The sequence below is a fragment of the Thalia democratica genome, chromosome 8 (assembly GCF_965202585.1).
Source record: "Thalia democratica chromosome 8, ktThaDemo2.hap1.1, whole genome shotgun sequence".
Lineage (NCBI taxonomy): Eukaryota > Metazoa > Chordata > Thaliacea > Salpida > Salpidae > Thalia > Thalia democratica.
The window spans coordinates 1,475,971-1,616,593 of NC_139172.1; the positions used below are offsets into that span (position 1 = coordinate 1,475,971).

At 28.1% G+C, this 140,623-nt stretch overlaps 22 protein-coding genes across 22 annotated transcripts; 1 reads left to right on the plus strand and 21 right to left on the minus strand.

Moving 5' to 3' along the window:
• Nucleotides 1-2,987: 2,987 nt before the first annotated feature.
• LOC145842297 (nuclear RNA export factor 1-like) lies at nucleotides 2,988-4,901 on the minus strand. Its single transcript, XM_082949721.1, has 3 exons — nucleotides 4,867-4,901; nucleotides 4,111-4,581; nucleotides 2,988-3,981 (listed from the first exon to the last, which is right to left on the minus strand). Exons 1-3 carry the CDS (start codon nucleotides 4,899-4,901, stop codon nucleotides 2,988-2,990), a joined length of 1,500 nt encoding a protein of 499 aa, XP_082805847.1.
• Nucleotides 4,902-8,145: 3,244 nt separating this feature from the next.
• LOC145842298 (nuclear RNA export factor 1-like) lies at nucleotides 8,146-10,059 on the minus strand. Its single transcript, XM_082949722.1, has 3 exons — nucleotides 10,025-10,059; nucleotides 9,269-9,739; nucleotides 8,146-9,139 (listed from the first exon to the last, which is right to left on the minus strand). Exons 1-3 carry the CDS (start codon nucleotides 10,057-10,059, stop codon nucleotides 8,146-8,148), a joined length of 1,500 nt encoding a protein of 499 aa, XP_082805848.1.
• A 3,244-nt stretch (nucleotides 10,060-13,303) lies between these two features.
• Nucleotides 13,304-15,217, minus strand: LOC145842301 (nuclear RNA export factor 1-like). The gene is made up of 3 exons (XM_082949724.1): nucleotides 15,183-15,217; nucleotides 14,427-14,897; nucleotides 13,304-14,297 (listed from the first exon to the last, which is right to left on the minus strand). The coding sequence occupies exons 1-3, from the start codon at nucleotides 15,215-15,217 to the stop codon at nucleotides 13,304-13,306; spliced, it is 1,500 nt and encodes a 499-aa protein (XP_082805850.1).
• A 3,244-nt stretch (nucleotides 15,218-18,461) lies between these two features.
• Nucleotides 18,462-20,375, minus strand: LOC145842302 (nuclear RNA export factor 1-like). The gene is made up of 3 exons (XM_082949725.1): nucleotides 20,341-20,375; nucleotides 19,585-20,055; nucleotides 18,462-19,455 (listed from the first exon to the last, which is right to left on the minus strand). Exons 1-3 carry the CDS (start codon nucleotides 20,373-20,375, stop codon nucleotides 18,462-18,464), a joined length of 1,500 nt encoding a protein of 499 aa, XP_082805851.1.
• A 3,244-nt stretch (nucleotides 20,376-23,619) lies between these two features.
• Nucleotides 23,620-25,533, minus strand: LOC145842303 (nuclear RNA export factor 1-like). The gene is made up of 3 exons (XM_082949727.1): nucleotides 25,499-25,533; nucleotides 24,743-25,213; nucleotides 23,620-24,613 (listed from the first exon to the last, which is right to left on the minus strand). The coding sequence occupies exons 1-3, from the start codon at nucleotides 25,531-25,533 to the stop codon at nucleotides 23,620-23,622; spliced, it is 1,500 nt and encodes a 499-aa protein (XP_082805853.1).
• Nucleotides 25,534-28,778: 3,245 nt separating this feature from the next.
• On the minus strand, nucleotides 28,779-30,692 carry LOC145842304 (nuclear RNA export factor 1-like). The gene is made up of 3 exons (XM_082949728.1): nucleotides 30,658-30,692; nucleotides 29,902-30,372; nucleotides 28,779-29,772 (listed from the first exon to the last, which is right to left on the minus strand). Exons 1-3 carry the CDS (start codon nucleotides 30,690-30,692, stop codon nucleotides 28,779-28,781), a joined length of 1,500 nt encoding a protein of 499 aa, XP_082805854.1.
• A 3,244-nt stretch (nucleotides 30,693-33,936) lies between these two features.
• On the minus strand, nucleotides 33,937-35,850 carry LOC145842308 (nuclear RNA export factor 1-like). The gene is made up of 3 exons (XM_082949732.1): nucleotides 35,816-35,850; nucleotides 35,060-35,530; nucleotides 33,937-34,930 (listed from the first exon to the last, which is right to left on the minus strand). The coding sequence occupies exons 1-3, from the start codon at nucleotides 35,848-35,850 to the stop codon at nucleotides 33,937-33,939; spliced, it is 1,500 nt and encodes a 499-aa protein (XP_082805858.1).
• A 3,244-nt stretch (nucleotides 35,851-39,094) lies between these two features.
• Nucleotides 39,095-41,008, minus strand: LOC145842309 (nuclear RNA export factor 1-like). The gene is made up of 3 exons (XM_082949733.1): nucleotides 40,974-41,008; nucleotides 40,218-40,688; nucleotides 39,095-40,088 (listed from the first exon to the last, which is right to left on the minus strand). The coding sequence occupies exons 1-3, from the start codon at nucleotides 41,006-41,008 to the stop codon at nucleotides 39,095-39,097; spliced, it is 1,500 nt and encodes a 499-aa protein (XP_082805859.1).
• A 3,244-nt stretch (nucleotides 41,009-44,252) lies between these two features.
• LOC145842310 (nuclear RNA export factor 1-like) lies at nucleotides 44,253-46,166 on the minus strand. The gene is made up of 3 exons (XM_082949735.1): nucleotides 46,132-46,166; nucleotides 45,376-45,846; nucleotides 44,253-45,246 (listed from the first exon to the last, which is right to left on the minus strand). The coding sequence occupies exons 1-3, from the start codon at nucleotides 46,164-46,166 to the stop codon at nucleotides 44,253-44,255; spliced, it is 1,500 nt and encodes a 499-aa protein (XP_082805861.1).
• A 3,244-nt stretch (nucleotides 46,167-49,410) lies between these two features.
• LOC145842312 (nuclear RNA export factor 1-like) lies at nucleotides 49,411-51,324 on the minus strand. Its single transcript, XM_082949737.1, has 3 exons — nucleotides 51,290-51,324; nucleotides 50,534-51,004; nucleotides 49,411-50,404 (listed from the first exon to the last, which is right to left on the minus strand). The coding sequence occupies exons 1-3, from the start codon at nucleotides 51,322-51,324 to the stop codon at nucleotides 49,411-49,413; spliced, it is 1,500 nt and encodes a 499-aa protein (XP_082805863.1).
• A 3,244-nt stretch (nucleotides 51,325-54,568) lies between these two features.
• Nucleotides 54,569-56,482, minus strand: LOC145842313 (nuclear RNA export factor 1-like). Its single transcript, XM_082949738.1, has 3 exons — nucleotides 56,448-56,482; nucleotides 55,692-56,162; nucleotides 54,569-55,562 (listed from the first exon to the last, which is right to left on the minus strand). Exons 1-3 carry the CDS (start codon nucleotides 56,480-56,482, stop codon nucleotides 54,569-54,571), a joined length of 1,500 nt encoding a protein of 499 aa, XP_082805864.1.
• A 3,243-nt stretch (nucleotides 56,483-59,725) lies between these two features.
• LOC145842314 (nuclear RNA export factor 1-like) lies at nucleotides 59,726-61,639 on the minus strand. Its single transcript, XM_082949739.1, has 3 exons — nucleotides 61,605-61,639; nucleotides 60,777-61,319; nucleotides 59,726-60,719 (listed from the first exon to the last, which is right to left on the minus strand). Exons 1-3 carry the CDS (start codon nucleotides 61,637-61,639, stop codon nucleotides 59,726-59,728), a joined length of 1,572 nt encoding a protein of 523 aa, XP_082805865.1.
• A 3,244-nt stretch (nucleotides 61,640-64,883) lies between these two features.
• LOC145842316 (nuclear RNA export factor 1-like) lies at nucleotides 64,884-66,797 on the minus strand. The gene is made up of 3 exons (XM_082949741.1): nucleotides 66,763-66,797; nucleotides 66,007-66,477; nucleotides 64,884-65,877 (listed from the first exon to the last, which is right to left on the minus strand). The coding sequence occupies exons 1-3, from the start codon at nucleotides 66,795-66,797 to the stop codon at nucleotides 64,884-64,886; spliced, it is 1,500 nt and encodes a 499-aa protein (XP_082805867.1).
• Nucleotides 66,798-70,040: 3,243 nt separating this feature from the next.
• LOC145842317 (nuclear RNA export factor 1-like) lies at nucleotides 70,041-71,954 on the minus strand. The gene is made up of 3 exons (XM_082949742.1): nucleotides 71,920-71,954; nucleotides 71,164-71,634; nucleotides 70,041-71,034 (listed from the first exon to the last, which is right to left on the minus strand). The coding sequence occupies exons 1-3, from the start codon at nucleotides 71,952-71,954 to the stop codon at nucleotides 70,041-70,043; spliced, it is 1,500 nt and encodes a 499-aa protein (XP_082805868.1).
• Nucleotides 71,955-75,198: 3,244 nt separating this feature from the next.
• Nucleotides 75,199-77,112, minus strand: LOC145842319 (nuclear RNA export factor 1-like). Its single transcript, XM_082949744.1, has 3 exons — nucleotides 77,078-77,112; nucleotides 76,322-76,792; nucleotides 75,199-76,192 (listed from the first exon to the last, which is right to left on the minus strand). The coding sequence occupies exons 1-3, from the start codon at nucleotides 77,110-77,112 to the stop codon at nucleotides 75,199-75,201; spliced, it is 1,500 nt and encodes a 499-aa protein (XP_082805870.1).
• A 3,244-nt stretch (nucleotides 77,113-80,356) lies between these two features.
• On the minus strand, nucleotides 80,357-82,270 carry LOC145842321 (nuclear RNA export factor 1-like). The gene is made up of 3 exons (XM_082949745.1): nucleotides 82,236-82,270; nucleotides 81,480-81,950; nucleotides 80,357-81,350 (listed from the first exon to the last, which is right to left on the minus strand). The coding sequence occupies exons 1-3, from the start codon at nucleotides 82,268-82,270 to the stop codon at nucleotides 80,357-80,359; spliced, it is 1,500 nt and encodes a 499-aa protein (XP_082805871.1).
• A 3,244-nt stretch (nucleotides 82,271-85,514) lies between these two features.
• Nucleotides 85,515-87,428, minus strand: LOC145842323 (nuclear RNA export factor 1-like). The gene is made up of 3 exons (XM_082949747.1): nucleotides 87,394-87,428; nucleotides 86,638-87,108; nucleotides 85,515-86,508 (listed from the first exon to the last, which is right to left on the minus strand). The coding sequence occupies exons 1-3, from the start codon at nucleotides 87,426-87,428 to the stop codon at nucleotides 85,515-85,517; spliced, it is 1,500 nt and encodes a 499-aa protein (XP_082805873.1).
• Nucleotides 87,429-90,672: 3,244 nt separating this feature from the next.
• LOC145842324 (nuclear RNA export factor 1-like) lies at nucleotides 90,673-92,586 on the minus strand. Its single transcript, XM_082949749.1, has 3 exons — nucleotides 92,552-92,586; nucleotides 91,796-92,266; nucleotides 90,673-91,666 (listed from the first exon to the last, which is right to left on the minus strand). The coding sequence occupies exons 1-3, from the start codon at nucleotides 92,584-92,586 to the stop codon at nucleotides 90,673-90,675; spliced, it is 1,500 nt and encodes a 499-aa protein (XP_082805875.1).
• Nucleotides 92,587-95,830: 3,244 nt separating this feature from the next.
• Nucleotides 95,831-98,557, minus strand: LOC145842325 (nuclear RNA export factor 1-like). The gene is made up of 5 exons (XM_082949750.1): nucleotides 98,467-98,557; nucleotides 98,132-98,315; nucleotides 97,710-97,820; nucleotides 96,954-97,424; nucleotides 95,831-96,824 (listed from the first exon to the last, which is right to left on the minus strand). The coding sequence occupies exons 1-5, from the start codon at nucleotides 98,555-98,557 to the stop codon at nucleotides 95,831-95,833; spliced, it is 1,851 nt and encodes a 616-aa protein (XP_082805876.1).
• An 18,444-nt stretch (nucleotides 98,558-117,001) lies between these two features.
• LOC145842326 (DENN domain-containing protein 4B-like) lies at nucleotides 117,002-130,027 on the plus strand. Its single transcript, XM_082949751.1, has 19 exons — nucleotides 117,002-117,020; nucleotides 120,018-120,228; nucleotides 120,482-120,665; nucleotides 120,775-120,974; nucleotides 121,322-121,480; nucleotides 124,275-124,365; nucleotides 124,415-124,484; nucleotides 124,905-124,991; nucleotides 125,172-125,252; nucleotides 125,748-125,930; nucleotides 126,377-126,479; nucleotides 126,679-126,815; nucleotides 127,118-127,291; nucleotides 127,604-127,704; nucleotides 128,122-128,177; nucleotides 128,313-128,385; nucleotides 128,554-128,715; nucleotides 129,317-129,491; nucleotides 129,804-130,027. The coding sequence occupies exons 1-19, from the start codon at nucleotides 117,002-117,004 to the stop codon at nucleotides 130,025-130,027; spliced, it is 2,490 nt and encodes an 829-aa protein (XP_082805877.1).
• A 315-nt stretch (nucleotides 130,028-130,342) lies between these two features.
• Nucleotides 130,343-132,256, minus strand: LOC145842327 (nuclear RNA export factor 1-like). Its single transcript, XM_082949752.1, has 3 exons — nucleotides 132,222-132,256; nucleotides 131,466-131,936; nucleotides 130,343-131,336 (listed from the first exon to the last, which is right to left on the minus strand). Exons 1-3 carry the CDS (start codon nucleotides 132,254-132,256, stop codon nucleotides 130,343-130,345), a joined length of 1,500 nt encoding a protein of 499 aa, XP_082805878.1.
• A 3,245-nt stretch (nucleotides 132,257-135,501) lies between these two features.
• LOC145842328 (nuclear RNA export factor 1-like) lies at nucleotides 135,502-137,415 on the minus strand. Its single transcript, XM_082949753.1, has 3 exons — nucleotides 137,381-137,415; nucleotides 136,625-137,095; nucleotides 135,502-136,495 (listed from the first exon to the last, which is right to left on the minus strand). The coding sequence occupies exons 1-3, from the start codon at nucleotides 137,413-137,415 to the stop codon at nucleotides 135,502-135,504; spliced, it is 1,500 nt and encodes a 499-aa protein (XP_082805879.1).
• Between the last annotated feature and the right edge of the window lie 3,208 nt (nucleotides 137,416-140,623).

Here is a 140,623-nt window from a genome sequence, read left to right on the forward strand (position 1 = left end):
GTTGAATAAATAATTTAAAAACATTGCGATTCAATATTTGTATTCAAGCTAACTTTGTAAATAACCAACTTTCAATTTCATTTTTAAATAACTCAACTTAATTCTATTTAAACTAGTTGTTAATTAAAACCTTTGTTTTCCTAGACGACCCTTGACTTTGTAACATTTCATTTTGTTTTTGTAACGTTTTCTACCACTTTTGTACGATGTAGAACATTTTTCTAATGTCTTAGGTTCGTAACAATCTCCGTGATCAACATGATGTAATGAGATGTTAAGTCTTTCATCATGATCATTGTTTTTTTTATGAGATTCTGAAAAATAGTTTGTTTCGACGTTTAGCTAATTTACATGACTAAAAATATTATAAAAACACATTTACCTAGGTAACTTAAAAACTTATATAACTTAATAACGGTAAGAAAAAACATCTTAATAATTTTATAAGAACACTGTAAACATTACCTCTGCTTTTAGGTGGTTTATATAATTGAATACTTTTCTTTTGAACTGTAATGTTTTTCATTTTTGACAGTAAATCTTCCATATTTGTCATTATTTATTTGCGTTATATGTTACTAAGCTGTTCTGAAAATACGCCACTAGTTAGTTTAAGTACAGTCATCTATTCATTTTTCTAAAATACATATATTAAATAAAAATTAGAGACATGTATCATAAAACCATTTTTGTTGTGCAAAAAAGTAAAACATGTTTCAGCTAATACTTATCAACTACTTTTGTTAGCAACTAATTATATCATAAACGTTAATTAAGTAGCTTTAGGTTTTATCAGAGTAAGATAAAAAGTAAGATCAATTAAGTAAGATCAAAAGTTTAAAATTACATAATTAATTTGTGTTAATGTAATTATAAACTGTTAATAACTGTTAAAAACTGTTAAAATAACGAGTAAATTCAGTTTGAAACTTGCTTTGTTATATTTTAAATCCCACAATACTAACTATAAGTAACAAATATAGTTTTATAATTTTTAAAACAATTGTAGTTATAACATTAAACTTTAAAATTATTTAAGTTAAAAGAAGCATAATTAACTTAAGCTTTTAACACAAACTAAATTTTACATAAATTATTATTTGGTGTGCTGCTATAATTAGACTGAATATCTGATGCAATACTACTCTAAAATACTAATTTACAAGTATGATTTAGTTATAAGTACTAAATTATAATTTAAATGTCCTTTCTCGAGAATTTTCTTAAACCTGTCGTCTCAATAACTATAGGTTTTTATATTTACTTATAAACAACTTTGTCATATTAATCTTACATTATATTATAATTATATTTTTTCTAACTATTTTATCAAAGTCATCAAGTGATATCTATCACTTAATACAATACACTTTTAGCTAGCTTTAATTCTAACCTAATCATAATGTAAACTAAAAACAAACAAAAAGTGCCTTGGTTTGTTAACAAAATTAAACTTGTCTGACTTTTTTTGCTTAACTTTTAATAAACAATGAGTTTTTATAAACTTTCATGTATTATTTTTTTCAAAGGTAAAACTATTTTGTTATTGTACTAGCCAAATCATATCTATTTATTTTTAGATACTAAAGTATAATAAAAACATGGTCAACTTTAGAACTTGAACAAACAATTTTTCATATAAAATAACAATATTAAACTTTAAGACTATTTCAGCTAGTAAAAAACTAATTTACGTAAGCTTCCGTACAAACTAAAACTTACATGTTGTTCTCATGACTGCTAAACTCAAATGAAAAAAAATTGATAAGTTCAACTATTTATACAAAAACTGCGCCAACTAGTGGCAATTGCGTCAGTATTCGAATATGGCCATTTTTTTGTCTGGCACCAGTACTCAGGGTTAAAACAATAAATAATGCAAGTAACTTCTAGCAACGTTCTGACTTTTTTTGCTTAACTTTTAATAAACAATAAGTTTTTATAAATTTTCATGTATTATTTTTTTCAAAGGTAAAACTATTTTTTTATTGTACTAGCCAAATCATATCTATTTATTTTTAGATACTAAAGTATAATAAAAACATGGTCAACTTTAGAACTTGAACAAACAATTTTTTATACAATTAACAATATTGAACGTACGAAAAAAAAAGCGCTCAAATATTTGGTCCTAGGACCTGATGTACGAAAAAACCTTTCGGTTATTGAGTCATACACCAGGATACAGTTTAATGTCATGTCCAGGACAGAATACTAAACTTAACTAACTAAATATAACTATTTAAGCTAGTACAAAACTAATTTGCATAAGCTTTTGCACAAATATCGAAAGCCGTCCTCTAGTTTTTGTTTAATTTTATACATGTCAGTCTTATATTCAATAAAAAACTAAATTTTGCCAAATCTCGGTTCAGTTTATTTTCAAACATGACCAATGGGATTTATCAGTGCAAACACTTTTATTTCTTAAAATATTAGACTGTAGTCTAAATTAAACTATTTATCTATAATAATAATAAACTGAAAGTATCCAAACGAAAGTATGATATTTAAAATGATTGAGTTACAGTAAAGCCTTATGTTTTATATTATATGACCTTGATGTTTTAATGCAAATGAAATAGTTTTGGAGTAGGCAATCTAAGTATTATTTTTATATAAAATAGTTCATTTATTGTAATTTATTTCTATTGTATTAGATATTATTTTATGATAATTAATACTAAACATCAATTTCTTTGCATAAAAAACTCTTCTATCAAAGGTTTTCGCATTCTTTTCTGCGGATATATCAGTGAAAACTTTTATTTTACTTAGACCATTTTTTAGCTTATACTTATTGATAATATCAAAACTTATTTTTTTTTAATTAAAATTTATTAAAATTGTAAAAGAAAACAACAACAAATAAAAGAGCTCAATTAAAAATTTGTTAAAATCAAGGGAAAAAATAACAAGAAAAGAAGCTTTTAGTTAAGATCGATAGTTCGTTTTAGCTTCTTTGTTTTTATTTTGTTAACAGTATTTTAGAATTGATATGCTTCAAGCGGTATGTGGTTGTTTTTGTGCAGTTCCATAAAATTTCTTCCGGCTTTATCATAATCCCACCCGTTGTTGTGCAGACATTCGTGCGAATATTTCTCGTTCATTCCTGAGTCTTTCATGAAAGTTTTCAACATCTCCGTTCGCACGTCACACGGCGGTCGTGGCAACTGGTTGATTGCGGCCACCTTGGTGGCGTTTTCTTTCTTTTCGGCGACCGATTGGTTCCTGATATGGAGCATGTCGCTCAGTATTGTAAATTTAATTTCAGCGGAAATTGCGCAGGATATGCTTCTGGTGAAGGCGCGAACTTTACCACCGGCTTCTTCAAAAGTGCCGCTGATAACGTAACTGATGAACTCACTAGAGCAGAACGTGACATCACAAACAAAGCTGTCCATGATGTGTTTTGATAAGGGTAGCTTGCGCAACGCTTTCACAATTTCCTCTCTCCCAAAGTAATACTTTTTGGAATCGGACTTATTACAACCGACTCTGACTTTCTGTCGGTTGTTTGGTGTGCACTCCTTGCACACTTCCAAGTATTTTTTCATTGTAGAATCTTTATCATTGCTAGAAATTGTCAAGCTAAACTGTGAATCTTTACAGTAAAAGTTGCTTGCATCATCTGAGGTTTTTACTTTGTCAAGGCAACTGAATAAGTTTTTGACATGATTGATGAACACTTCTTTTGCACTATCAGAAAGCAGCATAAAGTTGCTTCCCATAGTTTTTGGTATTTCATACTCTGCAACATCTATTTTAACTGGAGGCTCATAACCTCTGCAGTTAAGTTTGATCAAGTCTGGAAAAAGTTTCCGCCAGTTGCTTATATCATTTACAGTTGCATCTTGACTGCTATCGTATAACTTAAGCTCAATTAAATTCCAATCTCTTAATGCTTTCAAATCTTTTACAATTTTAATGTGATTTTCAGCAACTGAGAGACGGTTAATATTGGGAAACATATCAATGAGGCTGTTTTTGAGAAAGCCAATTGATTTATAACTTAAGTTATTTTTTTCTAAATTTAATGTTGTGATTCTTTTATTTTGATCACTTCCTCTGAACAGCGAATCTAATGTTTTTACAATAATTGTAAAATACTCGCTTCTATGCAATTTAATTCTGATACCTTGCTTCTTCAGAGTTTTGTCAAAGCTGAGACCGCTCAAGTCAAGAACGCCTTGTTCTAAATAGACCCGGCTTTTGATGCACTGCTTAATGCTTTCTAGTTGCTCGTCACGGTAAACATCAGACTTTGCTGTGTACCTAACTACTTTCAGCATATCATCACCGAAACTGCTGGTAAGTTGACGGTTGCAACTCAACAGCGCATCTGCTTTGCCTTTTCCAAGCACATAGAAACTAGCATCACCGTTGAAAACGTGATACTGCCTGTATTCTATGGGAGCATCAATAATTTTACTCATTTTTTCAATCAATTGAGTTTCAACTTCATCTGCGCCTCGAAATACTTTTATTTGGTACCAGGCGTTTTCTACATCAACTTTTGACTTATTGATGTTGTTGAAGTTGTTTTTGATTGCGGCAGGAGATATTTTGATATTTTCTCTCCTGTCAATTTTAAACTTTCTTATTATTGATCCTCTGTTTCGGCTCAACGGGTCACTGTGAAATTTAATACATTAAAGTTTTGTTTTACAAGGTAGTAAAACCTTGTACTCATAACCAAAACCTTGTACTCAAAACAATTGAATTTTTATTCAATATTATATTTTGATAAATGTTTTAGTTATTTTTATTATTAGTCTTAAGAGTTTACGTATAATAAAAAAGTACAAAAACTTAATATTTCAATTATACGAAAAATAAGTTTAAAAAAAACAAACAACAACTTACAATTTCTTTTTGTGAGCGTATAAGTCTCCCTTCATAATGACACAACCGTCATTATCTATATCATTATTATTTTGTGGTCGTCGTTTTCCAAGGCGGTCATAAACTGTTTTCCTTTAAAATAGTTTTTGTTTAACAATTTAAAAGTTTCATTATCAAATCGAAAAAATATACCATTCATGAGGAACGGTCTATAAAGCGTTACAAACAATTTATAAAACCTGAGTTACTGTAGTCTCAAATTTAAATATAAAATAGAATATCATAAGTATAGTATTGAGAAAAACAAACTACTGTTGAATAAATAATTTAAAAACATTGCGATTCAATATTTGTATTCAAGCTAACTTTGTAAATAACCAACTTTCAATTTCATTTTTAAATAACTCAACTTAATTCTATTTAAACTAGTTGTTAATTAAAACCTTTGTTTTCCTAGACGACCCTTGACTTTGTAACATTTCATTTTGTTTTTGTAACGTTTTCTACCACTTTTGTACGATGTAGAACATTTTTCTAATGTCTTAGGTTCGTAACAATCTCCGTGATCAACATGATGTAATGAGATGTTAAGTCTTTCATCATGATCATTGTTTTTTTTATGAGATTCTGAAAAATAGTTTGTTTCGACGTTTAGCTAATTTACATGACTAAAAATATTATAAAAACACATTTACCTAGGTAACTTAAAAACTTATATAACTTAATAACGGTAAGAAAAAACATCTTAATAATTTTATAAGAACACTGTAAACATTACCTCTGCTTTTAGGTGGTTTATATAATTGAATACTTTTCTTTTGAACTGTAATGTTTTTCATTTTTGACAGTAAATCTTCCATATTTGTCATTATTTATTAGCGTTATATGTTACTAAGCTGTTCTGAAAATACGCCACTAGTTAGTTTAAGTACAGTCATCTATTCATTTTTCTAAAATACATATATTAAATAAAAATTAGAGACATGTATCATAAAACCATTTTTGTTGTGCAAAAAAGTAAAACATGTTTCAGCTAATACTTATCAACTACTTTTGTTAGCAACTAATTATATCATAAACGTTAATTAAGTAGCTTTAGGTTTTATCAGAGTAAGATAAAAAGTAAGATCAATTAAGTAAGATCAAAAGTTTAAAATTACATAATTAATTTGTGTTAATGTAATTATAAACTGTTAATAACTGTTAAAAACTGTTAAAATAACGAGTAAATTCAGTTTGAAACTTGCTTTGTTATATTTTAAATCCCACAATACTAACTATAAGTAACAAATATAGTTTTATAATTTTTAAAACAATTGTAGTTATAACATTAAACTTTAAAATTATTTAAGTTAAAAGAAGCATAATTAACTTAAGCTTTTAACACAAACTAAATTTTACATAAATTATTATTTGGTGTGCTGCTATAATTAGACTGAATATCTGATGCAATACTACTCTAAAATACTAATTTACAAGTATGATTTAGTTATAAGTACTAAATTATAATTTAAATGTCCTTTCTCGAGAATTTTCTTAAACCTGTCGTCTCAATAACTATAGGTTTTTATATTTACTTATAAACAACTTTGTCATATTAATCTTACATTATATTATAATTATATTTTTTCTAACTATTTTATCAAAGTCATCAAGTGATATCTATCACTTAATACAATACACTTTTAGCTAGCTTTAATTCTAACCTAATCATAATGTAAACTAAAAACAAACAAAAAGTGCCTTGGTTTGTTAACAAAATTAAACTTGTCTGACTTTTTTTGCTTAACTTTTAATAAACAATGAGTTTTTATAAACTTTCATGTATTATTTTTTTCAAAGGTAAAACTATTTTGTTATTGTACTAGCCAAATCATATCTATTTATTTTTAGATACTAAAGTATAATAAAAACATGGTCAACTTTAGAACTTGAACAAACAATTTTTCATATAAAATAACAATATTAAACTTTAAGACTATTTCAGCTAGTAAAAAACTAATTTACGTAAGCTTCCGTACAAACTAAAACTTACATGTTGCTCTCATGACTGCTAAACTCAAATGAAAAAAATTTGATAAGTTCAACTATTTATACAAAAACTGCGCCAACTAGTGGCAATTGCGTCAGTATTCGAATATGGCCATTTTTTTGTCTGGCACCAGTACTCAGGGTTAAAACAATAAATAATGCAAGTAACTTCTAGCAACGTTCTGACTTTTTTTGCTTAACTTTTAATAAACAATAAGTTTTTATAAATTTTCATGTATTATTTTTTTCAAAGGTAAAACTATTTTTTTATTGTACTAGCCAAATCATATCTATTTATTTTTAGATACTAAAGTATAATAAAAACATGGTCAACTTTAGAACTTGAACAAACAATTTTTTATACAATTAACAATATTGAACGTACGAAAAAAAAAGCGCTCAAATATTTGGTCCTAGGACCTGATGTACGAAAAAACCTTTCGGTTATTGAGTCATACACCAGGATACAGTTTAATGTCATGTCCAGGACAGAATACTAAACTTAACTAACTAAATATAACTATTTAAGCTAGTACAAAACTAATTTGCATAAGCTTTTGCACAAATATCGAAAGCCGTCCTCTAGTTTTTGTTTAATTTTATACATGTCAGTCTTATATTCAAAAAAAAACTAAATTTTGCCAAATCTCGGTTCAGTTTATTTTCAAACATGACCAATGGGATTTATCAGTGCAAACACTTTTATTTCTTAAAATATTAGACTGTAGTCTAAATTAAACTATTTATCTATAATAATAATAAACTGAAAGTATCCAAACGAAAGTATGATATTTAAAATGATTGAGTTACAGTAAAGCCTTATGTTTTATATTATATGACCTTGATGTTTTAATGCAAATGAAATAGTTTTGGAGTAGGCAATCTAAGTATTATTTTTATATAAAATAGTTCATTTATTGTAATTTATTTCTATTGTATTAGATATTATTTTATGATAATTAATACTAAACATCAATTTCTTTGCATAAAAAACTCTTCTATCAAAGGTTTTCGCATTCTTTTCTGCGGATATATCAGTGAAAACTTTTATTTTACTTAGACCATTTTTTAGCTTATACTTATTGATAATATCAAAACTTATTTTTTTTTAATTAAAATTTATTAAAATTGTAAAAGAAAACAACAACAAATAAAAGAGCTCAATTAAAAATTTGTTAAAATCAAGGGAAAAAATAACAAGAAAAGAAGCTTTTAGTTAAGATCGATAGTTCGTTTTAGCTTCTTTGTTTTTATTTTGTTAACAGTATTTTAGAATTGATATGCTTCAAGCGGTATGTGGTTGTTTTTGTGCAGTTCCATAAAATTTCTTCCGGCTTTATCATAATCCCACCCGTTGTTGTGCAGACATTCGTGCGAATATTTCTCGTTCATTCCTGAGTCTTTCATGAAAGTTTTCAACATCTCCGTTCGCACGTCACACGGCGGTCGTGGCAACTGGTTGATTGCGGCCACCTTGGTGGCGTTTTCTTTCTTTTCGGCGACCGATTGGTTCCTGATATGGAGCATGTCGCTCAGTATTGTAAATTTAATTTCAGCGGAAATTGCGCAGGATATGCTTCTGGTGAAGGCGCGAACTTTACCACCGGCTTCTTCAAAAGTGCCGCTGATAACGTAACTGATGAACTCACTAGAGCAGAACGTGACATCACAAACAAAGCTGTCCATGATGTGTTTTGATAAGGGTAGCTTGCGCAACGCTTTCACAATTTCCTCTCTCCCAAAGTAATACTTTTTGGAATCGGACTTATTACAACCGACTCTGACTTTCTGTCGGTTGTTTGGTGTGCACTCCTTGCACACTTCCAAGTATTTTTTCATTGTAGAATCTTTATCATTGCTAGAAATTGTCAAGCTAAACTGTGAATCTTTACAGTAAAAGTTGCTTGCATCATCTGAGGTTTTTACTTTGTCAAGGCAACTGAATAAGTTTTTGACATGATTGATGAACACTTCTTTTGCACTATCAGAAAGCAGCATAAAGTTGCTTCCCATAGTTTTTGGTATTTCATACTCTGCAACATCTATTTTAACTGGAGGCTCATAACCTCTGCAGTTAAGTTTGATCAAGTCTGGAAAAAGTTTCCGCCAGTTGCTTATATCATTTACAGTTGCATCTTGACTGCTATCGTATAACTTAAGCTCAATTAAATTCCAATCTCTTAATGCTTTCAAATCTTTTACAATTTTAATGTGATTTTCAGCAACTGAGAGACGGTTAATATTGGGAAACATATCAATGAGGCTGTTTTTGAGAAAGCCAATTGATTTATAACTTAAGTTATTTTTTTCTAAATTTAATGTTGTGATTCTTTTATTTTGATCACTTCCTCTGAACAGCGAATCTAATGTTTTTACAATAATTGTAAAATACTCGCTTCTATGCAATTTAATTCTGATACCTTGCTTCTTCAGAGTTTTGTCAAAGCTGAGACCGCTCAAGTCAAGAACGCCTTGTTCTAAATAGACCCGGCTTTTGATGCACTGCTTAATGCTTTCTAGTTGCTCGTCACGGTAAACATCAGACTTTGCTGTGTACCTAACTACTTTCAGCATATCATCACCGAAACTGCTGGTAAGTTGACGGTTGCAACTCAACAGCGCATCTGCTTTGCCTTTTCCAAGCACATAGAAACTAGCATCACCGTTGAAAACGTGATACTGCCTGTATTCTATGGGAGCATCAATAATTTTACTCATTTTTTCAATCAATTGAGTTTCAACTTCATCTGCGCCTCGAAATACTTTTATTTGGTACCAGGCGTTTTCTACATCAACTTTTGACTTATTGATGTTGTTGAAGTTGTTTTTGATTGCGGCAGGAGATATTTTGATATTTTCTCTCCTGTCAATTTTAAACTTTCTTATTATTGATCCTCTGTTTCGGCTCAACGGGTCACTGTGAAATTTAATACATTAAAGTTTTGTTTTACAAGGTAGTAAAACCTTGTACTCATAACCAAAACCTTGTACTCAAAACAATTGAATTTTTATTCAATATTATATTTTGATAAATGTTTTAGTTATTTTTATTATTAGTCTTAAGAGTTTACGTATAATAAAAAAGTACAAAAACTTAATATTTCAATTATACGAAAAATAAGTTTAAAAAAAACAAACAACAACTTACAATTTCTTTTTGTGAGCGTATAAGTCTCCCTTCATAATGACACAACCGTCATTATCTATATCATTATTATTTTGTGGTCGTCGTTTTCCAAGGCGGTCATAAACTGTTTTCCTTTAAAATAGTTTTTGTTTAACAATTTAAAAGTTTCATTATCAAATCGAAAAAATATACCATTCATGAGGAACGGTCTATAAAGCGTTACAAACAATTTATAAAACCTGAGTTACTGTAGTCTCAAATTTAAATATAAAATAGAATATCATAAGTATAGTATTGAGAAAAACAAACTACTGTTGAATAAATAATTTAAAAACATTGCGATTCAATATTTGTATTCAAGCTAACTTTGTAAATAACCAACTTTCAATTTCATTTTTAAATAACTCAACTTAATTCTATTTAAACTAGTTGTTAATTAAAACCTTTGTTTTCCTAGACGACCCTTGACTTTGTAACATTTCATTTTGTTTTTGTAACGTTTTCTACCACTTTTGTACGATGTAGAACATTTTTCTAATGTCTTAGGTTCGTAACAATCTCCGTGATCAACATGATGTAATGAGATGTTAAGTCTTTCATCATGATCATTGTTTTTTTTATGAGATTCTGAAAAATAGTTTGTTTCGACGTTTAGCTAATTTACATGACTAAAAATATTATAAAAACACATTTACCTAGGTAACTTAAAAACTTATATAACTTAATAACGGTAAGAAAAAACATCTTAATAATTTTATAAGAACACTGTAAACATTACCTCTGCTTTTAGGTGGTTTATATAATTGAATACTTTTCTTTTGAACTGTAATGTTTTTCATTTTTGACAGTAAATCTTCCATATTTGTCATTATTTATTTGCGTTATATGTTACTAAGCTGTTCTGAAAATACGCCACTAGTTAGTTTAAGTACAGTCATCTATTCATTTTTCTAAAATACATATATTAAATAAAAATTAGAGACATGTATCATAAAACCATTTTTGTTGTGCAAAAAAGTAAAACATGTTTCAGCTAATACTTATCAACTACTTTTGTTAGCAACTAATTATATCATAAACGTTAATTAAGTAGCTTTAGGTTTTATCAGAGTAAGATAAAAAGTAAGATCAATTAAGTAAGATCAAAAGTTTAAAATTACATAATTAATTTGTGTTAATGTAATTATAAACTGTTAATAACTGTTAAAAACTGTTAAAATAACGAGTAAATTCAGTTTGAAACTTGCTTTGTTATATTTTAAATCCCACAATACTAACTATAAGTAACAAATATAGTTTTATAATTTTTAAAACAATTGTAGTTATAACATTAAACTTTAAAATTATTTAAGTTAAAAGAAGCATAATTAACTTAAGCTTTTAACACAAACTAAATTTTACATAAATTATTATTTGGTGTGCTGCTATAATTAGACTGAATATCTGATGCAATACTACTCTAAAATACTAATTTACAAGTATGATTTAGTTATAAGTACTAAATTATAATTTAAATGTCCTTTCTCGAGAATTTTCTTAAACCTGTCGTCTCAATAACTATAGGTTTTTATATTTACTTATAAACAACTTTGTCATATTAATCTTACATTATATTATAATTATATTTTTTCTAACTATTTTATCAAAGTCATCAAGTGATATCTATCACTTAATACAATACACTTTTAGCTAGCTTTAATTCTAACCTAATCATAATGTAAACTAAAAACAAACAAAAAGTGCCTTGGTTTGTTAACAAAATTAAACTTGTCTGACTTTTTTTGCTTAACTTTTAATAAACAATGAGTTTTTATAAACTTTCATGTATTATTTTTTTCAAAGGTAAAACTATTTTGTTATTGTACTAGCCAAATCATATCTATTTATTTTTAGATACTAAAGTATAATAAAAACATGGTCAACTTTAGAACTTGAACAAACAATTTTTCATATAAAATAACAATATTAAACTTTAAGACTATTTCAGCTAGTAAAAAACTAATTTACGTAAGCTTCCGTACAAACTAAAACTTACATGTTGTTCTCATGACTGCTAAACTCAAATGAAAAAAAATTGATAAGTTCAACTATTTATACAAAAACTGCGCCAACTAGTGGCAATTGCGTCAGTATTCGAATATGGCCATTTTTTTGTCTGGCACCAGTACTCAGGGTTAAAACAATAAATAATGCAAGTAACTTCTAGCAACGTTCTGACTTTTTTTGCTTAACTTTTAATAAACAATAAGTTTTTATAAATTTTCATGTATTATTTTTTTCAAAGGTAAAACTATTTTTTTATTGTACTAGCCAAATCATATCTATTTATTTTTAGATACTAAAGTATAATAAAAACATGGTCAACTTTAGAACTTGAACAAACAATTTTTTATACAATTAACAATATTGAACGTACGAAAAAAAAAGCGCTCAAATATTTGGTCCTAGGACCTGATGTACGAAAAAACCTTTCGGTTATTGAGTCATACACCAGGATACAGTTTAATGTCATGTCCAGGACAGAATACTAAACTTAACTAACTAAATATAACTATTTAAGCTAGTACAAAACTAATTTGCATAAGCTTTTGCACAAATATCGAAAGCCGTCCTCTAGTTTTTGTTTAATTTTATACATGTCAGTCTTATATTCAATAAAAAACTAAATTTTGCCAAATCTCGGTTCAGTTTATTTTCAAACATGACCAATGGGATTTATCAGTGCAAACACTTTTATTTCTTAAAATATTAGACTGTAGTCTAAATTAAACTATTTATCTATAATAATAATAAACTGAAAGTATCCAAACGAAAGTATGATATTTAAAATGATTGAGTTACAGTAAAGCCTTATGTTTTATATTATATGACCTTGATGTTTTAATGCAAATGAAATAGTTTTGGAGTAGGCAATCTAAGTATTATTTTTATATAAAATAGTTCATTTATTGTAATTTATTTCTATTGTATTAGATATTATTTTATGATAATTAATACTAAACATCAATTTCTTTGCATAAAAAACTCTTCTATCAAAGGTTTTCGCATTCTTTTCTGCGGATATATCAGTGAAAACTTTTATTTTACTTAGACCATTTTTTAGCTTATACTTATTGATAATATAAAAACTTATTTTTTTTTAATTAAAATTTATTAAAATTGTAAAAGAAAACAACAACAAATAAAAGAGCTCAATTAAAAATTTGTTAAAATCAAGGGAAAAAATAACAAGAAAAGAAGCTTTTAGTTAAGATCGATAGTTCGTTTTAGCTTCTTTGTTTTTATTTTGTTAACAGTATTTTAGAATTGATATGCTTCAAGCGGTATGTGGTTGTTTTTGTGCAGTTCCATAAAATTTCTTCCGGCTTTATCATAATCCCACCCGTTGTTGTGCAGACATTCGTGCGAATATTTCTCGTTCATTCCTGAGTCTTTCATGAAAGTTTTCAACATCTCCGTTCGCACGTCACACGGCGGTCGTGGCAACTGGTTGATTGCGGCCACCTTGGTGGCGTTTTCTTTCTTTTCGGCGACCGATTGGTTCCTGATATGGAGCATGTCGCTCAGTATTGTAAATTTAATTTCAGCGGAAATTGCGCAGGATATGCTTCTGGTGAAGGCGCGAACTTTACCACCGGCTTCTTCAAAAGTGCCGCTGATAACGTAACTGATGAACTCACTAGAGCAGAACGTGACATCACAAACAAAGCTGTCCATGATGTGTTTTGATAAGGGTAGCTTGCGCAACGCTTTCACAATTTCCTCTCTCCCAAAGTAATACTTTTTGGAATCGGACTTATTACAACCGACTCTGACTTTCTGTCGGTTGTTTGGTGTGCACTCCTTGCACACTTCCAAGTATTTTTTCATTGTAGAATCTTTATCATTGCTAGAAATTGTCAAGCTAAACTGTGAATCTTTACAGTAAAAGTTGCTTGCATCATCTGAGGTTTTTACTTTGTCAAGGCAACTGAATAAGTTTTTGACATGATTGATGAACACTTCTTTTGCACTATCAGAAAGCAGCATAAAGTTGCTTCCCATAGTTTTTGGTATTTCATACTCTGCAACATCTATTTTAACTGGAGGCTCATAACCTCTGCAGTTAAGTTTGATCAAGTCTGGAAAAAGTTTCCGCCAGTTGCTTATATCATTTACAGTTGCATCTTGACTGCTATCGTATAACTTAAGCTCAATTAAATTCCAATCTCTTAATGCTTTCAAATCTTTTACAATTTTAATGTGATTTTCAGCAACTGAGAGACGGTTAATATTGGGAAACATATCAATGAGGCTGTTTTTGAGAAAGCCAATTGATTTATAACTTAAGTTATTTTTTTCTAAATTTAATGTTGTGATTCTTTTATTTTGATCACTTCCTCTGAACAGCGAATCTAATGTTTTTACAATAATTGTAAAATACTCGCTTCTATGCAATTTAATTCTGATACCTTGCTTCTTCAGAGTTTTGTCAAAGCTGAGACCGCTCAAGTCAAGAACGCCTTGTTCTAAATAGACCCGGCTTTTGATGCACTGCTTAATGCTTTCTAGTTGCTCGTCACGGTAAACATCAGACTTTGCTGTGTACCTAACTACTTTCAGCATATCATCACCGAAACTGCTGGTAAGTTGACGGTTGCAACTCAACAGCGCATCTGCTTTGCCTTTTCCAAGCACATAGAAACTAGCATCACCGTTGAAAACGTGATACTGCCTGTATTCTATGGGAGCATCAATAATTTTACTCATTTTTTCAATCAATTGAGTTTCAACTTCATCTGCGCCTCGAAATACTTTTATTTGGTACCAGGCGTTTTCTACATCAACTTTTGACTTATTGATGTTGTTGAAGTTGTTTTTGATTGCGGCAGGAGATATTTTGATATTTTCTCTCCTGTCAATTTTAAACTTTCTTATTATTGATCCTCTGTTTCGGCTCAACGGGTCACTGTGAAATTTAATACATTAAAGTTTTGTTTTACAAGGTAGTAAAACCTTGTACTCATAACCAAAACCTTGTACTCAAAACAATTGAATTTTTATTCAATATTATATTTTGATAAATGTTTTAGTTATTTTTATTATTAGTCTTAAGAGTTTACGTATAATAAAAAAGTACAAAAACTTAATATTTCAATTATACGAAAAATAAGTTTAAAAAAAACAAACAACAACTTACAATTTCTTTTTGTGAGAGTATAAGTCTCCCTTCATAATGACACAACCGTCATTATCTATATCATTATTATTTTGTGGTCGTCGTTTTCCAAGGCGGTCATAAACTGTTTTCCTTTAAAATAGTTTTTGTTTAACAATTTAAAAGTTTCATTATCAAATCGAAAAAATATACCATTCATGAGGAACGGTCTATAAAGCGTTACAAACAATTTATAAAACCTGAGTTACTGTAGTCTCAAATTTAAATATAAAATAGAATATCATAAGTATAGTATTGAGAAAAACAAACTACTGTTGAATAAATAATTTAAAAACATTGCGATTCAATATTTGTATTCAAGCTAACTTTGTAAATAACCAACTTTCAATTTCATTTTTAAATAACTCAACTTAATTCTATTTAAACTAGTTGTTAATTAAAACCTTTGTTTTCCTAGACGACCCTTGACTTTGTAACATTTCATTTTGTTTTTGTAACGTTTTCTACCACTTTTGTACGATGTAGAACATTTTTCTAATGTCTTAGGTTCGTAACAATCTCCGTGATCAACATGATGTAATGAGATGTTAAGTCTTTCATCATGATCATTGTTTTTTTTATGAGATTCTGAAAAATAGTTTGTTTCGACGTTTAGCTAATTTACATGACTAAAAATATTATAAAAACACATTTACCTAGGTAACTTAAAAACTTATATAACTTAATAACGGTAAGAAAAAACATCTTAATAATTTTATAAGAACACTGTAAACATTACCTCTGCTTTTAGGTGGTTTATATAATTGAATACTTTTCTTTTGAACTGTAATGTTTTTCATTTTTGACAGTAAATCTTCCATATTTGTCATTATTTATTTGCGTTATATGTTACTAAGCTGTTCTGAAAATACGCCACTAGTTAGTTTAAGTACAGTCATCTATTCATTTTTCTAAAATACATATATTAAATAAAAATTAGAGACATGTATCATAAAACCATTTTTGTTGTGCAAAAAAGTAAAACATGTTTCAGCTAATACTTATCAACTACTTTTGTTAGCAACTAATTATATCATAAACGTTAATTAAGTAGCTTTAGGTTTTATCAGAGTAAGATAAAAAGTAAGATCAATTAAGTAAGATCAAAAGTTTAAAATTACATAATTAATTTGTGTTAATGTAATTATAAACTGTTAATAACTGTTAAAAACTGTTAAAATAACGAGTAAATTCAGTTTGAAACTTGCTTTGTTATATTTTAAATTCCACAATACTAACTATAAGTAACAAATATAGTTTTATAATTTTTAAAACAATTGTAGTTATAACATTAAACTTTAAAATTATTTAAGTTAAAAGAAGCATAATTAACTTAAGCTTTTAACACAAACTAAATTTTACATAAATTATTATTTGGTGTGCTGCTATAATTAGACTGAATATCTGATGCAATACTACTCTAAAATACTAATTTACAAGTATGATTTAGTTATAAGTACTAAATTATAATTTAAATGTCCTTTCTCGAGAATTTTCTTAAACCTGTCGTCTCAATAACTATAGGTTTTTATATTTACTTATAAACAACTTTGTCATATTAATCTTACATTATATTATAATTATATTTTTTCTAACTATTTTATCAAAGTCATCAAGTGATATCTATCACTTAATACAATACACTTTTAGCTAGCTTTAATTCTAACCTAATCATAATGTAAACTAAAAACAAACAAAAAGTGCCTTGGTTTGTTAACAAAATTAAACTTGTCTGACTTTTTTTGCTTAACTTTTAATAAACAATGAGTTTTTATAAACTTTCATGTATTATTTTTTTCAAAGGTAAAACTATTTTGTTATTGTACTAGCCAAATCATATCTATTTATTTTTAGATACTAAAGTATAATAAAAACATGGTCAACTTTAGAACTTGAACAAACAATTTTTCATATAAAATAACAATATTAAACTTTAAGACTATTTCAGCTAGTAAAAAACTAATTTACGTAAGCTTCCGTACAAACTAAAACTTACATGTTGTTCTCATGACTGCTAAACTCAAATGAAAAAAAATTGATAAGTTCAACTATTTATACAAAAACTGCGCCAACTAGTGGCAATTGCGTCAGTATTCGAATATGGCCATTTTTTTGTCTGGCACCAGTACTCAGGGTTAAAACAATAAATAATGCAAGTAACTTCTAGCAACGTTCTGACTTTTTTTGCTTAACTTTTAATAAACAATAAGTTTTTATAAATTTTCATGTATTATTTTTTTCAAAGGTAAAACTATTTTTTTATTGTACTAGCCAAATCATATCTATTTATTTTTAGATACTAAAGTATAATAAAAACATGGTCAACTTTAGAACTTGAACAAACAATTTTTTATACAATTAACAATATTGAACGTACGAAAAAAAAAGCGCTCAAATATTTGGTCCTAGGACCTGATGTACGAAAAAACCTTTCGGTTATTGAGTCATACACCAGGATACAGTTTAATGTCATGTCCAGGACAGAATACTAAACTTAACTAACTAAATATAACTATTTAAGCTAGTACAAAACTAATTTGCATAAGCTTTTGCACAAATATCGAAAGCCGTCCTCTAGTTTTTGTTTAATTTTATACATGTCAGTCTTATATTCAATAAAAAACTAAATTTTGCCAAATCTCGGTTCAGTTTATTTTCAAACATGACCAATGGGATTTATCAGTGCAAACACTTTTATTTCTTAAAATATTAGACTGTAGTCTAAATTAAACTATTTATCTATAATAATAATAAACTGAAAGTATCCAAACGAAAGTATGATATTTAAAATGATTGAGTTACAGTAAAGCCTTATGTTTTATATTATATGACCTTGATGTTTTAATGCAAATGAAATAGTTTTGGAGTAGGCAATCTAAGTATTATTTTTATATAAAATAGTTCATTTATTGTAATTTATTTCTATTGTATTAGATATTATTTTATGATAATTAATACTAAACATCAATTTCTTTGCATAAAAAACTCTTCTATCAAAGGTTTTCGCATTCTTTTCTGCGGATATATCAGTGAAAACTTTTATTTTACTTAGACCATTTTTTAGCTTATACTTATTGATAATATAAAAACTTATTTTTTTTTAATTAAAATTTATTAAAATTGTAAAAGAAAACAACAACAAATAAAAGAGCTCAATTAAAAATTTGTTAAAATCAAGGGAAAAAATAACAAGAAAAGAAGCTTTTAGTTAAGATCGATAGTTCGTTTTAGCTTCTTTGTTTTTATTTTGTTAACAGTATTTTAGAATTGATATGCTTCAAGCGGTATGTGGTTGTTTTTGTGCAGTTCCATAAAATTTCTTCCGGCTTTATCATAATCCCACCCGTTGTTGTGCAGACATTCGTGCGAATATTTCTCGTTCATTCCTGAGTCTTTCATGAAAGTTTTCAACATCTCCGTTCGCACGTCACACGGCGGTCGTGGCAACTGGTTGATTGCGGCCACCTTGGTGGCGTTTTCTTTCTTTTCGGCGACCGATTGGTTCCTGATATGGAGCATGTCGCTCAGTATTGTAAATTTAATTTCAGCGGAAATTGCGCAGGATATGCTTCTGGTGAAGGCGCGAACTTTACCACCGGCTTCTTCAAAAGTGCCGCTGATAACGTAACTGATGAACTCACTAGAGCAGAACGTGACATCACAAACAAAGCTGTCCATGATGTGTTTTGATAAGGGTAGCTTGCGCAACGCTTTCACAATTTCCTCTCTCCCAAAGTAATACTTTTTGGAATCGGACTTATTACAACCGACTCTGACTTTCTGTCGGTTGTTTGGTGTGCACTCCTTGCACACTTCCAAGTATTTTTTCATTGTAGAATCTTTATCATTGCTAGAAATTGTCAAGCTAAACTGTGAATCTTTACAGTAAAAGTTGCTTGCATCATCTGAGGTTTTTACTTTGTCAAGGCAACTGAATAAGTTTTTGACATGATTGATGAACACTTCTTTTGCACTATCAGAAAGCAGCATAAAGTTGCTTCCCATAGTTTTTGGTATTTCATACTCTGCAACATCTATTTTAACTGGAGGCTCATAACCTCTGCAGTTAAGTTTGATCAAGTCTGGAAAAAGTTTCCGCCAGTTGCTTATATCATTTACAGTTGCATCTTGACTGCTATCGTATAACTTAAGCTCAATTAAATTCCAATCTCTTAATGCTTTCAAATCTTTTACAATTTTAATGTGATTTTCAGCAACTGAGAGACGGTTAATATTGGGAAACATATCAATGAGGCTGTTTTTGAGAAAGCCAATTGATTTATAACTTAAGTTATTTTTTTCTAAATTTAATGTTGTGATTCTTTTATTTTGATCACTTCCTCTGAACAGCGAATCTAATGTTTTTACAATAATTGTAAAATACTCGCTTCTATGCAATTTAATTCTGATACCTTGCTTCTTCAGAGTTTTGTCAAAGCTGAGACCGCTCAAGTCAAGAACGCCTTGTTCTAAATAGACCCGGCTTTTGATGCACTGCTTAATGCTTTCTAGTTGCTCGTCACGGTAAACATCAGACTTTGCTGTGTACCTAACTACTTTCAGCATATCATCACCGAAACTGCTGGTAAGTTGACGGTTGCAACTCAACAGCGCATCTGCTTTGCCTTTTCCAAGCACATAGAAACTAGCATCACCGTTGAAAACGTGATACTGCCTGTATTCTATGGGAGCATCAATAATTTTACTCATTTTTTCAATCAATTGAGTTTCAACTTCATCTGCGCCTCGAAATACTTTTATTTGGTACCAGGCGTTTTCTACATCAACTTTTGACTTATTGATGTTGTTGAAGTTGTTTTTGATTGCGGCAGGAGATATTTTGATATTTTCTCTCCTGTCAATTTTAAACTTTCTTATTATTGATCCTCTGTTTCGGCTCAACGGGTCACTGTGAAATTTAATACATTAAAGTTTTGTTTTACAAGGTAGTAAAACCTTGTACTCATAACCAAAACCTTGTACTCAAAACAATTGAATTTTTATTCAATATTATATTTTGATAAATGTTTTAGTTATTTTTATTATTAGTCTTAAGAGTTTACGTATAATAAAAAAGTACAAAAACTTAATATTTCAATTATACGAAAAATAAGTTTAAAAAAAACAAACAACAACTTACAATTTCTTTTTGTGAGCGTATAAGTCTCCCTTCATAATGACACAACCGTCATTATCTATATCATTATTATTTTGTGGTCGTCGTTTTCCAAGGCGGTCATAAACTGTTTTCCTTTAAAATAGTTTTTGTTTAACAATTTAAAAGTTTCATTATCAAATCGAAAAAATATACCATTCATGAGGAACGGTCTATAAAGCGTTACAAACAATTTATAAAACCTGAGTTACTGTAGTCTCAAATTTAAATATAAAATAGAATATCATAAGTATAGTATTGAGAAAAACAAACTACTGTTGAATAAATAATTTAAAAACATTGCGATTCAATATTTGTATTCAAGCTAACTTTGTAAATAACCAACTTTCAATTTCATTTTTAAATAACTCAACTTAATTCTATTTAAACTAGTTGTTAATTAAAACCTTTGTTTTCCTAGACGACCCTTGACTTTGTAACATTTCATTTTGTTTTTGTAACGTTTTCTACCACTTTTGTACGATGTAGAACATTTTTCTAATGTCTTAGGTTCGTAACAATCTCCGTGATCAACATGATGTAATGAGATGTTAAGTCTTTCATCATGATCATTGTTTTTTTTATGAGATTCTGAAAAATAGTTTGTTTCGACGTTTAGCTAATTTACATGACTAAAAATATTATAAAAACACATTTACCTAGGTAACTTAAAAACTTATATAACTTAATAACGGTAAGAAAAAACATCTTAATAATTTTATAAGAACACTGTAAACATTACCTCTGCTTTTAGGTGGTTTATATAATTGAATACTTTTCTTTTGAACTGTAATGTTTTTCATTTTTGACAGTAAATCTTCCATATTTGTCATTATTTATTTGCGTTATATGTTACTAAGCTGTTCTGAAAATACGCCACTAGTTAGTTTAAGTACAGTCATCTATTCATTTTTCTAAAATACATATATTAAATAAAAATTAGAGACATGTATCATAAAACCATTTTTGTTGTGCAAAAAAGTAAAACATGTTTCAGCTAATACTTATCAACTACTTTTGTTAGCAACTAATTATATCATAAACGTTAATTAAGTAGCTTTAGGTTTTATCAGAGTAAGATAAAAAGTAAGATCAATTAAGTAAGATCAAAAGTTTAAAATTACATAATTAATTTGTGTTAATGTAATTATAAACTGTTAATAACTGTTAAAAACTGTTAAAATAACGAGTAAATTCAGTTTGAAACTTGCTTTGTTATATTTTAAATCCCACAATACTAACTATAAGTAACAAATATAGTTTTATAATTTTTAAAACAATTGTAGTTATAACATTAAACTTTAAAATTATTTAAGTTAAAAGAAGCATAATTAACTTAAGCTTTTAACACAAACTAAATTTTACATAAATTATTATTTGGTGTGCTGCTATAATTAGACTGAATATCTGATGCAATACTACTCTAAAATACTAATTTACAAGTATGATTTAGTTATAAGTACTAAATTATAATTTAAATGTCCTTTCTCGAGAATTTTCTTAAACCTGTCGTCTCAATAACTATAGGTTTTTATATTTACTTATAAACAACTTTGTCATATTAATCTTACATTATATTATAATTATATTTTTTCTAACTATTTTATCAAAGTCATCAAGTGATATCTATCACTTAATACAATACACTTTTAGCTAGCTTTAATTCTAACCTAATCATAATGTAAACTAAAAACAAACAAAAAGTGCCTTGGTTTGTTAACAAAATTAAACTTGTCTGACTTTTTTTGCTTAACTTTTAATAAACAATGAGTTTTTATAAACTTTCATGTATTATTTTTTTCAAAGGTAAAACTATTTTGTTATTGTACTAGCCAAATCATATCTATTTATTTTTAGATACTAAAGTATAATAAAAACATGGTCAACTTTAGAACTTGAACAAACAATTTTTCATATAAAATAACAATATTAAACTTTAAGACTATTTCAGCTAGTAAAAAACTAATTTACGTAAGCTTCCGTACAAACTAAAACTTACATGTTGTTCTCATGACTGCTAAACTCAAATGAAAAAAAATTGATAAGTTCAACTATTTATACAAAAACTGCGCCAACTAGTGGCAATTGCGTCAGTATTCGAATATGGCCATTTTTTTGTCTGGCACCAGTACTCAGGGTTAAAACAATAAATAATGCAAGTAACTTCTAGCAACGTTCTGACTTTTTTTGCTTAACTTTTAATAAACAATAAGTTTTTATAAATTTTCATGTATTATTTTTTTCAAAGGTAAAACTATTTTTTTATTGTACTAGCCAAATCATATCTATTTATTTTTAGATACTAAAGTATAATAAAAACATGGTCAACTTTAGAACTTGAACAAACAATTTTTTATACAATTAACAATATTGAACGTACGAAAAAAAAAGCGCTCAAATATTTGGTCCTAGGACCTGATGTACGAAAAAACCTTTCGGTTATTGAGTCATACACCAGGATACAGTTTAATGTCATGTCCAGGACAGAATACTAAACTTAACTAACTAAATATAACTATTTAAGCTAGTACAAAACTAATTTGCATAAGCTTTTGCACAAATATCGAAAGCCGTCCTCTAGTTTTTGTTTAATTTTATACATGTCAGTCTTATATTCAATAAAAAACTAAATTTTGCCAAATCTCGGTTCAGTTTATTTTCAAACATGACCAATGGGATTTATCAGTGCAAACACTTTTATTTCTTAAAATATTAGACTGTAGTCTAAATTAAACTATTTATCTATAATAATAATAAACTGAAAGTATCCAAACGAAAGTATGATATTTAAAATGATTGAGTTACAGTAAAGCCTTATGTTTTATATTATATGACCTTGATGTTTTAATGCAAATGAAATAGTTTTGGAGTAGGCAATCTAAGTATTATTTTTATATAAAATAGTTCATTTATTGTAATTTATTTCTATTGTATTAGATATTATTTTATGATAATTAATACTAAACATCAATTTCTTTGCATAAAAAACTCTTCTATCAAAGGTTTTCGCATTCTTTTCTGCGGATATATCAGTGAAAACTTTTATTTTACTTAGACCATTTTTTAGCTTATACTTATTGATAATATAAAAACTTATTTTTTTTTAATTAAAATTTATTAAAATTGTAAAAGAAAACAACAACAAATAAAAGAGCTCAATTAAAAATTTGTTAAAATCAAGGGAAAAAATAACAAGAAAAGAAGCTTTTAGTTAAGATCGATAGTTCGTTTTAGCTTCTTTGTTTTTATTTTGTTAACAGTATTTTAGAATTGATATGCTTCAAGCGGTATGTGGTTGTTTTTGTGCAGTTCCATAAAATTTCTTCCGGCTTTATCATAATCCCACCCGTTGTTGTGCAGACATTCGTGCGAATATTTCTCGTTCATTCCTGAGTCTTTCATGAAAGTTTTCAACATCTCCGTTCGCACGTCACACGGCGGTCGTGGCAACTGGTTGATTGCGGCCACCTTGGTGGCGTTTTCTTTCTTTTCGGCGACCGATTGGTTCCTGATATGGAGCATGTCGCTCAGTATTGTAAATTTAATTTCAGCGGAAATTGCGCAGGATATGCTTCTGGTGAAGGCGCGAACTTTACCACCGGCTTCTTCAAAAGTGCCGCTGATAACGTAACTGATGAACTCACTAGAGCAGAACGTGACATCACAAACAAAGCTGTCCATGATGTGTTTTGATAAGGGTAGCTTGCGCAACGCTTTCACAATTTCCTCTCTCCCAAAGTAATACTTTTTGGAATCGGACTTATTACAACCGACTCTGACTTTCTGTCGGTTGTTTGGTGTGCACTCCTTGCACACTTCCAAGTATTTTTTCATTGTAGAATCTTTATCATTGCTAGAAATTGTCAAGCTAAACTGTGAATCTTTACAGTAAAAGTTGCTTGCATCATCTGAGGTTTTTACTTTGTCAAGGCAACTGAATAAGTTTTTGACATGATTGATGAACACTTCTTTTGCACTATCAGAAAGCAGCATAAAGTTGCTTCCCATAGTTTTTGGTATTTCATACTCTGCAACATCTATTTTAACTGGAGGCTCATAACCTCTGCAGTTAAGTTTGATCAAGTCTGGAAAAAGTTTCCGCCAGTTGCTTATATCATTTACAGTTGCATCTTGACTGCTATCGTATAACTTAAGCTCAATTAAATTCCAATCTCTTAATGCTTTCAAATCTTTTACAATTTTAATGTGATTTTCAGCAACTGAGAGACGGTTAATATTGGGAAACATATCAATGAGGCTGTTTTTGAGAAAGCCAATTGATTTATAACTTAAGTTATTTTTTTCTAAATTTAATGTTGTGATTCTTTTATTTTGATCACTTCCTCTGAACAGCGAATCTAATGTTTTTACAATAATTGTAAAATACTCGCTTCTATGCAATTTAATTCTGATACCTTGCTTCTTCAGAGTTTTGTCAAAGCTGAGACCGCTCAAGTCAAGAACGCCTTGTTCTAAATAGACCCGGCTTTTGATGCACTGCTTAATGCTTTCTAGTTGCTCGTCACGGTAAACATCAGACTTTGCTGTGTACCTAACTACTTTCAGCATATCATCACCGAAACTGCTGGTAAGTTGACGGTTGCAACTCAACAGCGCATCTGCTTTGCCTTTTCCAAGCACATAGAAACTAGCATCACCGTTGAAAACGTGATACTGCCTGTATTCTATGGGAGCATCAATAATTTTACTCATTTTTTCAATCAATTGAGTTTCAACTTCATCTGCGCCTCGAAATACTTTTATTTGGTACCAGGCGTTTTCTACATCAACTTTTGACTTATTGATGTTGTTGAAGTTGTTTTTGATTGCGGCAGGAGATATTTTGATATTTTCTCTCCTGTCAATTTTAAACTTTCTTATTATTGATCCTCTGTTTCGGCTCAACGGGTCACTGTGAAATTTAATACATTAAAGTTTTGTTTTACAAGGTAGTAAAACCTTGTACTCATAACCAAAACCTTGTACTCAAAACAATTGAATTTTTATTCAATATTATATTTTGATAAATGTTTTAGTTATTTTTATTATTAGTCTTAAGAGTTTACGTATAATAAAAAAGTACAAAAACTTAATATTTCAATTATACGAAAAATAAGTTTAAAAAAAACAAACAACAACTTACAATTTCTTTTTGTGAGCGTATAAGTCTCCCTTCATAATGACACAACCGTCATTATCTATATCATTATTATTTTGTGGTCGTCGTTTTCCAAGGCGGTCATAAACTGTTTTCCTTTAAAATAGTTTTTGTTTAACAATTTAAAAGTTTCATTATCAAATCGAAAAAATATACCATTCATGAGGAACGGTCTATAAAGCGTTACAAACAATTTATAAAACCTGAGTTACTGTAGTCTCAAATTTAAATATAAAATAGAATATCATAAGTATAGTATTGAGAAAAACAAACTACTGTTGAATAAATAATTTAAAAACATTGCGATTCAATATTTGTATTCAAGCTAACTTTGTAAATAACCAACTTTCAATTTCATTTTTAAATAACTCAACTTAATTCTATTTAAACTAGTTGTTAATTAAAACCTTTGTTTTCCTAGACGACCCTTGACTTTGTAACATTTCATTTTGTTTTTGTAACGTTTTCTACCACTTTTGTACGATGTAGAACATTTTTCTAATGTCTTAGGTTCGTAACAATCTCCGTGATCAACATGATGTAATGAGATGTTAAGTCTTTCATCATGATCATTGTTTTTTTTATGAGATTCTGAAAAATAGTTTGTTTCGACGTTTAGCTAATTTACATGACTAAAAATATTATAAAAACACATTTACCTAGGTAACTTAAAAACTTATATAACTTAATAACGGTAAGAAAAAACATCTTAATAATTTTATAAGAACACTGTAAACATTACCTCTGCTTTTAGGTGGTTTATATAATTGAATACTTTTCTTTTGAACTGTAATGTTTTTCATTTTTGACAGTAAATCTTCCATATTTGTCATTATTTATTTGCGTTATATGTTACTAAGCTGTTCTGAAAATACGCCACTAGTTAGTTTAAGTACAGTCATCTATTCATTTTTCTAAAATACATATATTAAATAAAAATTAGAGACATGTATCATAAAACCATTTTTGTTGTGCAAAAAAGTAAAACATGTTTCAGCTAATACTTATCAACTACTTTTGTTAGCAACTAATTATATCATAAACGTTAATTAAGTAGCTTTAGGTTTTATCAGAGTAAGATAAAAAGTAAGATCAATTAAGTAAGATCAAAAGTTTAAAATTACATAATTAATTTGTGTTAATGTAATTATAAACTGTTAATAACTGTTAAAAACTGTTAAAATAACGAGTAAATTCAGTTTGAAACTTGCTTTGTTATATTTTAAATTCCACAATACTAACTATAAGTAACAAATATAGTTTTATAATTTTTAAAACAATTGTAGTTATAACATTAAACTTTAAAATTATTTAAGTTAAAAGAAGCATAATTAACTTAAGCTTTTAACACAAACTAAATTTTACATAAATTATTATTTGGTGTGCTGCTATAATTAGACTGAATATCTGATGCAATACTACTCTAAAATACTAATTTACAAGTATGATTTAGTTATAAGTACTAAATTATAATTTAAATGTCCTTTCTCGAGAATTTTCTTAAACCTGTCGTCTCAATAACTATAGGTTTTTATATTTACTTATAAACAACTTTGTCATATTAATCTTACATTATATTATAATTATATTTTTTCTAACTATTTTATCAAAGTCATCAAGTGATATCTATCACTTAATACAATACACTTTTAGCTAGCTTTAATTCTAACCTAATCATAATGTAAACTAAAAACAAACAAAAAGTGCCTTGGTTTGTTAACAAAATTAAACTTGTCTGACTTTTTTTGCTTAACTTTTAATAAACAATGAGTTTTTATAAACTTTCATGTATTATTTTTTTCAAAGGTAAAACTATTTTGTTATTGTACTAGCCAAATCATATCTATTTATTTTTAGATACTAAAGTATAATAAAAACATGGTCAACTTTAGAACTTGAACAAACAATTTTTCATATAAAATAACAATATTAAACTTTTTAGACTATTTCAGCTAGTAAAAAACTAATTTACGTAAGCTTCCGTACAAACTAAAACTTACATGTTGTTCTCATGACTGCTAAACTCAAATGAAAAAAAATTGATAAGTTCAACTATTTATACAAAAACTGCGCCAACTAGTGGCAATTGCGTCAGTATTCGAATATGGCCATTTTTTTGTCTGGCACCAGTACTCAGGGTTAAAACAATAAATAATGCAAGTAACTTCTAGCAACGTTCTGACTTTTTTTGCTTAACTTTTAATAAACAATAAGTTTTTATAAATTTTCATGTATTATTTTTTTCAAAGGTAAAACTATTTTTTTATTGTACTAGCCAAATCATATCTATTTATTTTTAGATACTAAAGTATAATAAAAACATGGTCAACTTTAGAACTTGAACAAACAATTTTTTATACAATTAACAATATTGAACGTACGAAAAAAAAAGCGCTCAAATATTTGGTCCTAGGACCTGATGTACGAAAAAACCTTTCGGTTATTGAGTCATACACCAGGATACAGTTTAATGTCATGTCCAGGACAGAATACTAAACTTAACTAACTAAATATAACTATTTAAGCTAGTACAAAACTAATTTGCATAAGCTTTTGCACAAATATCGAAAGCCGTCCTCTAGTTTTTGTTTAATTTTATACATGTCAGTCTTATATTCAATAAAAAACTAAATTTTGCCAAATCTCGGTTCAGTTTATTTTCAAACATGACCAATGGGATTTATCAGTGCAAACACTTTTATTTCTTAAAATATTAGACTGTAGTCTAAATTAAACTATTTATCTATAATAATAATAAACTGAAAGTATCCAAACGAAAGTATGATATTTAAAATGATTGAGTTACAGTAAAGCCTTATGTTTTATATTATATGACCTTGATGTTTTAATGCAAATGAAATAGTTTTGGAGTAGGCAATCTAAGTATTATTTTTATATAAAATAGTTCATTTATTGTAATTTATTTCTATTGTATTAGATATTATTTTATGATAATTAATACTAAACATCAATTTCTTTGCATAAAAAACTCTTCTATCAAAGGTTTTCGCATTCTTTTCTGCGGATATATCAGTGAAAACTTTTATTTTACTTAGACCATTTTTTAGCTTATACTTATTGATAATATAAAAACTTATTTTTTTTTAATTAAAATTTATTAAAATTGTAAAAGAAAACAACAACAAATAAAAGAGCTCAATTAAAAATTTGTTAAAATCAAGGGAAAAAATAACAAGAAAAGAAGCTTTTAGTTAAGATCGATAGTTCGTTTTAGCTTCTTTGTTTTTATTTTGTTAACAGTATTTTAGAATTGATATGCTTCAAGCGGTATGTGGTTGTTTTTGTGCAGTTCCATAAAATTTCTTCCGGCTTTATCATAATCCCACCCGTTGTTGTGCAGACATTCGTGCGAATATTTCTCGTTCATTCCTGAGTCTTTCATGAAAGTTTTCAACATCTCCGTTCGCACGTCACACGGCGGTCGTGGCAACTGGTTGATTGCGGCCACCTTGGTGGCGTTTTCTTTCTTTTCGGCGACCGATTGGTTCCTGATATGGAGCATGTCGCTCAGTATTGTAAATTTAATTTCAGCGGAAATTGCGCAGGATATGCTTCTGGTGAAGGCGCGAACTTTACCACCGGCTTCTTCAAAAGTGCCGCTGATAACGTAACTGATGAACTCACTAGAGCAGAACGTGACATCACAAACAAAGCTGTCCATGATGTGTTTTGATAAGGGTAGCTTGCGCAACGCTTTCACAATTTCCTCTCTCCCAAAGTAATACTTTTTGGAATCGGACTTATTACAACCGACTCTGACTTTCTGTCGGTTGTTTGGTGTGCACTCCTTGCACACTTCCAAGTATTTTTTCATTGTAGAATCTTTATCATTGCTAGAAATTGTCAAGCTAAACTGTGAATCTTTACAGTAAAAGTTGCTTGCATCATCTGAGGTTTTTACTTTGTCAAGGCAACTGAATAAGTTTTTGACATGATTGATGAACACTTCTTTTGCACTATCAGAAAGCAGCATAAAGTTGCTTCCCATAGTTTTTGGTATTTCATACTCTGCAACATCTATTTTAACTGGAGGCTCATAATCTCTGCAGTTAAGTTTGATCAAGTCTGGAAAAAGTTTCCGCCAGTTGCTTATATCATTTACAGTTGCATCTTGACTGCTATCGTATAACTTAAGCTCAATTAAATTCCAATCTCTTAATGCTTTCAAATCTTTTACAATTTTAATGTGATTTTCAGCAACTGAGAGACGGTTAATATTGGGAAACATATCAATGAGGCTGTTTTTGAGAAAGCCAATTGATTTATAACTTAAGTTATTTTTTTCTAAATTTAATGTTGTGATTCTTTTATTTTGATCACTTCCTCTGAACAGCGAATCTAATGTTTTTACAATAATTGTAAAATACTCGCTTCTATGCAATTTAATTCTGATACCTTGCTTCTTCAGAGTTTTGTCAAAGCTGAGACCGCTCAAGTCAAGAACGCCTTGTTCTAAATAGACCCGGCTTTTGATGCACTGCTTAATGCTTTCTAGTTGCTCGTCACGGTAAACATCAGACTTTGCTGTGTACCTAACTACTTTCAGCATATCATCACCGAAACTGCTGGTAAGTTGACGGTTGCAACTCAACAGCGCATCTGCTTTGCCTTTTCCAAGCACATAGAAACTAGCATCACCGTTGAAAACGTGATACTGCCTGTATTCTATGGGAGCATCAATAATTTTACTCATTTTTTCAATCAATTGAGTTTCAACTTCATCTGCGCCTCGAAATACTTTTATTTGGTACCAGGCGTTTTCTACATCAACTTTTGACTTATTGATGTTGTTGAAGTTGTTTTTGATTGCGGCAGGAGATATTTTGATATTTTCTCTCCTGTCAATTTTAAACTTTCTTATTATTGATCCTCTGTTTCGGCTCAACGGGTCACTGTGAAATTTAATACATTAAAGTTTTGTTTTACAAGGTAGTAAAACCTTGTACTCATAACCAAAACCTTGTACTCAAAACAATTGAATTTTTATTCAATATTATATTTTGATAAATGTTTTAGTTATTTTTATTATTAGTCTTAAGAGTTTACGTATAATAAAAAAGTACAAAAACTTAATATTTCAATTATACGAAAAATAAGTTTAAAAAAAACAAACAACAACTTACAATTTCTTTTTGTGAGCGTATAAGTCTCCCTTCATAATGACACAACCGTCATTATCTATATCATTATTATTTTGTGGTCGTCGTTTTCCAAGGCGGTCATAAACTGTTTTCCTTTAAAATAGTTTTTGTTTAACAATTTAAAAGTTTCATTATCAAATCGAAAAAATATACCATTCATGAGGAACGGTCTATAAAGCGTTACAAACAATTTATAAAACCTGAGTTACTGTAGTCTCAAATTTAAATATAAAATAGAATATCATAAGTATAGTATTGAGAAAAACAAACTACTGTTGAATAAATAATTTAAAAACATTGCGATTCAATATTTGTATTCAAGCTAACTTTGTAAATAACCAACTTTCAATTTCATTTTTAAATAACTCAACTTAATTCTATTTAAACTAGTTGTTAATTAAAACCTTTGTTTTCCTAGACGACCCTTGACTTTGTAACATTTCATTTTGTTTTTGTAACGTTTTCTACCACTTTTGTACGATGTAGAACATTTTTCTAATGTCTTAGGTTCGTAACAATCTCCGTGATCAACATGATGTAATGAGATGTTAAGTCTTTCATCATGATCATTGTTTTTTTTATGAGATTCTGAAAAATAGTTTGTTTCGACGTTTAGCTAATTTACATGACTAAAAATATTATAAAAACACATTTACCTAGGTAACTTAAAAACTTATATAACTTAATAACGGTAAGAAAAAACATCTTAATAATTTTATAAGAACACTGTAAACATTACCTCTGCTTTTAGGTGGTTTATATAATTGAATACTTTTCTTTTGAACTGTAATGTTTTTCATTTTTGACAGTAAATCTTCCATATTTGTCATTATTTATTTGCGTTATATGTTACTAAGCTGTTCTGAAAATACGCCACTAGTTAGTTTAAGTACAGTCATCTATTCATTTTTCTAAAATACATATATTAAATAAAAATTAGAGACATGTATCATAAAACCATTTTTGTTGTGCAAAAAAGTAAAACATGTTTCAGCTAATACTTATCAACTACTTTTGTTAGCAACTAATTATATCATAAACGTTAATTAAGTAGCTTTAGGTTTTATCAGAGTAAGATAAAAAGTAAGATCAATTAAGTAAGATCAAAAGTTTAAAATTACATAATTAATTTGTGTTAATGTAATTATAAACTGTTAATAACTGTTAAAAACTGTTAAAATAACGAGTAAATTCAGTTTGAAACTTGCTTTGTTATATTTTAAATCCCACAATACTAACTATAAGTAACAAATATAGTTTTATAATTTTTAAAACAATTGTAGTTATAACATTAAACTTTAAAATTATTTAAGTTAAAAGAAGCATAATTAACTTAAGCTTTTAACACAAACTAAATTTTACATAAATTATTATTTGGTGTGCTGCTATAATTAGACTGAATATCTGATGCAATACTACTCTAAAATACTAATTTACAAGTATGATTTAGTTATAAGTACTAAATTATAATTTAAATGTCCTTTCTCGAGAATTTTCTTAAACCTGTCGTCTCAATAACTATAGGTTTTTATATTTACTTATAAACAACTTTGTCATATTAATCTTACATTATATTATAATTATATTTTTTCTAACTATTTTATCAAAGTCATCAAGTGATATCTATCACTTAATACAATACACTTTTAGCTAGCTTTAATTCTAACCTAATCATAATGTAAACTAAAAACAAACAAAAAGTGCCTTGGTTTGTTAACAAAATTAAACTTGTCTGACTTTTTTTGCTTAACTTTTAATAAACAATGAGTTTTTATAAACTTTCATGTATTATTTTTTTCAAAGGTAAAACTATTTTGTTATTGTACTAGCCAAATCATATCTATTTATTTTTAGATACTAAAGTATAATAAAAACATGGTCAACTTTAGAACTTGAACAAACAATTTTTCATATAAAATAACAATATTAAACTTTAAGACTATTTCAGCTAGTAAAAAACTAATTTACGTAAGCTTCCGTACAAACTAAAACTTACATGTTGCTCTCATGACTGCTAAACTCAAATGAAAAAAATTTGATAAGTTCAACTATTTATACAAAAACTGCGCCAACTAGTGGCAATTGCGTCAGTATTCGAATATGGCCATTTTTTTGTCTGGCACCAGTACTCAGGGTTAAAACAATAAATAATGCAAGTAACTTCTAGCAACGTTCTGACTTTTTTTGCTTAACTTTTAATAAACAATAAGTTTTTATAAATTTTCATGTATTATTTTTTTCAAAGGTAAAACTATTTTTTTATTGTACTAGCCAAATCATATCTATTTATTTTTAGATACTAAAGTATAATAAAAACATGGTCAACTTTAGAACTTGAACAAACAATTTTTTATACAATTAACAATATTGAACGTACGAAAAAAAAAGCGCTCAAATATTTGGTCCTAGGACCTGATGTACGAAAAAACCTTTCGGTTATTGAGTCATACACCAGGATACAGTTTAATGTCATGTCCAGGACAGAATACTAAACTTAACTAACTAAATATAACTATTTAAGCTAGTACAAAACTAATTTGCATAAGCTTTTGCACAAATATCGAAAGCCGTCCTCTAGTTTTTGTTTAATTTTATACATGTCAGTCTTATATTCAAAAAAAAACTAAATTTTGCCAAATCTCGGTTCAGTTTATTTTCAAACATGACCAATGGGATTTATCAGTGCAAACACTTTTATTTCTTAAAATATTAGACTGTAGTCTAAATTAAACTATTTATCTATAATAATAATAAACTGAAAGTATCCAAACGAAAGTATGATATTTAAAATGATTGAGTTACAGTAAAGCCTTATGTTTTATATTATATGACCTTGATGTTTTAATGCAAATGAAATAGTTTTGGAGTAGGCAATCTAAGTATTATTTTTATATAAAATAGTTCATTTATTGTAATTTATTTCTATTGTATTAGATATTATTTTATGATAATTAATACTAAACATCAATTTCTTTGCATAAAAAACTCTTCTATCAAAGGTTTTCGCATTCTTTTCTGCGGATATATCAGTGAAAACTTTTATTTTACTTAGACCATTTTTTAGCTTATACTTATTGATAATATCAAAACTTATTTTTTTTTAATTAAAATTTATTAAAATTGTAAAAGAAAACAACAACAAATAAAAGAGCTCAATTAAAAATTTGTTAAAATCAAGGGAAAAAATAACAAGAAAAGAAGCTTTTAGTTAAGATCGATAGTTCGTTTTAGCTTCTTTGTTTTTATTTTGTTAACAGTATTTTAGAATTGATATGCTTCAAGCGGTATGTGGTTGTTTTTGTGCAGTTCCATAAAATTTCTTCCGGCTTTATCATAATCCCACCCGTTGTTGTGCAGACATTCGTGCGAATATTTCTCGTTCATTCCTGAGTCTTTCATGAAAGTTTTCAACATCTCCGTTCGCACGTCACACGGCGGTCGTGGCAACTGGTTGATTGCGGCCACCTTGGTGGCGTTTTCTTTCTTTTCGGCGACCGATTGGTTCCTGATATGGAGCATGTCGCTCAGTATTGTAAATTTAATTTCAGCGGAAATTGCGCAGGATATGCTTCTGGTGAAGGCGCGAACTTTACCACCGGCTTCTTCAAAAGTGCCGCTGATAACGTAACTGATGAACTCACTAGAGCAGAACGTGACATCACAAACAAAGCTGTCCATGATGTGTTTTGATAAGGGTAGCTTGCGCAACGCTTTCACAATTTCCTCTCTCCCAAAGTAATACTTTTTGGAATCGGACTTATTACAACCGACTCTGACTTTCTGTCGGTTGTTTGGTGTGCACTCCTTGCACACTTCCAAGTATTTTTTCATTGTAGAATCTTTATCATTGCTAGAAATTGTCAAGCTAAACTGTGAATCTTTACAGTAAAAGTTGCTTGCATCATCTGAGGTTTTTACTTTGTCAAGGCAACTGAATAAGTTTTTGACATGATTGATGAACACTTCTTTTGCACTATCAGAAAGCAGCATAAAGTTGCTTCCCATAGTTTTTGGTATTTCATACTCTGCAACATCTATTTTAACTGGAGGCTCATAACCTCTGCAGTTAAGTTTGATCAAGTCTGGAAAAAGTTTCCGCCAGTTGCTTATATCATTTACAGTTGCATCTTGACTGCTATCGTATAACTTAAGCTCAATTAAATTCCAATCTCTTAATGCTTTCAAATCTTTTACAATTTTGATGTGATTTTCAGCAACTGAGAGACGGTTAATATTGGGAAACATATCAATGAGGCTGTTTTTGAGAAAGCCAATTGATTTATAACTTAAGTTATTTTTTTCTAAATTTAATGTTGTGATTCTTTTATTTTGATCACTTCCTCTGAACAGCGAATCTAATGTTTTTACAATAATTGTAAAATACTCGCTTCTATGCAATTTAATTCTGATACCTTGCTTCTTCAGAGTTTTGTCAAAGCTGAGACCGCTCAAGTCAAGAACGCCTTGTTCTAAATAGACCCGGCTTTTGATGCACTGCTTAATGCTTTCTAGTTGCTCGTCACGGTAAACATCAGACTTTGCTGTGTACCTAACTACTTTCAGCATATCATCACCGAAACTGCTGGTAAGTTGACGGTTGCAACTCAACAGCGCATCTGCTTTGCCTTTTCCAAGCACATAGAAACTAGCATCACCGTTGAAAACGTGATACTGCCTGTATTCTATGGGAGCATCAATAATTTTACTCATTTTTTCAATCAATTGAGTTTCAACTTCATCTGCGCCTCGAAATACTTTTATTTGGTACCAGGCGTTTTCTACATCAACTTTTGACTTATTGATGTTGTTGAAGTTGTTTTTGATTGCGGCAGGAGATATTTTGATATTTTCTCTCCTGTCAATTTTAAACTTTCTTATTATTGATCCTCTGTTTCGGCTCAACGGGTCACTGTGAAATTTAATACATTAAAGTTTTGTTTTACAAGGTAGTAAAACCTTGTACTCATAACCAAAACCTTGTACTCAAAACAATTGAATTTTTATTCAATATTATATTTTGATAAATGTTTTAGTTATTTTTATTATTAGTCTTAAGAGTTTACGTATAATAAAAAAGTACAAAAACTTAATATTTCAATTATACGAAAAATAAGTTTAAAAAAAACAAACAACAACTTACAATTTCTTTTTGTGAGCGTATAAGTCTCCCTTCATAATGACACAACCGTCATTATCTATATCATTATTATTTTGTGGTCGTCGTTTTCCAAGGCGGTCATAAACTGTTTTCCTTTAAAATAGTTTTTGTTTAACAATTTAAAAGTTTCATTATCAAATCGAAAAAATATACCATTCATGAGGAACGGTCTATAAAGCGTTACAAACAATTTATAAAACCTGAGTTACTGTAGTCTCAAATTTAAATATAAAATAGAATATCATAAGTATAGTATTGAGAAAAACAAACTACTGTTGAATAAATAATTTAAAAACATTGCGATTCAATATTTGTATTCAAGCTAACTTTGTAAATAACCAACTTTCAATTTCATTTTTAAATAACTCAACTTAATTCTATTTAAACTAGTTGTTAATTAAAACCTTTGTTTTCCTAGACGACCCTTGACTTTGTAACATTTCATTTTGTTTTTGTAACGTTTTCTACCACTTTTGTACGATGTAGAACATTTTTCTAATGTCTTAGGTTCGTAACAATCTCCGTGATCAACATGATGTAATGAGATGTTAAGTCTTTCATCATGATCATTGTTTTTTTTATGAGATTCTGAAAAATAGTTTGTTTCGACGTTTAGCTAATTTACATGACTAAAAATATTATAAAAACACATTTACCTAGGTAACTTAAAAACTTATATAACTTAATAACGGTAAGAAAAAACATCTTAATAATTTTATAAGAACACTGTAAACATTACCTCTGCTTTTAGGTGGTTTATATAATTGAATACTTTTCTTTTGAACTGTAATGTTTTTCATTTTTGACAGTAAATCTTCCATATTTGTCATTATTTATTTGCGTTATATGTTACTAAGCTGTTCTGAAAATACGCCACTAGTTAGTTTAAGTACAGTCATCTATTCATTTTTCTAAAATACATATATTAAATAAAAATTAGAGACATGTATCATAAAACCATTTTTGTTGTGCAAAAAAGTAAAACATGTTTCAGCTAATACTTATCAACTACTTTTGTTAGCAACTAATTATATCATAAACGTTAATTAAGTAGCTTTAGGTTTTATCAGAGTAAGATAAAAAGTAAGATCAATTAAGTAAGATCAAAAGTTTAAAATTACATAATTAATTTGTGTTAATGTAATTATAAACTGTTAATAACTGTTAAAAACTGTTAAAATAACGAGTAAATTCAGTTTGAAACTTGCTTTGTTATATTTTAAATCCCACAATACTAACTATAAGTAACAAATATAGTTTTATAATTTTTAAAACAATTGTAGTTATAACATTAAACTTTAAAATTATTTAAGTTAAAAGAAGCATAATTAACTTAAGCTTTTAACACAAACTAAATTTTACATAAATTATTATTTGGTGTGCTGCTATAATTAGACTGAATATCTGATGCAATACTACTCTAAAATACTAATTTACAAGTATGATTTAGTTATAAGTACTAAATTATAATTTAAATGTCCTTTCTCGAGAATTTTCTTAAACCTGTCGTCTCAATAACTATAGGTTTTTATATTTACTTATAAACAACTTTGTCATATTAATCTTACATTATATTATAATTATATTTTTTCTAACTATTTTATCAAAGTCATCAAGTGATATCTATCACTTAATACAATACACTTTTAGCTAGCTTTAATTCTAACCTAATCATAATGTAAACTAAAAACAAACAAAAAGTGCCTTGGTTTGTTAACAAAATTAAACTTGTCTGACTTTTTTTGCTTAACTTTTAATAAACAATGAGTTTTTATAAACTTTCATGTATTATTTTTTTCAAAGGTAAAACTATTTTGTTATTGTACTAGCCAAATCATATCTATTTATTTTTAGATACTAAAGTATAATAAAAACATGGTCAACTTTAGAACTTGAACAAACAATTTTTCATATAAAATAACAATATTAAACTTTAAGACTATTTCAGCTAGTAAAAAACTAATTTACGTAAGCTTCCGTACAAACTAAAACTTACATGTTGTTCTCATGACTGCTAAACTCAAATGAAAAAAAATTGATAAGTTCAACTATTTATACAAAAACTGCGCCAACTAGTGGCAATTGCGTCAGTATTCGAATATGGCCATTTTTTTGTCTGGCACCAGTACTCAGGGTTAAAACAATAAATAATGCAAGTAACTTCTAGCAACGTTCTGACTTTTTTTGCTTAACTTTTAATAAACAATAAGTTTTTATAAATTTTCATGTATTATTTTTTTCAAAGGTAAAACTATTTTTTTATTGTACTAGCCAAATCATATCTATTTATTTTTAGATACTAAAGTATAATAAAAACATGGTCAACTTTAGAACTTGAACAAACAATTTTTTATACAATTAACAATATTGAACGTACGAAAAAAAAAGCGCTCAAATATTTGGTCCTAGGACCTGATGTACGAAAAAACCTTTCGGTTATTGAGTCATACACCAGGATACAGTTTAATGTCATGTCCAGGACAGAATACTAAACTTAACTAACTAAATATAACTATTTAAGCTAGTACAAAACTAATTTGCATAAGCTTTTGCATAAATATCGAAAGCCGTCCTCTAGTTTTTGTTTAATTTTATACATGTCAGTCTTATATTCAATAAAAAACTAAATTTTGCCAAATCTCGGTTCAGTTTATTTTCAAACATGACCAATGGGATTTATCAGTGCAAACACTTTTATTTCTTAAAATATTAGACTGTAGTCTAAATTAAACTATTTATCTATAATAATAATAAACTGAAAGTATCCAAACGAAAGTATGATATTTAAAATGATTGAGTTACAGTAAAGCCTTATGTTTTATATTATATGACCTTGATGTTTTAATGCAAATGAAATAGTTTTGGAGTAGGCAATCTAAGTATTATTTTTATATAAAATAGTTCATTTATTGTAATTTATTTCTATTGTATTAGATATTATTTTATGATAATTAATACTAAACATCAATTTCTTTGCATAAAAAACTCTTCTATCAAAGGTTTTCGCATTCTTTTCTGCGGATATATCAGTGAAAACTTTTATTTTACTTAGACCATTTTTTAGCTTATACTTATTGATAATATAAAAACTTATTTTTTTTTAATTAAAATTTATTAAAATTGTAAAAGAAAACAACAACAAATAAAAGAGCTCAATTAAAAATTTGTTAAAATCAAGGGAAAAAATAACAAGAAAAGAAGCTTTTAGTTAAGATCGATAGTTCGTTTTAGCTTCTTTGTTTTTATTTTGTTAACAGTATTTTAGAATTGATATGCTTCAAGCGGTATGTGGTTGTTTTTGTGCAGTTCCATAAAATTTCTTCCGGCTTTATCATAATCCCACCCGTTGTTGTGCAGACATTCGTGCGAATATTTCTCGTTCATTCCTGAGTCTTTCATGAAAGTTTTCAACATCTCCGTTCGCACGTCACACGGCGGTCGTGGCAACTGGTTGATTGCGGCCACCTTGGTGGCGTTTTCTTTCTTTTCGGCGACCGATTGGTTCCTGATATGGAGCATGTCGCTCAGTATTGTAAATTTAATTTCAGCGGAAATTGCGCAGGATATGCTTCTGGTGAAGGCGCGAACTTTACCACCGGCTTCTTCAAAAGTGCCGCTGATAACGTAACTGATGAACTCACTAGAGCAGAACGTGACATCACAAACAAAGCTGTCCATGATGTGTTTTGATAAGGGTAGCTTGCGCAACGCTTTCACAATTTCCTCTCTCCCAAAGTAATACTTTTTGGAATCGGACTTATTACAACCGACTCTGACTTTCTGTCGGTTGTTTGGTGTGCACTCCTTGCACACTTCCAAGTATTTTTTCATTGTAGAATCTTTATCATTGCTAGAAATTGTCAAGCTAAACTGTGAATCTTTACAGTAAAAGTTGCTTGCATCATCTGAGGTTTTTACTTTGTCAAGGCAACTGAATAAGTTTTTGACATGATTGATGAACACTTCTTTTGCACTATCAGAAAGCAGCATAAAGTTGCTTCCCATAGTTTTTGGTATTTCATACTCTGCAACATCTATTTTAACTAGAGGCTCATAACCTCTGCAGTTAAGTTTGATCAAGTCTGGAAAAAGTTTCCGCCAGTTGCTTATATCATTTACAGTTGCATCTTGACTGCTATCGTATAACTTAAGCTCAATTAAATTCCAATCTCTTAATGCTTTCAAATCTTTTACAATTTTAATGTGATTTTCAGCAACTGAGAGACGGTTAATATTGGGAAACATATCAATGAGGCTGTTTTTGAGAAAGCCAATTGATTTATAACTTAAGTTATTTTTTTCTAAATTTAATGTTGTGATTCTTTTATTTTGATCACTTCCTCTGAACAGCGAATCTAATGTTTTTACAATAATTGTAAAATACTCGCTTCTATGCAATTTAATTCTGATACCTTGCTTCTTCAGAGTTTTGTCAAAGCTGAGACCGCTCAAGTCAAGAACGCCTTGTTCTAAATAGACCCGGCTTTTGATGCACTGCTTAATGCTTTCTAGTTGCTCGTCACGGTAAACATCAGACTTTGCTGTGTACCTAACTACTTTCAGCATATCATCACCGAAACTGCTGGTAAGTTGACGGTTGCAACTCAACAGCGCATCTGCTTTGCCTTTTCCAAGCACATAGAAACTAGCATCACCGTTGAAAACGTGATACTGCCTGTATTCTATGGGAGCATCAATAATTTTACTCATTTTTTCAATCAATTGAGTTTCAACTTCATCTGCGCCTCGAAATACTTTTATTTGGTACCAGGCGTTTTCTACATCAACTTTTGACTTATTGATGTTGTTGAAGTTGTTTTTGATTGCGGCAGGAGATATTTTGATATTTTCTCTCCTGTCAATTTTAAACTTTCTTATTATTGATCCTCTGTTTCGGCTCAACGGGTCACTGTGAAATTTAATACATTAAAGTTTTGTTTTACAAGGTAGTAAAACCTTGTACTCATAACCAAAACCTTGTACTCAAAACAATTGAATTTTTATTCAATATTATATTTTGATAAATGTTTTAGTTATTTTTATTATTAGTCTTAAGAGTTTACGTATAATAAAAAAGTACAAAAACTTAATATTTCAATTATACGAAAAATAAGTTTAAAAAAAACAAACAACAACTTACAATTTCTTTTTGTGAGCGTATAAGTCTCCCTTCATAATGACACAACCGTCATTATCTATATCATTATTATTTTGTGGTCGTCGTTTTCCAAGGCGGTCATAAACTGTTTTCCTTTAAAATAGTTTTTGTTTAACAATTTAAAAGTTTCATTATCAAATCGAAAAAATATACCATTCATGAGGAACGGTCTATAAAGCGTTACAAACAATTTATAAAACCTGAGTTACTGTAGTCTCAAATTTAAATATAAAATAGAATATCATAAGTATAGTATTGAGAAAAACAAACTACTGTTGAATAAATAATTTAAAAACATTGCGATTCAATATTTGTATTCAAGCTAACTTTGTAAATAACCAACTTTCAATTTCATTTTTAAATAACTCAACTTAATTCTATTTAAACTAGTTGTTAATTAAAACCTTTGTTTTCCTAGACGACCCTTGACTTTGTAACATTTCATTTTGTTTTTGTAACGTTTTCTACCACTTTTGTACGATGTAGAACATTTTTCTAATGTCTTAGGTTCGTAACAATCTCCGTGATCAACATGATGTAATGAGATGTTAAGTCTTTCATCATGATCATTGTTTTTTTTATGAGATTCTGAAAAATAGTTTGTTTCGACGTTTAGCTAATTTACATGACTAAAAATATTATAAAAACACATTTACCTAGGTAACTTAAAAACTTATATAACTTAATAACGGTAAGAAAAAACATCTTAATAATTTTATAAGAACACTGTAAACATTACCTCTGCTTTTAGGTGGTTTATATAATTGAATACTTTTCTTTTGAACTGTAATGTTTTTCATTTTTGACAGTAAATCTTCCATATTTGTCATTATTTATTTGCGTTATATGTTACTAAGCTGTTCTGAAAATACGCCACTAGTTAGTTTAAGTACAGTCATCTATTCATTTTTCTAAAATACATATATTAAATAAAAATTAGAGACATGTATCATAAAACCATTTTTGTTGTGCAAAAAAGTAAAACATGTTTCAGCTAATACTTATCAACTACTTTTGTTAGCAACTAATTATATCATAAACGTTAATTAAGTAGCTTTAGGTTTTATCAGAGTAAGATAAAAAGTAAGATCAATTAAGTAAGATCAAAAGTTTAAAATTACATAATTAATTTGTGTTAATGTAATTATAAACTGTTAATAACTGTTAAAAACTGTTAAAATAACGAGTAAATTCAGTTTGAAACTTGCTTTGTTATATTTTAAATTCCACAATACTAACTATAAGTAACAAATATAGTTTTATAATTTTTAAAACAATTGTAGTTATAACATTAAACTTTAAAATTATTTAAGTTAAAAGAAGCATAATTAACTTAAGCTTTTAACACAAACTAAATTTTACATAAATTATTATTTGGTGTGCTGCTATAATTAGACTGAATATCTGATGCAATACTACTCTAAAATACTAATTTACAAGTATGATTTAGTTATAAGTACTAAATTATAATTTAAATGTCCTTTCTCGAGAATTTTCTTAAACCTGTCGTCTCAATAACTATAGGTTTTTATATTTACTTATAAACAACTTTGTCATATTAATCTTACATTATATTATAATTATATTTTTTCTAACTATTTTATCAAAGTCATCAAGTGATATCTATCACTTAATACAATACACTTTTAGCTAGCTTTAATTCTAACCTAATCATAATGTAAACTAAAAACAAACAAAAAGTGCCTTGGTTTGTTAACAAAATTAAACTTGTCTGACTTTTTTTGCTTAACTTTTAATAAACAATGAGTTTTTATAAACTTTCATGTATTATTTTTTTCAAAGGTAAAACTATTTTGTTATTGTACTAGCCAAATCATATCTATTTATTTTTAGATACTAAAGTATAATAAAAACATGGTCAACTTTAGAACTTGAACAAACAATTTTTCATATAAAATAACAATATTAAACTTTAAGACTATTTCAGCTAGTAAAAAACTAATTTACGTAAGCTTCCGTACAAACTAAAACTTACATGTTGTTCTCATGACTGCTAAACTCAAATGAAAAAAAATTGATAAGTTCAACTATTTATACAAAAACTGCGCCAACTAGTGGCAATTGCGTCAGTATTCGAATATGGCCATTTTTTTGTCTGGCACCAGTACTCAGGGTTAAAACAATAAATAATGCAAGTAACTTCTAGCAACGTTCTGACTTTTTTTGCTTAACTTTTAATAAACAATAAGTTTTTATAAATTTTCATGTATTATTTTTTTCAAAGGTAAAACTATTTTTTTATTGTACTAGCCAAATCATATCTATTTATTTTTAGATACTAAAGTATAATAAAAACATGGTCAACTTTAGAACTTGAACAAACAATTTTTTATACAATTAACAATATTGAACGTACGAAAAAAAAAGCGCTCAAATATTTGGTCCTAGGACCTGATGTACGAAAAAACCTTTCGGTTATTGAGTCATACACCAGGATACAGTTTAATGTCATGTCCAGGACAGAATACTAAACTTAACTAACTAAATATAACTATTTAAGCTAGTACAAAACTAATTTGCATAAGCTTTTGCACAAATATCGAAAGCCGTCCTCTAGTTTTTGTTTAATTTTATACATGTCAGTCTTATATTCAATAAAAAACTAAATTTTGCCAAATCTCGGTTCAGTTTATTTTCAAACATGACCAATGGGATTTATCAGTGCAAACACTTTTATTTCTTAAAATATTAGACTGTAGTCTAAATTAAACTATTTATCTATAATAATAATAAACTGAAAGTATCCAAACGAAAGTATGATATTTAAAATGATTGAGTTACAGTAAAGCCTTATGTTTTATATTATATGACCTTGATGTTTTAATGCAAATGAAATAGTTTTGGAGTAGGCAATCTAAGTATTATTTTTATATAAAATAGTTCATTTATTGTAATTTATTTCTATTGTATTAGATATTACTTTATGATAATTAATACTAAACATCAATTTCTTTGCATAAAAAACTCTTCTATCAAAGGTTTTCGCATTCTTTTCTGCGGATATATCAGTGAAAACTTTTATTTTACTTAGACCATTTTTTAGCTTATACTTATTGATAATATAAAAACTTATTTTTTTTTAATTAAAATTTATTAAAATTGTAAAAGAAAACAACAACAAATAAAAGAGCTCAATTAAAAATTTGTTAAAATCAAGGGAAAAAATAACAAGAAAAGAAGCTTTTAGTTAAGATCGATAGTTCGTTTTAGCTTCTTTGTTTTTATTTTGTTAACAGTATTTTAGAATTGATATGCTTCAAGCGGTATGTGGTTGTTTTTGTGCAGTTCCATAAAATTTCTTCCGGCTTTATCATAATCCCACCCGTTGTTGTGCAGACATTCGTGCGAATATTTCTCGTTCATTCCTGAGTCTTTCATGAAAGTTTTCAACATCTCCGTTCGCACGTCACACGGCGGTCGTGGCAACTGGTTGATTGCGGCCACCTTGGTGGCGTTTTCTTTCTTTTCGGCGACCGATTGGTTCCTGATATGGAGCATGTCGCTCAGTATTGTAAATTTAATTTCAGCGGAAATTGCGCAGGATATGCTTCTGGTGAAGGCGCGAACTTTACCACCGGCTTCTTCAAAAGTGCCGCTGATAACGTAACTGATGAACTCACTAGAGCAGAACGTGACATCACAAACAAAGCTGTCCATGATGTGTTTTGATAAGGGTAGCTTGCGCAACGCTTTCACAATTTCCTCTCTCCCAAAGTAATACTTTTTGGAATCGGACTTATTACAACCGACTCTGACTTTCTGTCGGTTGTTTGGTGTGCACTCCTTGCACACTTCCAAGTATTTTTTCATTGTAGAATCTTTATCATTGCTAGAAATTGTCAAGCTAAACTGTGAATCTTTACAGTAAAAGTTGCTTGCATCATCTGAGGTTTTTACTTTGTCAAGGCAACTGAATAAGTTTTTGACATGATTGATGAACACTTCTTTTGCACTATCAGAAAGCAGCATAAAGTTGCTTCCCATAGTTTTTGGTATTTCATACTCTGCAACATCTATTTTAACTGGAGGCTCATAATCTCTGCAGTTAAGTTTGATCAAGTCTGGAAAAAGTTTCCGCCAGTTGCTTATATCATTTACAGTTGCATCTTGACTGCTATCGTATAACTTAAGCTCAATTAAATTCCAATCTCTTAATGCTTTCAAATCTTTTACAATTTTAATGTGATTTTCAGCAACTGAGAGACGGTTAATATTGGGAAACATATCAATGAGGCTGTTTTTGAGAAAGCCAATTGATTTATAACTTAAGTTATTTTTTTCTAAATTTAATGTTGTGATTCTTTTATTTTGATCACTTCCTCTGAACAGCGAATCTAATGTTTTTACAATAATTGTAAAATACTCGCTTCTATGCAATTTAATTCTGATACCTTGCTTCTTCAGAGTTTTGTCAAAGCTGAGACCGCTCAAGTCAAGAACGCCTTGTTCTAAATAGACCCGGCTTTTGATGCACTGCTTAATGCTTTCTAGTTGCTCGTCACGGTAAACATCAGACTTTGCTGTGTACCTAACTACTTTCAGCATATCATCACCGAAACTGCTGGTAAGTTGACGGTTGCAACTCAACAGCGCATCTGCTTTGCCTTTTCCAAGCACATAGAAACTAGCATCACCGTTGAAAACGTGATACTGCCTGTATTCTATGGGAGCATCAATAATTTTACTCATTTTTTCAATCAATTGAGTTTCAACTTCATCTGCGCCTCGAAATACTTTTATTTGGTACCAGGCGTTTTCTACATCAACTTTTGACTTATTGATGTTGTTGAAGTTGTTTTTGATTGCGGCAGGAGATATTTTGATATTTTCTCTCCTGTCAATTTTAAACTTTCTTATTATTGATCCTCTGTTTCGGCTCAACGGGTCACTGTGAAATTTAATACATTAAAGTTTTGTTTTACAAGGTAGTAAAACCTTGTACTCATAACCAAAACCTTGTACTCAAAACAATTGAATTTTTATTCAATATTATATTTTGATAAATGTTTTAGTTATTTTTATTATTAGTCTTAAGAGTTTACGTATAATAAAAAAGTACAAAAACTTAATATTTCAATTATACGAAAAATAAGTTTAAAAAAAACAAACAACAACTTACAATTTCTTTTTGTGAGCGTATAAGTCTCCCTTCATAATGACACAACCGTCATTATCTATATCATTATTATTTTGTGGTCGTCGTTTTCCAAGGCGGTCATAAACTGTTTTCCTTTAAAATAGTTTTTGTTTAACAATTTAAAAGTTTCATTATCAAATCGAAAAAATATACCATTCATGAGGAACGGTCTATAAAGCGTTACAAACAATTTATAAAACCTGAGTTACTGTAGTCTCAAATTTAAATATAAAATAGAATATCATAAGTATAGTATTGAGAAAAACAAACTACTGTTGAATAAATAATTTAAAAACATTGCGATTCAATATTTGTATTCAAGCTAACTTTGTAAATAACCAACTTTCAATTTCATTTTTAAATAACTCAACTTAATTCTATTTAAACTAGTTGTTAATTAAAACCTTTGTTTTCCTAGACGACCCTTGACTTTGTAACATTTCATTTTGTTTTTGTAACGTTTTCTACCACTTTTGTACGATGTAGAACATTTTTCTAATGTCTTAGGTTCGTAACAATCTCCGTGATCAACATGATGTAATGAGATGTTAAGTCTTTCATCATGATCATTGTTTTTTTTATGAGATTCTGAAAAATAGTTTGTTTCGACGTTTAGCTAATTTACATGACTAAAAATATTATAAAAACACATTTACCTAGGTAACTTAAAAACTTATATAACTTAATAACGGTAAGAAAAAACATCTTAATAATTTTATAAGAACACTGTAAACATTACCTCTGCTTTTAGGTGGTTTATATAATTGAATACTTTTCTTTTGAACTGTAATGTTTTTCATTTTTGACAGTAAATCTTCCATATTTGTCATTATTTATTTGCGTTATATGTTACTAAGCTGTTCTGAAAATACGCCACTAGTTAGTTTAAGTACAGTCATCTATTCATTTTTCTAAAATACATATATTAAATAAAAATTAGAGACATGTATCATAAAACCATTTTTGTTGTGCAAAAAAGTAAAACATGTTTCAGCTAATACTTATCAACTACTTTTGTTAGCAACTAATTATATCATAAACGTTAATTAAGTAGCTTTAGGTTTTATCAGAGTAAGATAAAAAGTAAGATCAATTAAGTAAGATCAAAAGTTTAAAATTACATAATTAATTTGTGTTAATGTAATTATAAACTGTTAATAACTGTTAAAAACTGTTAAAATAACGAGTAAATTCAGTTTGAAACTTGCTTTGTTATATTTTAAATCCCACAATACTAACTATAAGTAACAAATATAGTTTTATAATTTTTAAAACAATTGTAGTTATAACATTAAACTTTAAAATTATTTAAGTTAAAAGAAGCATAATTAACTTAAGCTTTTAACACAAACTAAATTTTACATAAATTATTATTTGGTGTGCTGCTATAATTAGACTGAATATCTGATGCAATACTACTCTAAAATACTAATTTACAAGTATGATTTAGTTATAAGTACTAAATTATAATTTAAATGTCCTTTCTCGAGAATTTTCTTAAACCTGTCGTCTCAATAACTATAGGTTTTTATATTTACTTATAAACAACTTTGTCATATTAATCTTACATTATATTATAATTATATTTTTTCTAACTATTTTATCAAAGTCATCAAGTGATATCTATCACTTAATACAATACACTTTTAGCTAGCTTTAATTCTAACCTAATCATAATGTAAACTAAAAACAAACAAAAAGTGCCTTGGTTTGTTAACAAAATTAAACTTGTCTGACTTTTTTTGCTTAACTTTTAATAAACAATGAGTTTTTATAAACTTTCATGTATTATTTTTTTCAAAGGTAAAACTATTTTGTTATTGTACTAGCCAAATCATATCTATTTATTTTTAGATACTAAAGTATAATAAAAACATGGTCAACTTTAGAACTTGAACAAACAATTTTTCATATAAAATAACAATATTAAACTTTAAGACTATTTCAGCTAGTAAAAAACTAATTTACGTAAGCTTCCGTACAAACTAAAACTTACATGTTGCTCTCATGACTGCTAAACTCAAATGAAAAAAATTTGATAAGTTCAACTATTTATACAAAAACTGCGCCAACTAGTGGCAATTGCGTCAGTATTCGAATATGGCCATTTTTTTGTCTGGCACCAGTACTCAGGGTTAAAACAATAAATAATGCAAGTAACTTCTAGCAACGTTCTGACTTTTTTTGCTTAACTTTTAATAAACAATAAGTTTTTATAAATTTTCATGTATTATTTTTTTCAAAGGTAAAACTATTTTTTTATTGTACTAGCCAAATCATATCTATTTATTTTTAGATACTAAAGTATAATAAAAACATGGTCAACTTTAGAACTTGAACAAACAATTTTTTATACAATTAACAATATTGAACGTACGAAAAAAAAAGCGCTCAAATATTTGGTCCTAGGACCTGATGTACGAAAAAACCTTTCGGTTATTGAGTCATACACCAGGATACAGTTTAATGTCATGTCCAGGACAGAATACTAAACTTAACTAACTAAATATAACTATTTAAGCTAGTACAAAACTAATTTGCATAAGCTTTTGCACAAATATCGAAAGCCGTCCTCTAGTTTTTGTTTAATTTTATACATGTCAGTCTTATATTCAAAAAAAAACTAAATTTTGCCAAATCTCGGTTCAGTTTATTTTCAAACATGACCAATGGGATTTATCAGTGCAAACACTTTTATTTCTTAAAATATTAGACTGTAGTCTAAATTAAACTATTTATCTATAATAATAATAAACTGAAAGTATCCAAACGAAAGTATGATATTTAAAATGATTGAGTTACAGTAAAGCCTTATGTTTTATATTATATGACCTTGATGTTTTAATGCAAATGAAATAGTTTTGGAGTAGGCAATCTAAGTATTATTTTTATATAAAATAGTTCATTTATTGTAATTTATTTCTATTGTATTAGATATTATTTTATGATAATTAATACTAAACATCAATTTCTTTGCATAAAAAACTCTTCTATCAAAGGTTTTCGCATTCTTTTCTGCGGATATATCAGTGAAAACTTTTATTTTACTTAGACCATTTTTTAGCTTATACTTATTGATAATATCAAAACTTATTTTTTTTTAATTAAAATTTATTAAAATTGTAAAAGAAAACAACAACAAATAAAAGAGCTCAATTAAAAATTTGTTAAAATCAAGGGAAAAAATAACAAGAAAAGAAGCTTTTAGTTAAGATCGATAGTTCGTTTTAGCTTCTTTGTTTTTATTTTGTTAACAGTATTTTAGAATTGATATGCTTCAAGCGGTATGTGGTTGTTTTTGTGCAGTTCCATAAAATTTCTTCCGGCTTTATCATAATCCCACCCGTTGTTGTGCAGACATTCGTGCGAATATTTCTCGTTCATTCCTGAGTCTTTCATGAAAGTTTTCAACATCTCCGTTCGCACGTCACACGGCGGTCGTGGCAACTGGTTGATTGCGGCCACCTTGGTGGCGTTTTCTTTCTTTTCGGCGACCGATTGGTTCCTGATATGGAGCATGTCGCTCAGTATTGTAAATTTAATTTCAGCGGAAATTGCGCAGGATATGCTTCTGGTGAAGGCGCGAACTTTACCACCGGCTTCTTCAAAAGTGCCGCTGATAACGTAACTGATGAACTCACTAGAGCAGAACGTGACATCACAAACAAAGCTGTCCATGATGTGTTTTGATAAGGGTAGCTTGCGCAACGCTTTCACAATTTCCTCTCTCCCAAAGTAATACTTTTTGGAATCGGACTTATTACAACCGACTCTGACTTTCTGTCGGTTGTTTGGTGTGCACTCCTTGCACACTTCCAAGTATTTTTTCATTGTAGAATCTTTATCATTGCTAGAAATTGTCAAGCTAAACTGTGAATCTTTACAGTAAAAGTTGCTTGCATCATCTGAGGTTTTTACTTTGTCAAGGCAACTGAATAAGTTTTTGACATGATTGATGAACACTTCTTTTGCACTATCAGAAAGCAGCATAAAGTTGCTTCCCATAGTTTTTGGTATTTCATACTCTGCAACATCTATTTTAACTGGAGGCTCATAACCTCTGCAGTTAAGTTTGATCAAGTCTGGAAAAAGTTTCCGCCAGTTGCTTATATCATTTACAGTTGCATCTTGACTGCTATCGTATAACTTAAGCTCAATTAAATTCCAATCTCTTAATGCTTTCAAATCTTTTACAATTTTAATGTGATTTTCAGCAACTGAGAGACGGTTAATATTGGGAAACATATCAATGAGGCTGTTTTTGAGAAAGCCAATTGATTTATAACTTAAGTTATTTTTTTCTAAATTTAATGTTGTGATTCTTTTATTTTGATCACTTCCTCTGAACAGCGAATCTAATGTTTTTACAATAATTGTAAAATACTCGCTTCTATGCAATTTAATTCTGATACCTTGCTTCTTCAGAGTTTTGTCAAAGCTGAGACCGCTCAAGTCAAGAACGCCTTGTTCTAAATAGACCCGGCTTTTGATGCACTGCTTAATGCTTTCTAGTTGCTCGTCACGGTAAACATCAGACTTTGCTGTGTACCTAACTACTTTCAGCATATCATCACCGAAACTGCTGGTAAGTTGACGGTTGCAACTCAACAGCGCATCTGCTTTGCCTTTTCCAAGCACATAGAAACTAGCATCACCGTTGAAAACGTGATACTGCCTGTATTCTATGGGAGCATCAATAATTTTACTCATTTTTTCAATCAATTGAGTTTCAACTTCATCTGCGCCTCGAAATACTTTTATTTGGTACCAGGCGTTTTCTACATCAACTTTTGACTTATTGATGTTGTTGAAGTTGTTTTTGATTGCGGCAGGAGATATTTTGATATTTTCTCTCCTGTCAATTTTAAACTTTCTTATTATTGATCCTCTGTTTCGGCTCAACGGGTCACTGTGAAATTTAATACATTAAAGTTTTGTTTTACAAGGTAGTAAAACCTTGTACTCATAACCAAAACCTTGTACTCAAAACAATTGAATTTTTATTCAATATTATATTTTGATAAATGTTTTAGTTATTTTTATTATTAGTCTTAAGAGTTTACGTATAATAAAAAAGTACAAAAACTTAATATTTCAATTATACGAAAAATAAGTTTAAAAAAAACAAACAACAACTTACAATTTCTTTTTGTGAGCGTATAAGTCTCCCTTCATAATGACACAACCGTCATTATCTATATCATTATTATTTTGTGGTCGTCGTTTTCCAAGGCGGTCATAAACTGTTTTCCTTTAAAATAGTTTTTGTTTAACAATTTAAAAGTTTCATTATCAAATCGAAAAAATATACCATTCATGAGGAACGGTCTATAAAGCGTTACAAACAATTTATAAAACCTGAGTTACTGTAGTCTCAAATTTAAATATAAAATAGAATATCATAAGTATAGTATTGAGAAAAACAAACTACTGTTGAATAAATAATTTAAAAACATTGCGATTCAATATTTGTATTCAAGCTAACTTTGTAAATAACCAACTTTCAATTTCATTTTTAAATAACTCAACTTAATTCTATTTAAACTAGTTGTTTATTAAAACCTTTGTTTTCCTAGACGACCCTTGACTTTGTAACATTTCATTTTGTTTTTGTAACGTTTTCTACCACTTTTGTACGATGTAGAACATTTTTCTAATGTCTTAGGTTCGTAACAATCTCCGTGATCAACATGATGTAATGAGATGTTAAGTCTTTCATCATGATCATTGTTTTTTTTATGAGATTCTGAAAAATAGTTTGTTTCGACGTTTAGCTAATTTACATGACTAAAAATATTATAAAAACACATTTACCTAGGTAACTTAAAAACTTATATAACTTAATAACGGTAAGAAAAAACATCTTAATAATTTTATAAGAACACTGTAAACATTACCTCTGCTTTTAGGTGGTTTATATAATTGAATACTTTTCTTTTGAACTGTAATGTTTTTCATTTTTGACAGTAAATCTTCCATATTTGTCATTATTTATTTGCGTTATATGTTACTAAGCTGTTCTGAAAATACGCCACTAGTTAGTTTAAGTACAGTCATCTATTCATTTTTCTAAAATACATATATTAAATAAAAATTAGAGACATGTATCATAAAACCATTTTTGTTGTGCAAAAAAGTAAAACATGTTTCAGCTAATACTTATCAACTACTTTTGTTAGCAACTAATTATATCATAAACGTTAATTAAGTAGCTTTAGGTTTTATCAGAGTAAGATAAAAAGTAAGATCAATTAAGTAAGATCAAAAGTTTAAAATTACATAATTAATTTGTGTTAATGTAATTATAAACTGTTAATAACTGTTAAAAACTGTTAAAATAACGAGTAAATTCAGTTTGAAACTTGCTTTGTTATATTTTAAATCCCACAATACTAACTATAAGTAACAAATATAGTTTTATAATTTTTAAAACAATTGTAGTTATAACATTAAACTTTAAAATTATTTAAGTTAAAAGAAGCATAATTAACTTAAGCTTTTAACACAAACTAAATTTTACATAAATTATTATTTGGTGTGCTGCTATAATTAGACTGAATATCTGATGCAATACTACTCTAAAATACTAATTTACAAGTATGATTTAGTTATAAGTACTAAATTATAATTTAAATGTCCTTTCTCGAGAATTTTCTTAAACCTGTCGTCTCAATAACTATAGGTTTTTATATTTACTTATAAACAACTTTGTCATATTAATCTTACATTATATTATAATTATATTTTTTCTAACTATTTTATCAAAGTCATCAAGTGATATCTATCACTTAATACAATACACTTTTAGCTAGCTTTAATTCTAACCTAATCATAATGTAAACTAAAAACAAACAAAAAGTGCCTTGGTTTGTTAACAAAATTAAACTTGTCTGACTTTTTTTGCTTAACTTTTAATAAACAATGAGTTTTTATAAACTTTCATGTATTATTTTTTTCAAAGGTAAAACTATTTTGTTATTGTACTAGCCAAATCATATCTATTTATTTTTAGATACTAAAGTATAATAAAAACATGGTCAACTTTAGAACTTGAACAAACAATTTTTCATATAAAATAACAATATTAAACTTTAAGACTATTTCAGCTAGTAAAAAACTAATTTACGTAAGCTTCCGTACAAACTAAAACTTACATGTTGCTCTCATGACTGCTAAACTCAAATGAAAAAAATTTGATAAGTTCAACTATTTATACAAAAACTGCGCCAACTAGTGGCAATTGCGTCAGTATTCGAATATGGCCATTTTTTTGTCTGGCACCAGTACTCAGGGTTAAAACAATAAATAATGCAAGTAACTTCTAGCAACGTTCTGACTTTTTTTGCTTAACTTTTAATAAACAATAAGTTTTTATAAATTTTCATGTATTATTTTTTTCAAAGGTAAAACTATTTTTTTATTGTACTAGCCAAATCATATCTATTTATTTTTAGATACTAAAGTATAATAAAAACATGGTCAACTTTAGAACTTGAACAAACAATTTTTTATACAATTAACAATATTGAACGTACGAAAAAAAAAGCGCTCAAATATTTGGTCCTAGGACCTGATGTACGAAAAAACCTTTCGGTTATTGAGTCATACACCAGGATACAGTTTAATGTCATGTCCAGGACAGAATACTAAACTTAACTAACTAAATATAACTATTTAAGCTAGTACAAAACTAATTTGCATAAGCTTTTGCACAAATATCGAAAGCCGTCCTCTAGTTTTTGTTTAATTTTATACATGTCAGTCTTATATTCAATAAAAAACTAAATTTTGCCAAATCTCGGTTCAGTTTATTTTCAAACATGACCAATGGGATTTATCAGTGCAAACACTTTTATTTCTTAAAATATTAGACTGTAGTCTAAATTAAACTATTTATCTATAATAATAATAAACTGAAAGTATCCAAACGAAAGTATGATATTTAAAATGATTGAGTTACAGTAAAGCCTTATGTTTTATATTATATGACCTTGATGTTTTAATGCAAATGAAATAGTTTTGGAGTAGGCAATCTAAGTATTATTTTTATATAAAATAGTTCATTTATTGTAATTTATTTCTATTGTATTAGATATTATTTTATGATAATTAATACTAAACATCAATTTCTTTGCATAAAAAACTCTTCTATCAAAGGTTTTCGCATTCTTTTCTGCGGATATATCAGTGAAAACTTTTATTTTACTTAGACCATTTTTTAGCTTATACTTATTGATAATATCAAAACTTTTTTTTTTTTAATTAAAATTTATTAAAATTGTAAAAGAAAACAACAACAAATAAAAGAGCTCAATTAAAAATTTGTTAAAATCAAGGGAAAAAATAACAAGAAAAGAAGCTTTTAGTTAAGATCGATAGTTCGTTTTAGCTTCTTTGTTTTTATTTTGTTAACAGTATTTTAGAATTGATATGCTTCAAGCGGTATGTGGTTGTTTTTGTGCAGTTCCATAAAATTTCTTCCGGCTTTATCATAATCCCACCCGTTGTTGTGCAGACATTCGTGCGAATATTTCTCGTTCATTCCTGAGTCTTTCATGAAAGTTTTCAACATCTCCGTTCGCACGTCACACGGCGGTCGTGGCAACTGGTTGATTGCGGCCACCTTGGTGGCGTTTTCTTTCTTTTCGGCGACCGATTGGTTCCTGATATGGAGCATGTCGCTCAGTATTGTAAATTTAATTTCAGCGGAAATTGCGCAGGATATGCTTCTGGTGAAGGCGCGAACTTTACCACCGGCTTCTTCAAAAGTGCCGCTGATAACGTAACTGATGAACTCACTAGAGCAGAACGTGACATCACAAACAAAGCTGTCCATGATGTGTTTTGATAAGGGTAGCTTGCGCAACGCTTTCACAATTTCCTCTCTCCCAAAGTAATACTTTTTGGAATCGGACTTATTACAACCGACTCTGACTTTCTGTCGGTTGTTTGGTGTGCACTCCTTGCACACTTCCAAGTATTTTTTCATTGTAGAATCTTTATCATTGCTAGAAATTGTCAAGCTAAACTGTGAATCTTTACAGTAAAAGTTGCTTGCATCATCTGAGGTTTTTACTTTGTCAAGGCAACTGAATAAGTTTTTGACATGATTGATGAACACTTCTTTTGCACTATCAGAAAGCAGCATAAAGTTGCTTCCCATAGTTTTTGGTATTTCATACTCTGCAACATCTATTTTAACTGGAGGCTCATAACCTCTGCAGTTAAGTTTGATCAAGTCTGGAAAAAGTTTCCGCCAGTTGCTTATATCATTTACAGTTGCATCTTGACTGCTATCGTATAACTTAAGCTCAATTAAATTCCAATCTCTTAATGCTTTCAAATCTTTTACAATTTTAATGTGATTTTCAGCAACTGAGAGACGGTTAATATTGGGAAACATATCAATGAGGCTGTTTTTGAGAAAGCCAATTGATTTATAACTTAAGTTATTTTTTTCTAAATTTAATGTTGTGATTCTTTTATTTTGATCACTTCCTCTGAACAGCGAATCTAATGTTTTTACAATAATTGTAAAATACTCGCTTCTATGCAATTTAATTCTGATACCTTGCTTCTTCAGAGTTTTGTCAAAGCTGAGACCGCTCAAGTCAAGAACGCCTTGTTCTAAATAGACCCGGCTTTTGATGCACTGCTTAATGCTTTCTAGTTGCTCGTCACGGTAAACATCAGACTTTGCTGTGTACCTAACTACTTTCAGCATATCATCACCGAAACTGCTGGTAAATTGACGGTTGCAACTCAACAGCGCATCTGCTTTGCCTTTTCCAAGCACATAGAAACTAGCATCACCGTTGAAAACGTGATACTGCCTGTATTCTATGGGAGCATCAATAATTTTACTCATTTTTTCAATCAATTGAGTTTCAACTTCATCTGCGCCTCGAAATACTTTTATTTGGTACCAGGCGTTTTCTACATCAACTTTTGACTTATTGATGTTGTTGAAGTTGTTTTTGATTGCGGCAGGAGATATTTTGATATTTTCTCTCCTGTCAATTTTAAACTTTCTTATTATTGATCCTCTGTTTCGGCTCAACGGGTCACTGTGAAATTTAATACATTAAAGTTTTGTTTTACAAGGTAGTAAAACCTTGTACTCATAACCAAAACCTTGTACTCAAAACAATTGAATTTTTATTCAATATTATATTTTGATAAATGTTTTAGTTATTTTTATTATTAGTCTTAAGAGTTTACGTATAATAAAAAAGTACAAAAACTTAATATTTCAATTATACGAAAAATAAGTTTAAAAAAAACAAACAACAACTTACAATTTCTTTTTGTGAGCGTATAAGTCTCCCTTCATAATGACACAACCGTCATTATCTATATCATTATTATTTTGTGGTCGTCGTTTTCCAAGGCGGTCATAAACTGTTTTCCTTTAAAATAGTTTTTGTTTAACAATTTAAAAGTTTCATTATCAAATCGAAAAAATATACCATTCATGAGGAACGGTCTATAAAGCGTTACAAACAATTTATAAAACCTGAGTTACTGTAGTCTCAAATTTAAATATAAAATAGAATATCATAAGTATAGTATTGAGAAAAACAAACTACTGTTGAATAAATAATTTAAAAACATTGCGATTCAATATTTGTATTCAAGCTAACTTTGTAAATAACCAACTTTCAATTTCATTTTTAAATAACTCAACTTAATTCTATTTAAACTAGTTGTTTATTAAAACCTTTGTTTTCCTAGACGACCCTTGACTTTGTAACATTTCATTTTGTTTTTGTAACGTTTTCTACCACTTTTGTACGATGTAGAACATTTTTCTAATGTCTTAGGTTCGTAACAATCTCCGTGATCAACATGATGTAATGAGATGTTAAGTCTTTCATCATGATCATTGTTTTTTTTATGAGATTCTGAAAAATAGTTTGTTTCGACGTTTAGCTAATTTACATGACTAAAAATATTATAAAAACACATTTACCTAGGTAACTTAAAAACTTATATAACTTAATAACGGTAAGAAAAAACATCTTAATAATTTTATAAGAACACTGTAAACATTACCTCTGCTTTTAGGTGGTTTATATAATTGAATACTTTTCTTTTGAACTGTAATGTTTTTCATTTTTGACAGTAAATCTTCCATATTTGTCATTATTTATTTGCGTTATATGTTACTAAGCTGTTCTGAAAATACGCCACTAGTTAGTTTAAGTACAGTCATCTATTCATTTTTCTAAAATACATATATTAAATAAAAATTAGAGACATGTATCATAAAACCATTTTTGTTGTGCAAAAAAGTAAAACATGTTTCAGCTAATACTTATCAACTACTTTTGTTAGCAACTAATTATATCATAAACGTTAATTAAGTAGCTTTAGGTTTTATCAGAGTAAGATAAAAAGTAAGATCAATTAAGTAAGATCAAAAGTTTAAAATTACATAATTAATTTGTGTTAATGTAATTATAAACTGTTAATAACTGTTAAAAACTGTTAAAATAACGAGTAAATTCAGTTTGAAACTTGCTTTGTTATATTTTAAATCCCACAATACTAACTATAAGTAACAAATATAGTTTTATAATTTTTAAAACAATTGTAGTTATAACATTAAACTTTAAAATTATTTAAGTTAAAAGAAGCATAATTAACTTAAGCTTTTAACACAAACTAAATTTTACATAAATTATTATTTGGTGTGCTGCTATAATTAGACTGAATATCTGATGCAATACTACTCTAAAATACTAATTTACAAGTATGATTTAGTTATAAGTACTAAATTATAATTTAAATGTCCTTTCTCGAGAATTTTCTTAAACCTGTCGTCTCAATAACTATAGGTTTTTATATTTACTTATAAACAACTTTGTCATATTAATCTTACATTATATTATAATTATATTTTTTCTAACTATTTTATCAAAGTCATCAAGTGATATCTATCACTTAATACAATACACTTTTAGCTAGCTTTAATTCTAACCTAATCATAATGTAAACTAAAAACAAACAAAAAGTGCCTTGGTTTGTTAACAAAATTAAACTTGTCTGACTTTTTTTGCTTAACTTTTAATAAACAATGAGTTTTTATAAACTTTCATGTATTATTTTTTTCAAAGGTAAAACTATTTTGTTATTGTACTAGCCAAATCATATCTATTTATTTTTAGATACTAAAGTATAATAAAAACATGGTCAACTTTAGAACTTGAACAAACAATTTTTCATATAAAATAACAATATTAAACTTTAAGACTATTTCAGCTAGTAAAAAACTAATTTACGTAAGCTTCCGTACAAACTAAAACTTACATGTTGTTCTCATGACTGCTAAACTCAAATGAAAAAAATTGATAAGTTCAACTATTTATACAAAAACTGCGCCAACTAGTGGCAATTGCGTCAGTATTCGAATATGGCCATTTTTTTGTCTGGCACCAGTACTCAGGGTTAAAACAATAAATAATGCAAGTAACTTCTAGCAACGTTCTGACTTTTTTTGCTTAACTTTTAATAAACAATAAGTTTTTATAAATTTTCATGTATTATTTTTTTCAAAGGTAAAACTATTTTTTTATTGTACTAGCCAAATCATATCTATTTATTTTTAGATACTAAAGTATAATAAAAACATGGTCAACTTTAGAACTTGAACAAACAATTTTTTATACAATTAACAATATTGAACGTACGAAAAAAAAAGCGCTCAAATATTTGGTCCTAGGACCTGATGTACGAAAAAACCTTTCGGTTATTGAGTCATACACCAGGATACAGTTTAATGTCATGTCCAGGACAGAATACTAAACTTAACTAACTAAATATAACTATTTAAGCTAGTACAAAACTAATTTGCATAAGCTTTTGCACAAATATCGAAAGCCGTCCTCTAGTTTTTGTTTAATTTTATACATGTCAGTCTTATATTCAATAAAAAACTAAATTTTGCCAAATCTCGGTTCAGTTTATTTTCAAACATGACCAATGGGATTTATCAGTGCAAACACTTTTATTTCTTAAAATATTAGACTGTAGTCTAAATTAAACTATTTATCTATAATAATAATAAACTGAAAGTATCCAAACGAAAGTATGATATTTAAAATGATTGAGTTACAGTAAAGCCTTATGTTTTATATTATATGACCTTGATGTTTTAATGCAAATGAAATAGTTTTGGAGTAGGCAATCTAAGTATTATTTTTATATAAAATAGTTCATTTATTGTAATTTATTTCTATTGTATTAGATATTATTTTATGATAATTAATACTAAACATCAATTTCTTTGCATAAAAAACTCTTCTATCAAAGGTTTTCGCATTCTTTTCTGCGGATATATCAGTGAAAACTTTTATTTTACTTAGACCATTTTTTAGCTTATACTTATTGATAATATAAAAACTTATTTTTTTTTAATTAAAATTTATTAAAATTGTAAAAGAAAACAACAACAAATAAAAGAGCTCAATTAAAAATTTGTTAAAATCAAGGGAAAAAATAACAAGAAAAGAAGCTTTTAGTTAAGATCGATAGTTCGTTTTAGCTTCTTTGTTTTTATTTTGTTAACAGTATTTTAGAATTGATATGCTTCAAGCGGTATGTGGTTGTTTTTGTGCAGTTCCATAAAATTTCTTCCGGCTTTATCATAATCCCACCCGTTGTTGTGCAGACATTCGTGCGAATATTTCTCGTTCATTCCTGAGTCTTTCATGAAAGTTTTCAACATCTCCGTTCGCACGTCACACGGCGGTCGTGGCAACTGGTTGATTGCGGCCACCTTGGTGGCGTTTTCTTTCTTTTCGGCGACCGATTGGTTCCTGATATGGAGCATGTCGCTCAGTATTGTAAATTTAATTTCAGCGGAAATTGCGCAGGATATGCTTCTGGTGAAGGCGCGAACTTTACCACCGGCTTCTTCAAAAGTGCCGCTGATAACGTAACTGATGAACTCACTAGAGCAGAACGTGACATCACAAACAAAGCTGTCCATGATGTGTTTTGATAAGGGTAGCTTGCGCAACGCTTTCACAATTTCCTCTCTCCCAAAGTAATACTTTTTGGAATCGGACTTATTACAACCGACTCTGACTTTCTGTCGGTTGTTTGGTGTGCACTCCTTGCACACTTCCAAGTATTTTTTCATTGTAGAATCTTTATCATTGCTAGAAATTGTCAAGCTAAACTGTGAATCTTTACAGTAAAAGTTGCTTGCATCATCTGAGGTTTTTACTTTGTCAAGGCAACTGAATAAGTTTTTGACATGATTGATGAACACTTCTTTTGCACTATCAGAAAGCAGCATAAAGTTGCTTCCCATAGTTTTTGGTATTTCATACTCTGCAACATCTATTTTAACTGGAGGCTCATAACCTCTGCAGTTAAGTTTGATCAAGTCTGGAAAAAGTTTCCGCCAGTTGCTTATATCATTTACAGTTGCATCTTGACTGCTATCGTATAACTTAAGCTCAATTAAATTCCAATCTCTTAATGCTTTCAAATCTTTTACAATTTTAATGTGATTTTCAGCAACTGAGAGACGGTTAATATTGGGAAACATATCAATGAGGCTGTTTTTGAGAAAGCCAATTGATTTATAACTTAAGTTATTTTTTTCTAAATTTAACGTTGTGATTCTTTTATTTTGATCACTTCCTCTGAACAGCGAATCTAATGTTTTTACAATAATTGTAAAATACTCGCTTCTATGCAATTTAATTCTGATACCTTGCTTCTTCAGAGTTTTGTCAAAGCTGAGACCGCTCAAGTCAAGAACGCCTTGTTCTAAATAGACCCGGCTTTTGATGCACTGCTTAATGCTTTCTAGTTGCTCGTCACGGTAAACATCAGACTTTGCTGTGTACCTAACTACTTTCAGCATATCATCACCGAAACTGCTGGTAAGTTGACGGTTGCAACTCAACAGCGCATCTGCTTTGCCTTTTCCAAGCACATAGAAACTAGCATCACCGTTGAAAACGTGATACTGCCTGTATTCTATGGGAGCATCAATAATTTTACTCATTTTTTCAATCAATTGAGTTTCAACTTCATCTGCGCCTCGAAATACTTTTATTTGGTACCAGGCGTTTTCTACATCAACTTTTGACTTATTGATGTTGTTGAAGTTGTTTTTGATTGCGGCAGGAGATATTTTGATATTTTCTCTCCTGTCAATTTTAAACTTTCTTATTATTGATCCTCTGTTTCGGCTCAACGGGTCACTGTGAAATTTAATACATTAAAGTTTTGTTTTACAAGGTAGTAAAACCTTGTACTCATAACCAAAACCTTGTACTCAAAACAATTGAATTTTTATTCAATATTATATTTTGATAAATGTTTTAGTTATTTTTATTATTAGTCTTAAGAGTTTACGTATAATAAAAAAGTACAAAAACTTAATATTTCAATTATACGAAAAATAAGTTTAAAAAAAACAAACAACAACTTACAATTTCTTTTTGTGAGCGTATAAGTCTCCCTTCATAATGACACAACCGTCATTATCTATATCATTATTATTTTGTGGTCGTCGTTTTCCAAGGCGGTCATAAACTGTTTTCCTTTAAAATAGTTTTTGTTTAACAATTTAAAAGTTTCATTATCAAATCGAAAAAATATACCATTCATGAGGAACGGTCTATAAAGCGTTACAAACAATTTATAAAACCTGAGTTACTGTAGTCTCAAATTTAAATATAAAATAGAATATCATAAGTATAGTATTGAGAAAAACAAACTACTGTTGAATAAATAATTTAAAAACATTGCGATTCAATATTTGTATTCAAGCTAACTTTGTAAATAACCAACTTTCAATTTCATTTTTAAATAACTCAACTTAATTCTATTTAAACTAGTTGTTTATTAAAACCTTTGTTTTCCTAGACGACCCTTGACTTTGTAACATTTCATTTTGTTTTTGTAACGTTTTCTACCACTTTTGTACGATGTAGAACATTTTTCTAATGTCTTAGGTTCGTAACAATCTCCGTGATCAACATGATGTAATGAGATGTTAAGTCTTTCATCATGATCATTGTTTTTTTTATGAGATTCTGAAAAATAGTTTGTTTCGACGTTTAGCTAATTTACATGACTAAAAATATTATAAAAACACATTTACCTAGGTAACTTAAAAACTTATATAACTTAATAACGGTAAGAAAAAACATCTTAATAATTTTATAAGAACACTGTAAACATTACCTCTGCTTTTAGGTGGTTTATATAATTGAATACTTTTCTTTTGAACTGTAATGTTTTTCATTTTTGACAGTAAATCTTCCATATTTGTCATTATTTATTTGCGTTATATGTTACTAAGCTGTTCTGAAAATACGCCACTAGTTAGTTTAAGTACAGTCATCTATTCATTTTTCTAAAATACATATATTAAATAAAAATTAGAGACATGTATCATAAAACCATTTTTGTTGTGCAAAAAAGTAAAACATGTTTCAGCTAATACTTATCAACTACTTTTGTTAGCAACTAATTATATCATAAACGTTAATTAAGTAGCTTTAGGTTTTATCAGAGTAAGATAAAAAGTAAGATCAATTAAGTAAGATCAAAAGTTTAAAATTACATAATTAATTTGTGTTAATGTAATTATAAACTGTTAATAACTGTTAAAAACTGTTAAAATAACGAGTAAATTCAGTTTGAAACTTGCTTTGTTATATTTTAAATCCCACAATACTAACTATAAGTAACAAATATAGTTTTATAATTTTTAAAACAATTGTAGTTATAACATTAAACTTTAAAATTATTTAAGTTAAAAGAAGCATAATTAACTTAAGCTTTTAACACAAACTAAATTTTACATAAATTATTATTTGGTGTGCTGCTATAATTAGACTGAATATCTGATGCAATACTACTCTAAAATACTAATTTACAAGTATGATTTAGTTATAAGTACTAAATTATAATTTAAATGTCCTTTCTCGAGAATTTTCTTAAACCTGTCGTCTCAATAACTATAGGTTTTTATATTTACTTATAAACAACTTTGTCATATTAATCTTACATTATATTATAATTATATTTTTTCTAACTATTTTATCAAAGTCATCAAGTGATATCTATCACTTAATACAATACACTTTTAGCTAGCTTTAATTCTAACCTAATCATAATGTAAACTAAAAACAAACAAAAAGTGCCTTGGTTTGTTAACAAAATTAAACTTGTCTGACTTTTTTTGCTTAACTTTTAATAAACAATGAGTTTTTATAAACTTTCATGTATTATTTTTTTCAAAGGTAAAACTATTTTGTTATTGTACTAGCCAAATCATATCTATTTATTTTTAGATACTAAAGTATAATAAAAACATGGTCAACTTTAGAACTTGAACAAACAATTTTTCATATAAAATAACAATATTAAACTTTAAGACTATTTCAGCTAGTAAAAAACTAATTTACGTAAGCTTCCGTACAAACTAAAACTTACATGTTGCTCTCATGACTGCTAAACTCAAATGAAAAAAATTTGATAAGTTCAACTATTTATACAAAAACTGCGCCAACTAGTGGCAATTGCGTCAGTATTCGAATATGGCCATTTTTTTGTCTGGCACCAGTACTCAGGGTTAAAACAATAAATAATGCAAGTAACTTCTAGCAACGTTCTGACTTTTTTTGCTTAACTTTTAATAAACAATAAGTTTTTATAAATTTTCATGTATTATTTTTTTCAAAGGTAAAACTATTTTTTTATTGTACTAGCCAAATCATATCTATTTATTTTTAGATACTAAAGTATAATAAAAACATGGTCAACTTTAGAACTTGAACAAACAATTTTTTATACAATTAACAATATTGAACGTACGAAAAAAAAAGCGCTCAAATATTTGGTCCTAGGACCTGATGTACGAAAAAACCTTTCGGTTATTGAGTCATACACCAGGATACAGTTTAATGTCATGTCCAGGACAGAATACTAAACTTAACTAACTAAATATAACTATTTAAGCTAGTACAAAACTAATTTGCATAAGCTTTTGCACAAATATCGAAAGCCGTCCTCTAGTTTTTGTTTAATTTTATACATGTCAGTCTTATATTCAATAAAAAACTAAATTTTGCCAAATCTCGGTTCAGTTTATTTTCAAACATGACCAATGGGATTTATCAGTGCAAACACTTTTATTTCTTAAAATATTAGACTGTAGTCTAAATTAAACTATTTATCTATAATAATAATAAACTGAAAGTATCCAAACGAAAGTATGATATTTAAAATGATTGAGTTACAGTAAAGCCTTATGTTTTATATTATATGACCTTGATGTTTTAATGCAAATGAAATAGTTTTGGAGTAGGCAATCTAAGTATTATTTTTATATAAAATAGTTCATTTATTGTAATTTATTTCTATTGTATTAGATATTATTTTATGATAATTAATACTAAACATCAATTTCTTTGCATAAAAAACTCTTCTATCAAAGGTTTTCGCATTCTTTTCTGCGGATATATCAGTGAAAACTTTTATTTTACTTAGACCATTTTTTAGCTTATACTTATTGATAATATCAAAACTTATTTTTTTTTAATTAAAATTTATTAAAATTGTAAAAGAAAACAACAACAAATAAAAGAGCTCAATTAAAAATTTGTTAAAATCAAGGGAAAAAATAACAAGAAAAGAAGCTTTTAGTTAAGATCGATAGTTCGTTTTAGCTTCTTTGTTTTTATTTTGTTAACAGTATTTTAGAATTGATATGCTTCAAGCGGTATGTGGTTGTTTTTGTGCAGTTCCATAAAATTTCTTCCGGCTTTATCATAATCCCACCCGTTGTTGTGCAGACATTCGTGCGAATATTTCTCGTTCATTCCTGAGTCTTTCATGAAAGTTTTCAACATCTCCGTTCGCACGTCACACGGCGGTCGTGGCAACTGGTTGATTGCGGCCACCTTGGTGGCGTTTTCTTTCTTTTCGGCGACCGATTGGTTCCTGATATGGAGCATGTCGCTCAGTATTGTAAATTTAATTTCAGCGGAAATTGCGCAGGATATGCTTCTGGTGAAGGCGCGAACTTTACCACCGGCTTCTTCAAAAGTGCCGCTGATAACGTAACTGATGAACTCACTAGAGCAGAACGTGACATCACAAACAAAGCTGTCCATGATGTGTTTTGATAAGGGTAGCTTGCGCAACGCTTTCACAATTTCCTCTCTCCCAAAGTAATACTTTTTGGAATCGGACTTATTACAACCGACTCTGACTTTCTGTCGGTTGTTTGGTGTGCACTCCTTGCACACTTCCAAGTATTTTTTCATTGTAGAATCTTTATCATTGCTAGAAATTGTCAAGCTAAACTGTGAATCTTTACAGTAAAAGTTGCTTGCATCATCTGAGGTTTTTACTTTGTCAAGGCAACTGAATAAGTTTTTGACATGATTGATGAACACTTCTTTTGCACTATCAGAAAGCAGCATAAAGTTGCTTCCCATAGTTTTTGGTATTTCATACTCTGCAACATCTATTTTAACTGGAGGCTCATAACCTCTGCAGTTAAGTTTGATCAAGTCTGGAAAAAGTTTCCGCCAGTTGCTTATATCATTTACAGTTGCATCTTGACTGCTATCGTATAACTTAAGCTCAATTAAATTCCAATCTCTTAATGCTTTCAAATCTTTTACAATTTTAATGTGATTTTCAGCAACTGAGAGACGGTTAATATTGGGAAACATATCAATGAGGCTGTTTTTGAGAAAGCCAATTGATTTATAACTTAAGTTATTTTTTTCTAAATTTAATGTTGTGATTCTTTTATTTTGATCACTTCCTCTGAACAGCGAATCTAATGTTTTTACAATAATTGTAAAATACTCGCTTCTATGCAATTTAATTCTGATACCTTGCTTCTTCAGAGTTTTGTCAAAGCTGAGACCGCTCAAGTCAAGAACGCCTTGTTCTAAATAGACCCGGCTTTTGATGCACTGCTTAATGCTTTCTAGTTGCTCGTCACGGTAAACATCAGACTTTGCTGTGTACCTAACTACTTTCAGCATATCATCACCGAAACTGCTGGTAAGTTGACGGTTGCAACTCAACAGCGCATCTGCTTTGCCTTTTCCAAGCACATAGAAACTAGCATCACCGTTGAAAACGTGATACTGCCTGTATTCTATGGGAGCATCAATAATTTTACTCATTTTTTCAATCAATTGAGTTTCAACTTCATCTGCGCCTCGAAATACTTTTATTTGGTACCAGGCGTTTTCTACATCAGCTTTTGACTTATTGATGTTGTTGAAGTTGTTTTTGATTGCGGCAGGAGATATTTTGATATTTTCTCTCCTGTCAATTTTAAACTTTCTTATTATTGATCCTCTGTTTCGGCTCAACGGGTCACTGTGAAATTTAATACATTAAAGTTTTGTTTTACAAGGTAGTAAAACCTTGTACTCATAACCAAAACCTTGTACTCAAAACAATTGAATTTTTATTCAATATTATATTTTGATAAATGTTTTAGTTATTTTTATTATTAGTCTTAAGAGTTTACGTATAATAAAAAAGTACAAAAACTTAATATTTCAATTATACGAAAAATAAGTTTAAAAAAAACAAACAACAACTTACAATTTCTTTTTGTGAGCGTATAAGTCTCCCTTCATAATGACACAACCGTCATTATCTATATCATTATTATTTTGTGGTCGTCGTTTTCCAAGGCGGTCATAAACTGTTTTCCTTTAAAATAGTTTTTGTTTAACAATTTAAAAGTTTCATTATCAAATCGAAAAAATATACCATTCATGAGGAACGGTCTATAAAGCGTTACAAACAATTTATAAAACCTGAGTTACTGTAGTCTCAAATTTAAATATAAAATAGAATATCATAAGTATAGTATTGAGAAAAACAAACTACTGTTGAATAAATAATTTAAAAACATTGCGATTCAATATTTGTATTCAAGCTAACTTTGTAAATAACCAACTTTCAATTTCATTTTTAAATAACTCAACTTAATTCTATTTAAACTAGTTGTTAATTAAAACCTTTGTTTTCCTAGACGACCCTTGACTTTGTAACATTTCATTTTGTTTTTGTAACGTTTTCTACCACTTTTGTACGATGTAGAACATTTTTCTAATGTCTTAGGTTCGTAACAATCTCCGTGATCAACATGATGTAATGAGATGTTAAGTCTTTCATCATGATCATTGTTTTTTTTATGAGATTCTGAAAAATAGTTTGTTTCGACGTTTAGCTAATTTACATGACTAAAAATATTATAAAAACACATTTACCTAGGTAACTTAAAAACTTATATAACTTAATAACGGTAAGAAAAAACATCTTAATAATTTTATAAGAACACTGTAAACATTACCTCTGCTTTTAGGTGGTTTATATAATTGAATACTTTTCTTTTGAACTGTAATGTTTTTCATTTTTGACAGTAAATCTTCCATATTTGTCATTATTTATTTGCGTTATATGTTACTAAGCTGTTCTGAAAATACGCCACTAGTTAGTTTAAGTACAGTCATCTATTCATTTTTCTAAAATACATATATTAAATAAAAATTAGAGACATGTATCATAAAACCATTTTTGTTGTGCAAAAAAGTAAAACATGTTTCAGCTAATACTTATCAACTACTTTTGTTAGCAACTAATTATATCATAAACGTTAATTAAGTAGCTTTAGGTTTTATCAGAGTAAGATAAAAAGTAAGATCAATTAAGTAAGATCAAAAGTTTAAAATTACATAATTAATTTGTGTTAATGTAATTATAAACTGTTAATAACTGTTAAAAACTGTTAAAATAACGAGTAAATTCAGTTTGAAACTTGCTTTGTTATATTTTAAATCCCACAATACTAACTATAAGTAACAAATATAGTTTTATAATTTTTAAAACAATTGTAGTTATAACATTAAACTTTAAAATTATTTAAGTTAAAAGAAGCATAATTAACTTAAGCTTTTAACACAAACTAAATTTTACATAAATTATTATTTGGTGTGCTGCTATAATTAGACTGAATATCTGATGCAATACTACTCTAAAATACTAATTTACAAGTATGATTTAGTTATAAGTACTAAATTATAATTTAAATGTCCTTTCTCGAGAATTTTCTTAAACCTGTCGTCTCAATAACTATAGGTTTTTATATTTACTTATAAACAACTTTGTCATATTAATCTTACATTATATTATAATTATATTTTTTCTAACTATTTTATCAAAGTCATCAAGTGATATCTATCACTTAATACAATACACTTTTAGCTAGCTTTAATTCTAACCTAATCATAATGTAAACTAAAAACAAACAAAAAGTGCCTTGGTTTGTTAACAAAATTAAACTTGTCTGACTTTTTTTGCTTAACTTTTAATAAACAATGAGTTTTTATAAACTTTCATGTATTATTTTTTTCAAAGGTAAAACTATTTTGTTATTGTACTAGCCAAATCATATCTATTTATTTTTAGATACTAAAGTATAATAAAAACATGGTCAACTTTAGAACTTGAACAAACAATTTTTCATATAAAATAACAATATTAAACTTTAAGACTATTTCAGCTAGTAAAAAACTAATTTACGTAAGCTTCCGTACAAACTAAAACTTACATGTTGTTCTCATGACTGCTAAACTCAAATGAAAAAAATTGATAAGTTCAACTATTTATACAAAAACTGCGCCAACTAGTGGCAATTGCGTCAGTATTCGAATATGGCCATTTTTTTGTCTGGCACCAGTACTCAGGGTTAAAACAATAAATAATGCAAGTAACTTCTAGCAACGTTCTGACTTTTTTTGCTTAACTTTTAATAAACAATAAGTTTTTATAAATTTTCATGTATTATTTTTTTCAAAGGTAAAACTATTTTTTTATTGTACTAGCCAAATCATATCTATTTATTTTTAGATACTAAAGTATAATAAAAACATGGTCAACTTTAGAACTTGAACAAACAATTTTTTATACAATTAACAATATTGAACGTACGAAAAAAAAAGCGCTCAAATATTTGGTCCTAGGACCTGATGTACGAAAAAACCTTTCGGTTATTGAGTCATACACCAGGATACAGTTTAATGTCATGTCCAGGACAGAATACTAAACTTAACTAACTAAATATAACTATTTAAGCTAGTACAAAACTAATTTGCATAAGCTTTTGCACAAATATCGAAAGCCGTCCTCTAGTTTTTGTTTAATTTTATACATGTCAGTCTTATATTCAATAAAAAACTAAATTTTGCCAAATCTCGGTTCAGTTTATTTTCAAACATGACCAATGGGATTTATCAGTGCAAACACTTTTATTTCTTAAAATATTAGACTGTAGTCTAAATTAAACTATTTATCTATAATAATAATAAACTGAAAGTATCCAAACGAAAGTATGATATTTAAAATGATTGAGTTACAGTAAAGCCTTATGTTTTATATTATATGACCTTGATGTTTTAATGCAAATGAAATAGTTTTGGAGTAGGCAATCTAAGTATTATTTTTATATAAAATAGTTCATTTATTGTAATTTATTTCTATTGTATTAGATATTATTTTATTATAATTAATACTAAACATCAATTTCTTTGCATAAAAAACTCTTCTATCAAAGGTTTTCGCATTCTTTTCTGCGGATATATCAGTGAAAACTTTTATTTTACTTAGACCATTTTTTAGCTTATACTTATTGATAATATCAAAACTTATTTTTTTTTAATTAAAATTTATTAAAATTGTAAAAGAAAACAACAACAAATAAAAGAGCTCAATTAAAAATTTGTTAAAATCAAGGGAAAAAATAACAAGAAAAGAAGCTTTTAGTTAAGATCGATAGTTCGTTTTAGCTTCTTTGTTTTTATTTTGTTAACAGTATTTTAGAATTGATATGCTTCAAGCGGTATGTGGTTGTTTTTGTGCAGTTCCATAAAATTTCTTCCGGCTTTATCATAATCCCACCCGTTGTTGTGCAGACATTCGTGCGAATATTTCTCGTTCATTCCTGAGTCTTTCATGAAAGTTTTCAACATCTCCGTTCGCACGTCACACGGCGGTCGTGGCAACTGGTTGATTGCGGCCACCTTGGTGGCGTTTTCTTTCTTTTCGGCGACCGATTGGTTCCTGATATGGAGCATGTCGCTCAGTATTGTAAATTTAATTTCAGCGGAAATTGCGCAGGATATGCTTCTGGTGAAGGCGCGAACTTTACCACCGGCTTCTTCAAAAGTGCCGCTGATAACGTAACTGATGAACTCACTAGAGCAGAACGTGACATCACAAACAAAGCTGTCCATGATGTGTTTTGATAAGGGTAGCTTGCGCAACGCTTTCACAATTTCCTCTCTCCCAAAGTAATACTTTTTGGAATCGGACTTATTACAACCGACTCTGACTTTCTGTCGGTTGTTTGGTGTGCACTCCTTGCACACTTCCAAGTATTTTTTCATTGTAGAATCTTTATCATTGCTAGAAATTGTCAAGCTAAACTGTGAATCTTTACAGTAAAAGTTGCTTGCATCATCTGAGGTTTTTACTTTGTCAAGGCAACTGAATAAGTTTTTGACATGATTGATGAACACTTCTTTTGCACTATCAGAAAGCAGCATAAAGTTGCTTCCCATAGTTTTTGGTATTTCATACTCTGCAACATCTATTTTAACTGGAGGCTCATAACCTCTGCAGTTAAGTTTGATCAAGTCTGGAAAAAGTTTCCGCCAGTTGCTTATATCATTTACAGTTGCATCTTGACTGCTATCGTATAACTTAAGCTCAATTAAATTCCAATCTCTTAATGCTTTCAAATCTTTTACAATTTTAATGTGATTTTCAGCAACTGAGAGACGGTTAATATTGGGAAACATATCAATGAGGCTGTTTTTGAGAAAGCCAATTGATTTATAACTTAAGTTATTTTTTTCTAAATTTAATGTTGTGATTCTTTTATTTTGATCACTTCCTCTGAACAGCGAATCTAATGTTTTTACAATAATTGTAAAATACTCGCTTCTATGCAATTTAATTCTGATACCTTGCTTCTTCAGAGTTTTGTCAAAGCTGAGACCGCTCAAGTCAAGAACGCCTTGTTCTAAATAGACCCGGCTTTTGATGCACTGCTTAATGCTTTCTAGTTGCTCGTCACGGTAAACATCAGACTTTGCTGTGTACCTAACTACTTTCAGCATATCATCACCGAAACTGCTGGTAAGTTGACGGTTGCAACTCAACAGCGCATCTGCTTTGCCTTTTCCAAGCACATAGAAACTAGCATCACCGTTGAAAACGTGATACTGCCTGTATTCTATGGGAGCATCAATAATTTTACTCATTTTTTCAATCAATTGAGTTTCAACTTCATCTGCGCCTCGAAATACTTTTATTTGGTACCAGGCGTTTTCTACATCAGCTTTTGACTTATTGATGTTGTTGAAGTTGTTTTTGATTGCGGCAGGAGATATTTTGATATTTTCTCTCCTGTCAATTTTAAACTTTCTTATTATTGATCCTCTGTTTCGGCTCAACGGGTCACTGTGAAATTTAATACATTAAAGTTTTGTTTTACAAGGTAGTAAAACCTTGTACTCATAACCAAAACCTTGTACTCAAAACAATTGAATTTTTATTCAATATTATATTTTGATAAATGTTTTAGTTATTTTTATTATTAGTCTTAAGAGTTTACGTATAATAAAAAAGTACAAAAACTTAATATTTCAATTATACGAAAAATAAGTTTAAAAAAAACAAACAACAACTTACAATTTCTTTTTGTGAGCGTATAAGTCTCCCTTCATAATGACACAACCGTCATTATCTATATCATTATTATTTTGTGGTCGTCGTTTTCCAAGGCGGTCATAAACTGTTTTCCTTTAAAATAGTTTTTGTTTAACAATTTAAAAGTTTCATTATCAAATCGAAAAAATATACCATTCATGAGGAACGGTCTATAAAGCGTTACAAACAATTTATAAAACCTGAGTTACTGTAGTCTCAAATTTAAATATAAAATAGAATATCATAAGTATAGTATTGAGAAAAACAAACTACTGTTGAATAAATAATTTAAAAACATTGCGATTCAATATTTGTATTCAAGCTAACTTTGTAAATAACCAACTTTCAATTTCATTTTTAAATAACTCAACTTAATTCTATTTAAACTAGTTGTTAATTAAAACCTATGTTTTCCTAGACGACCCTTGACTTTGTAACATTTCATTTTGTTTTTGTAACGTTTTCTACCACTTTTGTACGATGTAGAACATTTTTCTAATGTCTTAGGTTCGTAACAATCTCCGTGATCAACATGATGTAATGAGATGTTAAGTCTTTCATCATGATCATTGTTTTTTTTATGAGATTCTGAAAAATAGTTTGTTTCGACGTTTAGCTAATTTACATGACTAAAAATATTATAAAAACACATTTACCTAGGTAACTTAAAAACTTATATAACTTAATAACGGTAAGAAAAAACATCTTAATAATTTTATAAGAACACTGTAAACATTACCTCTGCTTTTAGGTGGTTTATATAATTGAATACTTTTCTTTTGAACTGTAATGTTTTTCATTTTTGACAGTAAATCTTCCATATTTGTCATTATTTATTTGCGTTATATGTTACTAAGCTGTTCTGAAAATACGCCACTAGTTAGTTTAAGTACAGTCATCTATTCATTTTTCTAAAATACATATATTAAATAAAAATTAGAGACATGTATCATAAAACCATTTTTGTTGTGCAAAAAAGTAAAACATGTTTCAGCTAATACTTATCAACTACTTTTGTTAGCAACTAATTATATCATAAACGTTAATTAAGTAGCTTTAGGTTTTATCAGAGTAAGATAAAAAGTAAGATCAATTAAGTAAGATCAAAAGTTTAAAATTACATAATTAATTTGTGTTAATGTAATTATAAACTGTTAATAACTGTTAAAAACTGTTAAAATAACGAGTAAATTCAGTTTGAAACTTGCTTTGTTATATTTTAAATCCCACAATACTAACTATAAGTAACAAATATAGTTTTATAATTTTTAAAACAATTGTAGTTATAACATTAAACTTTAAAATTATTTAAGTTAAAAGAAGCATAATTAACTTAAGCTTTTAACACAAACTAAATTTTACATAAATTATTATTTGGTGTGCTGCTATAATTAGACTGAATATCTGATGCAATACTACTCTAAAATACTAATTTACAAGTATGATTTAGTTATAAGTACTAAATTATAATTTAAATGTCCTTTCTCGAGAATTTTCTTAAACCTGTCGTCTCAATAACTATAGGTTTTTATATTTACTTATAAACAACTTTGTCATATTAATCTTACATTATATTATAATTATATTTTTTCTAACTATTTTATCAAAGTCATCAAGTGATATCTATCACTTAATACAATACACTTTTAGCTAGCTTTAATTCTAACCTAATCATAATGTAAACTAAAAACAAACAAAAAGTGCCTTGGTTTGTTAACAAAATTAAACTTGTCTGACTTTTTTTGCTTAACTTTTAATAAACAATGAGTTTTTATAAACTTTCATGTATTATTTTTTTCAAAGGTAAAACTATTTTGTTATTGTACTAGCCAAATCATATCTATTTATTTTTAGATACTAAAGTATAATAAAAACATGGTCAACTTTAGAACTTGAACAAACAATTTTTCATATAAAATAACAATATTAAACTTTAAGACTATTTCAGCTAGTAAAAAACTAATTTACGTAAGCTTCCGTACAAACTAAAACTTACATGTTGCTCTCATGACTGCTAAACTCAAATGAAAAAAATTTGATAAGTTCAACTATTTATACAAAAACTGCGCCAACTAGTGGCAATTGCGTCAGTATTCGAATATGGCCATTTTTTTGTCTGGCACCAGTACTCAGGGTTAAAACAATAAATAATGCAAGTAACTTCTAGCAACGTTCTGACTTTTTTTGCTTAACTTTTAATAAACAATAAGTTTTTATAAATTTTCATGTATTATTTTTTTCAAAGGTAAAACTATTTTTTTATTGTACTAGCCAAATCATATCTATTTATTTTTAGATACTAAAGTATAATAAAAACATGGTCAACTTTAGAACTTGAACAAACAATTTTTTATACAATTAACAATATTGAACGTACGAAAAAAAAAGCGCTCAAATATTTGGTCCTAGGACCTGATGTACGAAAAAACCTTTCGGTTATTGAGTCATACACCAGGATACAGTTTAATGTCATGTCCAGGACAGAATACTAAACTTAACTAACTAAATATAACTATTTAAGCTAGTACAAAACTAATTTGCATAAGCTTTTGCACAAATATCGAAAGCCGTCCTCTAGTTTTTGTTTAATTTTATACATGTCAGTCTTATATTCAATAAAAAACTAAATTTTGCCAAATCTCGGTTCAGTTTATTTTCAAACATGACCAATGGGATTTATCAGTGCAAACACTTTTATTTCTTAAAATATTAGACTGTAGTCTAAATTAAACTATTTATCTATAATAATAATAAACTGAAAGTATCCAAACGAAAGTATGATATTTAAAATGATTGAGTTACAGTAAAGCCTTATGTTTTATATTATATGACCTTGATGTTTTAATGCAAATGAAATAGTTTTGGAGTAGGCAATCTAAGTATTATTTTTATATAAAATAGTTCATTTATTGTAATTTATTTCTATTGTATTAGATATTATTTTATGATAATTAATACTAAACATCAATTTCTTTGCATAAAAAACTCTTCTATCAAAGGTTTTCGCATTCTTTTCTGCGGATATATCAGTGAAAACTTTTATTTTACTTAGACCATTTTTTAGCTTATACTTATTGATAATATAAAAACTTATTTTTTTTTAATTAAAATTTATTAAAATTGTAAAAGAAAACAACAACAAATAAAAGAGCTCAATTAAAAATTTGTTAAAATCAAGGGAAAAAATAACAAGAAAAGAAGCTTTTAGTTAAGATCGATAGTTCGTTTTAGCTTCTTTGTTTTTATTTTGTTAACAGTATTTTAGAATTGATATGCTTCAAGCGGTATGTGGTTGTTTTTGTGCAGTTCCATAAAATTTCTTCCGGCTTTATCATAATCCCACCCGTTGTTGTGCAGACATTCGTGCGAATATTTCTCGTTCATTCCTGAGTCTTTCATGAAAGTTTTCAACATCTCCGTTCGCACGTCACACGGCGGTCGTGGCAACTGGTTGATTGCGGCCACCTTGGTGGCGTTTTCTTTCTTTTCGGCGACCGATTGGTTCCTGATATGGAGCATGTCGCTCAGTATTGTAAATTTAATTTCAGCGGAAATTGCGCAGGATATGCTTCTGGTGAAGGCGCGAACTTTACCACCGGCTTCTTCAAAAGTGCCGCTGATAACGTAACTGATGAACTCACTAGAGCAGAACGTGACATCACAAACAAAGCTGTCCATGATGTGTTTTGATAAGGGTAGCTTGCGCAACGCTTTCACAATTTCCTCTCTCCCAAAGTAATACTTTTTGGAATCGGACTTATTACAACCGACTCTGACTTTCTGTCGGTTGTTTGGTGTGCACTCCTTGCACACTTCCAAGTATTTTTTCATTGTAGAATCTTTATCATTGCTAGAAATTGTCAAGCTAAACTGTGAATCTTTACAGTAAAAGTTGCTTGCATCATCTGAGGTTTTTACTTTGTCAAGGCAACTGAATAAGTTTTTGACATGATTGATGAACACTTCTTTTGCACTATCAGAAAGCAGCATAAAGTTGCTTCCCATAGTTTTTGGTATTTCATACTCTGCAACATCTATTTTAACTGGAGGCTCATAACCTCTGCAGTTAAGTTTGATCAAGTCTGGAAAAAGTTTCCGCCAGTTGCTTATATCATTTACAGTTGCATCTTGACTGCTATCGTATAACTTAAGCTCAATTAAATTCCAATCTCTTAATGCTTTCAAATCTTTTACAATTTTAATGTGATTTTCAGCAACTGAGAGACGGTTAATATTGGGAAACATATCAATGAGGCTGTTTTTGAGAAAGCCAATTGATTTATAACTTAAGTTATTTTTTTCTAAATTTAATGTTGTGATTCTTTTATTTTGATCACTTCCTCTGAACAGCGAATCTAATGTTTTTACAATAATTGTAAAATACTCGCTTCTATGCAATTTAATTCTGATACCTTGCTTCTTCAGAGTTTTGTCAAAGCTGAGACCGCTCAAGTCAAGAACGCCTTGTTCTAAATAGACCCGGCTTTTGATGCACTGCTTAATGCTTTCTAGTTGCTCGTCACGGTAAACATCAGACTTTGCTGTGTACCTAACTACTTTCAGCATATCATCACCGAAACTGCTGGTAAGTTGACGGTTGCAACTCAACAGCGCATCTGCTTTGCCTTTTCCAAGCACATAGAAACTAGCATCACCGTTGAAAACGTGATACTGCCTGTATTCTATGGGAGCATCAATAATTTTACTCATTTTTTCAATCAATTGAGTTTCAACTTCATCTGCGCCTCGAAATACTTTTATTTGGTACCAGGCGTTTTCTACATCAACTTTTGACTTATTGATGTTGTTGAAGTTGTTTTTGATTGCGGCAGGAGATATTTTGATATTTTCTCTCCTGTCAATTTTAAACTTTCTTATTATTGATCCTCTGTTTCGGCTCAACGGGTCACTGTGAAATTTAATACATTAAAGTTTTGTTTTACAAGGTAGTAAAACCTTGTACTCATAACCAAAACCTTGTACTCAAAACAATTGAATTTTTATTCAATATTATATTTTGATAAATGTTTTAGTTATTTTTATTATTAGTCTTAAGAGTTTACGTATAATAAAAAAGTACAAAAACTTAATATTTTAATTATACGAAAAATAAGTTTAAAAAAAACAAACAACAACTTACAATTTCTTTTTGTGAGCGTATAAGTCTCCCTTCATAATGACACAACCGTCATTATCTATATCATTATTATTTTGTGGTCGTCGTTTTCCAAGGCGGTCATAAACTGTTTTCCTTTAAAATAGTTTTTGTTTAACAATTTAAAAGTTTCATTATCAAATCGAAAAAATATACCATTCATGAGGAACGGTCTATAAAGCGTTACAAACAATTTATAAAACCTGAGTTACTGTAGTCTCAAATTTAAATATAAAATAGAATATCATAAGTATAGTATTGAGAAAAACAAACTACTGTTGAATAAATAATTTAAAAACATTGCGATTCAATATTTGTATTCAAGCTAACTTTGTAAATAACCAACTTTCAATTTCATTTTTAAATAACTCAACTTAATTCTATTTAAACTAGTTGTTAATTAAAACCTTTGTTTTCCTAGACGACCCTTGACTTTGTAACATTTCATTTTGTTTTTGTAACGTTTTCTACCACTTTTGTACGATGTAGAACATTTTTCTAATGTCTTAGGTTCGTAACAATCTCCGTGATCAACATGATGTAATGAGATGTTAAGTCTTTCATCATGATCATTGTTTTTTTTATGAGATTCTGAAAAATAGTTTGTTTCGACGTTTAGCTAATTTACATGACTAAAAATATTATAAAAACACATTTACCTAGGTAACTTAAAAACTTATATAACTTAATAACGGTAAGAAAAAACATCTTAATAATTTTATAAGAACACTGTAAACATTACCTCTGCTTTTAGGTGGTTTATATAATTGAATACTTTTCTTTTGAACTGTAATGTTTTTCATTTTTGACAGTAAATCTTCCATATTTGTCATTATTTATTTGCGTTATATGTTACTAAGCTGTTCTGAAAATACGCCACTAGTTAGTTTAAGTACAGTCATCTATTCATTTTTCTAAAATACATATATTAAATAAAAATTAGAGACATGTATCATAAAACCATTTTTGTTGTGCAAAAAAGTAAAACATGTTTCAGCTAATACTTATCAACTACTTTTGTTAGCAACTAATTATATCATAAACGTTAATTAAGTAGCTTTAGGTTTTATCAGAGTAAGATAAAAAGTAAGATCAATTAAGTAAGATCAAAAGTTTAAAATTACATAATTAATTTGTGTTAATGTAATTATAAACTGTTAATAACTGTTAAAAACTGTTAAAATAACGAGTAAATTCAGTTTGAAACTTGCTTTGTTATATTTTAAATCCCACAATACTAACTATAAGTAACAAATATAGTTTTATAATTTTTAAAACAATTGTAGTTATAACATTAAACTTTAAAATTATTTAAGTTAAAAGAAGCATAATTAACTTAAGCTTTTAACACAAACTAAATTTTACATAAATTATTATTTGGTGTGCTGCTATAATTAGACTGAATATCTGATGCAATACTACTCTAAAATACTAATTTACAAGTATGATTTAGTTATAAGTACTAAATTATAATTTAAATGTCCTTTCTCGAGAATTTTCTTAAACCTGTCGTCTCAATAACTATAGGTTTTTATATTTACTTATAAACAACTTTGTCATATTAATCTTACATTATATTATAATTATATTTTTTCTAACTATTTTATCAAAGTCATCAAGTGATATCTATCACTTAATACAATACACTTTTAGCTAGCTTTAATTCTAACCTAATCATAATGTAAACTAAAAACAAACAAAAAGTGCCTTGGTTTGTTAACAAAATTAAACTTGTCTGACTTTTTTTGCTTAACTTTTAATAAACAATGAGTTTTTATAAACTTTCATGTATTATTTTTTTCAAAGGTAAAACTATTTTGTTATTGTACTAGCCAAATCATATCTATTTATTTTTAGATACTAAAGAATAATAAAAACATGGTCAACTTTAGAACTTGAACAAACAATTTTTCATATAAAATAACAATATTAAACTTTAAGACTATTTCAGCTAGTAAAAAACTAATTTACGTAAGCTTCCGTACAAACTAAAACTTACATGTTGCTCTCATGACTGCTAAACTCAAATGAAAAAAATTTGATAAGTTCAACTATTTATACAAAAACTGCGCCAACTAGTGGCAATTGCGTCAGTATTCGAATATGGCCATTTTTTTGTCTGGCACCAGTACTCAGGGTTAAAACAATAAATAATGCAAGTAACTTCTAGCAACGTTCTGACTTTTTTTGCTTAACTTTTAATAAACAATAAGTTTTTATAAATTTTCATGTATTATTTTTTTCAAAGGTAAAACTATTTTTTTATTGTACTAGCCAAATCATATCTATTTATTTTTAGATACTAAAGTATAATAAAAACATGGTCAACTTTAGAACTTGAACAAACAATTTTTTATACAATTAACAATATTGAACGTACGAAAAAAAAAGCGCTCAAATATTTGGTCCTAGGACCTGATGTACGAAAAAACCTTTCGGTTATTGAGTCATACACCAGGATACAGTTTAATGTCATGTCCAGGACAGAATACTAAACTTAACTAACTAAATATAACTATTTAAGCTAGTACAAAACTAATTTGCATAAGCTTTTGCACAAATATCGAAAGCCGTCCTCTAGTTTTTGTTTAATTTTATACATGTCAGTCTTATATTCAATAAAAAACTAAATTTTGCCAAATCTCGGTTCAGTTTATTTTCAAACATGACCAATGGGATTTATCAGTGCAAACACTTTTATTTCTTAAAATATTAGACTGTAGTCTAAATTAAACTATTTATCTATAATAATAATAAACTGAAAGTATCCAAACGAAAGTATGATATTTAAAATGATTGAGTTACAGTAAAGCCTTATGTTTTATATTATATGACCTTGATGTTTTAATGCAAATGAAATAGTTTTGGAGTAGGCAATCTAAGTATTATTTTTATATAAAATAGTTCATTTATTGTAATTTATTTCTATTGTATTAGATATTATTTTATGATAATTAATACTAAACATCAATTTCTTTGCATAAAAAACTCTTCTATCAAAGGTTTTCGCATTCTTTTCTGCGGATATATCAGTGAAAACTTTTATTTTACTTAGACCATTTTTTAGCTTATACTTATTGATAATATCAAAACTTATTTTTTTTTAATTAAAATTTATTAAAATTGTAAAAGAAAACAACAACAAATAAAAGAGCTCAATTAAAAATTTGTTAAAATCAAGGGAAAAAATAACAAGAAAAGAAGCTTTTAGTTAAGATCGATAGTTCGTTTTAGCTTCTTTGTTTTTATTTTGTTAACAGTATTTTAGAATTGATATGCTTCAAGCGGTATGTGGTTGTTTTTGTGCAGTTCCATAAAATTTCTTCCGGCTTTATCATAATCCCACCCGTTGTTGTGCAGACATTCGTGCGAATATTTCTCGTTCATTCCTGAGTCTTTCATGAAAGTTTTCAACATCTCCGTTCGCACGTCACACGGCGGTCGTGGCAACTGGTTGATTGCGGCCACCTTGGTGGCGTTTTCTTTCTTTTCGGCGACCGATTGGTTCCTGATATGGAGCATGTCGCTCAGTATTGTAAATTTAATTTCAGCGGAAATTGCGCAGGATATGCTTCTGGTGAAGGCGCGAACTTTACCACCGGCTTCTTCAAAAGTGCCGCTGATAACGTAACTGATGAACTCACTAGAGCAGAACGTGACATCACAAACAAAGCTGTCCATGATGTGTTTTGATAAGGGTAGCTTGCGCAACGCTTTCACAATTTCCTCTCTCCCAAAGTAATACTTTTTGGAATCGGACTTATTACAACCGACTCTGACTTTCTGTCGGTTGTTTGGTGTGCACTCCTTGCACACTTCCAAGTATTTTTTCATTGTAGAATCTTTATCATTGCTAGAAATTGTCAAGCTAAACTGTGAATCTTTACAGTAAAAGTTGCTTGCATCATCTGAGGTTTTTACTTTGTCAAGGCAACTGAATAAGTTTTTGACATGATTGATGAACACTTCTTTTGCACTATCAGAAAGCAGCATAAAGTTGCTTCCCATAGTTTTTGGTATTTCATACTCTGCAACATCTATTTTAACTGGAGGCTCATAACCTCTGCAGTTAAGTTTGATCAAGTCTGGAAAAAGTTTCCGCCAGTTGCTTATATCATTTACAGTTGCATCTTGACTGCTATCGTATAACTTAAGCTCAATTAAATTCCAATCTCTTAATGCTTTCAAATCTTTTACAATTTTAATGTGATTTTCAGCAACTGAGAGACGGTTAATATTGGGAAACATATCAATGAGGCTGTTTTTGAGAAAGCCAATTGATTTATAACTTAAGTTATTTTTTTCTAAATTTAATGTTGTGATTCTTTTATTTTGATCACTTCCTCTGAACAGCGAATCTAATGTTTTTACAATAATTGTAAAATACTCGCTTCTATGCAATTTAATTCTGATACCTTGCTTCTTCAGAGTTTTGTCAAAGCTGAGACCGCTCAAGTCAAGAACGCCTTGTTCTAAATAGACCCGGCTTTTGATGCACTGCTTAATGCTTTCTAGTTGCTCGTCACGGTAAACATCAGACTTTGCTGTGTACCTAACTACTTTCAGCATATCATCACCGAAACTGCTGGTAAGTTGACGGTTGCAACTCAACAGCGCATCTGCTTTGCCTTTTCCAAGCACATAGAAACTAGCATCACCGTTGAAAACGTGATACTGCCTGTATTCTATGGGAGCATCAATAATTTTACTCATTTTTTCAATCAATTGAGTTTCAACTTCATCTGCGCCTCGAAATACTTTTATTTGGTACCAGGCGTTTTCTACATCAACTTTTGACTTATTGATGTTGTTGAAGTTGTTTTTGATTGCGGCAGGAGATATTTTGATATTTTCTCTCCTGTCAATTTTAAACTTTCTTATTATTGATCCTCTGTTTCGGCTCAACGGGTCACTGTGAAATTTAATACATTAAAGTTTTGTTTTACAAGGTAGTAAAACCTTGTACTCATAACCAAAACCTTGTACTCAAAACAATTGAATTTTTATTCAATATTATATTTTGATAAATGTTTTAGTTATTTTTATTATTAGTCTTAAGAGTTTACGTATAATAAAAAAGTACAAAAACTTAATATTTCAATTATACGAAAAATAAGTTTAAAAAAAACAAACAACAACTTACAATTTCTTTTTGTGAGCGTATAAGTCTCCCTTCATAATGACACAACCGTCATTATCTATATCATTATTATTTTGTGGTCGTCGTTTTCCAAGGCGGTCATAAACTGTTTTCCTTTAAAATAGTTTTTGTTTAACAATTTAAAAGTTTCATTATCAAATCGAAAAAATATACCATTCATGAGGAACGGTCTATAAAGCGTTACAAACAATTTATAAAACCTGAGTTACTGTAGTCTCAAATTTAAATATAAAATAGAATATCATAAGTATAGTATTGAGAAAAACAAACTACTGTTGAATAAATAATTTAAAAACATTGCGATTCAATATTTGTATTCAAGCTAACTTTGTAAATAACCAACTTTCAATTTCATTTTTAAATAACTCAACTTAATTCTATTTAAACTAGTTGTTTATTAAAACCTTTGTTTTCCTAGACGACCCTTGACTTTGTAACATTTCATTTTGTTTTTGTAACGTTTTCTACCACTTTTGTACGATGTAGAACATTTTTCTAATGTCTTAGGTTCGTAACAATCTCCGTGATCAACATGATGTAATGAGATGTTAAGTCTTTCATCATGATCATTGTTTTTTTTATGAGATTCTGAAAAATAGTTTGTTTCGACGTTTAGCTAATTTACATGACTAAAAATATTATAAAAACACATTTACCTAGGTAACTTAAAAACTTATATAACTTAATAACGGTAAGAAAAAACATCTTAATAATTTTATAAGAACACTGTAAACATTACCTCTGCTTTTAGGTGGTTTATATAATTGAATACTTTTCTTTTGAACTGTAATGTTTTTCATTTTTGACAGTAAATCTTCCATATTTGTCATTATTTATTTGCGTTATATGTTACTAAGCTGTTCTGAAAATACGCCACTAGTTAGTTTAAGTACAGTCATCTATTCATTTTTCTAAAATACATATATTAAATAAAAATTAGAGACATGTATCATAAAACCATTTTTGTTGTGCAAAAAAGTAAAACATGTTTCAGCTAATACTTATCAACTACTTTTGTTAGCAACTAATTATATCATAAACGTTAATTAAGTAGCTTTAGGTTTTATCAGAGTAAGATAAAAAGTAAGATCAATTAAGTAAGATCAAAAGTTTAAAATTACATAATTAATTTGTGTTAATGTAATTATAAACTGTTAATAACTGTTAAAAACTGTTAAAATAACGAGTAAATTCAGTTTGAAACTTGCTTTGTTATATTTTAAATCCCACAATACTAACTATAAGTAACAAATATAGTTTTATAATTTTTAAAACAATTGTAGTTATAACATTAAACTTTAAAATTATTTAAGTTAAAAGAAGCATAATTAACTTAAGCTTTTAACACAAACTAAATTTTACATAAATTATTATTTGGTGTGCTGCTATAATTAGACTGAATATCTGATGCAATACTACTCTAAAATACTAATTTACAAGTATGATTTAGTTATAAGTACTAAATTATAATTTAAATGTCCTTTCTCGAGAATTTTCTTAAACCTGTCGTCTCAATAACTATAGGTTTTTATATTTACTTATAAACAACTTTGTCATATTAATCTTACATTATATTATAATTATATTTTTTCTAACTATTTTATCAAAGTCATCAAGTGATATCTATCACTTAATACAATACACTTTTAGCTAGCTTTAATTCTAACCTAATCATAATGTAAACTAAAAACAAACAAAAAGTGCCTTGGTTTGTTAACAAAATTAAACTTGTCTGACTTTTTTTGCTTAACTTTTAATAAACAATGAGTTTTTATAAACTTTCATGTATTATTTTTTTCAAAGGTAAAACTATTTTGTTATTGTACTAGCCAAATCATATCTATTTATTTTTAGATACTAAAGTATAATAAAAACATGGTCAACTTTAGAACTTGAACAAACAATTTTTCATATAAAATAACAATATTAAACTTTAAGACTATTTCAGCTAGTAAAAAACTAATTTACGTAAGCTTCCGTACAAACTAAAACTTACATGTTGCTCTCATGACTGCTAAACTCAAATGAAAAAAATTTGATAAGTTCAACTATTTATACAAAAACTGCGCCAACTAGTGGCAATTGCGTCAGTATTCGAATATGGCCATTTTTTTGTCTGGCACCAGTACTCAGGGTTAAAACAATAAATAATGCAAGTAACTTCTAGCAACGTTCTGACTTTTTTTGCTTAACTTTTAATAAACAATAAGTTTTTATAAATTTTCATGTATTATTTTTTTCAAAGGTAAAACTATTTTTTTATTGTACTAGCCAAATCATATCTATTTATTTTTAGATACTAAAGTATAATAAAAACATGGTCAACTTTAGAACTTGAACAAACAATTTTTTATACAATTAACAATATTGAACGTACGAAAAAAAAAGCGCTCAAATATTTGGTCCTAGGACCTGATGTACGAAAAAACCTTTCGGTTATTGAGTCATACACCAGGATACAGTTTAATGTCATGTCCAGGACAGAATACTAAACTTAACTAACTAAATATAACTATTTAAGCTAGTACAAAACTAATTTGCATAAGCTTTTGCACAAATATCGAAAGCCGTCCTCTAGTTTTTGTTTAATTTTATACATGTCAGTCTTATATTCAATAAAAAACTAAATTTTGCCAAATCTCGGTTCAGTTTATTTTCAAACATGACCAATGGGATTTATCAGTGCAAACACTTTTATTTCTTAAAATATTAGACTGTAGTCTAAATTAAACTATTTATCTATAATAATAATAAACTGAAAGTATCCAAACGAAAGTATGATATTTAAAATGATTGAGTTACAGTAAAGCCTTATGTTTTATATTATATGACCTTGATGTTTTAATGCAAATGAAATAGTTTTGGAGTAGGCAATCTAAGTATTATTTTTATATAAAATAGTTCATTTATTGTAATTTATTTCTATTGTATTAGATATTATTTTATGATAATTAATACTAAACATCAATTTCTTTGCATAAAAAACTCTTCTATCAAAGGTTTTCGCATTCTTTTCTGCGGATATATCAGTGAAAACTTTTATTTTACTTAGACCATTTTTTAGCTTATACTTATTGATAATATAAAAACTTATTTTTTTTTAATTAAAATTTATTAAAATTGTAAAAGAAAACAACAACAAATAAAAGAGCTCAATTAAAAATTTGTTAAAATCAAGGGAAAAAATAACAAGAAAAGAAGCTTTTAGTTAAGATCGATAGTTCGTTTTAGCTTCTTTGTTTTTATTTTGTTAACAGTATTTTAGAATTGATATGCTTCAAGCGGTATGTGGTTGTTTTTGTGCAGTTCCATAAAATTTCTTCCGGCTTTATCATAATCCCACCCGTTGTTGTGCAGACATTCGTGCGAATATTTCTCGTTCATTCCTGAGTCTTTCATGAAAGTTTTCAACATCTCCGTTCGCACGTCACACGGCGGTCGTGGCAACTGGTTGATTGCGGCCACCTTGGTGGCGTTTTCTTTCTTTTCGGCGACCGATTGGTTCCTGATATGGAGCATGTCGCTCAGTATTGTAAATTTAATTTCAGCGGAAATTGCGCAGGATATGCTTCTGGTGAAGGCGCGAACTTTACCACCGGCTTCTTCAAAAGTGCCGCTGATAACGTAACTGATGAACTCACTAGAGCAGAACGTGACATCACAAACAAAGCTGTCCATGATGTGTTTTGATAAGGGTAGCTTGCGCAACGCTTTCACAATTTCCTCTCTCCCAAAGTAATACTTTTTGGAATCGGACTTATTACAACCGACTCTGACTTTCTGTCGGTTGTTTGGTGTGCACTCCTTGCACACTTCCAAGTATTTTTTCATTGTAGAATCTTTATCATTGCTAGAAATTGTCAAGCTAAACTGTGAATCTTTACAGTAAAAGTTGCTTGCATCATCTGAGGTTTTTACTTTGTCAAGGCAACTGAATAAGTTTTTGACATGATTGATGAACACTTCTTTTGCACTATCAGAAAGCAGCATAAAGTTGCTTCCCATAGTTTTTGGTATTTCATACTCTGCAACATCTATTTTAACTGGAGGCTCATAACCTCTGCAGTTAAGTTTGATCAAGTCTGGAAAAAGTTTCCGCCAGTTGCTTATATCATTTACAGTTGCATCTTGACTGCTATCGTATAACTTAAGCTCAATTAAATTCCAATCTCTTAATGCTTTCAAATCTTTTACAATTTTAATGTGATTTTCAGCAACTGAGAGACGGTTAATATTGGGAAACATATCAATGAGGCTGTTTTTGAGAAAGCCAATTGATTTATAACTTAAGTTATTTTTTTCTAAATTTAATGTTGTGATTCTTTTATTTTGATCACTTCCTCTGAACAGCGAATCTAATGTTTTTACAATAATTGTAAAATACTCGCTTCTATGCAATTTAATTCTGATACCTTGCTTCTTCAGAGTTTTGTCAAAGCTGAGACCGCTCAAGTCAAGAACGCCTTGTTCTAAATAGACCCGGCTTTTGATGCACTGCTTAATGCTTTCTAGTTGCTCGTCACGGTAAACATCAGACTTTGCTGTGTACCTAACTACTTTCAGCATATCATCACCGAAACTGCTGGTAAGTTGACGGTTGCAACTCAACAGCGCATCTGCTTTGCCTTTTCCAAGCACATAGAAACTAGCATCACCGTTGAAAACGTGATACTGCCTGTATTCTATGGGAGCATCAATAATTTTACTCATTTTTTCAATCAATTGAGTTTCAACTTCATCTGCGCCTCGAAATACTTTTATTTGGTACCAGGCGTTTTCTACATCAACTTTTGACTTATTGATGTTGTTGAAGTTGTTTTTGATTGCGGCAGGAGATATTTTGATATTTTCTCTCCTGTCAATTTTAAACTTTCTTATTATTGATCCTCTGTTTCGGCTCAACGGGTCACTGTGAAATTTAATACATTAAAGTTTTGTTTTACAAGGTAGTAAAACCTTGTACTCATAACCAAAACCTTGTACTCAAAACAATTGAATTTTTATTCAATATTATATTTTGATAAATGTTTTAGTTATTTTTATTATTAGTCTTAAGAGTTTACGTATAATAAAAAAGTACAAAAACTTAATATTTCAATTATACGAAAAATAAGTTTAAAAAAAACAAACAACAACTTACAATTTCTTTTTGTGAGCGTATAAGTCTCCCTTCATAATGACACAACCGTCATTATCTATATCATTATTATTTTGTGGTCGTCGTTTTCCAAGGCGGTCATAAACTGTTTTCCTTTAAAATAGTTTTTGTTTAACAATTTAAAAGTTTCATTATCAAATCGAAAAAATATACCATTCATGAGGAACGGTCTATAAAGCGTTACAAACAATTTATAAAACCTGAGTTACTGTAGTCTCAAATTTAAATATAAAATAGAATATCATAAGTATAGTATTGAGAAAAACAAACTACTGTTGAATAAATAATTTAAAAACATTGCGATTCAATATTTGTATTCAAGCTAACTTTGTAAATAACCAACTTTCAATTTCATTTTTAAATAACTCAACTTAATTCTATTTAAACTAGTTGTTAATTAAAACCTTTGTTTTCCTAGACGACCCTTGACTTTGTAACATTTCATTTTGTTTTTGTAACGTTTTCTACCACTTTTGTACGATGTAGAACATTTTTCTAATGTCTTAGGTTCGTAACAATCTCCGTGATCAACATGATGTAATGAGATGTTAAGTCTTTCATCATGATCATTGTTTTTTTTATGAGATTCTGAAAAATAGTTTGTTTCGACGTTTAGCTAATTTACATGACTAAAAATATTATAAAAACACATTTACCTAGGTAACTTAAAAACTTATATAACTTAATAACGGTAAGAAAAAACATCTTAATAATTTTATAAGAACACTGTAAACATTACCTCTGCTTTTAGGTGGTTTATATAATTGAATACTTTTCTTTTGAACTGTAATGTTTTTCATTTTTGACAGTAAATCTTCCATATTTGTCATTATTTATTTGCGTTATATGTTACTAAGCTGTTCTGAAAATACGCCACTAGTTAGTTTAAGTACAGTCATCTATTCATTTTTCTAAAATACATATATTAAATAAAAATTAGAGACATGTATCATAAAACCATTTTTGTTGTGCAAAAAAGTAAAACATGTTTCAGCTAATACTTATCAACTATTTTTGTTAGCAACTAATTATATCATAAACGTTAATTAAGTAGCTTTAGGTTTTATCAGAGTAAGATAAAAAGTAAGATCAATTAAGTAAGATCAAAAGTTTAAAATTACATAATTAATTTGTGTTAATGTAATTATAAACTGTTAATAACTGTTAAAAACTGTTAAAATAACGAGTAAATTCAGTTTGAAACTTGCTTTGTTATATTTTAAATCCCACAATACTAACTATAAGTAACAAATATAGTTTTATAATTTTTAAAACAATTGTAGTTATAACATTAAACTTTAAAATTATTTAAGTTAAAAGAAGCATAATTAACTTAAGCTTTTAACACAAACTAAATTTTACATAAATTATTATTTGGTGTGCTGCTATAATTAGACTGAATATCTGATGCAATACTACTCTAAAATACTAATTTACAAGTATGATTTAGTTATAAGTACTAAATTATAATTTAAATGTCCTTTCTCGAGAATTTTCTTAAACCTGTCGTCTCAATAACTATAGGTTTTTATATTTACTTATAAACAACTTTGTCATATTAATCTTACATTATATTATAATTATATTTTTTCTAACTATTTTATCAAAGTCATCAAGTGATATCTATCACTTAATACAATACACTTTTAGCTAGCTTTAATTCTAACCTAATCATAATGTAAACTAAAAACAAACAAAAAGTGCCTTGGTTTGTTAACAAAATTAAACTTGTCTGACTTTTTTTGCTTAACTTTTAATAAACAATGAGTTTTTATAAACTTTCATGTATTATTTTTTTCAAAGGTAAAACTATTTTGTTATTGTACTAGCCAAATCATATCTATTTATTTTTAGATACTAAAGTATAATAAAAACATGGTCAACTTTAGAACTTGAACAAACAATTTTTCATATAAAATAACAATATTAAACTTTAAGACTATTTCAGCTAGTAAAAAACTAATTTACGTAAGCTTCCGTACAAACTAAAACTTACATGTTGCTCTCATGACTGCTAAACTCAAATGAAAAAAATTTGATAAGTTCAACTATTTATACAAAAACTGCGCCAACTAGTGGCAATTGCGTCAGTATTCGAATATGGCCATTTTTTTGTCTGGCACCAGTACTCAGGGTTAAAACAATAAATAATGCAAGTAACTTCTAGCAACGTTCTGACTTTTTTTGCTTAACTTTTAATAAACAATAAGTTTTTATAAATTTTCATGTATTATTTTTTTCAAAGGTAAAACTATTTTTTTATTGTACTAGCCAAATCATATCTATTTATTTTTAGATACTAAAGTATAATAAAAACATGGTCAACTTTAGAACTTGAACAAACAATTTTTTATACAATTAACAATATTGAACGTACGAAAAAAAAAGCGCTCAAATATTTGGTCCTAGGACCTGATGTACGAAAAAACCTTTCGGTTATTGAGTCATACACCAGGATACAGTTTAATGTCATGTCCAGGACAGAATACTAAACTTAACTAACTAAATATAACTATTTAAGCTAGTACAAAACTAATTTGCATAAGCTTTTGCACAAATATCGAAAGCCGTCCTCTAGTTTTTGTTTAATTTTATACATGTCAGTCTTATATTCAATAAAAAACTAAATTTTGCCAAATCTCGGTTCAGTTTATTTTCAAACATGACCAATGGGATTTATCAGTGCAAACACTTTTATTTCTTAAAATATTAGACTGTAGTCTAAATTAAACTATTTATCTATAATAATAATAAACTGAAAGTATCCAAACGAAAGTATGATATTTAAAATGATTGAGTTACAGTAAAGCCTTATGTTTTATATTATATGACCTTGATGTTTTAATGCAAATGAAATAGTTTTGGAGTAGGCAATCTAAGTATTATTTTTATATAAAATAGTTCATTTATTGTAATTTATTTCTATTGTATTAGATATTATTTTATGATAATTAATACTAAACATCAATTTCTTTGCATAAAAAACTCTTCTATCAAAGGTTTTCGCATTCTTTTCTGCGGATATATCAGTGAAAACTTTTATTTTACTTAGACCATTTTTTAGCTTATACTTATTGATAATATCAAAACTTATTTTTTTTTAATTAAAATTTATTAAAATTGTAAAAGAAAACAACAACAAATAAAAGAGCTCAATTAAAAATTTGTTAAAATCAAGGGAAAAAATAACAAGAAAAGAAGCTTTTAGTTAAGATCGATAGTTCGTTTTAGCTTCTTTGTTTTTATTTTGTTAACAGTATTTTAGAATTGATATGCTTCAAGCGGTATGTGGTTGTTTTTGTGCAGTTCCATAAAATTTCTTCCGGCTTTATCATAATCCCACCCGTTGTTGTGCAGACATTCGTGCGAATATTTCTCGTTCATTCCTGAGTCTTTCATGAAAGTTTTCAACATCTCCGTTCGCACGTCACACGGCGGTCGTGGCAACTGGTTGATTGCGGCCACCTTGGTGGCGTTTTCTTTCTTTTCGGCGACCGATTGGTTCCTGATATGGAGCATGTCGCTCAGTATTGTAAATTTAATTTCAGCGGAAATTGCGCAGGATATGCTTCTGGTGAAGGCGCGAACTTTACCACCGGCTTCTTCAAAAGTGCCGCTGATAACGTAACTGATGAACTCACTAGAGCAGAACGTGACATCACAAACAAAGCTGTCCATGATGTGTTTTGATAAGGGTAGCTTGCGCAACGCTTTCACAATTTCCTCTCTCCCAAAGTAATACTTTTTGGAATCGGACTTATTACAACCGACTCTGACTTTCTGTCGGTTGTTTGGTGTGCACTCCTTGCACACTTCCAAGTATTTTTTCATTGTAGAATCTTTATCATTGCTAGAAATTGTCAAGCTAAACTGTGAATCTTTACAGTAAAAGTTGCTTGCATCATCTGAGGTTTTTACTTTGTCAAGGCAACTGAATAAGTTTTTGACATGATTGATGAACACTTCTTTTGCACTATCAGAAAGCAGCATAAAGTTGCTTCCCATAGTTTTTGGTATTTCATACTCTGCAACATCTATTTTAACTGGAGGCTCATAACCTCTGCAGTTAAGTTTGATCAAGTCTGGAAAAAGTTTCCGCCAGTTGCTTATATCATTTACAGTTGCATCTTGACTGCTATCGTATAACTTAAGCTCAATTAAATTCCAATCTCTTAATGCTTTCAAATCTTTTACAATTTTAATGTGATTTTCAGCAACTGAGAGACGGTTAATATTGGGAAACATATCAATGAGGCTGTTTTTGAGAAAGCCAATTGATTTATAACTTAAGTTATTTTTTTCTAAATTTAATGTTGTGATTCTTTTATTTTGATCACTTCCTCTGAACAGCGAATCTAATGTTTTTACAATAATTGTAAAATACTCGCTTCTATGCAATTTAATTCTGATACCTTGCTTCTTCAGAGTTTTGTCAAAGCTGAGACCGCTCAAGTCAAGAACGCCTTGTTCTAAATAGACCCGGCTTTTGATGCACTGCTTAATGCTTTCTAGTTGCTCGTCACGGTAAACATCAGACTTTGCTGTGTACCTAACTACTTTCAGCATATCATCACCGAAACTGCTGGTAAGTTGACGGTTGCAACTCAACAGCGCATCTGCTTTGCCTTTTCCAAGCACATAGAAACTAGCATCACCGTTGAAAACGTGATACTGCCTGTATTCTATGGGAGCATCAATAATTTTACTCATTTTTTCAATCAATTGAGTTTCAACTTCATCTGCGCCTCGAAATACTTTTATTTGGTACCAGGCGTTTTCTACATCAACTTTTGACTTATTGATGTTGTTGAAGTTGTTTTTGATTGCGGCAGGAGATATTTTGATATTTTCTCTCCTGTCAATTTTAAACTTTCTTATTATTGATCCTCTGTTTCGGCTCAACGGGTCACTGTGAAATTTAATACATTAAAGTTTTGTTTTACAAGGTAGTAAAACCTTGTACTCATAACCAAAACCTTGTACTCAAAACAATTGAATTTTTATTCAATATTATATTTTGATAAATGTTTTAGTTATTTTTATTATTAGTCTTAAGAGTTTACGTATAATAAAAAAGTACAAAAACTTAATATTTCAATTATACGAAAAATAAGTTTAAAAAAAACAAACAACAACTTACAATTTCTTTTTGTGAGCGTATAAGTCTCCCTTCATAATGACACAACCGTCATTATCTATATCATTATTATTTTGTGGTCGTCGTTTTCCAAGGCGGTCATAAACTGTTTTCCTTTAAAATAGTTTTTGTTTAACAATTTAAAAGTTTCATTATCAAATCGAAAAAATATACCATTCATGAGGAACGGTCTATAAAGCGTTACAAACAATTTATAAAACCTGAGTTACTGTAGTCTCAAATTTAAATATAAAATAGAATATCATAAGTATAGTATTGAGAAAAACAAACTACTGTTGAATAAATAATTTAAAAACATTGCGATTCAATATTTGTATTCAAGCTAACTTTGTAAATAACCAACTTTCAATTTCATTTTTAAATAACTCAACTTAATTCTATTTAAACTAGTTGTTAATTAAAACCTTTGTTTTCCTAGACGACCCTTGACTTTGTAACATTTCATTTTGTTTTTGTAACGTTTTCTACCACTTTTGTACGATGTAGAACATTTTTCTAATGTCTTAGGTTCGTAACAATCTCCGTGATCAACATGATGTAATGAGATGTTAAGTCTTTCATCATGATCATTGTTTTTTTTATGAGATTCTGAAAAATAGTTTGTTTCGACGTTTAGCTAATTTACATGACTAAAAATATTATAAAAACACATTTACCTAGGTAACTTAAAAACTTATATAACTTAATAACGGTAAGAAAAAACATCTTAATAATTTTATAAGAACACTGTAAACATTACCTCTGCTTTTAGGTGGTTTATATAATTGAATACTTTTCTTTTGAACTGTAATGTTTTTCATTTTTGACAGTAAATCTTCCATATTTGTCATTATTTATTTGCGTTATATGTTACTAAGCTGTTCTGAAAATACGCCACTAGTTAGTTTAAGTACAGTCATCTATTCATTTTTCTAAAATACATATATTAAATAAAAATTAGAGACATGTATCATAAAACCATTTTTGTTGTGCAAAAAAGTAAAACATGTTTCAGCTAATACTTATCAACTACTTTTGTTAGCAACTAATTATATCATAAACGTTAATTAAGTAGCTTTAGGTTTTATCAGAGTAAGATAAAAAGTAAGATCAATTAAGTAAGATCAAAAGTTTAAAATTACATAATTAATTTGTGTTAATGTAATTATAAACTGTTAATAACTGTTAAAAACTGTTAAAATAACGAGTAAATTCAGTTTGAAACTTGCTTTGTTATATTTTAAATCCCACAATACTAACTATAAGTAACAAATATAGTTTTATAATTTTTAAAACAATTGTAGTTATAACATTAAACTTTAAAATTATTTAAGTTAAAAGAAGCATAATTAACTTAAGCTTTTAACACAAACTAAATTTTACATAAATTATTATTTGGTGTGCTGCTATAATTAGACTGAATATCTGATGCAATACTACTCTAAAATACTAATTTACAAGTATGATTTAGTTATAAGTACTAAATTATAATTTAAATGTCCTTTCTCGAGAATTTTCTTAAACCTGTCGTCTCAATAACTATAGGTTTTTATATTTACTTATAAACAACTTTGTCATATTAATCTTACATTATATTATAATTATATTTTTTCTAACTATTTTATCAAAGTCATCAAGTGATATCTATCACTTAATACAATACACTTTTAGCTAGCTTTAATTCTAACCTAATCATAATGTAAACTAAAAACAAACAAAAAGTGCCTTGGTTTGTTAACAAAATTAAACTTGTCTGACTTTTTTTGCTTAACTTTTAATAAACAATGAGTTTTTATAAACTTTCATGTATTATTTTTTTCAAAGGTAAAACTATTTTGTTATTGTACTAGCCAAATCATATCTATTTATTTTTAGATACTAAAGTATAATAAAAACATGGTCAACTTTAGAACTTGAACAAACAATTTTTCATATAAAATAACAATATTAAACTTTAAGACTATTTCAGCTAGTAAAAAACTAATTTACGTAAGCTTCCGTACAAACTAAAACTTACATGTTGCTCTCATGACTGCTAAACTCAAATGAAAAAAATTTGATAAGTTCAACTATTTATACAAAAACTGCGCCAACTAGTGGCAATTGCGTCAGTATTCGAATATGGCCATTTTTTTGTCTGGCACCAGTACTCAGGGTTAAAACAATAAATAATGCAAGTAACTTCTAGCAACGTTCTGACTTTTTTTGCTTAACTTTTAATAAACAATAAGTTTTTATAAATTTTCATGTATTATTTTTTTCAAAGGTAAAACTATTTTTTTATTGTACTAGCCAAATCATATCTATTTATTTTTAGATACTAAAGTATAATAAAAACATGGTCAACTTTAGAACTTGAACAAACAATTTTTTATACAATTAACAATATTGAACGTACGAAAAAAAAAGCGCTCAAATATTTGGTCCTAGGACCTGATGTACGAAAAAACCTTTCGGTTATTGAGTCATACACCAGGATACAGTTTAATGTCATGTCCAGGACAGAATACTAAACTTAACTAACTAAATATAACTATTTAAGCTAGTACAAAACTAATTTGCATAAGCTTTTGCACAAATATCGAAAGCCGTCCTCTAGTTTTTGTTTAATTTTATACATGTCAGTCTTATATTCAATAAAAAACTAAATTTTGCCAAATCTCGGTTCAGTTTATTTTCAAACATGACCAATGGGATTTATCAGTGCAAACACTTTTATTTCTTAAAATATTAGACTGTAGTCTAAATTAAACTATTTATCTATAATAATAATAAACTGAAAGTATCCAAACGAAAGTATGATATTTAAAATGATTGAGTTACAGTAAAGCCTTATGTTTTATATTATATGACCTTGATGTTTTAATGCAAATGAAATAGTTTTGGAGTAGGCAATCTAAGTATTATTTTTATATAAAATAGTTCATTTATTGTAATTTATTTCTATTGTATTAGATATTATTTTATGATAATTAATACTAAACATCAATTTCTTTGCATAAAAAACTCTTCTATCAAAGGTTTTCGCATTCTTTTCTGCGGATATATCAGTGAAAACTTTTATTTTACTTAGACCATTTTTTAGCTTATACTTATTGATAATATAAACACTTATTTTTTTTTAATTAAAATTTATTAAAATTGTAAAAGAAAACAACAACAAATAAAAGAGCTCAATTAAAAATTTGTTAAAATCAAGGGAAAAAATAACAAGAAAAGAAGCTTTTAGTTAAGATCGATAGTTCGTTTTAGCTTCTTTGTTTTTATTTTGTTAACAGTATTTTAGAATTGATATGCTTCAAGCGGTATGTGGTTGTTTTTGTGCAGTTCCATAAAATTTCTTCCGGCTTTATCATAATCCCACCCGTTGTTGTGCAGACATTCGTGCGAATATTTCTCGTTCATTCCTGAGTCTTTCATGAAAGTTTTCAACATCTCCGTTCGCACGTCACACGGCGGTCGTGGCAACTGGTTGATTGCGGCCACCTTGGTGGCGTTTTCTTTCTTTTCGGCGACCGATTGGTTCCTGATATGGAGCATGTCGCTCAGTATTGTAAATTTAATTTCAGCGGAAATTGCGCAGGATATGCTTCTGGTGAAGGCGCGAACTTTACCACCGGCTTCTTCAAAAGTGCCGCTGATAACGTAACTGATGAACTCACTAGAGCAGAACGTGACATCACAAACAAAGCTGTCCATGATGTGTTTTGATAAGGGTAGCTTGCGCAACGCTTTCACAATTTCCTCTCTCCCAAAGTAATACTTTTTGGAATCGGACTTATTACAACCGACTCTGACTTTCTGTCGGTTGTTTGGTGTGCACTCCTTGCACACTTCCAAGTATTTTTTCATTGTAGAATCTTTATCATTGCTAGAAATTGTCAAGCTAAACTGTGAATCTTTACAGTAAAAGTTGCTTGCATCATCTGAGGTTTTTACTTTGTCAAGGCAACTGAATAAGTTTTTGACATGATTGATGAACACTTCTTTTGCACTATCAGAAAGCAGCATAAAGTTGCTTCCCATAGTTTTTGGTATTTCATACTCTGCAACATCTATTTTAACTGGAGGCTCATAATCTCTGCAGTTAAGTTTGATCAAGTCTGGAAAAAGTTTCCGCCAGTTGCTTATATCATTTACAGTTGCATCTTGACTGCTATCGTATAACTTAAGCTCAATTAAATTCCAATCTCTTAATGCTTTCAAATCTTTTACAATTTTAATGTGATTTTCAGCAACTGAGAGACGGTTAATATTGGGAAACATATCAATGAGGCTGTTTTTGAGAAAGCCAATTGATTTATAACTTAAGTTATTTTTTTCTAAATTTAATGTTGTGATTCTTTTATTTTGATCACTTCCTCTGAACAGCGAATCTAATGTTTTTACAATAATTGTAAAATACTCGCTTCTATGCAATTTAATTCTGATACCTTGCTTCTTCAGAGTTTTGTCAAAGCTGAGACCGCTCAAGTCAAGAACGCCTTGTTCTAAATAGACCCGGCTTTTGATGCACTGCTTAATGCTTTCTAGTTGCTCGTCACGGTAAACATCAGACTTTGCTGTGTACCTAACTACTTTCAGCATATCATCACCGAAACTGCTGGTAAGTTGACGGTTGCAACTCAACAGCGCATCTGCTTTGCCTTTTCCAAGCACATAGAAACTAGCATCACCGTTGAAAACGTGATACTGCCTGTATTCTATGGGAGCATCAATAATTTTACTCATTTTTTCAATCAATTGAGTTTCAACTTCATCTGCGCCTCGAAATACTTTTATTTGGTACCAGGCGTTTTCTACATCAACTTTTGACTTATTGATGTTGTTGAAGTTGTTTTTGATTGCGGCAGGAGATATTTTGATATTTTCTCTCCTGTCAATTTTAAACTTTCTTATTATTGATCCTCTGTTTCGGCTCAACGGGTCACTGTGAAATTTAATACATTAAAGTTTTGTTTTACAAGGTAGTAAAACCTTGTACTCATAACCAAAACCTTGTACTCAAAACAATTGAATTTTTATTCAATATTATATTTTGATAAATGTTTTAGTTATTTTTATTATTAGTCTTAAGAGTTTACGTATAATAAAAAAGTACAAAAACTTAATATTTCAATTATACGAAAAATAAGTTTAAAAAAAACAAACAACAACTTACAATTTCTTTTTGTGAGCGTATAAGTCTCCCTTCATAATGACACAACCGTCATTATCTATATCATTATTATTTTGTGGTCGTCGTTTTCCAAGGCGGTCATAAACTGTTTTCCTTTAAAATAGTTTTTGTTTAACAATTTAAAAGTTTCATTATCAAATCGAAAAAATATACCATTCATGAGGAACGGTCTATAAAGCGTTACAAACAATTTATAAAACCTGAGTTACTGTAGTCTCAAATTTAAATATAAAATAGAATATCATAAGTATAGTATTGAGAAAAACAAACTACTGTTGAATAAATAATTTAAAAACATTGCGATTCAATATTTGTATTCAAGCTAACTTTGTAAATAACCAACTTTCAATTTCATTTTTAAATAACTCAACTTAATTCTATTTAAACTAGTTGTTAATTAAAACCTTTGTTTTCCTAGACGACCCTTGACTTTGTAACATTTCATTTTGTTTTTGTAACGTTTTCTACCACTTTTGTACGATGTAGAACATTTTTCTAATGTCTTAGGTTCGTAACAATCTCCGTGATCAACATGATGTAATGAGATGTTAAGTCTTTCATCATGATCATTGTTTTTATTATGAGATTCTGAAAAATAGTTTGTTTCGACGTTTAGCTAATTTACATGACTAAAAATATTATAAAAACACATTTACCTAGGCAACTTAAAAACTTATATAACTTAATAACGGTAAGAAAAAACATCTTAATAATTTTATAAGAACACTGTAAACATTACCTCTGCTTTTAGGTGGTTTATATAATTGAATACTTTTCTTTTGAACTGTAATGTTTTTCATTTTTGACAGTAAATCTTCCATATTTGTCATTATTTATTTGCGTTATATGTTACTAAGCTGTTCTGAAAATACGCCACTAGTTAGTTTAAGTACAGTCATCTATTCATTTTTCTAAAATACATATATTAAATAAAAATTAGAGACATGTATCATAAAACCATTTTTGTTGTGCAAAAAAGTAAAACATGTTTCAGTTAATACTTATCAACTACTTTTGTTAGCAACTAATTATATCATAAACGTTAATTAAGTAGCTTTAGGTTTTATCAGAGTAAGATAAAAAGTAAGATCAATTAAGTAAGATCAAAAGTTTAAAATTACATAATTAATTTGTGTTAATGTAATTATAAACTGTTAATAACTGTTAAAAACTGTTAAAATAACGAGTAAATTCAGTTTGAAACTTGCTTTGTTATATTTTAAATCCCACAATACTAACTATAAGTAACAAATATAGTTTTATAATTTTTAAAACAATTGTAGTTATAACATTAAACTTTAAAATTATTTAAGTTAAAAGAAGCATAATTAACTTAAGCTTTTAACACAAACTAAATTTTACATAAATTATTATTTGGTGTGCTGCTATAATTAGACTGAATATCTGATGCAATACTACTCTAAAATACTAATTTACAAGTATGATTTAGTTATAGGTACTAAATTATAATTTAAATGTCCTTTCTCGAGAATTTTCTTAAACCTGTCGTCTCAATAACTATAGGTTTTTATATTTACTTATAAACAACTTTGTCATATTAATCTTACATTATATTATAATTATATTTTTTCTAACTATTTTATCAAAGTCATCAAGTGATATCTATCACTTAATACAATACACTTTTAGCTAGCTTTAATTCTAACCTAATCATAATGTAAACTAAAAACAAACAAAAAGTGCCTTGGTTTGTTAACAAAATTAAACTTGTCTGACTTTTTTTGCTTAACTTTTAATAAACAATGAGTTTTTATAAACTTTCATGTATTATTTTTTTCAAAGGTAAAACTATTTTGTTATTGTACTAGCCAAATCATATCTATTTATTTTTAGATACTAAAGTATAATAAAAACATGGTCAACTTTAGAACTTGAACAAACAATTTTTCATATAAAATAACAATATTAAACTTTAAGACTATTTCAGCTAGTAAAAAACTAATTTACGTAAGCTTCCGTACAAACTAAAACTTACATGTTGCTCACATGACTGCTAAGCTCAAATGAAAAAATTTTGATAAGTTCAACTATTTAAACAAAAACTGCGCCAACTAGTGGCAATTGCGTCAGTGTTCGAATATGGCCATTTTTTTGTTTGGCACATGTACTCAGGGTTAAAACAATAAATAATGCAAGTAGCTTCTAGCAACGTTCTGACTTTTTTTGCTTAACTTTTAATAATACTTCAAACATTATCAGCTAATTCATATTTAATGCAAAAACAAATAAATAAAACACTCTCTCAAGTTTTTCTGTGATAGTTTATACATATTACACTACTTTTCGTCAGAACTAAACAGTAGAACAATTCTAAAACTATGAATAAGTTTTTAAACAAAAAAACAAAAAGTTAAAACTAACAAAGTAATAAGCACAATAAATAATCAGTGTAAAGTAATAAATAATTAAACTCAAATACTACTAACGGATAAAAAATAGATAATTTAACTAAATAAAGACACTTTATAATCAAATTCCTTCTGTTTACACAGTTCTGGTTTTTCCAAAAATATAGAGATAGCCTCCAACTTCACGAGATCAAACACACTATTGCAATGATGGATTATTCTAAATCTGGATATGTCATATTTCCTAGCACAATCTCTATTATTTATTAGATGTTCTGCAACTGAAGATCTTTTTGCTGCGTTTTTTGTTGCTATTGTCTTAATTTCAGGTTCTTGTTCGATGAATTTCAATACACAAGCAGGTAGATGTTCTTTTATCCTGGTTTTTAAGTGCCTAGAGGTCTGACCGATATAGCTCTTTTCGCAAGAGCAATTAAACTTGTATACTACACAACTTTTGTCTTTGTCTGGTATCGGGTCCTTCAATTGCACTTTTAATAAATATTTTGAAAGAAATATAACTCTTGGAAGCACTTGATTGTAAGATGTTTTTGTTAAGTCTTTTAGTTTGCTCTCAAATATTCGTGATTTTTCTCCAATATAAGGTAGTTTTAATATTGCTGGGAACTTCTCCGGTCCAAATAGTCTAGGTTGATTTATGTTATTGTGGTGTGATTTTATCACCTTCTTAATCAAATCTGGTGGGTAACAATTTTTTATTAAAATTTCTTTTATTCTCTCAACCTCTGAATGAAGTAATTCTTTCGAACAGATTCTGTATGCTCTATGGTACAGCGTTTTGATTAGGTTTACTTTTCGTTTCTTTATAATTTAAACTTTTCGTTTAAGTTTATGGTTATTGTATTAAATCAAAGTTAGAGTTGAAACATTTAAATTCACTTATACAGATTTTTTAAAGCAGTTAATGAACAGTTACAAATATAAACCTTTAGCTGATACAAAAATTTAAAGCTGGAATTTAAAATATAGCAGAGATATTTGTTTTGAACATAAATGGAGTACTAATGCCTGCTAATTGTTTAAAACTCAGATCATGCAAAAACATTGAAGTTTGAAATGTATTCAAAGCAGATTGTATATTTCAAAGCTTTGAAATTTTAAAGTTGTAATTTGCTTATTTTTTAACGTTTTAATAAAGTGTTTGGTGTTTTTTAAAGCAGAATTTTGTGCTGAAAACGATGGTGAAATTTATTTTTGAAAAAAACAAGGTTTAAAAAAGTTAGAGCCAAAAGTTGAAAATTAGCTTTAAACTGTCAAAGCGAGAGAAGAGAGGCCTCGTGAATGTCACCAAGTGAATTTTTTGCACAAAGTTTTTATTTATTACGTAATTATACAAAAAATCTGTTTGCAGAAATTTCTAAAAAATTGCAATTCATTTTAGAAAAGTTTTCTTGGAAGTGCTAGGCCATCAAATTTTTACTTTAACTTTCTTTACATATGTATTTTTAGAGTTTACCTTTTATATGTTGCTTTAAGTAATAAAAAGTACTTAAAGTACAAGCACATACAATTCAAAAACAATGACATAGTATAAAAAAATCAATAAAATTTAAACTTGAACTGTTTATGCTTGAACAAAAAAGAAAACAAAACAAATCTACATTATCTGCATGTTGTCAAAGTTATTTAAATCAAGAGTCTTCTACTTTCTTATGATATTCAAGGGTATTAATTATCTTTTTGTTCACAATTTCAAAGAAAAGTCATTACCTGTATGTTGTCAAAGTGGTTTAAATCTACAGTCTTCTACTTTATTGTGATAATCTTGTTTTTGTTTTCTTTTTGTTCACAACTCCACAGAAAAGTGTTTACCTGTATTTTGAAAACTGTCTTAAATCAAAAGACTTCTACTTTATTGTGGTAATCTTGTTTTTTTTTCTTTTTGTTCACAACTCCACAGAAAGGTGTTTACCTGTATTTTGAAAAACTGTCTTAAATCAAAAGACTTCTACTTTATTGTGGTAATCTTTTTTTTTTTTTTCTTTTTGTTCACAACTCCACAGAAAAGTGTTTACCTGTATTTTGAAAAACTGTCTTAAATCAAAAGACTTCTACTTTATTGTGGTAATCTTGTTTTTTTTTTCTTTTTGTTCACAACTCCACAGAAAGGTGTTTACCTGTTTGTTGAAAAATTGTCTTTAATCAACAGTCTTATAGTTTATTATGAAAATCATGTGTATTTTTATCTTTTTGTTCACAACTTTAAAGAAAAGTCTTTACCTTTATTTTGAAAAAATTTCATTTGTTTGATTCACTCTATATTCATAAACTCACTAAAAAGTCTTATGTTGAGCAGAAACAAAATGGGCATCTATATTTAGATGCTAGATCAATCATCTTTCTAATTCCTAATCAATCCTCCATACTGCTAACAATTTTGGTGAACCAAGTCAGTTCTTGGACTATTGCAGCTCTTAGTGAGGTTAGTTTCTTATTTAATTAAGATAGATAAATTTCATACAAGATTATTTTTCAAGGTTGCCAAGCACTTAATGTTTCAGTAACACTCAATTTTAAATACTTAAAAATTACTTACATGATTAATTTTTGTTTTTGTAAACATAGAGAATCATTAATATAATTTAGAGCTCAAACTCAATTTATATCAAGTAAAGTACATAATGCATTAACAGCTTTTGCTGCTTAGTTTCTAATTATATTTAAATTAAGCTGAATTTTACAAAGGTACAATTTTTGAATTAATTACTGGCAGCCTTGGTATTCATGTTGTTATTAATTTTTTAAGTAAATGTTTTATTATTATGTTTTTATCCACTAATCAATTAAAGCAATAGTGTAAAATGCTTCTGTATAAGTGACATATTTCATTACATATAAACATATAAGAACACAAACAACATTTAGACAGCATGATCAACTGACTTATGTTTAGTTGGTGTTTTTGTATGTTTATATAACCAAGTTAGATAAAAGTCTGGTTTGTTTCAGTTATATGTAGTGATTATAATTAAAAGTGGTAATAAAGTTCAATGTTTAAACATACTATAAGATTGATAATCATTAATTAATTATTATAGTTGACAGAATTGTGATCAAAACTGTAACTAGCTGACAAAAACCAGACTGTTGTCTGACTATATATGATGTTTATAAAAAGACAATGTTGTATAGACATGATAGACTTAGTTTTAAGGAATATTAATAATACTTCAAAATAGTCTTTGTCTGGAATTTTAATTGTGTGACATTATAAAATAGTGTATCATAAGTATTTGTTTCATCTTCAACTTGATACTATGTGTAAGATTAAACCAAATGTTTTATGTTAGTTAATGAAATGCTATATAAAACAGATACTTATGATATACTGTTAAAAAATTCCAATGAAAGAATATTTAAACGATTAATAGTTAGTTTTAGATATAATATACAAGCATGTTAGCTATATTTTTGAACAAAAACTGTTCAAAACATGTCTAGAACTGTTAAATGTTTTTAGAATTATGTAGTACAGTGTAATAATTGACAATGCTAAACTGTATAAGAGTCTGGTTTGTTACTTAAAGTGGTTATAAAGTGTATTCAAAAGCTAATAAAAGAAAAAAATATTAACATTTAGAAACAATTGTTGATAACCCTTTAATGTTTAACAGAGTTATGATAAATAAACTGTGACTAGCTAACAAAACCAGACTTTTATCTGACTACATATGATTGTTATATAGACATGTTAAACTTAATTTTCTGGAATATCAATAATACTTCAAAATAGTCTTTGTCTGGAATTTCTATTGTGACATTATAAACTAACATAGGTGTTTATTTTATCTCAAACTTGATACTATGTATTGTGCAGCATTATTTCCAAGTGTTTTTTAGTAGTTTCATCATTCATACTATTAGATAGTGTCACAGTAAAGACTCTAAGCAAAGAATATTTTGATAATTAATAAAAGTTTGTTTTTTATACAAAATACAAGGATGTTAACTATTTTATTTAAATAAACTCTGTCAAAAACTGTTTAAAATATAAAATCACTAATATTCCTTTTGAATATTTTGTAACATTGTGTAGTAACTCAAGTGGTACTGTATTTTATTGGTTAAACAATATAGTTTTAGACAGTGATTGTTTAAATTTAAATATGTTAATAATTAGATAAGGTAAGTTAAGCCATATTTTAAGTGGATCGGCTGCAGTTGTAAGGCTTTGTATATGTTTTCATTCATAACATTATGAGGTGAAGTGATGATACAGCAAAATATTAAAAAAAATTACCAAAATACATAAAAATAAAATGAATTAATAAAAATTAAATCAATAAAAATTGTAATATATTAGCCAATCAGAAGCGACGTTATAACTGCAGCCGGACCTTAGAACTATTAAAGATGCAAGTAGTTAAAGAATTTTAAAATGAACAAAAATGATTTAACATCAGGTAGTAATTTACAATGCGTCAAAGTGATTTTTAATGTCTGTAAGGTACGCGGTCTAAGAGGTACGCACTAAATTATTAAGGCCCCCCCACACAAAATTTCACATTAGGGGGAAATCCCTAAAGTGAAAAAAGGGCGGGAAATTTTTGAGATTGATAAAAAAATTATTTTGAAGGCATTTCGCCGGCTCCGCCGGCGAAAAATTTTTCACTTTTACTCCCAACCATTTTTTCTTAAAAACCTAATTACGCTTGGAGCCCAGTTAGTAAGCCTGACAGCCAAACCAGATAAAAGTGTGGTACTGAGCTCTAAGAAGTAGTTCGGTTTTGAGTTAAAGTGGTAGCGGACAGCTTTCGTTATTTGTGCATAAGTCCTTCCGCTGCGAGTTCCTCCTCCGGAGAAACTCTAGCTCCCGGGACTTTTGCACAAATAACGAAAGCCGTCCTTTAGGCCGCGTCCTTATGCTGGTCGGCACCTAATTAGTTTTTTGTTTGATGTACGAGTAGTTACGCAAGTTCTTTTAGTATGTTATTTTTCTCTTATACACTAGCGAGTACCCATATGTATGTTTGATATTAAAAACATCTGAATTACAGTAAAGTTTTATGTTTTATAGTATATAACATTGATGTAGTACTCCAAATGGTATAGTTTTGGAGTAGACAATCAATTTATTATTCTATATATAACACTTCACTTATTGTAATTTGATTTATTAATATCATTCTATTGTGTTTTGTCTCATAAACTTACTAGTTGTACATACCAGTTAGTTTACCTATAAAAGTCTTCTATCTAGTTTATGTTTTTATTTAAACAGCCTTAGCTTTATTGTTTTGTTTATACTGTATGCTGTGAAGTAATTTAATTCTACTTATAGCTCAAAGTTAAGTAAAGACTGAACTGAATTTTAGTGCTATTAACAGATATGTTTAATTTAAAAGTGAAATGTTTAATAGTATATATCTATAAGTAATTCGAACTACTAAAAAGTAACGCAACAGTTTTACGTTGTAGTTTACTTTATCAGTTTCATTCCATTTCAATTCAAAAAGTTATATTAATTCAAGTTACTAAGTCTCATAAACAGCAAATAAATTCTTAGTTTAGTGTTTAATTATACTTTAGACCAGCTATTTTTCATGTTTTACCCCTTATTGGAAAATAATTACTCAACTAATCCCAATTTACACTACTTTAGTGCCTGTTACTTTATGAATCAGTTACTGTATTATTTGTTTGAGTTACACTAGTAGATTACTAACTGAGATTTAAGCGCCGTTAGGCTTCAAAGAGAAAAAAAATGGTTAAACTAAGCTAAAATTTTCCATTTACATAAGTAAGTATTTGCGTCTTAATTTATAACTAATGTTTGGACAACTTTTAAATTAGACACTTACAAAATACCGTTTATGTCCACAATTTTTCTGGTAATTTTGTAATGTTTTTTATTTTTGCATATTTACAATCATTACGTCATCACCCTGTAGTCTCATACAGTATAAACTTATTAATTTTTATTTACACTTTAGTTGTATATGGATATTATCTTTTGGATTATAAGTTATTAAATTAGTTTCAAATAAGACTAATTGTATGTACATAATAAGTATTGGATAAGGTGTATCTTAATTAAACGAACAGATGCAAACATATATGGCAATTAGATCTTAAATATTTTACTGTTGCGTATAAAGGATTCTAATTTTTAAACTACAATCAAATCTTCATACTTAATTATCATATTGTTGCGCTGGTTTATGTGATTGTTTCTAGTTTCATATCACAAACAACATGTGTATTTAACTATAAATTTAAAAGATTAATTTTTCAAGTAAATCAAATAAAATTTTCAATAATAAACGTCTTAAATTGTCCACACAAAGTTCTACAAATTGTATGCATTATCATAGTAACGAAAGGTTTTATTTTGTCTATTTAATTTTGGTTTTTGTTTTCGACTCGATATTAAATATTACAACATTTGAATTGAAAGTAAAGTTTTATGTTTTATAGTATGTATCCTGTGTTTTGCGTACTACAAATGATACAATTTTGTAGTAGACAACTCTGGTATTATTCTATAACTAACACTTCAGCTTACTTTTTAATTATATTTAAAAGTATCATTACATTGTAATTCAACTAGTTATGTTACTACATAATATTCAATACTAAATGTGTCTCGTAAATAAATTATCAGTTAAGTATTCAATCATATCTTAGGTTTTTTGCTTATAAAGGTCAATTAAAAGTTAGTTATGGCATTACTCTAGTTTAATCACAGTTAGACATAGCAATTTATAATACTTGTTAACATTGAATTGTATATTACTAATTGAACTATATGGGTTTATTAGAAAGTAAAGACTTTAGATTGTATTGGATTTATTGATCTAAGCAAATAAAGTATTGTGCAAGTTGAACTAATCACAATCTGAAAATTATAAGACTAAAAGCTAAATAGTATTGTTTTATTCATGAAAAATGTTAACGCACTTGTTCTAACAATTCTGATTTTTTATCGTTTACTTAAAGTTTTTGGTTCTTTTTTTGCACAAAATTTTGTGGCCGAAAAGATCTAGACATTAGTTTTTGAGTATAGGCAAGTTAAAAAAACAGTTAAATGTTCATTTTTATTGAATTTTGATGCTTGAAAATTTGCATAAACTAAAATGTTTACAGTTCAGTCTAGTTTCCAGATAAAGCTTGGTTCTATCTATTAGTTAAACTTAATGTTGTTAATATAAATGCAATTGTCTCGAAATTTTTATGGAGTTGAGTATTTAAACTAATGGAAGTTTACAAAAAGAAACCTAAAAAATATAAATTAGTTAAAAACTTGTTGAAGTGTTGTGTTAAAATAATCAACTTTTTTGAGTTTTGTTTGTTGAATAAATAAAGTAAAAGTGTTTGTATATTTCAATAAATATATTTGTTCGTTGACCTCGAATGTAAGTAGTTCATTAAAAGTTTATCAAAAATTTTTACTTTGCCTAACAGTTTCATTGGTGTTTTGATATATTAATATAGTTTGGAAACTTAAGCTAAACCTTAGTGTGTGGATAAACATTTTTTCACACACTTATTACAAAAGGTTCTATTTAATATCTATTTGTTTATACAAATTCTATTTGTTATGAACATAGTTTGAATACTAGTATTTGCTAATTGTTTCTAAACAGATACAAGTTTGAAAGGTATTTGAAACAACAAAGGAGCTAAACCAAAACAAATTAAGATTTTAAACTTAATAGTACTTAATAAAAACTCAATAAAATACGCTTACAAATAAAAACGTATACTTTTCATACCAGCACTTGGTACAAGATAAACACAACTAACAAAACCAAATACAAAAACCCGTAACGAAGACCAAATGGTATCGAGGACAGATATAAAAGTTTTATAAACGTATTAGCTATGTATAAATTATTTAGTCTTCCGAATAACTACCACGATCAAAACGTTTCCAACAACTAACAACAATTCGACTGAAGTTAAAAAAACGAAACCTCCAATTTAGAAAGAATCTGACAAAGATTAAGTTGAAATAACTAAAAAGTCTCATTAAAAATTCAAATAAAATTAAAGGTTTTGTAACGCTATCTGCCCTGCGTTGTGATAATAGTTAATAAATTTACAAAATAACTAGTTGTAAACACTGACAAGTTTAAATTTATTAAAGCACTATGACGTTTGCTTAACGACGAATTTTTAGTACAAAATGCTATTCTTGTTGTAGCAACGGTCAGTTTTATTGTTGATCTCTGGCTGATGACATATTTTTGGATTGGAACTCTGAGTGGATTGCAGTTGAGTGTTTAAACTTTTGTAAATTTGTTGCTTTAAAAGAAGTACCAAATTATAGATTAAACTTTGTTGCTTATTGAAGAAATTATTAAATTATTCTTTAGCTTTATCAACTTTTTGTATAATTTTACTTGAGTTAATACGTATTTTTTAAATCACATTTGTTATTAAATATTGTTAATCAAACTGTGCTGTGTAAATTATAACCTGTTGTTTTTAGTTTAAGCTACTATTTAAGTGATTACTATACCATTAGAATGATTAAGACTAAGAAGGGCTTAAGACAAAAAAATAAGTTAACGGGTCATGCAGATACTGAGCCATCAGTATCTGCTGACTTCAGTTTTAAAAGGGAAGTTAGTAAAAGTTATTATTTAACACGTCAGAAAAAAAACAAACTATTAAGTTGCTTATGTTTTAGAATTTGTTCGAAATATAGTCCAAAAAGTTTGATATGACTATTGTAAAAAAGTTGTGAATCAAAAAACAAGTTAACGCGTTGTATAAATAGTTTGCTTAAAAGTAATTAAACTTTTAAGAGAGCTTTTTATTTACTGCAAACTTTAAATAATATTTATTAAAAATAAAAAACATTAACATTTTGTTCATACTTTACATTTATTTATTGCTTAATGAAGACATTACTTACACTTAATTCATGGTTGTTGCTAAAGAACTCGTTTCAAAATGATTTCTTTCTCTGTGGTTAAAGTCAAATATTTTAAAATGGAGAAGATGTATTTTACTTTATTATATTGTTAGTGTTCATTTAAATCATTTATGCTGGCACTATTGATACAACTAAACTTTCCAACTAGAAACAGCAACAGTACAAAACGTCTTAGATTCAGAAGCACACCTATGTAAGTTTTCAGCGTAGTTCGAATAAAAAATTTGTTTTATTTAAATACTTTACACTTTCCATAATACTCAAAGTATTGAGGAAAGTATACTCATCTACAAAACAGTGAAAATTTAAGTTCATAGCAAAATGTATGTAACATAAATTTTATTTTGCTATTAGGCTTAATTTTCACGAGGCATCATTGACTATTATCGAGTTACTTCTGCATACTTTTAACAGTAAAATAAAAAAATAAATCCAATAATGCTTATCACAGATATTACTACTTAGATTGAAAACTCATACGTGCAAATTTTTTATCCAAACGTAATCACAATTTTATACAAAACGTTATATTTGCTTTAAAAAACTTTAATTCTACCTAGTTGCTTACTAAATATAAACATAGTTATTTAATTGCATATTATTTTAAGCTTAAAAAATGATAAATCTTATGTAAACAACGAAAAAAAAGCAGTTGGTCTAGCCTTTATTATCTGTACAATATCCAATGTTAAAGTAAAAATGGATACTAAATCAGCTCAATCTAACATATACTTTTACTTAAATGTATACTTGCATTTGAAAATGCTGCACAATAAAAAAGTACTCAAACAAAACTTCAACCACCTTTAAAAGATGTAAAGAAGAAAATGTTTTTTGAAGTAGAATTTCGTGCTCGACATGATAGTAAAATTTAGTTTTGCAAAAAAAAAACAAGGTTTAAAAAAACAAGTTAGAAGTTTAAAACTAGGTTAAAGTTATAAAAATAAATGAAGAGAGACCACGTGATAAAACAAAATTTCTGCTTAAATTCGCCATAAGAAAGTATCGTGAATGTTAAATGTTAAAAATCTTATTTTTTATCGTTTTGATAATTTTTTTGGTGTTTTTTCGCATGAATTTTTCCGCCAGAAACCATGGAAATGTTTATTTTTAAGTATTGGCAAGTTTAAAAAGAAAAGAAAATAAATTCTAAAAATAAGTTTTACTTGTTCATTATCATTCAATTTTATAGCATAAAAATTTGCATAAATTTCAATGACTACAGTTGGTTTTGTCTTTAGACAAAAACTACATTTTTATAATGTATATTAATGTAATTAGTTCTTTAACAGTTAATAAAATATTTTTTACTTTGACTCATAGTTTTATTAGTATTTTGATACGTGTTAATATAGTTTGTAAAGTTAAACTTTAGTGTCCTAATAAATGTTTACTCACATATTTATTGCAACTAACGGTTCTCTTTAATACTAGTTTGAAGTGTTTTTTTATAAATAAGTACTACACAAATCAACAAGCTTTATAAACTAGATCTAAACAACTATCAATGCAAATAATAGCTGTTAGCTTAAATATTAAGTAAGATAACATTAGATTAAATTGTTAGTTTTATCATTACGTTTTAAATGACAAACATAAAATAGTTTTTGTATATAAAAATATATAATTATACTTTAGTTAAACTAGAAAAACAATACTGAAATAACCATGATATAAGGAAATAACTTTAGTTAAAAACTATATACAGCAACCAGTTCACACATATTAACTTTTGAAGAATGATAACATTTTAAGGATTATGATAGATTTTAGCTTAGTTTTTACGTAAGTTAGATGATAAGTAAAATGTGCAGGTTTTTGTATATAGTTTTAACAACAGAGTATTATGAATTGATGATAGTTCATCTTTCTAAGTTTTCAACAGTTCATTGTGTTACAATATTAAGAGTTTGTTAAAAGACCCACTCAAATCTAAATAAGTATCTAATTACTTCTGAATAACTTGAATTTATTACTGTTTTGAACAGATTATCTAAGTGAACAATACTACTCACAAGTATAAAAAGTTTACATTAGCAAGTTATTTGACTATACACAGTCAAGTCATATAGATAAGCTCATAACTGTCGAGTTTATTGTTTTATCGCGAATAAGTGAAAGTAAATAGAATAATTGGTTATACGATAAAACCATTATAAAGCTACTAATAAAAGATGCAGTAATAGACCAAAATTTTATTGTTGTACATTTTAATACAAAAACACGCAGAATCTTTGTATAAACTTGTTTATTTTAAATAACAAAAAAATATATATTAGTGACAATTTAATTTTGTTTATTTCATATTCAAGGTTAAGCTATAAATCATTTGTTTATTAGTCTGTATTTTATGTTAGTAAGCATTATTTATTCCTGATAATTATTATTATCATTGTAGACATTATTATGACCTGGAATTTAAACTGTATCCTGGTGTATGACTCGATAACCGAAAGGTTTTTTCGTACACCAGGTCCTAGGACCAAATATTTGTGCGTTTTTTTTTCGTTCAATATTCTTTTGGTTTTTATGCTTAGCTTTACTCATATAAACATCCTCAATTAATTTAAGCTGTTTTATACTCTTTGTTTGTTTAATATACAAATGTATTAAACTAGATAAAAACAAAATACGGAATAAACTTTCTTTGTGTTTCTAATAACTCGCATATTGTAGTTAGATTTTTAAAACAAATAAATACTACCTCGAAACTTAAGAATACTCATATAGCAAACTACCTTCAGTTGTAGCTTGTTGCTGAGTAATGGTTCAAATCTATGAAAAGTTTTATTCTTTATATCCCATGTTTATCAGATAAATGAGATCTTCGTATAATTTGTCTGTTACTAAAACTTTAATACTAAAAACAACACAATATTTTAAAGCTTATACAATTTCAAACAACTGCAGTTTCATAATTGCAAACATTGAAAATGTTTTATTTCAAATATTTAAAGCTTAAAATAAATCTATAGAGTCAATCTTTAAAATAATTATAAATAGATGTAGCGTATTATCCAAAAATCCTGTTGGCGTAGACTTTAGTTTATAAATCCAGATGTCGAGGGTTCAAAATTCGGCGGTTATTGTTATTACTCCTTAAAACTAAGCTTAGCTTAATTTTTATTTTAAGTTGTAAAAATATCAATTTAGGTGGTTGGCACAAATAATTTTTTATGTTATGTTATTTTAGGTTGCACAATTATCTTTTTTGTTACAGAAAAAAACAAAACAATATTGATAACATTCTCGTTGATTTTTGCCGTAGAAATTAAAATAATACTTTAAATGTCCGATTTAAAACATACCTTTCTACTAGTAAATTAATTGATGTAATAAACATATAAGCAAATAAAAAAAAGTAGTATATTTACTTTGAATTAGATCTACAAAATCTTCAGGCACAGCGATAGATTTTACTTCTGAGGTTCCTAGTTCAAAGCCGGTTTTAGTCTTTTTTTGTTACACTCGAATTTTGTTTTAAGTTTATCATTGTATTGTACACTCTTAACGTTTAAGATTATAACTGTAGTTCTCAACTTATGATTAAGGAGAAAAATAAAACTCCTAGTTTTTTATTTTACTATCAAATTGTTTTTTCTATTCAAACGAGATACTAAAAAAAGTCTGGAAATACAAGTTCATGAAAACAGCAAAACTGTACAAGTTTATATACAAATTATATTAAGTAAACAAGTGTTATTAGTTTGCTCTTTGTATGTAGATGTTGGCTGTTGATTAAAACTGAAAGTTGCTTAAAAAGTTTAATTTGCAGACATTAGTTTTAGTTCTATAACAAAAAAAAATTTATGTCTTAAAAGTACAAAGTCTGTGTCGTTTACACACTTAAACACTTTTGTGCGAAAAAGCAATTATAACAGTTACCTTTTCCATGGGACATTTGCTATGAGGGTTAATAAAAACAAACAATACCAATATATTTGATTGCTTTGGCAAGAAGTTTAAAGTTTAAGTAGTGATGCAGTATTCTCTTTTCTACAAAAAATATACAACAACTATACTATTAAACCAAGGAGTTAACAAATATTCTTTTCTAAAGCCTTTTAACAATGCTCAGAACCTTAAGATTTTAATTATTACTATATTATAATATATGCTATTCAATAAGTAACGAATAAATTAGCATAAAAAGAAACTGACTTACTATATAATCTTTAATTGTAAGCATGTTGCAGCACACTTGTTACATAATTCAACAGACTTGGGTTTGGTCCAATTATAAGTATATTTTTATAGAGAAGTCTTGAAACAAGTTTTAGTAAGCTATATATTCTAGCGATAGATACAAGTTTAAAAGTCTAGATAGATTATTGGTCAGATAAAGTAACTACCGGGCGAGCGATCCGAGTTCGAGTCCGGATGGAAGTCTTTTTTTTATACTACAAAAAACAATATTGAAAATATAAATATTTCACGTGTACAGTGGAAAAACAGTTTGAGAAGTTATTAGGTTCAAGGTAGTTCTGTGGATAATTTAATCTATAAAAATGTTTACTTAAAATATAACTTATTTAAATTAATTATTTGCTGTAAATAAATTAATAATATTTATAGTTATAAGAATTTATTAAACTTTTGCATTTCGTGTAATACAATCGCATTTTTTTATAAGTTTTGAGACAATAAAAAATGAGCACTATTATAAAATACCAACGATTGGTACATAAACAAAAACTTTTTAGTCGAAAAGCAAGTTTAGATTGTACAGAAAAATCTTTAAAATAGTGCTGTGCTTACATTTACAAAACAAACACCGACAAACAAGTTAGTTGTACTTCTTCCGACAGTTTTAGTACTGATTTCTAGAGTTATTATTTAAATTTTCTTTTATAGGGTAGAAAAACTCTGTACAATACAGCAACTATATATTTAATTTCCAAGTTAAAACTTGCTAAACTTAGTAAAAGAAACAAAAAAAATTATTAAACACACCTACTTTTATTAAGAAGTTATAAATGTCAATTAACTTTTTTTTAGATTTTAACTTGGATATGAATAATAAGATAGTTGCTGCTGAATATTAGCTACTTTTATAACTTTTGCCTGTATACTAGATAAATCTTCAAGGTGTATAAACAGCTTTAAAATTATTATTTATTACAGTTTTTAAAAGTATAATTTATTCTACCGTAACCAAACTATTAGATTACCAGCAAAGGATATGATTAACAATACATGGTTTCAGATTGTATTTAAAGTTTATTTGGAGTCTACATCAAGCATCTAAAGTAACATTATTAAAACAGTTAAATATTTATTAATTTTAAGTTTTTCTATCAAAAAAAGCTTTATATTGACTTGTGCAGTAATTATTTTACGTAGCTAACAAGACGAGTTTCTTTAAATGCTTTCAAATTCACAGTTGTTGAATTCAAAATGCTTGAAGTTCAAATAAACACATTTAATTCAATTTTAATTTTATAAGACTATTACCAAAAATATCTTTGTTACTTATTAGGCTTATATTTTATCAAGTATTAAAGTATAGTTATTTTTTTATTAAATTTAACTTCTTAATGTGCAAAAAAGTGTCTGTATTTTATTGATTCATACTTGTAGTATAAGCTTGTATAAATATACATTGATATTTTTTAAATATTATGTATTTTTACCAATGTATTTCAACACAGTTGTACCTTGGTTTAAACATATTTTTTTAAAGGTTCTAAGATTTTAAATTTCTTTAATTTGCTAAACTACTTATAACATTAGAATTGAAATACATACAAGTTTGCATAGAAACAAACATGTACTTTAGAAATAAAAAAGTATTAAAAAATGAAATAAGTATTTTCTTTTTGTGATAAAATTTTGTTGTTTTACTAATCTACATGTGTATGTAAATCTAATTATATAACGTTTCTGGTTTGTAATACAAAAAAAAATTAGAGTTCAACAAAAAGGAAAATCAGTAAAAAAATGTTTTAAATCACTTTTTCAATGCATAGAAAACTTAAATCATCTTAAATTAAATATATGTCCACTTATATTTTAAAATAACATATATAAATTCCAGTTTTATATTTAACACCCAAGTAGCTGGTATTAAACTTTTTCTAAAAATGTTATTAAAACTAGTCAAATAACTGTATGTTCTTAAATAAGACTTATTAAATTAATTGAATATAATAATGCATTGATAGCTTAACTTTCTACATAAGTTATCATTAATCATAATTTTTGGCTTATTTTAAGAGCTGTAAGAGATTGAAATAGACTTTAAATAATTTGTGGGGTATAGTCAGTTTTGTATAAGTAAACATCATTTTATACAGTTTTGCTTAGGATAAAATAAATTCATAGTAAGATTTCTTTATTTATTAAAAATATAAGAATGATAAAATTTGAAAAATTTTCTTGAAAGGCTGTAGGGTAGTTCAGATATTAAATAAGTTAGTCTTATTACTTGTGGCCTCCCACAAAACACATACTAAACCCCATTATTTGGTTCACTGTACATTTATATTTATTTGAATTCTTAAATGCATCAGAAAAAACTAATTGAACAAACTTCTTAGATAATTAAAAATAAGACCAAGTTATATAAAGCTTTTAAACCTTCAACAATGGCCTTATATAAAAATATGTAAATATATTTTAATAAATATTTTGTAAATAGTGACATTTAAGTCAAATTATTTTCTACATTACAATTTTTGTTAAATGAGTTTACAGAAAAATTAAACTCATTATATGCCACATTTAAAAAATTAACATAATGAATTGCACTTTACCATGACTTTTGTACAGTTCAAGATTATAAGAGAGTTAAAATAGAAAATATTATAATTTTAAAAATAAATATGTAGTTTAAATAGTTAGATTTATTGTGTGCACTGGAAACTAATTAGTTAATTAACAAATTTCATGTTATTTAGTATAAGCTAAAATGTTTCTGAATTTTACTAAATTTAGCTTGCAAACAATAAAAGGGGAATCACCTACAATTAAGAACTTTTACAATCAAGGACTAGATCTTATTGAAATTAAGTAGAACTTGATAAGAAAAAAGAACTTAAATGAAAACATTTGTTTATATCAAACTTTAGCAAAATTTCTAAAATTTATTATCATATAATTTATAACTATAATATAATAAAAGACTGATCTTTTTTGAGCTGCAGTATAAAATAATGCAATGCGCTTTAAAAACTAAAGTTGCTTTTAAAACGACTTTAGTTTGATGTATTGCGTTACATGGATTTAAACATAGTTAGTATAAAATTATAAGACTCAAACTATTATTATCTAAACCATGTTTGTCATTTTAGTCTCGATTTGTGGCTAAGTTAGTTTTTTTTTTCAAAGCAGCGGTTTTAAAATCAAGCTTCTTTGACACTAGCTGTACTAATAAACTTTTTACATTTTCTTCATTTATTTTGTTAACAATAGGCATACAATAATTTAGTTATAGGAAGCCAGAGAATTTATACTACAATAAAAGAACAAAAACACAAACTATGGCAATTATGTTTAAAACTTAAAGAACGTTTTATTTACACCACAAAAACATCAACAAATTATGAAGAATGTGCACTGCATTGAAAGTATAATACTTGTTTCGTTAAAATGCATAAAACTAATTAAAACATTATTAGAAATCATATAAGTTTGAAAGTAACAAAATAGTTTCGAACCAATTTAGAACTGAAACTAAAATTTTTACACGCATTTACTTGAAACTTAAAAAATTATTTGAAGCTTGAAACGAAATATAACATTTAAACAACTCAAAGACTCTGAAGACTTTATAAGCTTAAATACTTATATTTTGATGTTACAGATAGTTATAAATCAAACTGTTTAACGGTCCTTGAAACATTGAATATTTCTTAATAAACACTTTTACTCTTAGTCTTGTTTTACTCTTAGTCTTTGTCTTTAAAAAATCTGGTCAAATTATTTTTACTTTTATTTTACTCAATGCACTGATAATATTTAAAAACTTTCAAGAGCAGTTGAAATTAGTTTAATAAAAAATGTGTTTGTGCACTATAGGTAAATAGTTTACAATTTTTATTTACTAAACCTGATCTTACTGTGATTTAGATGTTTTTACTTCTAAACTAATTTGAAAACTTTCAAAGATATATTTTTAAAACAAATCAAGGCGTATTGCAAACTTATTTTTTTAAAGTACAACTTTTTTCGATTTATTTGAACAGTAAAACAGTTTCTATGTGTATATTGTGCAAACCATATTGTAATAATCTTATAAACAAAACTGTAATTAAAAATGAAAACTTGATGTTAAAAGTGTTATAGATTTAATTATCAATTGTTTTGACTAACTAATAGTTTCCTTTCGTTTAGTCTACTATTTTTTTTCGATAGATAGTTTAAAAGCTTTGTTTAGCCGTTTATCTAAATTTATTATAGTTATTTACTGTACAGTTATTTACAAATAATTTGTTTAAAAGCACTAAAAACTACTTTAAATTACCATCCAGCTAAAATATATTAATTATAATGCGTGTAAAAATGTTTTTGTATACAACATAAAAAGCATCTTACGAAAAATTAGAATTGTTTTTGTACAATAAGTAAATAAGTGTACACTTTTGAACTACTAAACCTTATCTCATTACAAATAAGTTATTGTTTTTTCTGAACAGTACACTTAATTTTTTTTTCTTTTGAAAGTAATTGAAGATGAATTACAAGCTTATTTTGAAAAAAAAGTAAAACTTTTTTCAGTTAAAAAAAAAATAAAAATCGTTTTTTGCATAAACTGTGCAAACTGTGAACAAAATAAAAATATGAAACCAAGTACTACTTACTATGTTTTTAAGTTAAAAGTATTTAAAATCTACTTAACTAAATGCTTAGAGTATAGACTTGTTTAAAACAAATTAAACTTATAATAAAGCTATATATGAAGCTTCTGAGTATTAGAAGTTTTGCGAACAGGGTTTCAAACATATAAATACTACTAAATAAACTAAGCTTCATTACACTTGCATATTTTTTTACACCTAAATAAGTGTAAAAAAAATATTAGTGTAATGAATGAAAAATTGAGTTTATAAACTCAAAAATATAGTTGTGAGCGAAAGGCAATATAGTCGAATGGTTGTTACATTTGGATTTGAACTCAACGACCGAGATCAAGTCAGCTGCCATCTAATTTTTTGTAAGATATATCTATTTATACATTTATCAAAACGTTTTATACAGTAAAGATTTTGAATCTGAGTAAAGTTAATAAAGATAGCTGAACAAGCTACTTAAATATACTTTTACCAATAACTAAAATAATATGATTGCAAAGCACTTTAATCAGTTTAAAAGAATAGTAACTTTTAAGATAACTTTTGAAAGTTGTATTTATGTTCAATGTTTATGTATAAAAACTTTAGTTTAGCATTTTAATTTATTAGCAAGTATATTAACTTATTATTCCAGCTTAAAAAACCAAGCAAATATTTTTTCTCTTAAAAGTATAAAAAATCGTCCAGCAGCTATGTATTGTTACGTCACTATAAAATAACTTATTTTATGATATCTACTGAAAACACGAATTTAGTTGCAAAAAATTTTTGTACAGTCAGTTACTTAAGTATGCTTCTTATTAGAAAGAGTTCAACTATAACTATAGACAATGAATTGGATAAATTACCAAAAACGGTTAGTTAAGTCTTTATTATTTAATTTACATTTAAACATAAGCAAATATTGTTTTATTCTAAGTTGTCTTAGATGTTTAAAAATATCTTTAGCTAAATTTTCAATAGTTTAGATTTAATCAATAGCTAATAATTAAATGTTATAAAATAGTTTAAATAAAAATGTTGTTTGTAACAGTAAAACAAAACTTAAAGTTGTTTAACATTCACCAAAAAATTAATGTTTTTAATTTCATTATCATATCTTGATGCTTTTTGAAATAATAAATAAAACAGTTTTTTTACTTTTATTTTAAAAGTGTATTGCTGTGTATATATTCTAAAACAAGCTAAACTTTTGTTGTAGAAAATATAAGTTTGTTTGATAAGTAATAACTAGTTTATATCTGAATAGACATTGTTGTATTTTCACTTGAACTTACATAAATCAAACATTTAAGCTGTACTTTTCTATATTGTTATCTCTATTCTATTACATCTATACTATGTTATTTATAAAGTTCAAAGCAGTATAGTGTTAGTAAAATAAACAGTTGTGATTTCAAGTTTTGATTAGTTTTTAAGTTTTGACTGTATGTATGTTTTAACTGCTTAATAATATTTTTTTGATACAGTTATGTTCAAAATAAAAAAAAATGCTGTGACTTTTGGTCAACAGCTTTTATTTTATTAAAATGATAAAATTAATTTTGAAAACGTCTTTGTGCACATATAGCTGAATTAAACTAAGGAAATGTAAACTGCTTTTCAACTTTAATAAGTTCAAAATCTCATTTTAATGACTAAAAGTTACTTCTGACAATTTTCCAAACAAAAAGATCTATTGAAGTTCAGAAATTAAAAGCTGGTATTAATAGAAATCGTTTTAGTATATAACGTTCTTAAATTTACTCTACTCATTTATTTATTTAGATAAATCTGCTTTTATATGAAATGAGTTTAAGTCTTTAAGCCAATTTTTTCAAGCTTATTTTTTAGGTTGTAATAAACCCTACATTTTGTTTATTAATTCCTGACAACTTGATATCAAGTTTTATTTTGTCAGTTGTTATTTACATAACTTGTACAGTATTTTTATTTGTAAAACCTAACATACCATTTTAAAGTATGAATTTGTTTCAAAAACATAAAAATCTCATAAAAAGTAGAAATATATACAAGTTCGTTGGTAGATTAAATTTGTTATTTATTTTTTGATGAACTTTTTTATTATAATCAAATTGATTATAACCTAGTTACAAATACAGAGAAAATAGAATGTAAAAACCCTACAGTTGTAGCTAAACACTACTGAAAACTTCTTTGATTCTACCAAATTAAGCTAAAAGAACCGGAATAAAAGTACTCAACACCATATGTTTTATTTCAGAGTTCGTGCGAAGCAGGGAGCGTAACAGCCAGAAGTTCTATCAGCAGCTCGTCGCCTGCCAGCATTTCAGCCACTTCATTGAAACGAGGTGCTTGGAAACCAGCGATGTCACAACCAGAACTCTGGTGTTCTTCGACAACTGCCTCGACAGGATCACCTCGGATAACCAGCTGGAAAGCGTTCGGTTGATCGAATCCGACGTTGCTACTAGGTTTGTTGGGTTGTAGAAATTGTACTTTTATAAATGGTATAAAAAAATAAAGAAAAAATTTAAAATTTTTTAAATTTAGCTTTAGCATTAGTTGACTCTTAATTTTAACCTTTTTTTTTATTCGATAACTTATTTGATAGCTTTTAGTGAATATAAATTCAATTTTTTTTAAGACATTCAAATAAAAATAAAGTAATTTTGATTGTAAATTTAATTGCTTAAATTTTTTCTACTAAAACGTCTAATCGAACAGTGATCACACCATCATAATAATCCCGCCTGAAGAGAAGCCTTCGGACAAAGGTGGTTACACTTACACAACCTTCCCCCAAATACAGCAGCACCTCTTCCCCCTTGACGACAACCCCGACAAGGGGCAGCAACAGTTGTCAGTTCATTCGAGAAGAACCGCCCACGAAGTCAGAACACAACAGAAAGTTTGTTTTATTTATGTTTTTTAAATTCACCTTTATAGCAGGTATTTTTATTGCAAATTTGGCTAAAAATTTTTAATGTATAATCTGATGTTAACGTTTTCCATGACAGCTCTCCCGAATGCACCTGAACAACCCGGCGAAGTGGAGCAAGTTGTTGCAGGCGCACGCCTACGGATGCTGGTTCGCCTGCTTGGATTCGCAAACTGACGATTGCAGCAACTTGCAGGCCATGCTGCGCGCTGCATTCGAGGTTTTGCGGGTGATGCACGAGCAAGACTGCATGTGCTTCAACGACGAAACTTACTACAGGTTCGTTTCTTGTATCAAGCTGTTCAGGTTTGTTTACATAAAGCTGTGGTGAACTCATAACTATTGATGTAGAACGTAAGAAATAGGTAGAAGTTTATATTTATAAGGTTTTATGTAAGTGTGCTGTGTTTTCTAATATACTAAATATATATAAATTAGAGTTTGGAATATACTATATCTTACTCAAGATAACTATTGTTATATACAACTGGGTTTTTAAAATATCAAAAGATGCTTTACAATGTATTTTCAATATTTTTGAGAATTTCTTATAGATTTAATTTTTATCCGAACGGGAAATAAAACCTCAGCTTTAAGTTTTTTATTAATCATAAATCAATCAACAGAGTGATGTTCCACTTGAGTCACAAGCACGACAGACCATGTTTAGCGAAGAGAGTGTTCATGTTGTCACAACTCCACAATGAACAGATCACAGCTATCACGTACGGTCTTTACAACAAGGCAGTGTTGGAAGGAACCTGGTTGGACAACCACCAAAGCGGGTTCGTATTAAATTGTTGCTTTTTTCAGATGTGTTATATATTTGAAGTGTTTCGGCAATAATGTTTAACACAACCTTGACGCTTATATTTTGATAACTAATTGTTATGTGCTAAAAGTGGTGATATATCAAAAAAAAGCTGATGATGTTATACAGATTTTTGATGTAAGTTTTACTAACAAAGTCATGTACGTGACTACAATTTGACTTTAGTAAATAACAAACGTCTTTAATAATTTTTTTTTATGGTTTACATAAATAGCTTTAGTGGTATACTTAAGCTGTATGTTGAATAAACAATTAATTTTTATTATACATAACATGTAGTTTTTTAATTTCAATATAACTTTTCAAGTAGTACCACATAAGCTATTTTATAGGTTTCATTCTAACTCCTTTTGCTGTTTTTTAAATTTTATCTTGAAATTAAGTACCCTTACTATTTTAACATATGTTATAATAGTAATTAATGTTTTGTACAGAAAAGTATAAAGTAAAGGTAAGAATGTTTTTTATTTACTTATTTACATTGCTGATTAAAAGTAAATTTTAAAAGAAGTACTAAATTTTGAAATATAGTTTTAATTATTGTCTAGTTTCATAACTTGAAATAAAAGTCATAAAATTATCTGTTGAATATATACTATTCAAATGAAACTTCATTAAACTTTAGTTTTAGCAAGTTCCATTGATAAATACAAGCTGACTGTTGATGAGACACTTGAATTATTTTCAAGTGTTCCAATCTTTTTAGTAACTAATGAATCGTGAAATTTGTCTTTTATATTGTAATTGACTGCCATAATGTTTTTATAGTTCCGTTTTAACAGCTAAGTGTGTTTATGTTTATCTCTTCAAAACATAATGTTTTTACAAATTCATTAAAGAGCAAAAACACTATTGTTATTGAATAAAAGTTTTTTTAACTAAAAAAATTGAATTTTTACAAGACCTTATAATTACTTTTGTAAACTCTTAATTGAAGTTGTTTATAAAAAAAATAATTAGATTTTGATTGATAAAAACCTAGTAAGTTTAAGGCTTGTATAAACATTTTTTTTAAACAAACCTATATTAAAATAGGTTGTATCACTTGAACTTAATTTATTTGCTGAATAAATAGTAAAATAATAGTTTGTAACAAAGATTAGTTGTCAAGTTACTACAGTATAATTTTTAAAATTAAACAAATGAATTTCGGTTGTTAAAACGCGGGAACTTGTTTTGTTTGTTCAATTTCAATCATAAGCTAACAATGATTAACTATAGGCGTTATAAACCTGATCAATTTCCTAATAATGACCAAGTGTTTGATGTAATTTTTATATATTTTTTTCCTTTTTAAATTTTAGACAAATTTTTTGGATACAAATAAAAAAAAAAGTAAAATTCTAAAGTTCAATTTTTAGTTTTACGTTAATTTAATTTTACAGGCCAATTAATCATATCACTTATATGCAATAATCAGGAGAAATTTTAAAACTTACCCACATATGTTGTTTATAAAATTAGTTTAATGTAAAAGCTGTTTTAACATACATCAAAAAATTAGTAACTTTTAAGAAAAATATACTTGCTTTGTAAAACAGTATTAAATAAGCTGATTTTTTTTGCCAAGTATGAACTTTTTATGGTTGTTAAATATGTTTTAAGTTTTAATTTGTAAAATTTCACTGAGTTATAACCTCTTTGTGTATATAAAATGACCGAATCATTAATAATATTGCATCATTTTTTAATAATAATTTCACCAATTGTAAGATAGCTCAAGTTTAAATGACTAATACCAACGTAAATTACCAAAATAATAATATAGTTGCACTATGTATTGAGAACTTACTTTAATTTTGTAATTGTGTTGGTAATAAACTTTGTTTGAGAAAATTTGAAAAAAATTAAAAACAAAAATAAATCTATTAAAAATTTCAAATTAGAAAATATATGTTTAAATTTAGTGTGTTACAAAACAAATAAATCACTTCTTTTTCACAGCTTTATTAAACTTAAGATATTGAATTAAATGTTTATACCTTAAGAAAAAGTGTTAATAATAAGAGTTGTAATAAAAAGTTTTTCTTTTCTTTTAGTGTTAAGAGTTCTATAATTAAAATTATGTAATTTTAAAAGCTATAAATTATTATTAATTTCTTGTACTATTTTTTTCTTTGTTATAAAATATACTAATTTAGAGACTAAACAATTTGTTTTTTTTTTTGTTTTAAGTTCATTAGTTATTTAAGAACTTCAAAACTGATGATATTTTCAAAACAAAACACTTTTTATCAATTAAATTAAATTTTTATGGAACCGAACAAATTTGATTTTTTGGAGACAGTCAATATTTATTTATGGTTAAACAAAATATTTTTAAAAGAATTATCTTGTTCAACAATTGGAACTATAATAGTTTTCTGTATTGTTTAAAAATATTTTTATTTGTTTCTTAAAATTTTGTTTTCCTCAACGTACTTTACTCATAAAACTATTAATGAAATTTTTTAATTATTGTACTTAATTGACATTTGCTCACATACAAATATGTACATAAACTTTTAATAAGTTTATGTAACCTTAAATGTATTTTAGTTTTTATCTATATATTTGATAATCAAATAGAATATACTAAAGAATATCTATAATAACCAACCTTACAAAAAAAAATTTCACTAATTTATGCAGCTAAATAATCAAAATATTTACGCTTATAGATCAAAGTTTTTTTCAATAAAAATAAAAGTAGTGTACACATAAGTAAATTTATTTTAAATATATATTTTCTCAACTAATCATTCCAGCTATTCGTTGTGGAAGAAGGTGCAGAATGTGTGGCGGGCAACCGTGATGTTCAGGATTCTCTACACGGATCTGAAGATCAGGTTCCTCCTCGTCGGAAAATAGCGGTTATGACGTCAGCACCTCGTATGACGTCACTGAGGAAATAAGGAAGGATAAGGAAGACAGCAACGTTGAAGCGAAACCTCGGAAGGAAGACTGCGGAAGTACGGGTTTGTGTGTTAGAAGTTTGAAGTTTTTATAATACTTTTTGTTTACATTGGTTTTATGTGGTAGTTATATCGTGTATATTTAAACACATATTAAACTACATACATGTAAATGATAACTTTTTCGAAAGTAAATGTTGAACAAAGGCTGGCTAAACAGAAATCAAGTAGTTTTATTACAACACAAAACTGTTGTAAATAATTAAAAGTCAAAATGAAGTTACGTTTATACTAAGCTACTAATTATGTTTTGTGGTTTAAATTGAAAAGTTATATACTTTTGTATTAGCAATAAATTTCAAGTTGATTAAAGATACTACTTCAAGTAGTTTTTAGTATTTTTCTTATCGATTGAGTTTAGTGGTTTAATATTAGTGTTCGCGTTATTCAACCAGTTATATAACAAAATAATTACATTTTAAGGAGGTCAAAGCGATCATGGTTACAATTCGATGCCTAAACAATTGGTTAGAAGATCTCAAAGTGAAAATAATGAAAGGAAAACAGAAGGTATCATATTATGATATCTTATTTTTTATTTTTGTAGCTGTAATTTTGGTTTTAATAAACTAGCTTGATTAAGTATTTTTCAATTTGCATAATAAATTAAGAATGAATCTTGTACAACTAGCTTTTGAATTTTTTTGAAACTTTATTGTTATTAAAAATGTTGAAAACCATAATGAATAGATGCTGCAGAAATCGCAAAGCCGAATATCAAGCCGCCTAAAACGTTAGATCTTGCCATTAACAAAATAGAAGCTGTTTCAGGTTTCTTATCTATTAGTTTTTATTATCTGCACTGCATTTTTGTAATTTTACTCAAAGTTTATAATATAGTAATAAAAGTAAATTCAAAAAACTATTTCTTCTTATTTGATTGGAATAAGTGTTATTTATGTAAGTTATACTAAAACTTAATTTAAATTAATTCAAAATAAAGGCTTACACTTATCAATACAACTAGTTTAAATATAATAGCACACTAGTTTCTTAATTTTTAACACCAAAATAAATAACAGCAAATGAGAAAGCATCCCACGCGCAAAACAACAGAAACTCAGCATTACTGGTTTGTTTTAATTTATAATCACAAATAATAAGTTTAAACAACATACCAGTTGTAACTTATTTGCATGACTTCAGATGTAGATTATCATTACAGCTAAGCTATTAGCTTGTTTTAAACTTATATTTATACATATAAATGAGTAGTTTAAATATTTCCAATATTACATATTTTAAATTAAATGCAAACAACCACAGGAAGACGTCGGACGGATCCACGATCAAGCAATCCCCCACTCAGGTGGACCACATCGTTCGGAGCAGACAGCAAGTTCCTGTCAAGCATGAGTGATTCCGACCAGTTGAGGTGTCAGGAACTGAGCAACAGGAGAAGCTCGGCAACGCCCTCCGGTGACAATAAGGGAGAATTAAAATTGAAAGGTTGGAAATAAATTAGTAAATTAATAAGAAGTGTGTAGTTAGCTGCAATGGAATGAAAACTTGTGTATGTGTTATGCTATTTATAAAAAAAAGTTTAATAGTCAATTTATTGTGTATACTTACATAGTAACAAGTAAACTTTATAATTACTGTTTATAAGTTTCCGATGAGTTTTACGCACAAAGCAATGATCACAATATTTTTTTCAATAACAAACTATTTATATATACGTATATACTTTTATAAATTTCTGCAGTTATATGTTATAGATCTGAGAAAAAGTTGGTTTTCTAAAGGTGTAACGTTAATTGCTAAGTATGATAAAAAGCAATAAAACATTAGTTTTATTCAAATAAAGTTTTTAAAATTAAGTAGTAAATACTATTCCATCAACTGTTTGAACTTCTACCAACGAAAATTAAATTACCTGTAATTACTTTTCATAGGTGGGATTTCCCCTCTTATAGCACAAAAAGACTTTATCGAAGCTTCGCACAACTCAACACCGCCACCCGGTGGGCAAAATGATTTAAACGGGAGAAAAAGCAGGTTTGAAAGATGTATTAGTAGTTATGAATAATTATATTAAGAGGTTGTACAGCAAAGTGAATATATATTTGATTGTCAATGTTATTAAAACTGTTTTAATTAATAAAAATTTTACTAACTGTTTTTTATAATATGTTTTTTAAAGTTTAGTAGAATGTAGATTAGTTAGTAGGTATTTAAAAATTTTGTCTTACTTTAGGTCGAACAGTGGCACAATATTCTCTCCATCTCAGTTCCTAAGCAACAAATTACCGGCAGTTGCTGCTAGCAACAGCATTAAGAACTCGCCTCAAGTTGAGAAAAATCCCCTAATGGACAACCCCTTGATGAATAACGGTAAATTTATGTTTATTTGATTGATAAAAAAACCGTTAAGTATATTTTTTTAGATGTTTAATATGTGAAGAAATCAGAAATGTACTATGAATAAACTTAACTTGTTATTAGTAGAAACCTAAATAATAAAAGTATTTATGTTAATAGTATCTTATCTATAAAAACTATTTACTTATTAATAGTTATTTAAGTTTGCATAAAATCTCATAAAAAACTACAATATGCATTTGACACAAGACTTTTTCAAACAACTACAAAGTTTAACATTATTTTTAACCTAGAATTTTTTTTTTTAACCACAGACCCTGTTGAGAAATTGAAGATTTCAGAAATGAGTATTCAGAGTACGCCTCTGAAGCCGGTAGACAAATCAGTGAAGAGAAAGGACATTTCTCATCTGATGTCGGATCCGCTTTCTCCCTTCACCACTGTCGGCGCTGCTGAGAAGAAAACTGAAGTATCTTCAATGAAACCAGGTATGCCGTTTTGTTTATTGTATATATTTCTAATGTAATGCTTCATAAACTCTTTCGATAAACAAATAAAAAATGGTTAGAACCATCAAAAAAATCAGTCTCAGTCTTATACAAATGCTAAACTGTTTCGGTGTATAACTTTTTTATTTTGCATGGTCTTGTTTTTACAAACCCTAGAGATTTTGTGATTTAGAGAAAATAACTTTAAACTTTTGGTTTGAAGAACTTAAGTTATAAATGCACTCGTTTTAAACTATCATTTATACATGAACAAGTACATTAATTTTTAAATATTTTATATTTTACAACCAGCAACAAGTAACAGTCTGAAGAGAAATTTAGTTGACGAAATCGAAAATCAAATGAAGAAAGAAGAAGCGTTGCTTAGCAACAAGCAACAAAACCAGTCAGCGGTGAAAGAATTGTCCAGGTTATTTTTTGCAAATATTTTTTTACTCATTAATTCTGGCAAGCAAACCTGTTAAAATGTATCTGAATTGTCTTAATTTTTTGTTGGTACTCCGTTCTAAAAGCTCTAAACCAGGAGTCGGCACCCTTTAGTGACTCGCGGGCCAATTTTAATAGAAAAAAATTGCTCGCGAGCCGCACTATTTAGAAAAAAGTCTTTGAGGGCCGCACTTATTTTGAAATAGTTGTAATAATTACTAAAAAAATACTGTTTGAAACCAAAAAAATGATAAAATTAGCAATAATAAAGCAATTAATAAATAATTAGCAATTTGCTTGTATACTTTTCAATCAAGATTTTTTTATTAAAATAATTCAAACTTTATGTATTTTATCATACAAATACAATTTATTTTATTTAGGACAAACGAAATAGGAAAGCAAAGAAAAGAAGCCACCCGCTTTCCAGTACTTCAAGGTTTGTTCAAAGTTATTTATAACTATTAGATTATTAACTATGTTTGTACGAGTTGGATCTTTATGTATTTTATGAAAAAGTTTTTTTTAATAGATATGTAATTTTTGTTTTATACTGATTAATTTATTTTTTCAGCAACACAGAGGAAGCAATATTAAAAACACCGCGAAGACAAAGTTCCAACTCGTCTAACAACAGTCCATTCAGAGTTCGTTTTTATTTATCTTCAAAATTTGGAAATTGAAAAAACTTGGAATTTGACAATTTAGAATAACAAAAACCTTTAGGCTATAAAAATATTAGCTTTTATTAATTAATACAAAAAATTTACCAACAGTTGTAAGTTTTCTAAAAAAAAAACTAATAATTTTCTCAGACGTCATCAACGAGCACAGACGAGTTGTACGAACTGGCATTTCCGTATTTGTCCTCACTAGTCCTCCGTAAAGAAGTGGAGAGTTTGCTTCAAAATGAGGGCATACAAGTTGTTGCAACACCACAGTTCGTTGATCAACACCCCATCATTTACTGGAACTTAGTGAGTTGATGTTGTAATTGTTGAATGGATGACACTTATTGTTAAATAATTTAGTACATTTTTAAAACTAGATAGCTGATTAGTTAACTAGGCCAAACTTGCTTTTTAATTTATTGGGAAATTAGTTTAAATCAGGGTTTCCCAAACTTTTTTCCAAAAGTCCCCTTAAACCGAAATTAAAAAAGCTATGGCTCCCTCCAAAAAGATAACTCAAAAAACTACCATTAAAAACACATAAGACTTTTTTTGCTCTTCATCATCAACTCCAGAATATTTAGTGTAAGTTTCAAAACTAAACATCATCATTTTTAAAATATCTAGTGTAAATTTCAAATTTCATTTTGGGAAACCCTGGTTAAAATTTAAGTATGCTACTTTTGAATTTTAAATAGTCTTCATTTAGTTAGCAAACGATATAAAAAAATAAAATATTTATTATTTTGCATTAATGTTGTTGATTTTCGTTAAAGTTATACTTGTTTCTGAAATTTGTGCCACAATATTTTTGCTACAAATTATCTACTTTATCACTTATGATGTATGATAAACTTTTAAAAGCTGAATTGAAGTTATGTATTTTTTACCACAATGCAATGTTCAGGTATGGTATTTCAAGAGGTTGAACTTACCGACGAACTTGTTCGACCTGCTGCAAAGTTCTCAGCAGTTGAAGCATTACAGCCACGTGAAAACAAAAGTTGCAGTCAATTTGATGTGGGACAGCTTGAACTTGCACGAACAAAACAGAGATCCCATATACGTCGTGTGGCCGCAAAGTTTGTTGTGTTCTGTGATAATAAGTGAATTAAATAATGTTCATTCAGTTTTCCGCTTTGTTTGGTAATAACTTATACAAATAATTTTAACTACATTTTTTATAAATAGTTGGTTTTACATTAAATTTTCTTTTTTTTATACCAAAAATAATCAATAACTGAGCTTTTACGACTGAAGTTTTTGTTATGTTTAAAAAAAAATATCTTCACATAATGTATAAAAATTTGTTTGTGCAAAAGTAAACAACTACCAAAGTTTTATAAAAACGTCATAATACTAAAAAAAGTCAGGAACTAACTCCCTACTCACAGTAGCGAGCAAATCGTCCAATCACAACACTTCGAAGTACCCGAAATCACTCATCCATAGCATCAAGAACTCGATTGTGAACGACGACGACGTCAGGTCGCCGCTAGTGGCGCTCTTGCACTTCAACAGGGGTCTGAACATCAGGGGGAGCTGTTACAGGGAAATATTGTTCTTCATCATAGTGGCACTCGGCAAAAGTTCCATAGATATCGGTCTGTTTATTTAAAGTAAAGCCTTATCTTTTATATTATATGACCTTGATGTTTTAATGCAAATGAAATAGTTTTGGAGTAGGCAATCTAAGTATTATTTTATATAAAATAATTCATTTATTGTAATTTATTTCTATTGTATTAGATGTTATTTTATGATAATTAATACTAAACATCAATTTCTTTGCATAAAAGACTCTTCTATCAAAGGTAAAAGAGCTCAATTAAAAATTTGTTAAAATCAAGGGAAAAAATAACAAGAAAAGAAGCTCTTAGTTAAGATCGATAGTTCGTTTTAGCTTCTTTGTTTTTATTTTGTTAACAGTATTTTAGAATTGATATGCTTCAAGCGGTATGTGGTTGTTTTTGTGCAGTTCCATAAAATTTCTTCCGGCTTTATCATAATCCCACCCGTTGTTGTGCAGACATTCGTGCGAATATTTCTCGTTCATTCCTGAGTCTTTCATGAAAGTTTTCAACATCTCCGTTCGCACGTCACACGGCGGTCGTGGCAACTGGTTGATTGCGGCCACCTTGGCGGCGTTTTCTTTCTTTTCGGCGACCGATTGGTTCCTGATATGGAGCATGTCGCTCAGTATTGTAAATTTAATTTCAGCGGAAATTGCGCAGGATATGCTTCTGGTGAAGGCGCGAACTTTACCACCGGCTTCTTCAAAAGTGCCGCTGATAACGTAACTGATGAACTCACTAGAGCAGAACGTGACATCACAAACAAAGCTGTCCATGATGTGTTTTGATAAGGGTAGCTTGCGCAACGCTTTCACAATTTCCTCTCTCCCAAAGTTATACTTTTTGGAATCGGACTTATTACAACCGACTCTGACTTTCTGTCGGTTGTTTGGTGTGCACTCCTTGCACACTTCCAAGTATTTTTTCATTGTAGAATCTTTATCATTGCTAGAAATTGTCAAGCTAAACTGTGAATCTTTACAGTAAAAGTTGCTTGCATCATCTGAGGTTTTTACTTTGTCAAGGCAACTGAATAAGTTTTTGACATGATTGATGAACACTTCTTTTGCACTATCAGAAAGCAGCATAAAGTTGCTTCCCATAGTTTTTGGTATTTCATACTCTGCAACATCTATTTTAACTGGAGGCTCATAATCTCTGCAGTTAAGTTTGATCAAGTCTGGAAAGAGTTTTCGCCAGTTGCTTATATCATTTACAGTTGCATCTTGACTGCTATCGTATAACTTAAGCTCAATTAAATTCCAATCTCTTAATGCTTTCAAATCTTTTACGATTTTAATGTGATTTTCAGCAACTGAGAGACGGTTAATATTGGGAAACATATCAATGAGGCTGTTTTTGAGAAAGCCAATTGATTTATAACTTAAGTTATTTTTTTCTAAATTTAATGTTGTGATTCTTTTATTTTGATCACTTCCTCTGAACAGCGAATCTAATGTTTTTACAATAATTGTAAAATACTCGCTTCTATGCAGGTTAATTCTGATACCTTGCTTCTTCAGAGTTTTGTCAAAGCTGAGACCGCTCAAGTCAAGAACGCCTTGTTCTAAATAGACCCGGCTTTTGATGCACTGCTTAATGCTTTCTAGTTGGTCGTCACGGTATACATCAGACTTTGCTGTGTACCTAACTACTTTCAGCATATCATTACCGAAACTGCTGGTAAGTTGACGGTTGCAACTCAACAGCGCATCTGCTTTGCCTTTTCCAAGCACATAGAAACTAGCATCACCGTTGAAAACGTGATACTGCCTGTATTCTATGGGAGCATCAATAATTTTACTCATTTTTTCAATCAATTGAGTTTCAACTTCATCTGCGCCTCGAAATACTTTTATTTGGTACCAGGCGTTTTCTACATCAACTTTTGACTTATTGATGTTGTTGAAGTTGTTTTTGATTGCGGCAGGAGATATTTTGATATTTTCTCTCCTGTCAATTTTAAACTTTCTTATTATTGATCCTCTGTTTCGGCTCAACGGGTCACTGTGAAATTTAATACATTAAAGTTTTGTTTTACAAGGTAGTAAAACCTTGTACTCATAACCAAAACCTTGTACTCAAAACAATTGAATTTTTATTCAATATTATATTTTGATAAATGTTTTAGTTATTTTTATTATTAGTCTTAAGAGTTTACGTATAATAAAAAAGTACAAAAACTTCATATTTCAATTATACGAAAAATAAGTTTAAAAAAAACAAACAACAACTTACAATTTCTTTTTGTGAGCGTATAAGTCTCCCTTCATAATGACACAACCGTCATTATCTATATCATTATTATTTTGTGGTCGTCGTTTTCCAAGGCGGTCATAAACTGTTTTCCTTTAAAATAGTTTTTGTTTAACAATTTAAAAGTTTCATTATCAAATCGAAAAAATATACCATTCATGAGGAACGGTCTATAAAGCGTTACAAACAATTTATAAAACCTGAGTTACTGTAGTCTCAAATTTAAATATAAAATAGAATATCATAAGTATAGTATTGAGAAAAACAAACTACTGTTGAATAAATAATTTAAAAACATTGCGATTCAATATTTGTATTCAAGCTAACTTTGTAAATAACCAACTTTCAATTTCATTTTTAAATAACTCAACTTAATTCTATTTAAACTAGTTGTTAATTAAAACCTTTGTTTTCCTAGACGACCCTTGACTTTGTAACATTTCATTTTGTTTTTGTAACGTTTTCTACCACTTTTGTACGATATAGAACATTTTTCTAATGTCTTAGGTTCGTAACAATCTCCGTGATCAACATGATGTAATGAGATGTTAAGTCTTTCATCATGATCATTGTTTTTTTTATGAGATTCTGAAAAATAGTTTGTTTCGACGTTTAGCTAATTTACATGACTAAAAATATTATAAAAACACATTTACCTAGGTAACTTAAAAACTTATATAACTTAATAACGGTAAGAAAAAACATCTTAATAATTTTATAAGAACACTGTAAACATTACCTCTGCTTTTAGGTGGTTTATATAATTGAATACTTTTCTTTTGAACTGTAATGTTTTTCATTTTTGACAGTAAATCTTCCATATTTGTCATTATTTATTTGCGTTATATGTTACTAAGCTGTTCTGAAAATACGCCACTAGTTAGTTTAAGTACAGTCATCTATTCATTTTTCTAAAATACATATATTAAATAAAAATTAGAGACATGTATCATAAAACCATTTTTGTTGTGCAAAAAAGTAAAACATGTTTCAGCTAATACTAATCAACTACTTTTGTTAGCAACTAATTATATCATAAACGTTAATTAAGTAGCTTTAGGTTTTATCAGAGTAAGATAAAAAGTAAGATCAATTAAGTAAGATCAAAAGTTTAAAATTACATAATTAATTTGTGTTAATGTAATTATAAACTGTTAATAACTGTTAAAAACTGTTAAAATTACGAGTAAATTCAGTTTGAAACTTGCTTTGTTATATTTTAAATCCCACAATACTAACTATAAGTAACAAATATAGTTTTATAATTTTTAAAACAATTGTAGTTATAACATTAAACTTTAAAATTATTTAAGTTAAAAGAAGCATAACTAACTTAAGCTTTTAACACAAACTAAATTTTACATAAATTATTATTTGGTGTGCTGCTATAATTAGACTGAATATCTGATGCAATACTACTCTAAAATACTAATTTACAAGTATGACTTAGTTATAAGTACTAAATTATAACTTAAATGTCCTTTCTCGAGAATTTTCTTAAACCTGTCGTCTCAATAACTATAGGTTTTTATATTTACTTATAAACAACTTTGTCATATTAATCTTACATTATATTATAATTATATTTTTTCTAACTATTTTATCAAAGTCATCAAGTGATATCTATCACTTAATACAATACACTTTTAGCTAGCTTTAATTCTAACCTAATCATAATGTAAACTAAAAACAAACAAAAAGTGCCTTGGTTTGTTAACAAAATTAAACTTGTCTGACTTTTTTTGCTTAACTTTTAATAAACAATGAGTTTTTATAAACTTTCATGTATTATTTTTTTCAAAGGTAAAACTATTTTGTTATTGTACTAGCCAAATCATATCTATTTATTTTTAGATACTAAAGTATAATAAAAACATGGTCAACTTTAGAACTTGAACAAACAATTTTTCATATAAAATAACAATATTAAACTTTAAGACTATTCCAGCTAGTAAAAAACTAATTTACGTAAGCTTCCGTACAAACTAAAACTTACATGTTGCTCTCTTGACTGCTAAGCTCAAATGAAAAAAATTTGATAAGTTCAACTATTTATACAAAAACTGCGCCAACTAGTGGCAATTGCGTCAGTATTCGAATATGGCCATTTTTTTGTCTGGCACCAGTACTCAGGGTTAAAACAATAAATAATGCAAGTAACTTCTAGCAACGTTCTGACTTTTTTTGCTTAACTTTTAATAAACAATAAGTTTTTATAAATTTTCATGTATTATTTTTTTCAAAGGTAAAACTATTTTTTTATTGTACTAGCCAAATCATATCTATTTATTTTTAGATACTAAAGTATAATAAAAACATGGTCAACTTTAGAACTTGAACAAACAATTTTTTATACAATTAACAATATTGAACGTACGAAAAAAAAAAGCGCTCAAATATTTGGTCCTAGGACCTGATGTACGAAAAAACCTTTCGGTTATTGAGTCATACACCAGGATACAGTTTAATGTCATGTCCAGGACAGAATACTAAACTTAACTAACTAAATATAACTATTTAAGCTAGTACAAAACTAATTTGCATAAGCTTTTGCACAAATATCGAAAGCCGTCCTCTAGTTTTTGTTTAATTTTATACATGTCAGTCTTATATTCAATAAAAAACTAAATTTTGCCAAATCTCGGTTCAGTTTATTTTCAAACATGACCAATGGGATTTATCAGTGCAAACACTTTTATTTCTTAAAATATTAGACTGTAGTCTAAATTAAACTATTTATCTATAATAATAATAAACTGAAAGTATCCAAACGAAAGTATGATATTTAAAATGATTGAGTTACAGTAAAGCCTTATGTTTTATATTATATGACCTTGATGTTTTAATGCAAATGAAATAGTTTTGGAGTAGGCAATCTAAGTATTATTTTTATATAAAATAATTCATTTATTGTAATTTATTTCTATTGTATTAGATATTATTTTATGATAATTAATACTAAACATCAATTTCTTTGCATAAAAAACTCTTCTATCAAAGGTTTTCGCATTCTTTTCTGCGGATATATCAGTGAAAACTTTTATTTTACTTAGACCATTTTTTAGCTTATACTTATTGATAATATAAAAACTTATTTTTTTTTAATTAAAATTTATTAAAATTGTAAAAGAAAACAACAACAAATAAAAGAGCTCAATTAAAAATTTGTTAAAATCAAGGGAAAAAATAACAAGAAAAGAAGCTTTTAGTTAAGATCGATAGTTCGTTTTAGCTTCTTTGTTTTTATTTTGTTAACAGTATTTTAGAATTGATATGCTTCAAGCGGTATGTGGTTGTTTTTGTGCAGTTCCATAAAATTTCTTCCGGCTTTATCATAATCCCACCCGTTGTTGTGCAGACATTCGTGCGAATATTTCTCGTTCATTCCTGAGTCTTTCATGAAAGTTTTCAACATCTCCGTTCGCACGTCACACGGCGGTCGTGGCAACTGGTTGATTGCGGCCACCTTGGCGGCGTTTTCTTTCTTTTCGGCGACCGATTGGTTCCTGATATGGAGCATGTCGCTCAGTATTGTAAATTTAATTTCAGCGGAAATTGCGCAGGATATGCTTCTGGTGAAGGCGCGAACTTTACCACCGGCTTCTTCAAAAGTGCCGCTGATAACGTAACTGATGAACTCACTAGAGCAGAACGTGACATCACAAACAAAGCTGTCCATGATGTGTTTTGATAAGGGTAGCTTGCGCAACGCTTTCACAATTTCCTCTCTCCCAAAGTTATACTTTTTGGAATCGGACTTATTACAACCGACTCTGACTTTCTGTCGGTTGTTTGGTGTGCACTCCTTGCACACTTCCAAGTATTTTTTCATTGTAGAATCTTTATCATTGCTAGAAATTGTCAAGCTAAACTGTGAATCTTTACAGTAAAAGTTGCTTGCATCATCTGAGGTTTTTACTTTGTCAAGGCAACTGAATAAGTTTTTGACATGATTGATGAACACTTCTTTTGCACTATCAGAAAGCAGCATAAAGTTGCTTCCCATAGTTTTTGGTATTTCATACTCTGCAACATCTATTTTAACTGGAGGCTCATAATCTCTGCAGTTAAGTTTGATCAAGTCTGGAAAGAGTTTTCGCCAGTTGCTTATATCATTTACAGTTGCATCTTGACTGCTATCGTATAACTTAAGCTCAATTAAATTCCAATCTCTTAATGCTTTCAAATCTTTTACGATTTTAATGTGATTTTCAGCAACTGAGAGACGGTTAATATTGGGAAACATATCAATGAGGCTGTTTTTGAGAAAGCCAATTGATTTATAACTTAAGTTATTTTTTTCTAAATTTAATGTTGTGATTCTTTTATTTTGATCACTTCCTCTGAACAGCGAATCTAATGTTTTTACAATAATTGTAAAATACTCGCTTCTATGCAGGTTAATTCTGATACCTTGCTTCTTCAGAGTTTTGTCAAAGCTGAGACCGCTCAAGTCAAGAACGCCTTGTTCTAAATAGACCCGGCTTTTGATGCACTGCTTAATGCTTTCTAGTTGGTCGTCACGGTATACATCAGACTTTGCTGTGTACCTAACTACTTTCAGCATATCATTACCGAAACTGCTGGTAAGTTGACGGTTGCAACTCAACAGCGCATCTGCTTTGCCTTTTCCAAGCACATAGAAACTAGCATCACCGTTGAAAACGTGATACTGCCTGTATTCTATGGGAGCATCAATAATTTTACTCATTTTTTCAATCAATTGAGTTTCAACTTCATCTGCGCCTCGAAATACTTTTATTTGGTACCAGGCGTTTTCTACATCAACTTTTGACTTATTGATGTTGTTGAAGTTGTTTTTGATTGCGGCAGGAGATATTTTGATATTTTCTCTCCTGTCAATTTTAAACTTTCTTATTATTGATCCTCTGTTTCGGCTCAACGGGTCACTGTGAAATTTAATACATTAAAGTTTTGTTTTACAAGGTAGTAAAACCTTGTACTCATAACCAAAACCTTGTACTCAAAACAATTGAATTTTTATTCAATATTATATTTTGATAAATGTTTTAGTTATTTTTATTATTAGTCTTAAGAGTTTACGTATAATAAAAAAGTACAAAAACTTAATATTTCAATTATACGAAAAATAAGTTTAAAAAAAACAAACAACAACTTACAATTTCTTTTTGTGAGCGTATAAGTCTCCCTTCATAATGACACAACCGTCATTATCTATATCATTATTATTTTGTGGTCGTCGTTTTCCAAGGCGGTCATAAACTGTTTTCCTTTAAAATAGTTTTTGTTTAACAATTTAAAAGTTTCATTATCAAATCGAAAAAATATACCATTCATGAGGAACGGTCTATAAAGCGTTACAAACAATTTATAAAACCTGAGTTACTGTAGTCTCAAATTTAAATATAAAATAGAATATCATAAGTATAGTATTGAGAAAAACAAACTACTGTTGAATAAATAATTTAAAAACATTGCGATTCAATATTTGTATTCAAGCTAACTTTGTAAATAACCAACTTTCAATTTCATTTTTAAATAACTCAACTTAATTCTATTTAAACTAGTTGTTAATTAAAACCTTTGTTTTCCTAGACGACCCTTGACTTTGTAACATTTCATTTTGTTTTTGTAACGTTTTCTACCACTTTTGTACGATATAGAACATTTTTCTAATGTCTTAGGTTCGTAACAATCTCCGTGATCAACATGATGTAATGAGATGTTAAGTCTTTCATCATGATCATTGTTTTTTTTATGAGATTCTGAAAAATAGTTTGTTTCGACGTTTAGCTAATTTACATGACTAAAAATATTATAAAAACACATTTACCTAGGTAACTTAAAAACTTATATAACTTAATAACGGTAAGAAAAAACATCTTAATAATTTTATAAGAACACTGTAAACATTACCTCTGCTTTTAGGTGGTTTATATAATTGAATACTTTTCTTTTGAACTGTAATGTTTTTCATTTTTGACAGTAAATCTTCCATATTTGTCATTATTTATTTGCGTTATATGTTACTAAGCTGTTCTGAAAATACGCCACTAGTTAGTTTAAGTACAGTCATCTATTCATTTTTCTAAAATACATATATTAAATAAAAATTAGAGACATGTATCATAAAACCATTTTTGTTGTGCAAAAAAGTAAAACATGTTTCAGCTAATACTTATCAACTACTTTTGTTAGCAACTAATTATATCATAAACGTTAATTAAGTAGCTTTAGGTTTTATCAGAGTAAGATAAAAAGTAAGATCAATTAAGTAAGATCAAAAGTTTAAAATTACATAATTAATTTGTGTTAATGTAATTATAAACTGTTAATAACTGTTAAAAACTGTTAAAATTACGAGTAAATTCAGTTTGAAACTTGCTTTGTTATATTTTAAATCCCACAATACTAACTATAAGTAACAAATATAGTTTTATAATTTTTAAAACAATTGTAGTTATAACATTAAACTTTAAAATTATTTAAGTTAAAAGAAGCATAACTAACTTAAGCTTTTAACACAAACTAAATTTTACATAAATTATTATTTGGTGTGCTGCTATAATTAGACTGAATATCTGGTGCAATACTACTCTAAAATACTAATTTACAAGTATGATTTAGTTATAAGTACTAAATTATAACTTAAATGTCCTTTCTCGAGAATTTTCTTAAACCTGTCGTCTCAATAACTATAGGTTTTTATATTTACTTATAAACAACTTTGTCATATTAATCTTACATTATATTATAATTATATTTTTTCTAACTATTTTATCAAAGTCATCAAGTGATATCTATCACTTAATACAATACACTTTTAGCTAGCTTTAATTCTAACCTAATCATAATGTAAACTAAAAACAAACAAAAAGTGCCTTGGTTTGTTAACAAAATTAAACTTGTCTGACTTTTTTTGCTTAACTTTTAATAAACAATGAGTTTTTATAAACTTTCATGTATTATTTTTTTCAAAGGTAAAACTATTTTGTTATTGTACTAGCCAAATCATATCTATTTATTTTTAGATACTAAAGTATAATAAAAACATGGTCAACTTTAGAACTTGAACAAACAATTTTTCATATAAAATAACAATATTAAACTTTAAGACTATTCCAGCTAGTAAAAAACTAATTTACGTAAGCTTCCGTACAAACTAAAACTTACATGTTGCTCTCTTGACTGCTAAGCTCAAATGAAAAAAATTTGATAAGTTCAACTATTTATACAAAAACTGCGCCAACTAGTGGCAATTGCGTCAGTATTCGAATATGGCCATTATTTTGTCTGGCACCAGTACTCAGGGTTAAAACAATAAATAATGCAAGTAACTTCTAGCAACGTTCTGACTTTTTTTGCTTAACTTTTAATAAACAATAAGTTTTTATAAATTTTCATGTATTATTTTTTTCAAAGGTAAAACTATTTTTTTATTGTACTAGCCAAATCATATCTATTTATTTTTAGATACTAAAGTATAATAAAAACATGGTCAACTTTAGAACTTGAACAAACAATTTTTTATACAATTAACAATATTGAACGTACGAAAAAAAAAGCGCTCAAATATTTGGTCCTAGGACCTGATGTACGAAAAAACCTTTCGGTTATTGAGTCATACACCAGGATACAGTTTAATGTCATGTCCAGGACAGAATACTAAACTTAACTAACTAAATATAACTATTTAAGCTAGTACAAAACTAATTTGCATAAGCTTTTGCACAAATATCGAAAGCCGTCCTCTAGTTTTTGTTTAATTTTATACATGTCAGTCTTATATTCAATAAAAAACTAAATTTTGCCAAATCTCGGTTCAGTTTATTTTCAAACATGACCAATGGGATTTATCAGTGCAAACACTTTTATTTCTTAAAATATTAGACTGTAGTCTAAATTAAACTATTTATCTATAATAATAATAAACTGAAAGTATCCAAACGAAAGTATGATATTTAAAATGATTGAGTTACAGTAAAGCCTTATGTTTTATATTATATGACCTTGATGTTTTAATGCAAATGAAATAGTTTTGGAGTAGGCAATCTAAGTATTATTTTTATATAAAATAATTCATTTATTGTAATTTATTTCTATTGTATTAGATATTATTTTATGATAATTAATACTAAACATCAATTTCTTTGCATAAAAAACTCTTCTATCAAAGGTTTTCGCATTCTTTTCTGCGGATATATCAGTGAAAACTTTTATTTTACTTAGACCATTTTTTAGCTTATACTTATTGATAATATAAAAACTTATTTTTTTTTAATTAAAATTTATTAAAATTGTAAAAGAAAACAACAACAAATAAAAGAGCTCAATTAAAAATTTGTTAAAATCAAGGGAAAAAATAACAAGAAAAGAAGCTTTTAGTTAAGATCGATAGTTCG

Coding starts and splice junctions, on each gene's coding strand:
- LOC145842297 (XM_082949721.1), bottom strand. CDS start 4,901: ATGAAGGGAGACTTATACGCTCACAAAAAGAAATT. Junction 4,582..4,866: donor TACGCTCACAAAAAGAAATT/GTAAGTTGTTGT, acceptor TAAAATTGACAG/GAGAGAAAATATCAAAATAT. Junction 3,982..4,110: donor ATTAAATTGCATAGAAGCGA/GTATTTTACAAT, acceptor TCTCAAAAACAG/CCTCATTGATATGTTTCCCA.
- LOC145842298 (XM_082949722.1), bottom strand. CDS start 10,059: ATGAAGGGAGACTTATACGCTCACAAAAAGAAATT. Junction 9,740..10,024: donor TACGCTCACAAAAAGAAATT/GTAAGTTGTTGT, acceptor TAAAATTGACAG/GAGAGAAAATATCAAAATAT. Junction 9,140..9,268: donor ATTAAATTGCATAGAAGCGA/GTATTTTACAAT, acceptor TCTCAAAAACAG/CCTCATTGATATGTTTCCCA.
- LOC145842301 (XM_082949724.1), bottom strand. CDS start 15,217: ATGAAGGGAGACTTATACTCTCACAAAAAGAAATT. Junction 14,898..15,182: donor TACTCTCACAAAAAGAAATT/GTAAGTTGTTGT, acceptor TAAAATTGACAG/GAGAGAAAATATCAAAATAT. Junction 14,298..14,426: donor ATTAAATTGCATAGAAGCGA/GTATTTTACAAT, acceptor TCTCAAAAACAG/CCTCATTGATATGTTTCCCA.
- LOC145842302 (XM_082949725.1), bottom strand. CDS start 20,375: ATGAAGGGAGACTTATACGCTCACAAAAAGAAATT. Junction 20,056..20,340: donor TACGCTCACAAAAAGAAATT/GTAAGTTGTTGT, acceptor TAAAATTGACAG/GAGAGAAAATATCAAAATAT. Junction 19,456..19,584: donor ATTAAATTGCATAGAAGCGA/GTATTTTACAAT, acceptor TCTCAAAAACAG/CCTCATTGATATGTTTCCCA.
- LOC145842303 (XM_082949727.1), bottom strand. CDS start 25,533: ATGAAGGGAGACTTATACGCTCACAAAAAGAAATT. Junction 25,214..25,498: donor TACGCTCACAAAAAGAAATT/GTAAGTTGTTGT, acceptor TAAAATTGACAG/GAGAGAAAATATCAAAATAT. Junction 24,614..24,742: donor ATTAAATTGCATAGAAGCGA/GTATTTTACAAT, acceptor TCTCAAAAACAG/CCTCATTGATATGTTTCCCA.
- LOC145842304 (XM_082949728.1), bottom strand. CDS start 30,692: ATGAAGGGAGACTTATACGCTCACAAAAAGAAATT. Junction 30,373..30,657: donor TACGCTCACAAAAAGAAATT/GTAAGTTGTTGT, acceptor TAAAATTGACAG/GAGAGAAAATATCAAAATAT. Junction 29,773..29,901: donor ATTAAATTGCATAGAAGCGA/GTATTTTACAAT, acceptor TCTCAAAAACAG/CCTCATTGATATGTTTCCCA.
- LOC145842308 (XM_082949732.1), bottom strand. CDS start 35,850: ATGAAGGGAGACTTATACGCTCACAAAAAGAAATT. Junction 35,531..35,815: donor TACGCTCACAAAAAGAAATT/GTAAGTTGTTGT, acceptor TAAAATTGACAG/GAGAGAAAATATCAAAATAT. Junction 34,931..35,059: donor ATTAAATTGCATAGAAGCGA/GTATTTTACAAT, acceptor TCTCAAAAACAG/CCTCATTGATATGTTTCCCA.
- LOC145842309 (XM_082949733.1), bottom strand. CDS start 41,008: ATGAAGGGAGACTTATACGCTCACAAAAAGAAATT. Junction 40,689..40,973: donor TACGCTCACAAAAAGAAATT/GTAAGTTGTTGT, acceptor TAAAATTGACAG/GAGAGAAAATATCAAAATAT. Junction 40,089..40,217: donor ATTAAATTGCATAGAAGCGA/GTATTTTACAAT, acceptor TCTCAAAAACAG/CCTCATTGATATGTTTCCCA.
- LOC145842310 (XM_082949735.1), bottom strand. CDS start 46,166: ATGAAGGGAGACTTATACGCTCACAAAAAGAAATT. Junction 45,847..46,131: donor TACGCTCACAAAAAGAAATT/GTAAGTTGTTGT, acceptor TAAAATTGACAG/GAGAGAAAATATCAAAATAT. Junction 45,247..45,375: donor ATTAAATTGCATAGAAGCGA/GTATTTTACAAT, acceptor TCTCAAAAACAG/CCTCATTGATATGTTTCCCA.
- LOC145842312 (XM_082949737.1), bottom strand. CDS start 51,324: ATGAAGGGAGACTTATACGCTCACAAAAAGAAATT. Junction 51,005..51,289: donor TACGCTCACAAAAAGAAATT/GTAAGTTGTTGT, acceptor TAAAATTGACAG/GAGAGAAAATATCAAAATAT. Junction 50,405..50,533: donor ATTAAATTGCATAGAAGCGA/GTATTTTACAAT, acceptor TCTCAAAAACAG/CCTCATTGATATGTTTCCCA.
- LOC145842313 (XM_082949738.1), bottom strand. CDS start 56,482: ATGAAGGGAGACTTATACGCTCACAAAAAGAAATT. Junction 56,163..56,447: donor TACGCTCACAAAAAGAAATT/GTAAGTTGTTGT, acceptor TAAAATTGACAG/GAGAGAAAATATCAAAATAT. Junction 55,563..55,691: donor ATTAAATTGCATAGAAGCGA/GTATTTTACAAT, acceptor TCTCAAAAACAG/CCTCATTGATATGTTTCCCA.
- LOC145842314 (XM_082949739.1), bottom strand. CDS start 61,639: ATGAAGGGAGACTTATACGCTCACAAAAAGAAATT. Junction 61,320..61,604: donor TACGCTCACAAAAAGAAATT/GTAAGTTGTTGT, acceptor TAAAATTGACAG/GAGAGAAAATATCAAAATAT. Junction 60,720..60,776: donor CAAAATAAAAGAATCACAAC/GTTAAATTTAGA, acceptor TCTCAAAAACAG/CCTCATTGATATGTTTCCCA.
- LOC145842316 (XM_082949741.1), bottom strand. CDS start 66,797: ATGAAGGGAGACTTATACGCTCACAAAAAGAAATT. Junction 66,478..66,762: donor TACGCTCACAAAAAGAAATT/GTAAGTTGTTGT, acceptor TAAAATTGACAG/GAGAGAAAATATCAAAATAT. Junction 65,878..66,006: donor ATTAAATTGCATAGAAGCGA/GTATTTTACAAT, acceptor TCTCAAAAACAG/CCTCATTGATATGTTTCCCA.
- LOC145842317 (XM_082949742.1), bottom strand. CDS start 71,954: ATGAAGGGAGACTTATACGCTCACAAAAAGAAATT. Junction 71,635..71,919: donor TACGCTCACAAAAAGAAATT/GTAAGTTGTTGT, acceptor TAAAATTGACAG/GAGAGAAAATATCAAAATAT. Junction 71,035..71,163: donor ATTAAATTGCATAGAAGCGA/GTATTTTACAAT, acceptor TCTCAAAAACAG/CCTCATTGATATGTTTCCCA.
- LOC145842319 (XM_082949744.1), bottom strand. CDS start 77,112: ATGAAGGGAGACTTATACGCTCACAAAAAGAAATT. Junction 76,793..77,077: donor TACGCTCACAAAAAGAAATT/GTAAGTTGTTGT, acceptor TAAAATTGACAG/GAGAGAAAATATCAAAATAT. Junction 76,193..76,321: donor ATTAAATTGCATAGAAGCGA/GTATTTTACAAT, acceptor TCTCAAAAACAG/CCTCATTGATATGTTTCCCA.
- LOC145842321 (XM_082949745.1), bottom strand. CDS start 82,270: ATGAAGGGAGACTTATACGCTCACAAAAAGAAATT. Junction 81,951..82,235: donor TACGCTCACAAAAAGAAATT/GTAAGTTGTTGT, acceptor TAAAATTGACAG/GAGAGAAAATATCAAAATAT. Junction 81,351..81,479: donor ATTAAATTGCATAGAAGCGA/GTATTTTACAAT, acceptor TCTCAAAAACAG/CCTCATTGATATGTTTCCCA.
- LOC145842323 (XM_082949747.1), bottom strand. CDS start 87,428: ATGAAGGGAGACTTATACGCTCACAAAAAGAAATT. Junction 87,109..87,393: donor TACGCTCACAAAAAGAAATT/GTAAGTTGTTGT, acceptor TAAAATTGACAG/GAGAGAAAATATCAAAATAT. Junction 86,509..86,637: donor ATTAAATTGCATAGAAGCGA/GTATTTTACAAT, acceptor TCTCAAAAACAG/CCTCATTGATATGTTTCCCA.
- LOC145842324 (XM_082949749.1), bottom strand. CDS start 92,586: ATGAAGGGAGACTTATACGCTCACAAAAAGAAATT. Junction 92,267..92,551: donor TACGCTCACAAAAAGAAATT/GTAAGTTGTTGT, acceptor TAAAATTGACAG/GAGAGAAAATATCAAAATAT. Junction 91,667..91,795: donor ATTAAATTGCATAGAAGCGA/GTATTTTACAAT, acceptor TCTCAAAAACAG/CCTCATTGATATGTTTCCCA.
- LOC145842325 (XM_082949750.1), bottom strand. CDS start 98,557: ATGACAAATATGGAAGATTTACTGTCAAAAATGAAAAACATTACAGTT. Junction 98,316..98,466: donor TAAACCACCTAAAAGCAGAG/GTAATGTTTACA, acceptor ACTATTTTTCAG/AATCTCATAATAAAAACAAT. Junction 96,825..96,953: donor ATTAAATTGCATAGAAGCGA/GTATTTTACAAT, acceptor TCTCAAAAACAG/CCTCATTGATATGTTTCCCA.
- LOC145842326 (XM_082949751.1), top strand. Junction 120,229..120,481: donor GAATCCGACGTTGCTACTAG/GTTTGTTGGGTT, acceptor CTAATCGAACAG/TGATCACACCATCATAATAA. Junction 120,975..121,321: donor AACGACGAAACTTACTACAG/GTTCGTTTCTTG, acceptor ATCAATCAACAG/AGTGATGTTCCACTTGAGTC.
- LOC145842327 (XM_082949752.1), bottom strand. CDS start 132,256: ATGAAGGGAGACTTATACGCTCACAAAAAGAAATT. Junction 131,937..132,221: donor TACGCTCACAAAAAGAAATT/GTAAGTTGTTGT, acceptor TAAAATTGACAG/GAGAGAAAATATCAAAATAT. Junction 131,337..131,465: donor ATTAACCTGCATAGAAGCGA/GTATTTTACAAT, acceptor TCTCAAAAACAG/CCTCATTGATATGTTTCCCA.
- LOC145842328 (XM_082949753.1), bottom strand. CDS start 137,415: ATGAAGGGAGACTTATACGCTCACAAAAAGAAATT. Junction 137,096..137,380: donor TACGCTCACAAAAAGAAATT/GTAAGTTGTTGT, acceptor TAAAATTGACAG/GAGAGAAAATATCAAAATAT. Junction 136,496..136,624: donor ATTAACCTGCATAGAAGCGA/GTATTTTACAAT, acceptor TCTCAAAAACAG/CCTCATTGATATGTTTCCCA.